At 48.7% G+C, this 138,696-nt stretch overlaps 7 protein-coding genes, 1 long non-coding RNA gene and 1 other non-coding gene across 22 annotated transcripts; 4 read left to right on the top strand and 5 right to left on the bottom strand.

The window, feature by feature from the left end:
• Positions 1–15,293: 15,293 nt before the first annotated feature.
• LOC135996084 (uncharacterized) lies at positions 15,294–18,697 on the top strand. Its single transcript, XR_010607241.1, has 6 exons — positions 15,294–15,356; positions 16,036–16,128; positions 17,164–17,253; positions 18,000–18,070; positions 18,318–18,457; positions 18,620–18,697. It is a non-coding gene; the product is annotated as an uncharacterized LOC135996084 (long non-coding RNA).
• LOC135996337 (small nucleolar RNA R38) lies at positions 15,889–15,964 on the top strand. Its single transcript, XR_010607258.1, has one exon. It is a non-coding gene; the product is annotated as a small nucleolar RNA R38 (small nucleolar RNA).
• A 2,058-nt stretch (positions 18,698–20,755) lies between the features above and the next one.
• Positions 20,756–29,215, bottom strand: ST6GALNAC2 (ST6 N-acetylgalactosaminide alpha-2,6-sialyltransferase 2). The gene is made up of 10 exons (XM_065648009.1): positions 29,041–29,215; positions 24,683–24,775; positions 24,508–24,562; positions 24,104–24,278; positions 22,868–23,033; positions 22,645–22,783; positions 22,386–22,489; positions 22,141–22,224; positions 21,270–21,369; positions 20,756–21,053 (listed from the first exon to the last, which is right to left on the bottom strand). The coding sequence occupies exons 1-10, from the start codon at positions 29,163–29,165 to the stop codon at positions 20,886–20,888; spliced, it is 1,209 nt and encodes a 402-aa protein (XP_065504081.1). The 5' UTR covers positions 29,166–29,215; the 3' UTR covers positions 20,756–20,885.
• Positions 29,216–37,029: 7,814 nt separating this feature from the next.
• Positions 37,030–48,171, bottom strand: ST6GALNAC1 (ST6 N-acetylgalactosaminide alpha-2,6-sialyltransferase 1). Of its 2 annotated transcripts, XM_065647899.1 has the most exons (9): positions 48,088–48,171; positions 46,786–47,422; positions 41,915–42,083; positions 41,547–41,718; positions 41,031–41,169; positions 40,538–40,641; positions 39,879–39,968; positions 38,561–38,660; positions 37,030–38,180 (listed from the first exon to the last, which is right to left on the bottom strand). In XM_065647899.1, exons 1-9 carry the CDS (start codon positions 48,096–48,098, stop codon positions 38,010–38,012), a joined length of 1,593 nt encoding a protein of 530 aa, XP_065503971.1. In that variant the 5' UTR covers positions 48,099–48,171; the 3' UTR covers positions 37,030–38,009. The 2 variants fall into 2 exon arrangements, with proteins under 2 accessions (XP_065503971.1, XP_065503972.1); XM_065647900.1 differs by lacking the exons at positions 37,030–38,180; positions 38,561–38,660; positions 39,879–39,968 and adding an exon at positions 40,158–40,381.
• Positions 48,172–65,896: 17,725 nt separating this feature from the next.
• On the bottom strand, positions 65,897–94,291 carry MXRA7 (matrix remodeling associated 7). 4 transcript variants are annotated; one of them, XM_065648013.1, is made up of 6 exons: positions 93,774–94,289; positions 86,836–86,931; positions 84,526–84,586; positions 80,415–80,514; positions 78,221–78,301; positions 70,697–72,470 (listed from the first exon to the last, which is right to left on the bottom strand). In XM_065648013.1, the coding sequence occupies exons 1-5, from the start codon at positions 94,197–94,199 to the stop codon at positions 78,268–78,270; spliced, it is 717 nt and encodes a 238-aa protein (XP_065504085.1). In that variant the 5' UTR covers positions 94,200–94,289; the 3' UTR covers positions 70,697–72,470; positions 78,221–78,267. The 4 variants fall into 4 exon arrangements, with proteins under 4 accessions (XP_065504086.1, XP_065504082.1, XP_065504085.1 ...); XM_065648010.1 differs by lacking the exons at positions 70,697–72,470; positions 78,221–78,301 and adding an exon at positions 65,910–67,644 and having other exon boundaries at positions 93,774–94,291; XM_065648011.1 differs by lacking the exon at positions 78,221–78,301 and having other exon boundaries at positions 93,774–94,288.
• A 3,028-nt stretch (positions 94,292–97,319) lies between these two features.
• On the bottom strand, positions 97,320–109,969 carry JMJD6 (jumonji domain containing 6, arginine demethylase and lysine hydroxylase). Its single transcript, XM_065648051.1, has 7 exons — positions 109,696–109,969; positions 108,446–108,834; positions 105,221–105,507; positions 103,765–103,900; positions 103,516–103,654; positions 102,724–102,851; positions 97,320–101,081 (listed from the first exon to the last, which is right to left on the bottom strand). The coding sequence occupies exons 1-7, from the start codon at positions 109,849–109,851 to the stop codon at positions 101,045–101,047; spliced, it is 1,272 nt and encodes a 423-aa protein (XP_065504123.1). The 5' UTR covers positions 109,852–109,969; the 3' UTR covers positions 97,320–101,044.
• Positions 109,970–110,094: 125 nt separating this feature from the next.
• Positions 110,095–112,135, top strand: METTL23 (methyltransferase 23, arginine). The gene is made up of 5 exons (XM_065647537.1): positions 110,095–110,555; positions 110,641–110,745; positions 110,838–111,075; positions 111,417–111,501; positions 111,781–112,135. Exons 1-5 carry the CDS (start codon positions 110,475–110,477, stop codon positions 111,947–111,949), a joined length of 678 nt encoding a protein of 225 aa, XP_065503609.1. The 5' UTR covers positions 110,095–110,474; the 3' UTR covers positions 111,950–112,135.
• An 814-nt stretch (positions 112,136–112,949) lies between these two features.
• SRSF2 (serine and arginine rich splicing factor 2) lies at positions 112,950–116,493 on the bottom strand. Of its 4 annotated transcripts, none has more exons than XR_010607211.1 (4): positions 115,775–116,493; positions 115,100–115,410; positions 114,650–114,753; positions 112,950–114,000 (listed from the first exon to the last, which is right to left on the bottom strand). XR_010607211.1 is itself a non-coding variant. In XM_065647539.1 (4 exons), the coding sequence occupies exons 2-3, from the start codon at positions 116,134–116,136 to the stop codon at positions 115,107–115,109; spliced, it is 666 nt and encodes a 221-aa protein (XP_065503611.1). In that variant the 5' UTR covers positions 116,137–116,168; positions 116,355–116,493; the 3' UTR covers positions 112,950–114,000; positions 115,100–115,106. The 4 variants fall into 4 exon arrangements, 2 of the variants coding, with proteins under 2 accessions (XP_065503611.1, XP_065503610.1); XR_010607210.1 differs by lacking the exon at positions 114,650–114,753 and having other exon boundaries at positions 112,950–113,380; positions 113,889–114,000; positions 115,775–116,492; XM_065647539.1 differs by lacking the exon at positions 114,650–114,753 and having other exon boundaries at positions 115,775–116,168; positions 116,355–116,493.
• MFSD11 (major facilitator superfamily domain containing 11) lies at positions 116,416–138,335 on the top strand. Of its 7 annotated transcripts, none has more exons than XM_065647530.1 (16): positions 116,418–116,755; positions 118,027–118,187; positions 118,845–118,997; positions 119,222–119,392; positions 120,840–120,895; positions 121,904–122,011; positions 122,442–122,521; positions 122,620–122,716; positions 124,562–124,620; positions 126,971–127,112; positions 127,922–127,962; positions 128,693–128,758; positions 130,656–130,781; positions 131,245–131,419; positions 132,046–132,181; positions 133,491–138,335. In XM_065647530.1, the coding sequence occupies exons 4-16, from the start codon at positions 119,297–119,299 to the stop codon at positions 133,656–133,658; spliced, it is 1,350 nt and encodes a 449-aa protein (XP_065503602.1). In that variant the 5' UTR covers positions 116,418–116,755; positions 118,027–118,187; positions 118,845–118,997; positions 119,222–119,296; the 3' UTR covers positions 133,659–138,335. The 7 variants fall into 7 exon arrangements, with proteins under 7 accessions (XP_065503606.1, XP_065503608.1, XP_065503607.1 ...); XM_065647533.1 differs by having other exon boundaries at positions 118,024–118,095; XM_065647529.1 differs by having other exon boundaries at positions 118,024–118,187.
• Positions 138,336–138,696: the final 361 nt, after the last annotated feature.

Below are 138,696 nucleotides of genomic sequence, written 5' to 3'. Positions count from 1 at the left end.
TTTCCCAAAAAAAACCCCCCCAACATATCAACCAAAAAAACTACAGTAGAAGCAGAGGGAGGAAATTGCTTCAAGTTTCTTAACTGTCTCATGGAACAAAAATGTTTCTTAAGGCTGTTCAGGGAAAGAGAGGGTCAAATGTCCCTCATTAACACTGATTTACTGAAAGGGCTGGCAAGTGGAGGAAGGAGACAGGCCAGCTGCCTGTCTCGGTGCACAAGGAGCCTGGTCTGCAACCCAGGCTAGGGGGTGAGGGCTCGTCCTCCCAGGATGTGACTGGGGTGGTGGGTTCACCGGCAGAAGGAACAGCGGGGCGCAGGCTGCTGGGCACCCACACTGCACCCGGAGCAGACCTGACCTGTGCTAGCATCCAGAGGCAGGGCAGAGCAGCGGTTTGGAAATTTGTTGACTTTCTGAAGAAAAGAGCAGGAGTTGAGCCCTTTGCAGGGGGGCTGGTGCTGGGTGGGGGCAGTTTCCTTGCACCAGCCTCAGCCCGCACTGCCCCTCGTTGCGCAGCCTCCAGCCGGAGCCTGGCAGAGAGGAAAGGGAGAAGGCTGGCCCAGATTTCAGGGTGTAAATCAGCAGGGTTCCTCTCCAGAGCGGGCTCAATTACATTGATTTACACTTGCTGCGGATTTGGTCCATTCAACCCAATTAAAACTCCAGAGGAAGTGCAGAGAGGCAGGATGTAATTACCTGCACTGGAATCCCAGTTCAGAACAGGAGACAGAGCTCTCTGGATCAAATTAATCCCTGGTGTAACTCTGCTGAAGTTACACCAGGGCTATAATTGGCCTGAAACATTTTAACTATCTCATTTAATGTTATTCATGCTCTGCTGGAGAGGAGAATGTTTATCCTAAATGAGAGACTCTAATGCTCCGTAGCAATAATAGAGTGTGAGGCTTACGCGGTTTCTCATTTACAAGGATGCTGGGGAGGCCAGATTGTCACGGAGGATGCAGCAGAACTGGGCTCCCCAAATCTTTAACCGTTTCCATGGCTCCTGCAGTGGCTGGTTGTCCCATTGTCCTTCCTCAAGTCTGCCCCCCCCAGGTTCCTTTTCATCTCTTGGAGATGCTGGGGGCTCGTAGCCCAGTCCCAACCAGTGGCAGTATTAGGAGGAGATGTAAAGTGGTACAAGAGCAAATGGAAAGCACCAGGAGAGGCCTTTCAAGATTAAAGCTCCGATAAATCAGCAGAAGTGAGATTTCCCGGCAAGACTTTCTTCCCCAGTGATGCTGAAAGGGTGGGATTTCCACCAGTGAGAGCTGGCTCTGTGGTTTTCTCTGGGTCACTCAGGGGAGCAGCCCCCCGGGCTCCTGCAGAAGAAGCAGAGTGGGCGCTGCAGGCGGCTCAGCTGCCCCAGCTCCGTGGGGAATGTGTCTTGGGAAGCACGATCCATCTTGCTGCCCTTCCTGCAGCGACGCCATCAGCCAGCCCAAGCACGTGTCCTGCTGCTTGGAAAGCAAAGCCTGCGGGTCATGTTCCGCCCTGGCAGAGCCATGCTCTGGCTGGCAGCACCCTGCCAGGGATGCATTTTGTCCCCGGACCTCCGCTGTGTGCCCTGCGTCCTCCCTGAGCCAGCCCTGGCAGGTACCGCTCACCACTGGCTCTGCATCGGCAAGACCAGGCTTTGGGAGGGTTGTGATTATCCCTCATTAAATCGGACTTCCACTCCCCAGGCTGTTTTTAAGACAGAGCCCTGGTCTTTCCCTCAGCTCCCTTGCCAATGGAAACCACAGGAAAGGCAGATCTGTTTCTTCCAATGCAATTTTTAATGCCCTGTAGCTTAGTAGAGGCTTGAGCATTACGATTCAATCTGGCTCCTCTCTGTTCCTCAGAGGATATTAGATCCTTCTCTTGATATTCCCTCACTCTTTGTAGATGTTACCCTCTTTTTAATTTCCAGGTCTTCCAGACTGTTTTTAACAATGCTGAGCTTTCAAGTTGCTTCCTTCAAACTTTCTCCAGCCATGCTTTCCCAGAGCCTAAATAGCTCTGATTATTCCCAGATGTTTTCAGTTTGTTAACTCCAGAGTGGTATTGTGTAACGGCTTGGAAAGACAACTGGTAACAGGCATCCTGGGTTCTCTTTCCTGGTTCATCAAATTCCTTCCCGAGCAGAACATCTATAGGATTTATCCTACAGAAGCAATGCCGTTAGCACCAGGTTATCTTGCTACAGAGAACAGGACTAGAGGTGGCTGAAATCCTCTTGCTGATAAAGATGAGAACCCTTTGAAAGCATGGGGCATCTTCTCCATCCAGTTCCTCCTTATCCTCTCTGCTGAGATTTTGACGCAGGATGACACATTGGGGCAAGAAGCCCACAGGGAAGCCTTGAAGCAGGCAGCACCTGATGAAAAAGGCCTTAGAATCACAGAATCATAGAATGATTTTGGTTGGAAGAGACCCTCAAGATCATCAAGTCCAACCGTTAACCTTGTTCACCACCAGGCCAGGCTGGATTCAGGCTGTGGCCATCCCTCCCCGCCAGCCCACAGCACAACAGCAGCTCTGCTTGGGCCAAGCTTTCCTTGGCCTGGGAGGATGCCTGCATGTATCCTGGCAGGCCAAAATCTGGGGAGTAAAGAGTTTTACACAACTGGCTGAGCTCCTAGCAAACCTCTGCAGTCCTCCTGACTCCAGCAGTGCTGCCGCTCTCATTCTTAAGCCATTGCACTGCTAAACACACATAGAAAACATCCTCATTCCCACTAGCAGAGAGCCAGGGTGTAGCCGAGCTGGCAGGAGATGCAGTTCCTCTCAACCATCCATAAATCTTCCTGAGATAGAATCATAGAATCATTTTGGTTGGAAGAGACCCTCAAGATCATCGAGTCCAACCATTAACCCAACCCTGGCACTAACCCATGTCCCTGAGAACCTCATCTCCGCGTCTGTTCAACCCCTCCAGGGATGGTGACTCCATCACTGCCCTGAGCAGCCTGTTCCAATGCCCGATAACCCTTTCCAGGAATAAATTTTTCCTGATATCCAATCTAATATTACCTTAAATACCCCATATTTCTTGGTGCCTCCACCCATCCTGCTGGATCCTTCCACTTCAGTTTCTCAGCCCAGTGCTCAGCTCTGCAAATCCCAAGGTTACTGGGACGGATGTAAACACATCACACAGTGTCTCCCTTCTGTATGCAGAGGACCACACCTGGGCAGGGCAAGAAACAACAACGAAGGAGGAAAATAAGATGGGAACAGGAAAAAAAAAGCATCAGGCCAGCTCTGAGCTGGTGGGACAGGGGCTGCACCCAGAGGTGCTCAGTAGAGCAGGGAGGAGGTTGAGGGAGGAGGACCAGAAAGCCAAGCTGTGAGTGAAGAGTGTCAGCGCTTGGAAAGCGCAACCAATTTGCTTTTAGTACAGTTCATGCCTCTCCAACAGTGCCTAGAATAACAAATTCCCTCCACTCTCCATGCCTGAATGCTGGGGGAAGCTGCTGAGAAACTTAATTGATTAGCTGGCTGCGTGCACAGAAAAAAATTGCCCAGCATCAAGGAAGTCACTGTCTTGACAGTTAATGCAGACACTGGTGGGAGATAGAGAGACCAGCTGCAGGGTTTTTGTCACACAATCCCTTATTTTAGCTTGGGAACAAGGCAAGGGCTGTTTTGATGGGGTGACCCATTTTGCAGTGGCATCGATGGGCTGGAGCACAAGGGCTGTGTCCAGGCTGTGCTCACCACCCACCCAGGGCTCACTGGGTGGACACAACATGACCCTCAGTCCCAGCATCTTCAGCCAGGAAGGGCAGGGAAGCAGAATTTGGGCTGCCTGCACCTCTCACTCCCCGCTCTCCAGCCCCAAAGGTCCTGTCAGCCCTGGCAACTCCTGAACAAGCAGAAGGAGATGCCCTGAGAGTGACTTCAGCATCCAGGGTGCAGTGAACAGAGCTGAGCACATTGGAAGAGCTGAATTTCCAGATGCCTCACAGCATCCCCCCCAAAAAAAAAGGTACCTGGCCCCCCTCACCCCTGCAGGCCATCTCCCCCCTCCCAGCTCCTGCCCAGGCTTTCTGCTTTGCTTTCAGCATCTCTAGCGCTGCCCCGCCAGCACAAGGTCACTGCACAGGATTGCTTCCCCCGTTTGGCAAAAGAAAACAAGAAGCCAAAGGCCTGCAGGGGCTGTAAACTTGCCTGTCATGTTCTCTGACAGTATCAAAACCTTTTGCCGCTTGTGTTTTTCTCAAACTGTCACCGCTTGTCACACCCCTTGTTTAAATCTCTGATCCTGAAAGCTTTCCCTGAACTCTCTGCAAAACAAATGGAGAGAGTGTGGTCTGTTCTCCAAGGAGGTCAGATGCCACCGCAAAACGCAGTGAGGCTGACAATGCCAGAGCTCCCCGGAGCAGGTACAGGCAGAGCCAGGCACATGTGCCTGTGCTGTGTGGCTGCCAGAGGTGGGAGGCAGGCGGCCTGCTAACCCTCCTCTTCCTTCTCTCCCTCCAACTGCTCAGCTCCTGCTTTTTGGCTCTGGGGAGGATGGAAGGGAAAGGAAAGGGCTCGGCCCTCCTGTTTGCTCTCTGCTGAGCAGCGCTGCTCTCCTGCCCCCTGTTTCCCCTATTGCTGCTATTTGCTATTTGACCTGAACAGCCCAGAGGAATTTTAGTCACGGTGTATTCCTAGCACAGCATCTGTTTTCTAGAGCAAAACGGGAACAGCTGCCAACAAACAAATCTTCCCCTGACGCCTGGCACTTCTCATGGGCGGAACGAAACTTCTTGAAACCCCCAGAGGAAAAACCAGCAGAGCTCAGCTGCAGCAAAACCCATCCCACCCCAGCCTGTCCCCTCCAGGGGTTTCTGCAGCATGAGGGGCCTCAGACAGAGACTAATGAACATCATGACAGCATCCATACGGTACCACTTTGAAAGCTTTGAGTGAAAGAGGCGCTAAAGAGAGATCTCTCCTTTAGCTGAAGGCAGAGCACTGTGGGAAAGGCTGCACTCTGGCTGAACACCCCCAGCATCCAAGTCCAGCTGTGCCCAGTGTCCTCTTACCTGTCCAGGCCTGTTGTAACCAGGCAGGATAAAGTCAAGTAGGTGGTTTCGATATCAGACACGCTGAGTTCACACATGGCTTGCTGTGAAAGAGCTTTCGAGGCTTGTCAGGACTAAGTGAGGTTTGTCCCCAAGAGCTGTGAGAAAGGCTGGTGCTATCAGAGCCAGGCTGGCAAGGAGGGACGTGCACAGGGGTTGTGTGGGCTGAGCTGGCTCTCGAATTTCAAGTGGAAGTGTCTCTGTCCATGGGATTGCCGCGTGCTTGAATAACAGAGCTGGCAGATGTACAGAACCCCTTTCCCCATGAAGGTTAAAATCTCCCCCAGGTATTAATCAAATAGGGGACAGAGCCTACAACAGTTTCTCTGCCACACTCCTCAGTTTCTTCTCAGATTGCTGTGGCTCAGCAGGTTAAAGACAGATGTACAGAGTCTCTGGTTAGCAGGAGGAGGAAGGAGCAGAGCAGCTCGGGACCTGATGCAGACAGGCAGAGCTGCAGTGATGCTTCAGGAGCAGCAGCATTACTGGAAAACAGGGAGGTGGTCAGAAATAGCCAGAAGGTAACTGATGAAAGTCCTTCTGGAGGCCTTGGGACCAGCTGAGACACACAAGCAGCACATGGTTTCTTGGCCCTTCCAACTGAGGGAACACTTGCTCTGGTTTGCTCACATCTTGAATGCAATAGATAGAATAAGGTCAGAAATATTGGTGACCCAGTTTGTTGGAGGGCTAACACCAGCTGACACCCTTTTTTTTTTTTTTTTTGTTAAGCAGGTTCCACCCTCAGTCACAATGCAGAAAGCAGCCTTCAGACAATATCAAGGCAATACGCTTTTTCTTGCTCACCCTGATTGAGACTGAGGTTTATCTTGAAATAGCCATTGCAGTTAGTGCTCAGCAGTCTCAGTCTGACAGCAATGGGCCTGATGGAGGTTCAGCTTCACCTTCCCAGTCCATCATTTCAGCAGGACACACTGGAACAGGCTCAGTTCGTGGCATTACCAGCCAATAACTCACAGCAGTTTGCTTAAGCAGGGGCATTGTTTCTCCAACTGTGAGGATTTTTAGGCATGAAGCATGTAGAGTTCACAGCTCGGACAAAAGTAGCACTGATCTGCTAAAGCCTAAGGCAGTGACACCAGGTTAGCCCCAGTTAAGATGCATTTAGGTTTTCTGTGAAGGTTACATGAAGTTCAAATTGCAACACACATCGCATCCTCGGTCATTAAGAGTCCCAGGAGATTGCTGTGAATGCTGCAGAGCGACGAGAGCTACTGACTGCACGCAAGTCATGACAGCACTTTAACTCGTTAGTGGAAGATGGCTGAAAAGTCTAATCCTTGAAAAAACAAGAGTTCCTTTGTGATCCAGGCTTTCAGGCCAGGTTTACATAATAAACCAGTCTCAGCAAGACTAGACTGCAGCTTCTCGTTCCATTTCTTGGCTAGACCAGGCCATTCTGTTATAATAACACAAGCAAAGTCCACTGTTGCAAACACCATCTGCTGAAGAGGAGGAAGGTTTCACACTGTGTCAGTCTCTTTTATCTCGGTGTAGGTTCTGCACAGGAGCTGGCTGGAGCTGGAAAAGCAAAGGACACTCCAGCAACAGCTTTCCCTGGTGCAGCCCTGCTCAAGAGCTAAGCCAGCTCAGCCGAGTTCAGTCTTTCTGCTTTGTATCAGGTCAGTCCACAACAACCGAAGAAGAAACAGCAAGGCTGGGACTGGCTGCACGTTTATGGTTGGACTCAATGATCTTGAGGGTCTCTTCCAACCAGAATGATGCTATGATTCCATAAGGAACCACTGCACTCATCTTCCCTCCCGTATCTGCACTGTGGTACGGTCACACATGGGTCAGCAGCAGCAGGTTCAGCTTCTTAAACAACCCAACAGGTATTTGAGCTTCTCTGGAAACTGCACCTTCAGATCACAGCTCAGTACTGTCGTTAGACTGAACAGCTGAAGCAGGAACACACTTCTAGAGACCGTAAAGCAAATACAGCACGTCAGAGCACATTTCTATAGCAATACAGGTTGCACACACCAGCCAAAGCAACCCACAGCAGCAACACCTCACAGCAGAAGGCAGCTACCAACGCTGAGGTGATATATACCCCATAGCTCAGCACGGGGCTGAGCAAGATTGGGCCAGAGGGACACAGGGGCAAACACGAGACTGGGCAGGAGCAGAGCAGGTGGGACCGGGCAGAAATGAGCTTTAACTGGGGACTGGCAACCAGCTGAGACCTCAGGCAGGTTGGTGGGAAGTAGAGTCCTCCTCTGCTCCCCAGGGACCTCGTTCTTTTATGTCCTCCTCACAGATGCACCCTCATTTTGCCAGCCCAAAGTCTCCCCCATGCTGAGAAGGATGCCCCCATTCCCCTGAGATCCCACACAGATGATGCTCCAGGGCTTGGGATTTGGGACCCAGAGCATCAGATCTGCATGGAGGTGGGAGAGCAGCCACTGACTTCCAGCAGCCTGCGATACACAGGGCTTCAGATCGAGTCCCTCTCAGCCTGGAGCCAAACCAGGATACAGCTCCAGCTCTTCAACAGTAAAAAGCTGAATTAGTTCAAGTCATATCGCCAGCTGTGTATTTAAATAGAAATTACAAGGAATTACACAGGGTTTCTGCTGCAGTATTGCACCAGGTGCCAGCAGTGCTACTGAGGCGGATGAGCAAGGAAGGGAACGGGCTGGGAACTGGGACTCCCATCTCCTGGGAGAGGTGCTCAGAGGAAGGAGAGGATCTCCATTCCTGCCCCAGCAGCCAGCCAGCACCTCGCTCCTTTGAGCTCCCTGTCTCCTGCTGAGCTTTGACCACCGTGATCCACAGGTTTGGGAAAGAAAAACACCATCAGGAGACCCCACAGCCACTGAGTCCCAGCATAGATGCCCTGGCCATGAATTGGGATCTTATGGCACGAGGTCCTGGCCAAACGCAGACATCAAAGGTGGTGCCCATGCCAAACTGCAGCCTCTTGGAGGAAGATGTTAGGGAAGCGATTACAAATTTGAAGCTCTCCAAAGCATGTTGGCAGCTGGATCCTCTGGATGAATAAAACTCTGCCAAAAATTAAGATCTGTTTCTGTGAAGCTGAAACAGCAAACTTGTTTGTCTTTTCTCCTTCCCCTCCCAACCATGTTGTTGTTTTAAACATTTACAGAGACCTTTATACTGTTTAAATAACGATTTAGGAGGGGGGGGATTGTTTTCATTTTTTTGCCAGCTGCTCCAAGTCAACAGCACTTCACACACAGCTTCTGGTAAATCAGGTGCTGTGGTTTTGAGGCAGTACCACCCACACTGTCCTGCTTACCCCTGCCTCAGCTGACCTGCCTCACAGCTGATCAGGCAGAAGGAACCCCCATAACCCCCCTAACCCTCAGTTGTGCCCCCACCAGCTGGGAGAGGGGGTTACCTAGAGACCAGCGAGCCGCAGCAGCTCCCTCTCCTCTGCAGGCTCTGCTGTGTCAAGTGCAGCCCCTGGTTTGCTAAATAATGGGGTGTATGTCCCACTCCAACCACACAGCCCCCACAAACCTCCCCACAGCACTCCCCAAGCCTCAGAGCTCGCACACGGGTGCTGGCGCACACATACATGCTGGGAAGCCGTGGTGGGGTTTTCTCCCCAGCGTGGCGAGGAGTGATGGAGGAGGAGGAGGATGCTGCCACGGCTGAGTTCTCCCACCCTCAAGCACAAGGAAGATCAGGCATCTCCTGTGGTGCATGTTCTGCCATCCACCTCCTTCGGCAGCCAGGCTGCTGGAGATGACAGCTGAGGGGAGAAAGGAGAGAGCTTGAAATGTGCAGGGGGAGAGATGGCTGAAGAGAGACCGACCTCTATGCAACAGCAGAAGCATTAAGCCAATGGCAAAGCAGTAGTAAATGTGTCGGTAGTTAAATCAGAAAGGCACATGAGTTTCTCCCTCATGGGCAGATCTCCAAGAGTCTGGGGGTTGTGTTGGGCTGATTGAGTTTTACTTGCAACCTGGCAGGAGCTGGGGAGGTTTAGGGAAAGGGGGTGAGGAAGGCTGTGCAGGAGAGCTGGAGACTTTTTGCAGGATGTTTGGACTGAGCGAAAGGACAGAGAAGTGAGTCCCAGGCATGCTGTGGAAGCAGGATGTGGGATAGAGAAAATGTTTATACAGTCAACTGTGGGCTAATCCATGGGAGGCTTTAGAGACCATAAAAGCCATCTGCAAGTGGATAGACTGCATTCTGTAGGAAACTGGTGGTTTAAAACAATGCTACCCTCACTCTTTGATCTGTTCAGAAGAGATCAGACTTGGGAGCCTGAAGAGAAGGGAAGGATAAGTAGATCCATAAGTTCTGCCTGCACAGGGTGGGTGGGAAGGACCATTTGCGGTCTTTTCCTGTACAAGAACTTGGGGCCATCAGACAAAACTAACAGGAGCCAGACACAGAACAAAAGAAGCTGGTCCTTCCCACAGCGCAGGCTGACCTGTGCGAGTCCTCCTCACAAAAGGGAACGGCTGTTACATGTTCACAGTGGGACCAGACATATTAATGGAAAAAGAGTTACCAAAATCTCCATTCTCGAGAAAACCCGCTCGTGGTGGCACTGAACTGACATCTGGTTCTCAAAGTTCACACCCACCAAGTGGCTGGCTGGGTATGGGGAGATGCTTCATATGGAATCACTGTGCTCCTGCCCTTTCCTGGGCACCCATTTTGTGCATCTCTTGGACACAGGACATTGGTCTGGGTGGCCCCTCTGTCTGATACCCTGCACCAGGTTCCCCTCAAGGAGATGCGACTGAGATCTTCTTACAGAAGGCAGGAGGAATAACTGCAGCCCTTTAACCGACTGCCCTCAGCTTACCACTATGGACTTGGTCAAATGAGGCATCTGTGCTGCTTTCCCTGCATTAAGGGCAAGAAAATGACCTAACAGGTCCTGAAATAATGTGACCTTTCATCATTTAAACATGTGCTTTCCCACTAAGCAATGAAAGTAGCAGAGATGCTATTCTTAAATGTACCTCAAAGTAATTACCTCCTTCCTCTGGTATAAACAATGGTAAGCAAGAGGTGAGCCAGAGATTTGCAATTCTCCATTTTCAGTCTTTGGTAGGAAGAAATGTTGGTGATTTGTATTGTGCTCTGACACAACCGCTTGACCTCAGTGCAGCTTATGCTAATTACTTGCAAGAATATGCTTGCTTGCTTGCTTGCTCCATGCATGCCTGGCATATTACTTGTATGTAAGCTCGATAGATTAAATATTGCTTATACATTAGTGCAGACTAGGTTGACAGAATCAATGACTGGTTGGCCAAGAAATCCAGGCAAACAGAAATACTGTTTGTGATAAAAGAGGATCTGAGAAGTTTCTCATTAATATTGCCCAGATATTTTTATACCAACTCACTCCCTTTCTGCTTACCATGCCTGTAATCTCTCAGGCTGACACAGAAAACAGAGAGGATCCATCCTTTGCCCAAAGCAAGGTCAACTCTCAGCTCCTGGTAAGTTTTTATCTAGCTTGGCCTTAAAGACCTTCTGTGATGGAAATCTTACTCCTGGTTCACTAGCCTTACAGTGTTAAGTTTTTCCTAGTATTTTTGAGCGTGTTTCTGTAGCTGTATGCATCTCCCATCTCTGGGTATGCTCTGAGGATATATATTTTAATTAAACATATTCATCCATGAAGAAGCCAGATTCCTACTGCTATTGTTCAACAAGTGCATATGTCTGGCCCCAGGATTTATCCATGCAGGCGCTGCAATCGGAACAATTTGTCGTGTGTTCTCTGTTCCGATTGACTCCTCCAAGGAACGAAGCTGTGAACGCAATCTGGCTAGCTCTGACAAGATGGTCACTTCGCCTGGCTGGGACATCAGACATGAAGCGATCAAGTCAGTTGATCAGCTTGTCCGCATTCACCTGATGTGATCTCCTCAAGCTCCATTCCATCACACTTGAAGACAGGGGTTTTGTTGCACTGCGCCCAAAACTCAGACGAGGAAAGGGGGAAGAGGTGGGAGGAACAGCTGAGGGAACCTGCGAGGGACACGGTGCTGGTCCAGGGCTGAGTGGCTGAAGTTGCCATTTCTTCTGCTGTTCAGCACCATTGGGAGGAGAAAGCGGAATCTTTTCTGCTCTCACCTGCAAGAATCCACACTGCAGCTCTGCCTGTAGATGCCACCATGCTCCCAGAAAAGCCATCCCTTCGCTGCACAGATATTCTGTAAAGACAAAGCTCTTGTTATTCAGTGTACAAGGCTCAGCCTTTGAACAGGCCCTGGTTAGAGCAGAGCATTCCTGAGCCTGCTAAAATTCTACATAAGCACACAGGGCATGCTGAGGAGGAATGGGTTTAAGCATGTATTTAACTTTAAATGGAGGCTTAAGAGCTTTGCTGCTGGGAGAAAGGAAGGACATTTTGTTTGCAGCAAGCCTTGTCCTGTCTGGAAAGATGCTACTGAGCTCCAAAGAGCCTTTTTGGTATTGCTTGGGACTGCTTTGAAGTGGCAGACACCAGGATTTGGGATCTCGTGGCAGGCTTTTTTTTTTTTTTTAAAAAAAAACAACCCACTACAGATCTTTTCTCTCAGAAGTCTGGCACCTGCAACACCAGCAATCTCCAGCTGTACCCCAGGGGATTGTTCTCTGTGCGCCACTGCACACACAGTGTCTGTAACAGAGACAAGCACCAGCCTCAGCATCTCCTCATGCTCCCTGCGCTCCAGCCACGCAGGGGGCTGGTGCTTGCGCTTTTTAATGTGTTCAAATACGCTGGTTTTATCCCGCAGCCATATGTCAAAGATGATAACCACAGCAGGGCATCTCTGAACGAGATGCTTTGTTTCTCCAGGCTTTGTGGAACCCTGTCTGCAGGGTGGGACTGGGAAGGGCAGAAGGAAAAAAAAAGAAAAACAATCAAAAGGAAATCAAATTGCTGTCAGTAAGCGTGGAGAGTTTCTCCCTGGAGGGACTTACAGGCAGCCAAGAGGGGAAATGGGTGGGAAACTGGGACGAGACCTTGTCCTTCAAAGTAAGCGTGGGATCAAAGCTGAAGTTGGAAAGGTTCTATCACTGATTTCCATTCAGTTGTCTTTCTGCCTTTCCCTCCTGTCACATATTCTGCCCATTCTCCTGTTATCTGCTCTGGGGATAACCAAATACCCTACAGCAGAGCTCACACTTCTTTGTAGAGGGTAGTGCTGTGGCTTTGCAGGACACACACTTGAGTGCCTTGAGAAAGCAGAAAGATGGGGGCTTAATGTAGCATGCAGTTTGCTGGAGGATGCAATTCCCCAAAGATCCTCTGCTGGGAAGTTGAGAGCAGCCCCAAAACGTTCACATGTAGAAGATCTCCATGCCCTTTTAGTAGCTTTCTTTACCTGCTCAACATGAACAGAAGTCCTTTCAAAGACTGGAGCAAGAAAATACCATAACTGATGGCGATTGGCCACAGAAAATCTATCAAAATTATGTGCAAATTGCCTTCGGGAGCAGCATTGCAACTGCCTGAGGAGGGGGAATATGTCCAACCAAAACTGTTCAGACCAGACTGTAGCTCCCTTCACAACCCCAGGAAGGGTCAGAGACCCCTCAGAAGAGCCACCATGTTCTGCTGACCTCTGGGAGGCTTTGCCTCGTACTGCAGCTCCCAGGCGAAGCTTGCACTGCGAAGATGTGTGGGACATGGTCGCCCTCTAAAGGGAACAGATGAGAAAACTAAAGTAGCACACAGGCGAAGTTGCAGAGATTTAGGAGAGAGTGGGCACGGGCAAGGCAATTACCATCTCTCTTCATCCAGAGTCTTTGTTCTGCCTCTAAAATATGCTTGGAAACATTACCTGTGCACTGCAACCTTGAATAATTACAGCCAATCTACTGTGCACTTTGCTCATGCTGTTCTCCTGAGCTTTTAATTGTTGAGTCAGCTCATTACTCGGTACCTGGCAGAGCTTAACCCATTTAACAGGCACAAGCAGACGGTTACTCTATGCTCTGAGTAGCTTCCACCCAAAAATCCAGAGGCTAGCAAATCACTCAGCACATCTGAGTCTGTGTCTTCTCTCTTTCCAAGATCTGAACTCTGCACAAGGGAGGATTTTAGTTGTTTTGTTTTATTTTAAAACCTTGTGTCCCTTGAGGACTCAAAGAGCTAATTCTAGTTGCGGGGGTTTATGTATTTGCTTGTTCGAAAAGCTAAAATTGATCAGGCAGACTGCCAGCCACATCTTCACAGAGCAAAGGCCGCTGTGACAAAGGCTGCGTTAACTACTGCTGTTCTATATCATCAACCATCTTCCCACCAGGCCAAACACCCCTGAACCAGGCTCCTGCAGGGTGGGAAGGTGCTGAAGCCCCATGTCCTCACACCAAAGCTGCTACCTCCAGGCTCCTGCCCAACCTGCCAGGGCAGCCTGGGGCTTTCTGCAGCTGGCAGAGGGCACAGAGCACTGGGGAACACCTCAGAGGCAGCCACTTGTGTTGGAAGCAGCTTATTTTTAACAGCAGGTTGGCAACTTTTAGACTTCTTGTACCACTGGAAAAAAAAAAGTGTCTCTTGCAGTTTGTTGGTTTTTAAGAGAGACTTTTAAGAAACAACGTGGGCCATTCTGGAGGGCAAAGGACTCATGAGTTGAGTTAAATCTATACTCTGGAGAAAAAACACAAAACAAAACACCCACAAACAAACAAACTATATATCAGGTTCTAAAATAAGAACAAGCCAGGAGGATCCAGGCTCTAAAAATAACCATGAAATCACACTGCCTTTCCCTGGGAACTCTACTGCCTTGCCTGGAATGCAGCCTCCCAGTGCGGGCAGCAGCGCGGAGCCATCTCCCTGCATCAGGGAATCCAGGAGCAGAGACACCGAGTTCTGGGCAGCGCCTCCCTCCAGCTCGTGGGACTTGGCTCTTCAGGACAAAAGGAGGTGGTGGTTTCACAGGCAGCCAGGTTGGACAACAGATGGCCATGGCCCTACACCACCCATGTAGGACGCTGTCTCTTGGTATCACAGTGAGAATGGGGCAACTTCCCAGGAGCACATCCTCGATTTGCACAGCCCAAGGGACAGCGAACCTCCCCACTCGCACATCGCAGAGGTGACACTTGTTAAATACGGGGCTTTCAACTGTTTTCAGACTTCACTTCCAGACTCATGTCTGTTTGCTTTTCTTTTCCAGTCACTGAAGCTTTTCACCACAAGGGTGGATAAAGCCTTGGGGCAAGAAAGTAGATATTAGCTATACCCATTTTTCCTCCCCTTGGTTCTATTTCCACTCCTTTATGGTTCATAAGCTAAACAGGATCCTATAGATTTCACAGCAGCTTTTAACAGTGAAGGACAATCATAGCACATACTGGCAGCATCACATATTCAAAGCACAGCACATACATTTACTAACTAATCTCTGACTAATCCCCGGTCTCCAGCTAATTAGTCTTTTTGAAGTGGGCCCCTTCCTACATGAGCTAATGCTTGTTCAGCCTTTTGAAGCATTTAGCGTGCTAAGTACAATCATGCACGTCTCCCTAGTAAAGAGAGCACATGAAGAATGAATAAATGTAATTAACAAGCAGCATGACGGTGCAAAAGCTCCACGTATGGAGCCCAGGCCCAGCCCCGGGCTCACAAGCCTGTATGGCAGGGGCTGACCCCATCCAGCTCCTTGGCTGCCCTGCATCGGGTACTGAGCCCTCAGGAGAGGTGACTGCCACAGCAGCGGCCTCTGGAATCACAGAATCATTTTGGTTGGAAAGACTCCCAAGACCATGGAGTCCAACTGTTACCCCAGCCCTGGCACTGCCCCATGTCCCTGAGAACCTCATCTCCGTCTGTCCAACCCCTCCAGGGATGGTGACTCCACCACTGCCCTGGGCAGCCTGTTCCAGTGCCCCACAGCCCTTTGGGGAAGAAATTGTTCCCCAGATCCAGCCTCAACCTCCCCTGGCGCAACTTGAGGCCGTTTCCTCTGGTCCTGGCGCTGGTTCCTGGGGAGCAGAGCCCGACCCCCCCTGGCTCCAAGCTCCTTCCAGGCAGGTCAGAGATCAGAAGGTCTCCCCTCAGCTCCTGTTCTCCAGCTGAACCCCCAGCTCCCTCAGCCGCTCCCATCACACTTGTGCTCCAGCCCCTCACCAGAGCCAGGCCTCACCCCAGTGCTAAATCACACTTAGTGCCGCACTTTTTATTTGGCAGGCGCAGGATGGAGCAGAGGGGCCGGCCCCGCTCACAGGGGCTGTCAGACTACACTTCCCATCAGCCCCTGCGCCTCTCGCGAGGCCTGGCGGGCACGCGCAGCGCGCCCCTCCCTCCTTCTCGGCGCCGGGGCAGCATGGGGGCGGGTGGTGAGTAGGGCTCCCAGCCATCCGCAGCCATCCGCGGGCGCGGCAGCCCCGAGGGCCGCGGGGACAGCGGGAGGGAGAGGGGGAGACTCTTGCGCGCCGCCGCGGCTGCTTGTAGGGGTGCGGCGAGGCCTCGATGTCGGCCCGTGGGGATGGAACTGTGCCCGCCATGGCGGGTGGAGGAGGCAAGGCCGGGCTGTGCTGGGCCCCGCAGCTCCGGCCCTCCGCGGGCACCACGGCCGTGCTCGGCTCGCAGACTTTGGCTGCGCTTGTGCTGATTCTTCCCCAGCAGCGCCTGTGGGAGTGTATTGACCGCAGCAGCTGGTGTCGCTCAGCCTGAGTATTTCCACCAGTGCAATACTGGGGCCTGGCTTTGAGCACCCTGCAAGCAGCGAGGTCCAGGGGCTGAACCCCGTTACCCATCACATCTAGCCCGGCACCCACCCCGGCAAGGAGCACAGTAACCACAACACCAAGAACAGCCTCGAGATTTTGGGCCAGCCTTGTGTGGCCCAGGTGTTGGCTGCTCTGGAAGCTGAGCTAGTGATGATAAAAGTTATCCCTGTCTGAAATTAACCTTTCATGTGTGGAAGCGTGACTCTGAGGCTCAGCATTAAAGACACAAAAGTAAAATAAGAGTTTGTTACATGAACTAACTCTTTGTCTCCTTTCTCTCCTTCAGAGCATGGCGTTGAGCAAGGGTAAAAACACTCACCTGCCTGGCAAGCTGATTCCTTCACTGGACAGACAGTAAACCTGCACCAGCTGTACGATGGTGAGAAACATCAGCATCTGTCTTCTCATAGTCTAGTATTTGCCTGTTGCTGGGCTGTAGAACTAAGATTCAGTCTGCTGTGTCAGATGATAGCCTTCTGTGTCCCTGGGGCCACTGGGAGGAGATAGAGAAGCCCAGTGACTTGATTAATGTAATTAAGCTAATCAAGGCTGTAGCTTTGTTGCAGCTGCCACCTGAGTGTGCAGCCCTTTGCTGCCATGGAGCACAAGCTGAAAGGCAGCACAGAATGAATGGGAATTTTACTGTTCTTGGTGCCCAACAGAGCACCTGCTTGTCAGCGTGGTCAAAATGAACAAGAGTAGAAGGGATTAGAAGTAGGAGGGATTGGGTGACAACCCATTATGGAGACACTTGGCACAGCTCATCTCATAACTGTGTTTGTCACAGAAATAGACCTAGTGAAAGCATAATTGGCCTGTGTGCCTTCCCAGAGGTGAACTGGGACAGTTTCAAACTTGCATCAGGTTGCTGGGGGTGAGGAGGTGCAGTTCACGTACAGCAAAGGGTCATCCTAGAAAGGATGCGCCCCAAAGAATCCTTCCCTGGGAGGGATGTCTGTGGCTTAGGTCTGCTTGAATGCATTTCTCAAGACAATCCCACAGACAATTTACATCCCACATGAGTGAATTATTCTTGTGTGTAAGGAGGGAGCTGAATTAAGATGTTTTTGTATGATGAGGAGGAGGATGTCTGCTTGAAACAGCTAAAAACAGTCTAAACCACCAAAGTCTCAGAGCTGGTGGGTTTTTTCCTAAGCAAGGATTTAAATACCATCCATCTCCCAAAGTTTATTGTCTCTGAGTGAGACAAGTCACTGGCAAACATGCTGCTTTGTCTCCGAGGGACAGGTTTCTGCTGTGCTAAATTTGTGAGACAAAAATTGCCTGCCTCCGAACGGAAAACTTCCTGTCTTTACTCCTTGCTGTTTTTTTCAGGAGTGGAGAAGAAATGAGTGCAGGACAAACTTTATTCGAAGTACTGTTGCTAACAGTGTTCAATGCAACTTGTATTTAGGAGGAAATCATCCTGAAGAATCCTGGGATTGTATCTTCTCCCAAAGATGGCTTTGGCAAGATGGCAGCTGCTAAGTTGGGCTCCAGACTGGTAAGAGAATGCTTCAGGATTGCATGCTGCTCGTTTTGACTTTATTAATTGTATGTCAGATCTGTAGACAGCCACAACTCAGCTGAGCAGAATACCCAGTCTTTGAACGCTTACAAGGAAAAATCCTGGTTGTTGGGAAGAATGCTGCTCATCGGCATGTCGGTGTCTGGGTGTCTTTGCTGGATGTAATTTTGTAGAACTCAGGGAGTTTATATAGCCAAGGGCAGGAGAAAAATATAGCCTGTTGTGTGCAGTTATCCCTGTCTGACATCTCAGCTGTGAGGGAGAAACAACTGTCCACTGAGGCTTTCACTGAGCGGGTCTCCTACCCCTTGCAAAGACTCAGATGACACGAATGTCACCTGTAGGGCAAAAGCAGCATGTATCCCTTTCCTCCTGCCCCTGCCATGTGTGACTGCAGTACCAGCACTGTCCTGCACGCACAGGCTGCTGAGCAGCCAGATCTCCACAGCCCAGACACAGCAAGGCTCAGCCCAGGGCCTAGAAGCAGTGCCCGCAGTTGTCATGGCAGAGTTTTGATATACGAAGAGCTTTTAAGTTGTTTGTCCAAACAGTGAGGCACAGCGGCAGGTCGAAGGGCTGATAAGAAACGCAGTTTTTGTCTCACCTGATGTACAGTCACTGAATACACATGCTGGAATGGCACTTTGTCTCCGGGTAGCTGACAGCTGCATTCTAGTAAATAATTTCACACTTTATTTAACAGAATTTGTCTTTGTTTGCAGAAGATGTATAACATTCACTGACAGGCTGAAGCGGAAAACTTGACGACAGTGGACTTCCTTAAGAAATCAAGGTTGGTGTGCAGAAGGGGAGGGAATGGTGCTACAAACCAGCAGCCAGGTTGGTTGCTCTGTCAATACAAAGCGTTTCAAGTAGGACCAGTCACTGGCAAGAGGTGAAAAAAGCAAAGAGGCAGCCTGATGAAGAATAGGAAAAGTAAAAGCTACTTTGAGAACAGAGAGAGGCAGGAAGAGTTTCAGAACCATTTATGTTTTAGAAAAGTAGTTAGAGCATTGCTTTGTGGTGTCTCCCAACTCTAGAAGCAGCAGAAGGAAGATAGTTCTGGAGAGGGTCTTGCAAGCGGCCACCGATGCATCATTCAAAACAGTGTAAAATGGCCTCGTGTGCCTAACTGTACGCTCCTCCTCAGTGCTCAGGGGTTGCTGCAACCACATCGTTGGTAAGTTCCCTGTAAAACCAGAGAGGATTTGGGTACTGGTGCAGTTGGCTTGGAAGGGGAGCAATTTTTGTCTCCTGAGACCTGTACTCTTGATTAAATAGTGCAAATCAGGAACTTTCAGCTGACGTTTACTTTGCTCTGACGCTGCCTTTTTTCCACTAGGACCTGATCTACAACTGGCTGGAGGAAAAGGTGGTTCCCTGCTGCCTTTGGTTCCAGAATAAAATAAGCTATGGAAAATCTTGGGAATTGAAGTTGTTTGTAAAGGTTATCTACTTGGAACAGAAATGGTTTTGAGGAGGTAGGAAGGATTTGGGGTTAAAACGCTTTCTGAAATTGAAGCAGTTGTGAGCTTACCCTTCACAGCGACACCCGCTCCTCCCCGATAGCCAGAGACTCCAGTGTCTGCAGATGCTGGGAGTTGAAGAAAAGCAATTCACAGTAACAGTGTGACCAAATGACTTACGTCTCAGGTAGGACTGGTGACAGATATGGTTCTTGTGGTCTGCTGAGAAGCTCAAAGATCAGGGAGAAGAAGTGAGATGCAGCCATCAGGTTCCTTGTCTGGCAAAGCCCTTAGACTGGAGCATGTTTAACTCCCAGGCTCGGCTACACCCTTCACCAGAAAACCTCCCTTTTTGCAATGAGAAAGGAGGGCGTGTGCGGCAGTTCCTGATGTGTGCAAACAGCTCTGCCCGCGACCTGGATGGGATTCCTGGCAGGATGCTGTGCCGGGAATGCACTCCTTTGGAAAACCTGTTCTATGTGCCCTGTGCATCAGGGTGCTGCCGATTGCCGTGTTCAAGGTGTCACCTGCATGGGCTGTGCTGAGTCTTGGTGCTTTTTTTCATCAGGTGATGGCAAGGATCAGCCTTGTTTTATCATGAACGAGGTTCTGCTGAGCACTGGTGGATAAAAAAACAGGCCAAACAGACTACCTTGGGACCATTGTCAGGTCGCTCCAATGCAAAAAAAGGTTAGTTTGAGACCAAGGAACATAAGATGGGCTCCAAGCTAGAGATTACATCAGAAACGAGTTTATAGACTGATCTTCAGTAATGCTTATTGGAGCTGGCTGAGAGAAGCCTGCAGGGAGCTCGAGGGGGTTTGGAGGCTCCTTGGCTCCTGGCCAGGCCATCTCCAGGGGAAAAAGGCTGTGGTACAGCACTGGGCACCGGGATCTCCCCCATTTAACCCCATTCCTGACTGGGGCTGGTCCCCGGTTCAAGGCTCACTGGTATGTGCGACAGCTCCTCTGCTGCGGGAGGTAAGGAGGGGTCTTGCCCCCACCCCGTTTGCCAAAACGAACAGGCATTAAAGAAAACAATCACTCAACATTTATGTAATTACACAAAGTGGGAAAGTGTCTCCGATTACACTGTTATGCCCAACCAACCCTCCGGCCACCAGCTGGAGCAGCCTCCCCCGCAGGTCTTCCTCAGCATGGGATGACTGAAGGGTTCCAGACCTTCATCAACTCCTTCAGGTTATTTTTAGGGAGGAGGAAAAAAACCAAAACAGCGACGATCACTTAGACTCATCCAACAAACTTGCAGGTTCCCTAACCTGCCTGGCATGGGACTGTTCTCAGAGCACTTAGAGGGCATCATGTGGTCCCTGAGCAAGAAAAACCTGACAAACCTCCAACCACCCACATGTAGGCTGGAGACCAGCTCCCAGCTGTTCCATGGCCAGCCGCGTTTCTGGTGTCCCCTGCTGTCACCCTGCTCTTGGCTGATGGCTTTTAAGACCCTTGTTTGAAAGCACCGTGACCTAGAGAAGGGGACAATGATGGGGCGTGCTGTGCATCTGTCACAGGAGAGGGCAGCCGAGCTGCTGCCATTCCCAGTGATCACAGAGGCAAGGAAATCCTTCTGGAGAGTGAGCGTGTGACCCCAGAGCTGGCTGGAGTTCAAGATTTCTGCAATCCTAGACGGAGGCGTTCTCCAACCACACCACCTCCCGTTAGCTGGATGATCTTGTCCCCACTCCTCCCAGTCCAAGGATCCATCCTGCCCGTTGTGGTCCCACCACAGTGATGAGCATCTGAGCTGGAGTGTGACAGCAAGGTGAAGGGCATCCTCCAGCCACACCGTCTCCAGCATCCTCTTGCAGCATCACTTCCCAGACATGTCCGTGGGGCTGGGAGGTCACAGCCGTATGCCATGGTGCTTTTTAGTACCCCAAAGGCGACATTCAATCATGTTGAACCATGAAACAAGTTGCTGGAGTTCCTCGAGGAAACGCAGCATTTCTCCGCACCAGCTTCAACTTGCCCCTTACCACCACCATCAGCTGCAGTGTGACCGGTCTGCGCTTTGGGCTGGCCAAAGAGCTGGGGAGAGCCCTCGGGAGGGAGGAGGTGGCCTTCAGGAAAGAGAAGAGCCACGGGAGTCCTTGGACTTGCCCTGTGGGCCACCGCCCGGCCTCAGCGCTGGTAGAGGGTGATGATCCCTGCTCGGTGCAGGCGCCTCCACAGCGCTGCCTCCAGCATCATGTCATGGTTGGCATAAAACACCAGTGGTTTCTTCTCTGCCTCATAGTAATGGTCTGAGAACTGCTCGTAGTTGGCGGTGATGAACCCGTAGGCACTGACCTGTGGGGAGGGAGGTGGGACAGAAGGACAAAGGATGGGGTTAGGGCTCAGCCTAAGGTGCTCCATGTACCACCACCCTGGTGGTGGCAGATGTGGAACAGCCACCAGGACACACTGGTCCCCAGCAGGAGCCTTACAGCAGGTAGTCACAAGCTCCCAGCAGCCAAAGGGGGGTTCCCCTGTCCCCAGCGGGGAGGTGGCCCTGTGTCTTCTTACCTGGTCACAGGTGTGGAGCGCAGTGAGGAGCATGATGGCACCAGTGCTGGGCATGTAGAGTGACCCGTACTGTGTGTTCAGCAGCTCCGAGCGCAGGAACCTGCGGGGGACATGCCAGGTCAGGGGGGTCACAGCTGGCATGGCACCGTGGCCCCCAGCAGCACCCATCCCATCCCCACCGTGCACTTGGTGACGCTGGGGCCAGCACCTGTCCAGCCCAAACCGTGCACTCAGTGACACTGGTTCCCAGTAAGACAGGAGTGCTGACATGCCATGCTCACGTGGATTCTCTGCTGGGTGCTGCTAAGGTTCAGCTCGTTCCCTGCAGGCTGCTGAAAGGTGCCTCCCTGCTGTTTGAAATACCCCAAGCCCAGGCACCTCCTTTCAAGAAAGGGAGGAAAAGACAATCCCTTTGGGCCCTACCTCTGCTGCTGTTAGACTAGGTCAAAATTTAATTTATTTGGGGAAATGGGAGGCGAGGTGAGCACGGTGAGGCTGTGGGAAGGTCTCCCTGCCAGAGGGGACGTGAGCTGTGCTGCAGAGAATGGGAATCAAAGAACCATTTTGGTTGGAAAAGACCCTCAAGATCATTGACTCCAGCCGTTAACCCAGCCCTGGCACTGACCCGTGTCCCTGAGAACCTCATCTCCACGTCTGTTCAACCCCTCCAGGGATGGTGACTCCATCACTGCCCGGGGCAGCCTGCTCCAATGCCCAACAACCCCTTTTGGGAAGAAATTGTTCCCAAGATCCAACCTCAACCTCCCCTGGTGCAACTTGAGGCCATTTCCTCTCATCCTAATGTCAGGGGACAAATCTCTGCTGTATCTGCAGAGAGCGGGGCAGCAGCCACAGTCCTCCTCATACTCGCCTCGCTGTCAGGTACTGCAGGAAATCAGGATGTAGCAGCTTGAACTTCTCTGCAGATGCCTCTGGTCCAAAATACTTCTGTGGCCTGTAGTGGGGTGAGGAGATGGGCAGAATCTGTGTCATGGGGGTCTGGGGGCTACATGGGGTTTATCCCACCAGGGACAGGTGTAGGGTGAGGGTGGGCAAGTCCTGCTCCCTCCGGTGTGTCACCGAAGGTGCTGGGAGGGATCCTGGGGGGCTACTCACTTGTCCCCCTTGTCCGAGCCCTCGGGGACCCGGCTGCCCTGGATGGCCGACCTCAGCATCACGTAGTCACGGATGTCTGAGGGGATGAAGATGTACCTCAGGTCCTGCAGTGGGGACACAGAAGAGGGGCTTTGGGGCACTACCCATGACAGTGATGCAAGGGCTGAAGGCTCCTGAGATGGGGAGAAGGTCTGGGGCACAAACCCAGCCTCAGGGGACAATTTGAGGTCACCCTCCTGACAAACCTTCAAGGACTCACCTTGCCCTGGGGCACCTGGGTGAAGCCGTACTCCTCATAGGCGATGAGGGAGTTCTTCATGGTGTTCACCGTGAAGCCGTAGAAGGAGATCTTGGTCCCGACGTCCTCCTCAAAGCCCTTGATCACAGCACCATTGATCCTGCAGAAAAAGCGCAGGACATGTGCCTGGGGCCGGTTACTCCACAGCACCCACATCCCCATCCTGCCCAGGACATGTCCCCACCTGAAGACCAGGTCATGGGCGTCGATGGCCTTGCCCTGCCGCGAGCCGTTGAGGATGCCACCATTGCCCACCACGGCACAGCGGACGCAGTCCCTGGGGAAGGCGTCTCTGTCGAAGAGGTGCTGGTTGGCCAAGGTGTTGAGGAGCCGGAGGGTGCTGCCCACAGCTGGAATGAGCAGGATGTGGCTGGTCAGCAGCGAGAAGGCGCGTGTCAGCCCGTGTGAGTGTGCAACAGCACAGACACGCTTGTGCAAGAGCACGTCCAGGAGCAGCGCACCAGAGAGCTCATGCTGTCCCCATGCGGGAAAGGGGTCTGCAAGTAGGGTGGGGGGACACCAGCCAGACCCTCCTCTCCCAGGTTTGGCATCAGCCCCCTCGCAGCCTCCCATGAGGGACAGGCTTTTTAGCAGGGCCTGTTGTGACAGGACAAGGGGTGATTGTTTTAAACTAAAGGAGGAGAGATTCAGGCTGGACATGAGAAGAAATTTTTTACACTGAGGGTGGTGAAACACTGGCCCAGGTTGCCCAGAGAGGTGGTGGCTGAACCATCCCTGGAGACATCCCAGGCTAGGCTGGACGGGGCTCTGAGCAACCTGAGCTGGTGCAGATGTCCCTGCTCGTGGCAGCGGGGGCACTGGATGAGCTTGGAAGGTCCCTTCCAACCCAAACCATTCTGTGATTCCCCCTCTGAACAGCAGCGGCCCAGGGCTGTGCAAGGCATGGGGACACAGCCGGACATCTCCAGCCCTGCAGATGCTCCTGCCCATGCTGGCCACGTCCCCTCTTGACAATGTCTCTTTGCATCTGCCACCGGTTCACTCTCCCCCGCCGTCCCCAGCACTTCCCAGCCCAGGGATTGAAGCCGGCGGCTGCGAGGGGGAGCAGAGAGTGGGTTTGGGGTGGGAAGGGAAACAATCTCCACCCATAACAATGGAGCGGGTTGTCTGAGCTCCTCTGGCCCCAGTTAATAATCATGCACACACTGGGGCTTTTATTCAGGGAAAATGTCACAAGATGCAGCAAGCGGCATTTGCAAAGCCATCCCCTCCACCCTGTGCCCTGAGAGGCAGAATGGGGAGAGATCAAGGTCCCCAGCTCCTCTCCAGGGCTTCTCCGCCTGCCCCATGTCCTCAGTCCCTTCTGCTGGGCTCCCTGGTCCCCTCGAGCTGCCCCACACTCTCTTGTCACCCTGTTTTACCACATTTGCTGCCACCCCCATGTCAGCCGGGTCTGTACCTGTGTAGGACAAGCCCTGCCAGCCGTAGGGGACATGTCGTGTCTTCAGCCTGTCCCAGGTCTCCGGGGTCAAGTGCTGGTCCCACATCAGCACGGGGGTGTCAAAGCGGAAGATCTCCCCAAACTTGGGGTCTGCCTTTGCTCTGGCCATCACTGAGCGGAGGCATGTGCTGGGCTGCGGGGCGAGGAAGAGCTTGGTTCAGTCTCCAGCCACACCGGGGATGTTCAGGGAGACCCACACTCATGGATGGAGGAGGTTGCTCCTCCACACACACACACACACACACAAAATCCCTTTCCAGATGATATTGTTCCTCCTCAGCTTCCCCACACACCCCCTGAACTGACCAAACCCAGCGAGGAGATGGCACTGGGGACACCAACCACACTGTGCTCATCATTACCTGCTTCCTGCTGGGCTTGGGCTCCTCCAGCTCAGCAGAAGGCTTGAAGGACTCGCTAGAAAGGAGAAAACACCAAGCAGAGTTAAAGATCCATCACTTGGGCACTGGAGAGTCCTGCAGTGGGCAGGGTGTCCCAGCTCATGCTGGAACCACCATGCACATCTTCCCCCCTCACCTCTCTGAGCCGCCTTCCAGGGTCCATCTGCGGCTGCTGACTTGGTGCGATGTCCCCGGTGGAGCCAGGACCAGCGGCTCTGGCTGCAGCAGGCTGGGGGGAGAAGCCAGCGGGGGCTCAGCCAGGGAGGTGACACGAAGTCACCCCCGCCCCTGGGAGCCACGGGGCAGGACCACATCACCTCCACCCAGCTCCCCTTGGCCACTGCCTGCGCACACCCAACCCCATCTGTGGGTGGTTCTGCAAGCCAAGAGCCACAGGGCTGTAAAATACCAGGTTTATGCAGCCACCATCTCCCAGTGGGTCCCACAGCCAGGACCTCCAGGTACCAATATCTGCACCCAGACCAGCCCGCAGCCTTGGGGGGACCCTGCCAAGACCTCCCCAGCCCTTCCCACAATCCCACCCTTCCCAAGCCCAAGCAGGAGGAGGCAGACGGGGCTGGGATGAGCCAGAACATGTTTAGTTGCGCACTGGAGAAGCAATCACCAGCTGGGGTCTTGGGGCTCTCAGGGTGTACGGGACCCCCTTTTCTATGGGGCTGGCTGGGGCATGTCCCAATCCCCCACTAGTGCTGGGGATGGGGTAGGGGGGTCCCTCCTGAGCATCTCGGGGTGCCCTGAGTGGGCAGAGCAGGCCCGACCTCCTGGGGGGACAGGGCTGGGGGCCGGGGCAGGGTCGCAGCCTGGCAAGTGGGAGGTGGGAGCCCACCGGAGGGGAACAGGCTCCCATTCATCCCGCACAGAAAGGCCCTTCAGATCCCCCCCGGCACCACCGCCAGCCCAGCCAGCAGGTGCTCAGCCCAGAACGGGGGGGTTGTGGAGGAGACAAGGGCCCCTTGTTACAGGAGCTCAGCTCAGGAGCACAGGGACAGGTAGAGGCAGGTGTGGAGCGGAGCCCTGCCACCCCCCGGCACAATGCTGCCTGGCATAGTGGGATTGAGTTTCTGCTGAACCTGCCCTGCTGTCCCCTGCCGTGGGAGACATGTCCCCTTGCACCTCTTCCCAGTCCCACCACAGCCCCCATCGACACCAGCCGCACCGACAGCCCTGCCCAGCTGTGGACCCAGACCCATGTGCCCCCCAAACCCTGCTCCGTGCCACCCCAGGGTACGGCATGACATGCGGGGACCTCGCCTGGTTGCTGGCACCAGGGGCTGCAGAATGTCCCCAGGTGTGGATGGGGACTCGGAGCCACACAGGCTTTAGTCCCAGCTCCCTCCTCGCTCTGCCAGCTCCGGGCAGGGGATCTGCTGCCCGGGAGCCACACAACCACCCTCTCCCAGCCTCGCTGCCCTCCCAGCCCTTTCCTGTCAGGCTCACGAGCCCCAGCTGCACATCCTTGCCCCTCCAAGCTCTGCCACTCTCATTTCTTGGTACAGACCTTCCCTTCCCTGGCCCATCCCAGAGCCTGCAGGACAAGGCAGAGCCCTGGGCACGGGCAGATGGAGTGGGCTGTGTTGCTTTCTGCTTGGCCAGGGATGCTGCGGGGTGCCTGGGGGGCTCAGCTGGAGGAGGTGGGTGCAGGCAGCCTGGTGGGTTGGCTCCTGCTCCATGACCTGGGACCCACCTCCACCGGTGGCCAGACACAGTGTGTGGCACTCGCTCATCACCCCCTCCAGGACTTGTGCTGACCTGATCAAGCCAAACCCCGTGTCAGCACCTCTGTACGCTCACATGCCAGCTGTGGGTGCTGGGGAGGATGTGGGGCAGGCGGGCCCCCCCGACCAGACAGCAGCTCAGCAGCACATTGGGGAGCCAAATGCTTTGACGTCATCTGCCAAGATGTGGCGAAGCACCTCGTGATGCTTGGTTGACTCAGAAGATGACAATCCACCCCAGGACCGGCCGATGCACAATGGGGCTCCGGGGAAGGAGTGGCCCGTGGCTGCCCGGGCACCAGCTGTGGCAACCGAGCCAGCACAGCCTGGGTCAGTTCTCTCACTGCCGTGGCATTCACAAATATGACGTTGCTGGTCTGTGGCCACCCCTCGTTTCCGGAAGATAACGCCGTGTACGAGTGTTGTGAGCACACACTCCGGCCTTATCTTCAGCAAACATTCCCAGGGCCTTGCAGAGACATTTGAAGGGTCCGAAGCACCGAGGTGAACCTGCCCTTGGAAGGCATTTGCTCCATCCCACCACGAGGAGCCAAGGTCCAGAAAGCATCTTCCCGTGGCGCAGAGCCCAAGCGGCACAGCGAGGCTGGGCAGAGCTCTGCGCCCATCCTGCCTGACCCGAGAACAAAGCCATGGACGTTGCCAGCAGCTCGCAGCAGGGTTTCAGAGAGGTGGCCGGGCAGGAGTGGGACAGGACCAAATCCCAGGGACTCCCAGGATCTGGGTCCCCACAGGGACAGGGACATTTTGCCCATCTCCACAGGGGCCTCACCACTGCTACCAGCTTTGTGCTGACCTAAAGGGGGACTTGGCATTGCTGTGGGCATCTGGCCCTCAGGTGATTTGGTGCTGGCAGCAGCCGGCATCAATCAGGGGGTCAGACTCCTCCTAATCCACTTCATCCCTGGTAAATCTGCACAGAGACACTGCGCACACAAACCTCCCCACCGAAACGTGGCCGCTTGCACCGATGCATGAGCACCCCTGACCGTGCCTTTCAGCCTCGGCAGCAGACAAAGTGAGAAGCGTGTGCTCTGCGATGGCACATCAGCCGTGTGAAACACCAGCCATCCTGGTTTCACCTCTGGACTCAGCCCTGTATCCCTCGGCAGCGCTGATCCCGCCCGGTGCGCAGCTCAGGCTGGACAAGCAGCGTGTTTGTGAACTCAGGGAATCGGAGTGAACAGGACTCGCTCTGGTTTGGCTCTAGCTTTAGCAGTTGAGTTAAAGCCAAGAGGAAAAGTCAAGGAGAGCTCTGGAGAGCAGGTCAACTCCCTGTTACCTCACCCCAGGCTCTTCTCTGGGGCTGGACGAGCAGTCCCAGGACAGGAACCTGGGCTGGCTCTGCGGCGGGGGGGACCTGGGGCAGGTCCAGGCAGCGGCTGAGTTGCCTGCCCCTGCCATGTGGTGGGGGGAGCCTGGGTCCCTCCACACCCTGCTCCTGGAATGGCCACGGACCTTGCAGCAGGACATGGCCGATTTCCATCCCCAGCTCCAGCACAGTCCACGTGCTGGAGCACGTCTTGCTGCCCTCATGGGCCTCAGTTTCCCCTCTCATAGACATCAAGCTCTTTGTGGGGGCTGCTCCACACCCCAGACACCACCTGCCCCGTGCGGTACAGGCTGCCGCTGCCGCCAGCACAACTGCTTCTCCAGCACAGCCGAGGGTGCCAACTGCCAACCTTTGCCCGGGCTGCTGGGGACGCGTCTGCTCTGCCAGCACAGCAGGAGAGATCGCTGCCCTGGGCAGGGCAGGAGGGGGCAAGGGGCATCCATCCCTGGCTCCCAGCTGGGGAAGACAGAGGATCTGGACGCCCAGGCAGCCCAGCCGGTTGCATCCCCAGCAGTTCCCAGTGCAAATCTGGCTGCTTTCAGCTCACCCCGTGCAGGACCAGCTCCGGTCCCCACAGCATCCTCCAGTCCCAGGCAGCAGCTGGGCTCTGTTGCACCGACAGCACCCAAGAGCACCCAGCGCAGAGGCAGGGGACAGCCATAGCACTCTCTGGGCATCACCTGCTGCTCGCAGGAGAGGCGGGTGGCTGGTTCTGCAGACCAAGTGCTATGCAGGCTCCCTCACACCCTGCCTGCTCAGCCACACTCCCTAGAACTCACCAGGGCTCCCTGGGGGACCCCAGCACCCCCAGCTGCCGGGCACCAGGGAGACTGGGGAAGGGGCTTGAGGAGGGTGCAGGGAAGGCAGATGCAACCACAAAGAGGGAGCTGCAAATTGCTGGAGTTTGGGAATTGCTGCAGCCTCTGGGAGTTTGCAAGCAGGGGGGAACAGCCCCAGGGATCAGCGCGGGCTGCGGGGAGCAGTGTCCTGCCCCTGCAGTGGGGGAATCAGTGCAGCTCCATGGGGGCCAACCCTTCCCCAGGACAATCGGCCGGCTCCCATCCTAAATCAGCCCAGAGGGGACCCACGGGGCTGGCAGAGGGTCCGGCTGAGGGTTTGAGCGGGGGCTGAGCTCCCTCAGCTGTCCCTGCACCCAGCGATAGTTTCTTTGCACTTTGAACCTACGCAGGAAACCCTGCACCTCCCCACGGCGCCGGGGTCCCGCTCCGGGCACGACCGGGCTGGCAGGGGGCTGCAAGCACACTTCTCAAACCAGCCAACAACCGGGAGCACAGCTGGGATAACCTGCACTCCCCAGCGGCACCCCAATTCCCCCTCCCCGCCCCAGTGCGCGGTACCTCACGCAGGATTTGCACACCCCTGCCTCCTCCTCACACCCCCCCGTACCTGGCTATGATCCTCTGGCCCGTGGGCGACTCCACCGTCGCGTAGTAGTGCCCGTAGAGCAGCAGGGAGGATGTTAACCCGGCCAGCAGCAGGAGGCAGAGCCGCTTCCAGTGCGGGGAACCCATCCCGGGCAGGGCGCGGAGCGCGGGAGCCAGCGCTGCCTGCACGGGTACGAGACCGTCCCGCCGCTGCCTGCACCGGGCACGGGGCCGCTGCCTGCAGAGAACCCCGCGGACCCCCCGGCCGCCGCCTGCAGGGAACCCCGCGGGCCCCCCGGCCCCGCTCCGCTCGCAGCCGCGGGGTGCGGACACCGCCGGGTCCCCGCTGCACCTCGGAGCGCGCTGGGATCTTCCTCCGGAGCGGTGGGAGGGTGTGAGGCGGCGGGAGGAGGAGGCACCAGGCTGACTGGTTCAGACTTGCTGAGAAAAAAAAAAAAAAGCGTACTTTTGAGCTGCCTTTTTTTTTTTTTTTTTTTTAATCCGAGCTCGGGATTAAACATTTACTCAGACTAGTAGTGAAATGCGCTGCTTTTTTTTTTTTTTCTTCTTCTCGGCTACTTTTCATGCCACCCACCTACAGCTCACAAAGCACGGGGGTTCCCCCTTCCCTTAATTTTCTTGTTCGGTTAAACCACGCGATCTTCCCATCAGTAGCTCCAGCCCCACAGGGCCAGAGCCGGCTGTTGCTTGTTAAGTTTATCAGCAAAATCTAGACTCCCAGGTGAAGCCGAGCTCCGGCCATGGGGTGCCCGACAGCAGCCCCCCAGCACGTCCCCCCACCCAGCTGCTCACCGGCAAACCCCCTGGTACAAAAGAGGAGAAAGGGGGGGAACACACAGTGTGTGGGGGTGCTGTCTCCTGTTCCCTGCCCCGCTTTCTGCTTGAATTTATCGCTCCCTTGCAACGTGGTTTTGCAGCAAACAACAAACCGTTTCAGGGCTTTGTGTCGACTTCGAGAAATAGTTTGGGCTGGGGGAATGGGAAAACGGCCTTAGGGGGCTTGGGGGAAAATCCGAATGAAGAGTTTTGATATTTGCAGAAGGGAAGTGGCTTAGTTTCTTTTTTGAAAGGATATTTAAATGTCACTTTAGTTAAACTCTTCCAAACAAAGAAAACAGCCCTTTGAACTAAAGGATATGCATACCAAAATGTTTGTTACAGCGGGGGAAGGGACTCAGCAAGGAAAACAAGCATTTACAGTTGATCTGCAGTGATTTTGGGGGGGGGAGGGAATGGATTTTTAGGAAGCCCCCCGATTCGGGGAGCAGCAGCATGGTGAGCATTGCTCCATCCAAACCCTTGGCCCTGCACCCGAGGCTCCCTGAGCACCCACAACATGTTGTCCTGGGGTGCCACCCACCTCCAGCCCCTCCCCAAACACCCACTGTCATTATCCAGACCCAGAAACTTGGGGCCAAACCCCATCCCTGCTCCCCAGTCTCACCTGTGCACCCCCAGGCTGGTGTATTCACGGCTGCATTTTCCCCAGCGTTTCTTGTCCCCCCAGATCCAACCACCCCCCACTTCTACTCCAGCCTGCCCGGATGCGTTTCCAACGATGCTGCTTGTTCAAAGGGAGATAAATACAAAAATAATTTCATATGAGTTTGCTTCAGTCTCCATTTTCTTGCCCTGGTCCCCTGGAAATTTCGGCTGCGTAGGGATGGCACTGTGCTGGCATCCACCGAGTGCCCAGGTGGCATTGGTGACAATGTCCTGGTGCGAACATGGGAGCAGGACTGTGACCCAAGGCTGGCAGCGCTGGCCTCGTCCCCCTGGGAGAGCGGACATTAGCCCTGAGTCACTGTGAGGGGATGGTGGCCGGGCTGATTTTAAGGAAAATTTCCAGGGAACAAGCCCTGTGGCTGCACAGGGGCTGGGGGGCTGTGGTGGGCAGGCTCGGCCGGGCACAGGGCACATTGGGGAAGGAGAGATGGGGCAAGAAGGAGGAAAGACAGGACAAACCATCACCACTGGGACATGCAAGGATGAAACCAGGTCTAAAGCCCAGTCGGAACTAAAATTACAAAAGGAAGGCAGGAAGAGGGAGTTAACGCTTATCCCATGAGCAAAGGGCTACACAGAGAAATGTGGGTGCACTGGTGGAACAATTTGATGCTTTTTGCCTCTATCGGTAAAGCCTTGGGGTACCGGCATTGTCTAGAAGGCTCAGGGGCAGCGGAGGGAGGACAAGACTCTGGGGTCCTGCTCAAAGGTCCCCAGCCTGGAGCCTGTCACCCTGTTTCCCCTGTCCCTCCCCGGTGTGACGCCAGGATCGCCCTTGTTTGCTCTGACCCAACGGATTCACTCCCTGCGACCCAGCGCCTCAGCTCATGTGCTCTTGACTCTGGCCCTCCGTTAATCACAGCTAATTATTACCAACTGCTCTAGTAAGTCACAAGGGACACAGCAAGGCTTGGCCCTGGAGGTGGACAACTGATGGTCCGGAGCGAGCGGCCTGGGAAAAGTCAGGAATTTGCCATCCGGAGACATTTATGGCCCAATTATGCAAAAGCTGGTGAGCGGCAGCTTCGGTACATTTGCCCAGAGGGATGAAGAGCTGGTTTCCTCACATCGCTCCCATCTCTCTGTTTCCATGATATATGGTTTTCTGCTGTTGTTTTTTTTCTTTTCAAAGGGGTGAAAATGAGATGCACAGTTCTTCATCTGCTCTATTTGTTTTGTGCTACAATGCATTTTGGCCCATGCCCCCAAATTAAGCGGCACTTCTTCAGCAGTTACGCAAGTGCAAAAACCTTTTAGGATTATAGTTGCCAAATAAAGATTACGAAAAGAACACAAAAGAAATTATAATGAAAACCGGCAAGTATCATTTTTAGCCTGGGCTTTTTATTCCAGTGATTACTTCTTGGAAACAAAGCCCAAGCCATCCACATGGCTACAAAACACAAGACAAAAATAAGCACATTTTGCATGAGCTGGCTGTTGGCCACCGCTTGGTGGAGGAAAGTCTTGAGGTCTTTGCCATGATGAACTGTCCAGCTGGGAGAAAGAGATCTCCAAAAATCTCCTGGAGGATTTATAGATCCCAATTTGTTCAGCACAGGTCAGAGGCGCATTTAAGGAAGTGCCAAAAATCTGCTCAGAGGAAATTTCCCTAAAACGCAGAGTCTGGACGGAGGAACGCGGGGCTGCGTGAGCCCCGCTGGAGAACGCGGGGCCATATGGCTGCCTGCGGAGGCACGGCCATCGCAGAATGACAAATCCGTCAGCAGATGTCTGGGGAGGCTGACGCACGGCCCCTTCCCGAGGGGGTGGGGAGAGCAGCGAGGGGGTACCCGGCCAAACCTCCTCTTGCTGGGTTCCCGGCAGAACCGGAGGCAGCGAAAGCGCCTGCCCGCAGTAACGCTGCCTGCGCCATGCGGTGGGTGCTCCCTGATGGTCTCTGCTCTGATTTTTAGGTGTTACTGCAACCAGGGTCTGGAGGCGAACAGAGAAGCGACCACATAGAGGATGCTCGGACATGGGGGACACCAGCGACAGCAGCGCAGTGTGGGACCGGAGATGCTCAGCATCACCCTGTGGCAAGTGCAGCTCCGGGCTCTGCCTTTCCATCTGTCACCCCAAAGGCTGCCCAAGGAAACAGGGTGTCCCTCTCCATGGCACAACCTCATGCTGTGGGGCAGGAGAGAGGTTTGTAGATGCAGCTGTGCACCGAAACAGAGCTGACGGGCCCCATCGTGACCTCTTCTCTCTGGCGACCACTGACAGGACCCAAGGGAATGGCAGGAAGACGTGCCAGGGGAGGTTCAGGATGGACATGAGGAAAAGGTTCTTCACCCAGAGGTGCTGGACACTGGAACAGGCTCCCCAGGGAGGTGTCACGGCCCCAACCTGACAGTGTTCAGGAAACATTTGGACAATGTCCTCAGACACATGGTGTGAATTTTGGGGTTGTCACACGCAGGGACAGGAATTGCACTCAATGATCCTTGTGGGTCCCTTCCAACTCAGGACATTCTATGATCTTTGTGCCAATCTGGCAGGATGTGGCCCATTGGGCAAACACACCCTGTAGTCCCCTCCAACAAGAAGGTGGTTGGGGACAAGCCACGGCCTAGGGTGGCCAGTCGGGACCTCACATGTGGTGGCAGTCGGCATTGCTGGGGCCCAGCCCGGCTCTTATCACAGACGCCTGCGCACGGCGGAGTCCTTGGTCAGCCTTGGACCATTGACTGCGTCTGAGATAAGCTGAACACACAGTCCGAAGGCCATCGCCATCCACCGGGCACAAAGCAACCTGCGAGGCTCGGGGTTATGCCCCGGAGGGGTGCAGAGCTGGGAAACACCTCTGAGAAATTAGGGTGACACACAACAAAGAGTTGCCTTCCTCTCTTGGCTGCTCTGGACCAGGTGGGGCAGCCATGGACTGATCCTGCCCTCTGCTCAGACAGACATCCCTTAGATCTGCTGAAACAGGGGAGCCCCAAAACCACATGGCCCCAGGGTCAGGCCCGCCTCTGTCCCCGGAGCACACAGCTGGGGAGAGGGGACACTGTCACAGCGTGAGTGGGTGCCAGCCCCTTGTCTGCCTGTGAGCTCCTGCCTGACACTGCCACGGGAGGGATGGAGGGAGCCTTGGGGTGTCCACAGGACCCAGCAAGTGTCATTTCCCACCCCAAAAGCTGAGTTAGGCCAGGCTGGGAAAGCCCTGCAGCACCCAGAGTCCTGCTGCCCAGCCTGGACCCCCACAGCCCCTTGGTGTGGGAACCCAGACCTGTTGCACCCCAGGAGCTGTTCGTACCTGGAGATGAGGGCTCGCTGCAGGTCATCTGATGCTTTTTGCACAACAAAGCCACAGGCTGCTCCTTTTATCTTGCTCTCCCTCCCCTATTATCAATAGTTTTTCTGGTCTGACTGGATTTCCCTGCTGCCACGTTCCCAAAACAGGGAGAAAGGAGCTTAGGGTCACACAGCAGAGGTGAGGAGGGGCAGCCCCCCACCCCTGTGCACCAAGGAGAGCCCCACACCTCTCTGCACCTGAGAAACATCAACAGCACCTGGTGAGTCACCAGAACAGGGGTTTTTGTGCTGACCCAGAGCCAGCACAAACTTATACTACAGTGCCCAGTCAGCCAGGGCTGCTTGAGAGTGACACATCCAGAGGGAGCATCTGCTCCGCGCTGGGAAACAGTGTGCTGGTGTCCAGTTCTGCAGCCTCGGTTTATTGCCTGGGAAGAAGAGAGACAGGAGAGCAGGCACTCCATGTCCTTTCTGCTCCTGAAAGGCTCCAGAGAGCCAGGTTGGGTTGACCAGGAGAGAGAGGAGATGGGCTCTGCATCGTCCCCGGCCCCAGTTGAGGAACTACGTGCCTGCAGACATGCAGCAGGACACGGTCCCTGCTTCTGCTAAGACAGGCGAGCAATCGCACCGCAAAAAGGGGAAGAGGTGGAAATCAAACAAAAGATTTGAAGCCCTGCCAGGAAGGTTACACTGCAAGAGCTCTTTGGCGACAAGTGGATTTGTGTCCTGCAGCCTGGCAGGGAATATTTAGAGGTTGTTAACTTCTGGGGAATCCAGGGAGGAGTTGGGCACGGCTGCAATAGCAGGTCATGGTACTCACTGACAGCTTCCCAGAAAGCAGGGCTGATGCTACAGCAGCTTCTGGACATGCACAGTTGTGTATTTCTTCCTCAAATCAGACATCTCTGTTTAAATCTGGCAGACCCTGGCGCTCCCATTGGCAGAGGGGACAGATGCTGCTGGTCGCTGGCACTGGGTATCATGTCCGTGCACGAGGAGGAGTCACTGTCAGGGTGTGAATTTTGGAGTTGTCCCACGCAAGGACAGGAGATGGACTCAATGATCCTTGTGGGTCCCTTCCAACTCAGGACATTCTATGATTCTGTGTCCGAGGCATCTCTCAGGATGCCAGACCCGACCCCATCGTCGGTCCCTCCACTTGTGCTGTCTCCAGCACCGCGCCATGTTGCACAAGCCACGGCTGCATCTCTGCACACACTTTGCAGCTGTGAGGGTGGCACCTGCATGTCCCAAACCTTTTCTCTTCATGTCCCTGTGTACCTCAAGGAGTTCCTGGGTCATAAACCCTCTGGGCTGGCAGGTGTTACAAAGCAAGGGACACTGGGGGACAACTGGTGCAACGTGGGCAGCTGCAGGGCTGTGTCTGGCACTCAGATGTGGCCAGTGCCAAACCTGGATGTGCCAGACATGGCACAATGATGACAAGTCCTTGAACAGGAGCTGCCACCTGGTGGCACTGGGACAATGCTGCTGGCCTGCCAGCCACGAGGACCTACATGGGGACATGTGGGGTGGCCCTGCACCATGGCACCGCCTGCTCTCCACTCCAGCACAGCCCGGCATTGCTGCTTTCTTCCCAGGACAAGCACCCAGCTGGGGGACTCACCGTCAGGTCACAGCTGCTTTTTTGGGGCAAGAGCAGATCTGGTTTTGAGCTTGCTGGGAAACTCCAGGCCACAGCAAAGATCCTCCTCCAGCCCAGGTTATCCCTGAGAACATCAAACCGTGCCAGAAGCCTTGAGAGGGAAGCCCAGAGGGAAGAATCTCTGCTGGCAGGGAAAGCCCCCTGGGAAGTTTCCTTCCCTTGATTCCAGGAAGCCTGAGCCGTGCAGAAGAGCTGGGTGCTGGGGGAAATGCACAGCACAGGGGCTGCCGGCCCATCCCCAAAACCTCCTCACCCACCATCATGCCTTCAGTCAGCAAGACTCAGCCCCATCCCGCTTCCCAGAGTGGCACAAAAGAGGAGGAGGGGGAAGGGAAGGGTCTAAGAGCAACTTCTTCCAACTTGTCGGGAAGAGAAAAGCCCTATTGAGGAAGGAAGAATACCCGTGGGGAACCGGTCACTAAGCAACTCGCAGCAATTCGGCACAGCCCTGTGCATGGCAAGGAACAGAACGACTTCGCTGCCCACCGAGAGCCCAGTGTGGGGCAGGGAGAGCCCATGGGGCCTGGGGACAGGAGACATGAGCCGTGCAGAGCCACCCCAAGGGGCTGAGACACCCCGCAGGGTCTGGAGGGTGCTGTGGGAGTTTGTCCTCAGTAGGTTCTGAAGGGTGACCAGACCCATTGGGCTCCTCTTCCTGCTGAGGCTGTTTGCTGCTCAGGAAGGATTTCAGGTCTGCTCCAAAGCTCGTGACTCCTCACAGGTCTGGTGTTCACACAGAGCTACATACAGCATTCCATACGGCATTCCCAGAGGTACAGTGCATTTCTGTAACTCCCTGCCCCCACAGACACTGCAGGGTTTGTACAGGCAGAGCAGCCAACACAAGCTACTCCCTCCTGCAGATAAGCTGAATTCTTCATTTAGATTATCAATGGAGGGGGGGAGTTTGTCCTTTGCAAACAAGCTTAGTGAGACGAGAAACTGCTTGGCCTCTCTGCAGCACAAGCTAAAAAGGGACAAAGGACACCAGGTCTGGCAAACCCTGCTGACAATCCATGCTGAAATGCCTCCCTCGGACCTGGGGAGGGACCTTGGAAACGCTGCAGCCCCCAGCAGAAATACTGCACAAAAGGAAAACTGCTCAGAGCTAGAGCAGGTCCAGTGGGACCAGTCAGTGTGCAGCTGGGCCCCAGTAAAGAGCCTGATGAACCCAGGGGGATGCACTGGACCTGCCTGGACACTGCAAGTGGCTTTTCACCTGCATGGTGTCATGGGGGAAACATCCAGCCCTTCATGCGTTTGACTCCAGCATCTGATATCCTTGGAGAGCAACTTCTGGGACAAGGACAAACTCAGGTGTTTACCCACTTCCTCAGGGAGGAGTTTGCCCAGCTCTGATCCCTATCTTGAGAGGGCAAGATGAGCAAGTGGGGACACTCAGGTACATCCACACAAGCTGCAGAGCACCTGCAGATGGAGGAATTCTCATCAACACTCAGTCCTGCCCTTTCCTGGCTCCATCAGCCGCTATCTCAGCCTTTAAGCAACTGCTTTGGACACACGCTGAAGAACCACAACTCACACGGCTGCAGTGAAAAATAAGCTTGATCAAAGTGGCACCATTTATTTTGCTTGCAAAACCCCTTTCAGAAGGTGAATACGCTGCAGGGTCGCTGGCTGCAACTGTGTTCCTCTCCGTGCGATGGGGAACAGGCACTCCAGGCCGCAGCAAGGATGGACAGCATCCATCCCTGGACGTGGAGAACTCCTACCTCCCCTGGCAAGAGGCAAACACCATGCTCCTGGCACAGCCCAAGCCCAGCTGAGCACACCAGGACTGTGACACAACATTCACACGTCCTGCAGCCAGTAGAGCCCCAGAGCAGAAGGCAGCAAGTTTGGGGTGCCTGCTGCACTATGGAGAGCATCCACCTGCCCTTGCAGTGCTGGTGGTGTTCCTTTGGAGGTGTCACACTAGGAAGCAGAAGTGAGACTCATCCTCTGTCAAATTAGTCACCTGGAAGTGTCCAGTCCATGTGCAGGGAACAGAGTGAGAGCAGCACCTCCAGGAACAACCCAAGACAGGACTTGTGTGTCCACCTCCATCCCCCAGCTGCAGAAGAAGCTTGCTTAGGGAACACACCCAGCTCTGAGATGGGCACCACTAATGGGGAGGATCTACCCAGAGCAGAAGGAGCCCCGGCCTGAGGAGCATCTCCTTGCAAAGAGAGGAGACCTGGATGAAGATGCAGGACACTGGACCATATGCCACCCAGATCCATTCTGGATTCTTCTCTCCTGATACCAGTGCCTGTAACCATCAGCAACAGTCTTGCAGCATAGCCAGACAGGACATCTTTTTTGGCTTGCTGCATTTTCTTACTGTTCTTCTTCTGGTCTGTAGCATTTGCATATTTGTAGAAACATTGTAAGAGAATAGAAGTACTGAAGGAGGGAAATATCTTTGTGGTGATGAAAATGTGCCTGGAAGTCCAGAGCTGAGCTTGGCTCCAGAGGTCCTCTCCTGTTCCCAGTGAGGTGTTGTTGAAAGTTCCCAGGCAATGGCCTTTGCCACAGAATCAGGATCTCTGGTAAAGCTTCATGATATTCTCATCATGAAGCTTTTTCCACAGCTGCTTCTCCAAGTTGAAGTCATGGTTAGTGTAGAAAACCAGACGTTTCCAGTCCTTGTCATAGTAGTGATCTGAGTACTTTTCATGACCCTCTGTGATGTAGCCATAGGCACTCACCTGGGAAAGACAGAGGAATCACTGGGGAGAGGTGACAAGGGCAGAGGGAGCTCAGTGAAACACAGGACACAGTTCTCAAATGGCGGAGGAGCACAGGACACAGATACCAGTCAGGGCTTCTCAAAGTGACCCTGTGTGGGCTCCAGAAGGACCAGACTGGGAACACTGGCTCCACAGAGCCTGCTGAAGGATGGCCATAGCAAGCTTCACAACCTCTACGTGAACTATTTTGGGGTGGTTTCTCTTCAATCTGCTCCCTCATGGCTGATAAGAACCCATATACCCTCAAGGCAGATTTTAGGCAGGGTTGGAGACACTCCTGCTCTGCCCTCTGTCCCCCTTCCAGCCAGTGCTGTGTGCAAGAACCACCACGCCCTTACCCGGTCACAGAGGTGGAGGGCAGTCAGCAGCAGGAACGCTCCTGTTGTGGGCCTGTACAGCCGCCAGTAGGTCTTTTCCAGAGATTTAGATTTTAGAAACCTGCAGCAGGAGAGAAGAAAGCACAGAGCAGTTGCTGGGTATGTTGGTTCAAGCTGGGCACACTTTGTCCCCCTGTGGCCCATGTGGCATATTTCCTCCTTGCAGGAGGTTGTGGCCACATGTGTGGGTACCGCTGCGTGCTCAGTAAAGCACAAGCACAGCCCAGAATGCTCTGATGCCTGCATTGCAACCTAAGCCCAGCTTTGCCCCAGCTTTACGGAAGCGGTAGGTCTTGAGGCAGGTAGAATAAAGAGGGGTGGATTAAAGGATTTAGTACGTTAAAGCCCACTCCTAAATCTGTTCTTTGTCTTTGGAGCTCCCTGGTATATCCTGCTCCCCACCCGCATTCAGGAGTGAAACAAGACACAGGGAAAGGTGCAGAGGAGTCACAAAGTGCGCTAGGAGCTGCAGTGTTTGACGCCAGCAGTTTTTAGGAAGGTAGGAGCCCACACCAAGAAAAAATAGCATTCGAGCCCTTGGAAAGGACCCAAATCGGAGGGGAGACAGCAGAACGAGGAGAGAGGTACAAACCATCTGGCACTGCATTTGCCTTCTCTCAGAGAAGGTACAACACAGCTCTCAAGGACACCAAAGGGTAAAGGCAGCCAAAGCAGGACACAACAGGAGCTTCCTACATCTCTTGGTCACATGTGGCCCACAATTGGCAGATCTTACAGGAACAGTGTCCAGCAGGCTTGTGAAAAGGATTAGAGAGGCAAAGACAAGCAGACAGGCTGGGCAAATGGGATACTGAAGAAGTGCCTAATATTGTGTTTGAGGGCACAATCAACCTCCCAAGTCGAGAAGGGATCTCAGGAGAGAATGGCTGTTATGGAGCCTTCCTCCAAGGTGCAAAGCAATGGGGAAGAGGAAAGGTTGGTCCTGAATTTCCATCAACTCTTCTGGCACTTCAGCAACACTCCTCCCACATGTAAAGTCACCATTTGTCCAGGGCCTCATTTGGATGCAGAAAGCCAAACTGGCCAACGCCTCTGGTTCTTCAGCTCACAGATGCCAGACATCTACCCACCATTACCATCCTGCTCCAGCAACACAAAGCGTTTTAACTAACTGAACCCTGGTGAAGCTTACCTTTGATCTGCTCGTGCAGTTAAACTGCAGTTACAAGGGAGTAGAGCTGTGAGGGGAGAGCCCAGAGACAGAGATGGTGCTGGCCAGAAAAAATAAGCCAGTTAAAGCACAAAACCCCCTGCTCACCTGTTTTTCATGTATCTGAGGAAATCGGGGTGAATCACCAGGTATTTGTCTGTTGTGAAGTCTTTATCAAATTTCTCCCGGGGCCTCGGCCTAAAGACAGGAATTGGGAGACTTAGGACAAGGTCCTACATTTCATCACTGCTGGAAAGCATTGGCCCTGATGCACTTGGTCATAAGAGAAGGAACACAAGCAACTGTTAAGTTATTCTGCAGCATTTCCCAGATCATGAGAAAGCCTCTACAACCTGTGTGCATTGCAGAGGAAGAGATCAGGGAGGAGAGAGAACAACAGGAGACAGGAATATCAAAAGCATGTGTGTGCATAGACAAGAACTGGTGGAACCAGGCCTTCATCCATGAGTAGGCACCATGTAGACACAAGACCAGACAACAGCACGTGTTCATCCCTAAGGACCACAAAGCTTTCTCCAAGCTCCGGCCACGTGTAATTCAAATCAGCTACTTCCAGGAAGGAGGTGTACTGGTTACAGCAGCACTCAGAGCTGTGGAGGAAATAAGATATTTTTCCAGACAAATCTGCCAGAGGAGGGAGGCTTTACCCTGATCTGCACTTCAGCAGGGCTGAGCACTGTGGAAAGGAAAAGGGCACAACAGAGCTCCACACTGCAGGGTGTAGAGGTGAGGCCAGTTTGTCTTACCCGTACTGGTCCAAGAATCCTTTCCTGACATTCTTGTTCAGCAGAAGAGCCTTCAGCCACTCATAGTCTCTAGCTCCCTCCATGAAGTGAATGTATTTGACATGCTAAGAAAGCAAGTGAGCATTAATGAACAGCACAAAAGAGATGCATCCTTTAAAAATAAAATGCAAGCAGGCAGCTAGGCTCACTGAGTTTCTTGGACACATCTTCTGTCTGCAGCTTTTAACTATCCCACAGAAGCAGAATGGAGATAACATCTGATATGCAGCTACTTACACATGCCAACAGGCTGGGGAGTAGGACTGATGCAACTTGCCCCTGAAAATATTCACTGAGCCAAGCCAGCACAGGTTCAGGTTCCCTCGCTATGGGTAACGCTAAAGCATTAGCTCAGCCCCTTTGATCCTCATGCATGGCAAGATCAGAACGGAAGGCCACAGACCAACAGCATCCCATCAAAGCCACGCATGCATACAGCATGGACCTGACTTACTTTTCCCTGTGGGACCTTGCTGAACCCTCTGTGTCCCAAGACATACAAAGAAGCCACCAGGGAATAGGCTGTGAATCCATAAAAGGAAGTTTTTGTTCCCACATCTTTTTCATAACCTTTGGTTAGAGCGCCGCTCACCCTGGCCAAGGAAATCAAACAGAGGAGCAAGATTAGCAGGTGACCATTGAAAACCCTCATATCCGTGTTTATAACAGGAAAAGACAGCATCAGTCTGGATGGAGGATTAGGCTCATTTTTAGCTGCACCTCCTGATCTGCAGGAGAGCCCATGCTTTGGAGACAGCCCTTTATGGCTCATCTCTGAATCCAGGCTCTTCCTGTGTATTTCGGAACTTTCCAGTTCCTTTTCGGTTTTCCAGCTCCTCCTGCCATCAGTCATTCTGGCACTTGGGAGCCAGTGCAACACTAGAAGAGGTGAAGTTATCCAGCCATAATCATCTGCTAGCCAGACACGGTGCTAGCTGTGTGTATCATCTCAGAAGGAAACGTGCCTTACCGGAACACATAGTCATGGGAGTCGATCTCCTGGCCCATCCCAGAGTTATTCAATATTCCTCCGTTGCCCACGACAGCACAGCTGATGCATGTCGGCACGCTGCTGTTGCTGTTGGCCAGGAGCAGCTGCTGGTGAGGGTTTGGGGGCAGCAGGGACATGACCTCCTTCACCACTGTGAAGCAAACATGGTGGGGAATTAGTATCGAGAGCCTTTGAGATGGACACAGTGAAACCACCAGAGTTTCCACCAGGAGATCCACCCAGCCTGATGCCTTTGACAGGGAGATGCTGCAAACCTCCACCTACTCGGTATAAGGTTCCTGTTGGGAGTTTGATGGTCCCATCCTGACATGCCCTGAGGGACTCACGTGAATAATTCAGCTCCATGAAGCCATAGGGAGGTGCAAAATGCTCCAGGCGGTCCCACTCACTGTCACTGAAATATCTCTTGTCTGTGAAGAGCGTGATGTTGGGTAGGAAAAGATCTCGCAGCCACCCAGACTTGGCAGCTTTGGCCTTCAGTGATTCAGAGCAGGTCTCGAAAAAACAAAAAGGAAACAATAACGACTGATTAGCAGGGTGCTGATAAACCTGACTGAGTGCAACTGCTTGAGTATTGGGAAGATGCCTAGAAACTCCAGTGGTACACCATCCGTTCCCCTCGGTGTCTCCTTCACTGCGAACATGAGGCACAATCTCAGTACTACATCAATAACTAGCTGGTGGAAAGTCACCTACAAGGATGCCAGAGTGATTCCAGGTCTCTGAGACTTTCCTCTTCAGCACAACATACCTGCGATGCTCATATTTTGCTGGGCCTCATTAACGGATGCAAATTAGCATCTGTAATAGGTCTAACCTAAACATATCGAATAAGGCTAGCAGGCCCCATCAGAAACACTCCTTGCAAGGTCCTGGCCTCAGAGTGCGCACAAGCAAACACACTGAGGAACATGTTAGATGAGAACTGCGTTATCACTCCCTTTAAAAATAAGAAAAAGCATGCAAACAACTTGTCCAACGTCATAAATGAATCACAGATAAGCAGGTTGCTGAGAAGGGAATCCAAGACAGCTTATTCTCCCTAACAAGAAGGGTCTTGTTGGGGCTGGCAAGAGTTATGCTCTGTGCAGACAGAGAACAAACAACTCCACTACTTTGGATTTTCCACTGAGTCAATTTGGGCTCTACCTTCTTAGACATCTTCCCCAAGTACCTACTGAAAGACAAAACAGGAGATCAAGTGGACCCACATGCCCAGCTCAAATCCCCAGCAATGACCTGACGGCATTGCCAAAGCCTTGCTGTGTGCTCTCTGCTGAGCTGGGCTCTCTGCTGCAGGTGAGGGTGCCAGTCGAGTCACAGCCTGAAGAGATGGGTCTCATTCTGCCTGTCACAACAGGAGTGCAAAGAGAACAACATTGTGGAGAGTTTCATGTTGGCATCATTGAGGGATGTGGACCAATAGGTTGAGGCCAGGTTCAACAAGGCCAAGTGCCAGGTCCTGCACTTGGGTCACAACCACCCCATAAACGCTACACACTCAGGGAAGAGAGGCTGGAAAGCTGCCTGGGGAAAAGGACCTGGGGGTGTTGGTTGACAGCAGATAAATACGAGCCAGCGTGTGCCCAGGTGGCCAAAAAGGCCACCAACATCCTGGCTTGTACCAGCACTAGGCACTGGTGAGGCCAAACCTCGAATCCTGGGGTCAGTTTTGGCTCCTCACAAGAAAGCCCTTGAGGTGCTGGAGCGAGTTGAGAGAAGGGAACGGAGCTGGTGAGGGGCTGGAGCACAAGTGTGATGGGAGCGGCTGAGGGAGCTGGGGGTTCAACCTGGAGAACAGGAGCTGAGGGGAGACCTTCTGATCTCTGAACTGCCTGAAAGGAGCTTGGAGCCAGTGGGGGTCGGGCTCTGCTCCCCAGGAACAAGCGCCGGGATGAGAGGAAATGACCTCAAGTTGCACCAGGGGAGGTTGAGGTTGGATCTTGGGAACAACTTCTTCCCAGAAAGGGCTGTCGGGCATTGGAACAGGCTGCCCAGGGCAGTGGTGGAGTCACCAGCCCTGAAAGTATTCAAAAGACATGTAGACGCGGCACTTAGGGACATGTTTTAGTGGTGGACTTGGCAGTATCACTTTAATGGTTGGACTCAATGATCTTAAAGGTCCTTTCCAACCTAAATGATTCTGTGATTCTATGATTTCACTTGCAGCACATTTCATGTCCAGAGACAGGGACATTCCCTTCTTGCTCAACATGTACTTTGTACTGTCTAAGGCTTGGTACGTCTTGTGCCTCCACAGCTAGACTGGATCCATACCAGAGGAACTAGGGAAAAGTCTGATCGTGTAGGAAATGAAGGAGGCAGGAGTGTTTCTAGTGACCCCCTGTCTGCAGAATTAAGAGACTGGGTTTTGGAGCGAGACCCATCAAGTGATGTCTGGATCCACATCTTCACTAAAGCACCTTCCATGCCCATTTTCTCCTCCTTTCCATACTGAGGAAGGGTTTTCCCCACTGTCTCAGCTGTTCTGCACACCCAGATGCTCTGCAGCCTCAGTTACAGCGGAGGATGTTCTCAGGTTTCTGCTGTGAACTGTTGTCCTACATTTCCCTGCCAGCTCTTGCTCTGCACTTCTGAGATGGCTGCATGTGCTCTGCAACTCAGTGGATAAGATGGGAGCATCTGGCAGTCGACATGCAGGATCCTGGTGACCTAACCCTACTGTGTCTACACAGTACCACTGGGCAGGAAGGGTGAGGTACCATTTCATGTGGCATACGCACCCTTACCCATGTAATTCACCCACTCCTGTTTGTATTCTGGGTGCCTCGAGACCACGAGGAGCCCAAGAAGGAGGATGCACATCCTACACCACAGACCAGGTCATCTGCCAGGCCCTTCTGCTGTAATTCAGGAAGGCTGGGCCAGTGCATGACCTCAAGGGTTTAACCACTAAGTTCCACAACTAATAGTCACAGATCTTTGGATAACAGAGGAATCTTTGGGGCCAGCTGCTCCTCTCAAGCCGGTCAATGCCACGCTGAAGAGCACATCCCACCAGCAACAGAATGCCTTGCACTGCCAAAAGGAGCAACATCAAAATACCCCAAGAGAGAGACAAAACTCAAAAACACGACATCAAAACAAGAAAACTCATCCTAGGGTTTTTTAATCAACCCAGTCCATCTACCACTGCTCTCTCCATGTCTCCCAGGGCATCCTGGGCACTCTGGGCCTGGGAATGGGATTAAATTTTTCAACAGTAGCCCCTGTTCCACCAGGACAGGTCTGAGCAGAATGACACGGTGCCTGCAGCCCTGATAGTCCCCTGGAGCAACATGTACATTCCCTCTAATGCCACCAAAATGACACATGGCAATGGTGAAAGACCATGGCACTGAGACTTTACACAGGCAAATGGCTCATCTGAGACCACTGAGCTAGAACAGGCGCCCCGTCCTCTGCTCACCTGCCTGCATGCTCCCTCCTCCCTGGGCACATGAGCAGTGTGTAAATGCCACTTACACCCATGTATAAAGACCTTCCTCACACTAGAGAGGGTCACTTGCCTGTCCAAGCCTTCCAGCAACAGGGACGCCAGGGAAAAATGCTCTGGGTAAGCTCTGCAGAGTTACCAGCATAAGATGTGGGACAGGGACAGTGTTGTGCACCGCAACTTGCCCCATCTGCTTGCTGATAACTTTGCTATAGTTTACAACTTTCCTAAAGGCTCTGTTCCAGGACCTGTGTAACTATGAGATGCTCAAATTAGTTCCAAACCCTCCTAGCTTCAAAGGAGAGGTCAAAAAATATGGTCAGAACAAGAGTTCTGTGCAAAACAAAAAACCAAAAAGACAGGCTTTCAATTCGATGGCTGTTAAGACAACCTGATGGTGAGCACCAGTCTTATATTTTTAGAAGATCACATCAGTAACATGACCTACACAGGCAGAGGTGATCATGAGAACTAACATATGGAATAACACTCCCAACAAGCAGGATCTGTAAGAAAAACTTTGAAGCTGTAGCCGTGCAAGTGCTACTGCCTAGACAGGTACAACTGTATAATTTGAGATTCCTATCTTCACCTCTATCAAAATGCTTCACCTGTGCTGACCAGGCCTACAGTTGTTCCTATTTAACACAGAGGAACAAAACAAGAACTTGTTGAATGCCAGATCTATTATCAATTATTTACTCTGCTGTGATGACAGTTCAATGCATAGCAAGAAAATCCCAGACAGCAATTCAACATGCTGGCACCATCTGAGTCACGGAGCTCTAAATGGGTGAAGCATCTGCTTGCTCATTACAGCTGTGTCTACAGACAGGGTATAAAAAGTGAATTGGCATTCCTGGAAAGGAGTCTCTTCTTGTTGACAATAAACTGCAACAGTAAAAACAAGTTACTTTTTAACCATCATTTCTCCAATGGGGCACACATACACATAGTTGAATTTTCGCCAAGAAAACCTTAAAGATGTGAACAGTCCCCACCTTACTGTGTCCAAAGCAGGCAGGTACCCGCGTATCAAACCTTATCTAACCCTTTTTCTTTGACCTTGTTTTGACTTCAGGTGAACACGCACACAGAGATATTTCTACTCCTGTTCCTTCCCCATGACCCTTCTTGCTTTCTTTACCTGGGCTGCATAAAACAAAGATCAAGGCAAATCCGGAGATTGTAAACCTGAGTCTTGATAGGAATTCAGATGCTCAGTTTCCCAAGGGATCAGGTGAGAAATGGGACACCTGGATGAAGGTTGCCACTTAGCGTCAGACACCTAACACCTGCTTGTAGGCATCACAAGACAAGGTGTGACCCACCTTACCTTAGGGTGCCACCTCACAGGGAACATATATGCTGCATTGTGTCCCTAAGTCCACTATACAACATATCAAGTCACCTAAGAGCAGCGCCATCTTGCAGCACATCTAGGAGAAATATTTTCCCCAGATTGTGATGCACCTGAGCTCCACAAAGGGTTGTCAAAGGAACCCACAGAAATGTGCGCAATTGCAGTACATTGCCATACTAGAGCACAGTGGAGGACTGGGCAGGGTAACAGAGTCATACACACAGGTCTCCCTCTCTCTGTGTCCCAGCAGCATCTGCATTTACCACTGAGTTGACCTACCAGTTTGGAGATCATTCTTGACTACAAAGGGGACAGTGGACAAGGAGGTCAACAGGGAGGCAACATTCTTGGTGAACACATATGGCCATCACACCTACCGATGGTGGAGATGAGTTGTCCAGCAGGTACTTGTCCTCAAAATCCCACCGTGGCTCAGACTTGAAGTCAGCAGCCTTCAGTTGCTTCTTTTCTGTCACTGCAGCAGCCTGAGGAACGGGTCTTACAGTTTTCACTGATGCAGGAGGGTCTTTTGGCTTTGTTTGGTCTTTGGATATGTTGTTTTCACGAGCTCCCTCCACCCCAGAAGGTGGTTTCGCTGTTGCCTTCTCCTTGGCTCCCTCCTCCCTGGGAAGTGGTTTCACTGTTGTCTTTTCCTTGGCTTCTTCCACCCCTGGGGCTGGTCTCACTGTTGTTTTCTCCTTCTTTCCCTGCACCCTAGGGGCCGCTTTGACTGTTGTCTTCTTGATTCCCTCCAAACCAGGGAATGGTTTCACAGCACTGTTCCCTTTGGCTTCCTCCACCTTGGCAACTGATTTCATCATTTTCTTCTGCTCCTCCTTTCCATCCCATCTTGGTGTCCTCGCAACCACATCTCGTTTGAGCCTGGTGATGTCTTTCCCCAAAGTCACCTTTAAAAAGCTCCTTGAGTTCCCATTACCAGAATGGTTTGAACACTGTTGTGTTCGGGTGTCCACTTCTGGAGTATCTGGGGCACGTTGAAAAATACTCAGTGGCCTGGATGCAATCGAAGGAAAAACAGACACATCACACACTTTCCCCTTAACACTGGACACATTCCAGCCCATTTATAGTGCTCTTGACTCTGAGCTCCTCTCTGTGCTTCAGAGCAACCACTGCACGTGACCACCACACTCTGAGGACTTGCTGTTGCAACTGCCACCGAGTTTCTGCAAGATGCTGTAAGAATTCAAGTTCATTTACAACTTTGTCACCAAAGCGCTACTCAAATTCTTGCACCATTCTGTCTATTTATCTCCCCACTATGCAAATCCCAGAGGCTACACTCTCCTCTTCAGCACTCGGCTCATGAAACATCCACATTGGCAGAACTGCAAACCAACACAGAACAGCTTTGCCCTGCACTGGGCAGGACCCCTGGCAATGTCCCCAGAGCACTGCAGGGGGACAGGTTTGGAGATCCCGAGTTCAGGACGCGGCACACACCATGACAGCAGCAACCTGGCTTTCTTCTTACCCAGCAGAGCCGAGTGCTTCAGTGACAGAACATGAACCACCTCCAGAATTCAGTAAGGAAAGTCTAATAAGAACTGAAACTCCTTTACAACACATCACTTCTTGGGCATTTGGGGCCACATGGCACTTTTTCCTCTCCTCCTCCCCCTTAGCCAGCTAATGTCGTGGCATTATACAACACTCACCAGGTACACATCTTAAGAAAGGCACTCTGAAGCTATTAAAATACACTCTGAAGCTTAAAAATGTAAAATTTCTGCATTTTCAGCCATCGGCTCTAATATTGCAGCTGCTCTGTTGCCCAATTCAGAGGCACAGGCAGGTACAAGGGTATCATAGGAGGATACGGCTGTCGACAGCAGAGGAGCCACCTGCAATGAGACTGGGTTGAAACCCAGAAAAAACAAAATGAACAAAAAAAAAAAATCAAAGGCAAAGTGGTTGGGTTTTGTCCCAAACATTCATTTTTAGCTGCACATGGTTGGAGGATGGAACAAGAAAAAGGAAGGTAAAAAACTTCTGCAGCTGAGCTTTCATGTATAGCAAAGCTTTTCAGGATGAACCAGCATAATTGTGGCAGTCTGATTTCACACTCACATTCACCCTTTGCATGACACATTTACTTTGGAGAGTTGTGGATTGCTTCCAAGGTGATAAATGAGGGGGGGGAAAAAAGCACCTGTGCAGACAGCAGGCTGTAGATAACAGTTCAGTTTTTGCCGAAGCTTCAGAATGGTATGGCATTCATTAAAGTGATTAGGAAATTATCAGCTAAGGAGGCTTTTAAAAATAATTTTGTATCGGATAAATACTGGAACCTTTCCAATGCTATGTCTAAGAAAAAGAGGTTGTCGTAAATGGCCTATCAACTCTACCTCCTCTCATAATCGTTAGCCAGCCCAGGTTTTCTATCACAGTGTTTCCTGTATAAACTTGTCACTGTTTACCGACTAATAAGAGGAAAGATTTTATATATATACTCTAAGAGAAATTTGGTAAGGTAGCTTAGGCAGACCTTAAATCCCTGGATGATTTTCTGTTGTATTTTTAAGATGATATTTAAAATGTTGAAATTAAAGGCCAGAGAACAAATGAAACAGGACAGTACGACAAACTGCACCCCACTCCAGACTTCCTGTGCTTGCTGTCTCGTAGGGCATAGATTCCACCCCAACTCTATTGCACTTTAATTTCAAATACTGTGCCAAATATCCAGAGACTAAAATGTAAAACGGAGCACCCTTCACATCCCAAATCTTGCTGCTCCCTGTGGTCAGACCCACACGGCCGGGCACTCGTGACTACACAGGACCCTGCTCTCCTGAGCAGCATTTTAAATCCGGACAACGGGTCAAAATAACTCATCAAGTTTCAGGCTCCAGAGTCCCGCTGGCAAACAACTGCAGAAGCTCAATGATATTTACTGGTATTTTCCTCTCCATTTACAAAGCCCTAGAACAAATAGAGGGTAAATCCATTAAAATGCTGCTTTGTGTATTTTACGTTGCATATAAAGGTACAGAAACAGAACTGACACACAGATAACCACATACAGCTCATGTGTAGGAGTGTTTTAACCACATGCTTAGTGGTGTTTTATTACACTTAGGGTGCAAAAATACGGACATTTCCATTATCTGAAACTACCTCAGAATGAAATAACTTCAAGCAGCTGGGCATGGAGAGCCAGTTCTTGTCCCAGCTCTGCCACCAGCAGTCTCTGTGACCATAGACAATGCACTTCACTTCTTTACACCCTTCCCTTCTCCCCATCTCCCTGTGCAGATTCTGACCTCTCCAAATTCGATAGCTGTCCTCAAGGTGCAGTCTCAATCCATTGGAGCTGAGCTAAACTCACACCACCTCCAGAATAGACACAGATGTTCCCAGCCTCACTCCTCCTGCCTGTCCCCACAGCACCAGCCCCAAGAAGTCTAGCTGAAAATAACCCCACTGAGACAAGCCAGAGCGGCTCATGGGGAGAGCTGGGACCATCCAAGGGCTGGTGGGGACCAGTGCTTCCTACACACAGCACCAACACATAACTAAGCCACACTTGTAGCAGGAAAGGCTCAGCTCATGCAAGGAATGGTGTTTCCTGCCAGCAACACTGGAAGCATCTTACTACAACCTACACTGCAATTCCCTCCACACCCATTCTTCTAGGATTTACTTGACCATGTATATAAAAAAAATAATATATATCTTGATCATGTCTGCATGACATTGGTCTCCAACTATGCCGCATATTTGTATTAGGAACCAGATGTTGCAACTTGCTATAAATTCAAAAGTATCGCATGCAGTTCAATGCCCAACAGTGCAATGTGGACTAGGGCTGAGAGAGGTCCTTCAAAGCAACTACTACATAGTGCCAAATTACGAAAACAGCACTAGTAAAGCACAAGCTTCTTTTTTTAAACAGCTACACAAGGAAACAGTGGAAACTAGCAATCCAGCAGAAGCAAGTTAGTGACTGCGGATCTTCTAACACCAAGCTCTGGTTGTACACAACAAGGTCTGCTAAAGCAAAGTGATTATCTAACTCACATCAGAAGTGAAAGTTTCAGGGTAAAACGACATAGAGAGAGAAAGAGAGCACAAACACTCTATCCAGACAGCACACACCACAAGCAAGCAGGTCTCCTACCTGAAAAGCCTTGTCTTTGACAAGCCAAACACGGAGCTGAAATTACCAACAAAGATGCACAAGTTTGTTAAAATAATGAGCCAAATGAGGACTTTGGGAATTCTAGAAAGCCTTCTCCTGAAAAACCTCATGGTGAGATGCCCGGGAGCAACAGAGTCTCTGCTGCTGTTGCCCAGAGGTGCTTGCCAGGCAGTGCCTTCCAAAGGTCTATTGAATGAGTGGGCAGGTCTTCTCTCTGGATTTCCCCAGGAGAACTGTACACCCTCTCTCCCAACAAAGCCACACACGGATCCAATTTGTCAGACAAAACAATAGATTTGCGCTGTTCCCATCTATCACCCTAAGCTTGCTGCAACACAGAGTGGGGAAAGAAACACCTTTTACTGCAAACAGCAGAAGTTTCCCGTATTTTCCTTCATGAGGCTAGCTGGCTGTGAGAAGGAAACCCTGTATCTCTAATCTGGTACATCACTGGGAACATTTGTGTGAATGACGGAAGTAGCCATAGTTACAATCAAATAAATTAACTTTCAGACCACCACCTGCCCAACGGCTCAAGCAAAATTCTAGGCACAACCATAAACAGACCTTTATTTTCTTCTTCGTGCAGTACTAGCTTGTAACTCCAATCCAGAAGCAATCCCCTTCCCCAAAAGCTGATGGTTAGATACACATCCATTTCACCTTGTGATTGCTTTGAAACAAGACAGACTCCTTGCAAATCTACCACAGAAGTTTGTGTTTAAAGGCAGATTAGTGCTTGGGTGAAGCATTAGAGGACAAGGTTTAGAATCTGACAGTCCCCTCCCTCTCTAATCAAGCTGACCTGACTTTAGGGCAACTGGAAAATGACAGCTATGTCAGTTCATCACTAAAAAAGGACAGGGATGGATTTGAGTCTGTGGATAGTTGTAGAATTTAAAAGAACTAGATCACCCTGGTGACTCCCACAGTACAGCACCTTGAAATTCAGTTTATTTCAAGGGAGCATCTAATATATCTGAATCTTTATTACATATAACACCAAAATACGTTTCAAATTTCTTGTATCTGTGATTCATGCCATCATGGACAGACAGACAACCGCCTCCTACACTACTGCCCTTAGTGGGACCCTGGTCATTTGGGTTTTGTACAATACAACCAGGCTTTGCACATCAAGAGCACCAGTTAAAACAAAGCTTCACTAACACCACGTGCAAACAAAATGCTCCAAGGGTAACAAATCCCTGCTGCAACTCTAGGGGTTTGCACTACACTTGATTTGAGCCATGAGCATATTCAGACCTGGGATATCTTGCTTCTCATTGCTAGGTAGCACTTGACAATCCCTCTTTTCCATATCAAGTTCCACAGTCCGTATCTCATCCTCTCCTCTCATGAAAATCAGTCTGTCTGGAGATCTTTGGAAGTCCCGAATACATCTCCCCACCTGCAGAGGGAAAGATTAGCAGAGATGAACACCACAGCCTGAGAAACACTTACTGTACCAGAGGTAACAGTTTTACATGCTACAGCAAAGGGCTATTTTAAGTCATGGGGAGCTGTTAAATATTAACCCTGACAGTTCAAGGGCAGACTACTACATTGCTTCTTACAACATAGGTTGTTTCTGCACAGCTCTTATCAAAAATTAAGCTCAGATATAAAAAACTTTTGTTGACAATACCAGAAATTTCAGAAGCTCGCACTCACACTGTCTCTGTGCCCAAGAGTAGGGCTGTTCCATTGTAAAGCTCCATAAGAAATGTGATTCCTGTGATATACAGGCCCACAGACAAGGAGACAATAAGCAAAAACTGCACCTAGCACAGGGGCTGGCAGGCTCAGAAGGGCCACAGCCCAGATGCCAGCCGCCTCTTCCAAACGAGAGGTTTTGCACGTTCCTTTGGCAGTCCTACCAGCAATCCCAGGAGATGCTGTTTCTCTGACACTGCAGAGGCCCCAAGCCCAGTGCTGCTGCTCCGTGTTCTGTGTGTCCAGCTACCAACATCAATGCCCAAAACAGAAGTTCTTCTATTCTATACTGCTATGAAAACAAAACTTTTTTTTTTAATCAAACTCCACCTGGGACCATCGGGTGAAGATGGCTGTTTGCCCTTTTCCGTCACTAACAATTCATTTAATTCCACATCCATTTAACTACATCCTTAGTTACATCCTGGATGGATAAAAGGCAGATTTACCTTTATTTTTTTTTTCAGAAATAAACTTTACCTCCATTAGATCTTAGGCTGTGTGCGTTGTGGGTGCCAGCTACAGTCTGAACTATGCCAACAATTTATCTACGTGCACATTCTCCAGAGGGCTGTGTATCAAGTCTTGCTTACTTGCCTGTGCCCTGTGGCTTTCCGCTTTCCCATGGCTCTGGGCGAGGGAAAAGAGCATCACAAGATGTGCTTTAAAGACAGTTGTTCTACAAATTGATCAAGTTTCACCATAGGAATAACCTGCCTTTTAGTGATGTCCACAACATAGCAAAACCAGTACTTGACTGGAAGCCTGTAGAATAAAGACGTGCTAATGAGGCTGGGGATGTTTGGACCTGTTCACACTATTACTTGATGATATAAGAACTGAGCAAGTTGTAAATGAGAGAGAAAGAGAATGATGTTGCCTGTAGCATGTGACTGCTCGGTGGTCATGTCTGTGGGTTAGTAAAGGCTAAGCTAGTACAGGCTTGGCTTGGAAATGGCAGGTTCTTGTTTTCCCCTCCCAGCTCAGCAGTCATCTTCAGAAGCACACGACTGCAAGAGCAAACTCTGCAGAGCTATTTGTCTTGCTTTCACCAAACAAAACTGGTAGCCCAACAACTCCTAAGCTTGCCTTAATTCCAGACTCACTGGCCATTTTCCAGCAGGTCCCTTCTCTTCTGCATCAAACCTTCTGTCAAAAACACTGAACAAACACCCAGAGACAAACTACACTTATCAGGGCAAAGCTCTCATGTCTACTGCTGCACTTGCAAGAATACACACAGTTTTGTCACGGAGCAAAGCCTCAGAGAACTGCACCAGGAGGTGACGAACAGCTTAGTGAGCCAAGGGGTCTGTGTTCTCCATGGGCTGAAATGCCCCAGGAGAGAAAGACAGCGGCCTTTGTGGTGGAACGCTAGCACATGCCTCTTCAAGTGTCCACTCAGCAGAGTTACAGAGAATAGAAAACTTGATGGTTTCCTATTAGAGCTGTTTTGTCATCTTGTTTTCCAGCCCCACCCAGCTAACGCCCCAGAAAAGACATTGGCTTGAACTTATGTTGTAACAGCAGATGATACAGATCTAAACTGGAATATTTCCCCCCTCTCCCATGCACCAGAGAAAGTCCTTGCGTGGAGCAATCACTGGGAGATGGGGTATAAATGCTTTGAATCTGGCCATATTACAGCCTCTGGTCACTGGAACTTGTTTTAATTCTTTTTGCACATTACCATGGCCACAGGTACAGGTGTTAACCTCTCTGCATTGAGTGAAGCAGACCAAGTCTTCCATCACGCTGCTTTTCTGCTTCTTGAGCTCTTCACTATTCACCCCATCCTGCTTAAGCCGCACCACCAAAATGGCTCTGGTCCTGGCATCCTTTGCTCAGATACACAAAGTTGAGAAGACTGATGAGCCACTTCATTTGATAGAATTAAAAACCAAAACAAAACCCACCACCCCTAAACACAGAAAAACACACTCCCAGCAGCAATGGCTGGAAACGTCAGCTGGAGTTAGGCTGGAAAGAACCAGGGCTGCTTTATCCATATGCCTCCCTCCACAGCATTTTGTCTGTGCCATCCCAGCAGGAAGCCTTGCATATCACCCGAGAGTTGACAGAGAGAGACACAAAACTGACATCACTTCAGGGCTGGTTTGGGTTGTGGGTTTTTTTCTTTTTTTTTTCCCCCTTTAAAATCTGTTTGATGGAAAGGAAGAAAATATTCTATTCCTTGACTAGGAATCTCTCAGAGAGCTGTTCCCCTAAGGAGCAGGGCAGTACTGCAGACAGGTGAGGAGGTAATTTATTAAACTCATGGCTAGCTGGCCCCAAATCAGAAAAGCAGCCTCTCCAGCTCCTGTCCCTGACAGCTGCCAGGAACAGGGGAGTTGCAGGACCCTCCACTGCTCCTGAGAAGTATAAGAATCACAAAGACCAAATCCCTCTTCATAGCCCTGGCAACAAATGCAGACATATAATCTCAGCACTTGACATCTGGCTGCTAAAATCAGGCCCTACACAGGTATGAATTACAGAATCACATCTGTAACTGTCTATTAATTTTAGAGCCAGAAGTGATATATTTCTTGCTGAAGGTCTTTCCCATACTCTTCCCACTGACTTAACACCAGAAATCATCCCTCTCGACATCTGGTAGGACAAATGTGCCATTTGGCATCCTTTGAGGTGAAAAGTACTACAGGAATGCAAGATGTAAGCCTGCTTCTTGAGTGGTATAAATCATCATGTCCCTGATTTACACTTGGAAAAACATGGCCTCACAGTGCTGTCCTCTCTGTTCCAGACTGACAGATGCATTGGAGAAAGGCAGTCACATTTTTAGCTGCAGGAATAGCACAGCCACAGGGTTCTGTGAGAAGCGAGATGGATTGACTGCTGGAAATCACATGCTGCTCTTCTCTTCTCTCTCTTTTGTCTATTGTCTTCTATTTAACCAACCTTCTGCTTTTTTTAGATACCTAGAGGGTCCTGTGCTACTTATCTCCACCCTCCTCCTATTAATCCAACAGAGGCTTTTGCAAGCCGCGGAGAAAAGGTGATTCTTTGTCACTCCAGTTGCCCAACACCTATCAACCTCATACTGGGAAAACCCCAGGCAAGTAATTGCTGAGCAGCAGAGCAACACATTGTGCTGTTGTGATGGAAGTGTGATTTCCTCAAGCTAAGGAAAAGCATGCTGTTCTCTCCCTGTTCCCTGGGAGCTGCTCAGCATCTGTTCAATTGGGGTTTGTCTCACGGGCCTTAGATCTCCAAGAAGGAAACTCCTGTTGCAAGTCTCAGCTGGGCCTGAGAGGATCAGCCAGTCTGTTTCTAATAACGCTGTGCAATGACATTATTTATCTCCTGTACTCCTAATGATGGGTGTCACTCTACTGAAAAGTGTGGTATGGAGAAGCCAGGCAGGACATACACTGTGTCTGCTCCTAGCTCTGCAGCTTGCATCTCCAGCCTTGTGTGCCCATTTTTACTTATCAAATGAGAATCACAGAATAGTTTGGGTTGGAAGGGACCTTTAAAGGTCATCTAGTCCACCCTGCCTCAGGCCCACAACAGGAACAGTCTAAGCTGTGTTGTTAGCAGGAAGACGTCAAATTCAGGTGGTGTCCACCCCTTGTGCTCATCTCCTCTAGCCTGTCCTTACTGCTCTTCTCTCCTCTGTTTTGCACTCACTGACACCATCCATTCATCTAGAATGAGTTACACTGCATAGCCACAACAGCAAAGGCTGGAAGAGACATTTTGAAAGCTCATCTCATGCAGCTCCAAGCTTCAGTGACATCTAAACCAGCCCTGTGACTCCGAGCAGATGTTGGTGGGGGGTTGTCTACCCTTCAGCCCTCAAGGGTTCCCTCCTTCTCCCTAAGTAATCTCCACCACTGCGTCATACTCCACAGACCGCGGTCGAGGGCCTTTGCTCCACCCCACCTTCCAGCTCCGTCAATGTTTGAGTTAATATTTGCCCCATGATATTGTAATCATAAGTACACAGTTAACTGAAATAATTAATATCTTAAGATTAAATGTACAAAACAATCAAAAGGGCACTGAGAGCTCCATAGAAAAATAAAGACTGTCGAAAATGACTATTCTGGTTGTTTAACTACATGTGCTATTCTGTGAAATCATATAGTAAAGTGCTCTGAGAATCCAAGAGCAAATAACAAGGTCTTGGGTTTATAAACATTATGTAATTTATCCTAAAACACTTGCAAATTACCTTACTGTGTTTTCTTCAGCTGATACTGAGAGGCAGTCATTGCTGAGAGGTATATGAGGAGCTCTGCTACAGCACCACACACTTTTCCAGACAGAAGGTCTCTGAAATAATTAGGAGAGCAGTAAAAGGCAGTTAATCACACAAGAATTTAAACAGGATGGTGCCAAAGTCCTGCTTTTCCCCAAAGCTACATGTATATCTTCTTGTTTTCAGCTTCATCTAGACCCTGGTAGCTCCACCACAACATCCTCAGAACCCCAACGGCTGAAGCCACAATGCTCCAGCAGCTGACAAGTCTGAGATGGGCTATTTGTTTTGTCACTGCCAAAGTATTTCACTGTTGTTCATGAGGTTGATCTATTAAAAAAATTCGGATATGTCAAGTGGCCCACAAATACATTAAAATAATGACACTGTTTCATGGATGGAAGTTAGGTCCTTCCTAAAATACGATTAGAGAGTTAGCTTTATGTCACTTGTAACTCATGTCTACATAAAACACATTATCTGCCTCTCTCTTTAAATAGGTGGCATTTCACTTGTGGAATTTCACATGGTTTGCTATCTAATCTATGCAGGGGAAAAAAACTTCCCATCTTGTCATGCGGTTACTGTTTGGGTTTTACGTTATCCTGTAAAACATTTTACGGCCTAGAGATTGCAATGGAATCATAAGACAGTTTTTCTACAAGGCTTACTGTTCCCTGCAGAACACTGCATTCAGCCAGCCTCTCTCTTCTTTTAAGATCAGCATTTGACAAGGTCTGGCATTACAACTTCACATGAACCAGAAGACCGCAGTTCCATTTACGCATAAATAAATAGCGCGTGCTTCACGAAAAAGGCCATTCACTATATATACTCCAGCTGCAGGTTTATCTGCTACAAACTTTGAAGTGCACCACCCATCTGGAAAGTCAACAGAAACGGTCTCTTAAGGCTACCTGATCTTGTGCTGGGGACTCTGGGTTACGTATGTTCAGTCACAGATACCTGTTCTACCTGCCTGCTCTTCTAACTGCAGCCAAAATCAAGACAAGCTTGGTGGTAAACAACATTGCCAGCATCTTCCTGCAGGACAAACCCCGTCACACTCACGCCTGCAAACCCTCAGTTATGTTTTTTTAACCTGATTTGACTCACAGCAGAGCACAGGTGATTAAATTTCGTTTCAGCGCCGCAACTGACAAAAGGAATTGATGCACAGAGATGAGCAGAACTGGCAAACAACAGAACATCCTTACACCGTCTCTGACAACATGCACCAAAACGCAACTTTAAATAACATACCTGTTAATACCATCAGCTGGGTGACCCAAGCAGCACATTCTCAGCACCCCAGCCACCTCTTTCTCCAAAACTAGCTGTACACATGGCTATTTTGTTCTCGCAAAGAAGGAAAAAGAACTGAGAACATAAGACAGGCAGCTAATGCAGTGTCTTGTCCTCTGGTAGATTTGTTTAGAGAGAGAAAGGTTTGTACGAGGGGGTCTCAGATCAGAGCTTTGCTGTCCCATCGTGTGCTGGTGACCTCCTAGGCTGAGGGGACAGAACCCTGCCCGTTACCATCACCACATGCCCTCCCACCTTTGGATAACGTGGTGGATCAGTCTTGGGCTCCCATATCCTAACCCTAAGTGTCTGCATGTGTGTGCACCCCCAGACACCAGAACAGTCACTTTTTCTCAGCCAAGTCAGCCGGACTGCGGGATCTTCCAGTTGCCTGAAAGGTGCATTAAATCAAATAGCCAAACAGAAAACTTCCCACCTCAACTGCACTGACAGGATTTTTTTTTTTTTTTTTTTAAAAAGGAGACGTGTAGGATACTGTGCAATTTCCTCGGGACATTTTAGGGACCCATCTCATCAACCCACTCGCAGCGCTGCCAGTTTAACAGTGCAATTGTAGGGTTGTTGAAACCGTCATGGTCTACACACAAAATGAGAGTAAAGGACTGAGGCCCATCTCTCCTCAAAAGCACATTTTCAGAATGCCTCTGATCCTTTCTCCTGGTCACTGGCTTCACACGCAGTGGTACTCCCCTTTTTCACTGGGGTCATACAGCTCTACCCTGCCACATGGACAGCGGATGAGACACAGAAATCCTTTATTGCAGGACAAAGAAACCCAGCCCGCAGAGGAGAAAAAAAATCGGCAATACCCAACTTACACTTTTAATGCGGCACTGCCTAAAATAGAAGTCTTCTTGCTCATGCCAAAAGTCAAACTCCACCACTACAAAGTTGATTTAAGTGCGTGGGTGTGAAAATCTCAGCATAACCTGTCCAGAAAAGAGCTGAGGTTTGTGTTTTCTCCATCCTGTTTCCACTGGTCTTTCTATTGCTAATATGCAGGTAACACCCTCTGTAACTCATATAGTAGCTTCACATCACACTGGAAAAACAAATATCATGGAAGAGGATCAGACAACAGCTACCTGGGCTGATCAAAACTGCAGTGCGTAAACACACTCAGAGGAATCTTTTAACAAAAAGCCAAAACAAACAGAAAGCTCTGAGATCAACAGGTGTGAGTCTCTCTCCCAGCCACCCTGACCACACATAGACTCGGTCTTAGAAGTTTCCAGAAACTATAATCCCTCCATTTTGCAAAAGACACAGCTCTAACCTTTCATATGAACATCAGACACTGGGACGAGCCCAGGCAATCAGTCATTCCACCTCCTGCAAATCTGTTTCCCCATCCAGTCCCATTTTAAGTCCTTATTCCTTCCAAAGGTCACTGTGATCTCCATCAGCTGCTGGGCTACAATGTTTTTCCTCCAAAATGAAACAGCTGGATTTTTAAATGGTCCTTCCTGACAAGAAAGGACACACTCCACACAAATGGAATGGAGCTAAAGGGAATTCAGGGTGACTGGAGGGAGCAGAAAGATCCTGTGATTCAACAGGGGATTGCTACTGAGTCTAAGCAGCTTACAATAAAAAGAGAAATGAAGGCATGAATCCAGTGCTGTTATTCATCCCAAGTCAAAACTTGCTTCACATATGAACCACTGGCATCCTCAAAATAAGATACTATCTCTTCTGACCTCTGCTTTCCTCCCCCCCAGTTTGTAGCAGCCGGTCTCTGGACCCCAGTTAGTCGCTCCCATGCAGGAATCCCAGCCCCAGACACGGCTGCTGCAGGACCACAGGTACCACCAAAAACCTTCCCAGTGACACAGAGCACAGCGCTCTGTGCTGAACCGGGGCCATCACACAAGGGTTTCTACTTCACAGACTAGCAAGGGTCATCAGAAACACCTACTGCCAGCTGACTGCAGTTTTCTCTGCAAAGTTCTCCTCTGCTACCAGAATTTAGGTTATCTGGAAAGCGAAAGAAGCTGATTGCCAGTCCTGTGATGCTGGAAGACACTAAAAATTCCAAGTATATCACCTTTCAGAAGAGTTACTGAATCAATGCGGCCTCTTCACTTACTACAAACTCAACACTTCCACCACTTCCTTTCCCACCCTCTAATTTCCTTAAAACCAGCATCTTGAGTTAATTTCTACTGCCAATAACTATTAGTAGCAGAACTCAAACAACTGAGTCATAGGCAGGTTGCAAAACAATTTCTCACACCACACAGGCTACTATTCTTTGCTTCCTTTCCAATAAAAGGCTGTAACAGTGTTGACAAGGAAGACAAATTACAGAGGCAACGATCCACAAAGTCCACTCCTTCGTAAGGATCGCAGTTATATCTTTAAGAGAGTTACAGAACAATACAACAAAAAATTACAAAGACATTAGAACAAGGTCACATTAGTCACAAATACCTATCTGAGATCTTATCTGATGCTATGGCAGGCAAACAAAATTCAAACTCGAGTCCTGGCCTCTGGAAAGGCGGTTTCATCAGAGCAATGTGTATTCTCTTCCCCTCTCAATGAAGTATAATATAACCACAGACTCTGAAAACAACCTTTTCCTCTAGCAACTCCTAGCTAGCTTACTGCACTTGACCAAGCCAACAAATACTCATCCCACAGGTGAAACAAAGCTTAACTCTTGGGGCTGGGGGGACTAAGGGAAGTTTTAAACGAGATTTTTTTTTAGAAAAATTCTGGTTCTCATCAGGAATAATTGCTAAGAAAATAGGAGTTTTCCCATCTGTCATCACTAGCTAAGATTAGCCCGTCTCAGGAATGCTAGGTAACAGATCACAACATGCAGGATTCTGGAGAGATTTGCAAAGGAGAAGAGGGCTGTGCATACCTTTCTTAATTCTCTCTGAAGCAAAATGGTACTTGAGGCCTTCAGTTGGAGCTACGCAGGACCCCACTGCTGTTTGTATAAAACAACAGCACCATCCAGCGGGTAAGGAGCACTTGCTTCTCCCTTCCCACCACCTTATGTTTGCCTACATTTATTTACAGAATATACAGTATATAAACTTTCTTCTAATTGTGAGCACTTTAGGGCTGCACTTACATTATCAGCCTTGGGTAGGAAAATGTGAGTCATTTGGGGAGAGTGGTAAAAAAATAGCTCCAAACCCACACTTTGTACGGCTCAGCAGCACCGTCTCTCTCCAGGCATCACCCTTCCTCACACCAGGGCTGCGATCTCTTAACCTGGGGGGAAAAATTGACCCCATGGGAGCTAAGGACTCATCATACCTTACCCTTGGGTTTTAGCATTGGGAACAACCTCCCAGCCAGACACACTGCAGCGAGCCCACACGTCACCACACCAAGAAGGGACGTAATCCCAGCCGTGTTCAGCCCAGGTCACGATGCCAGTTTTGGAAATGCGTTCAGACTCCTTATGATTCCCCAAGATGATGTCAGCTGGCTGTTTCATCTCTTTCTATAGTGGCATCCCTAACAAGTTGGCTTAACACTTAAAAACGGTCGCAATCCCCACAGTAGGTTTGACGGTACCCTCTCACAGGAAACAAAATCAATTATCCCCTTTGAGACAAATGAAGATGAAACACACCATGTAATACCTCCTCTTTGTCAGTTTATTGCTCCCAATGCAATGTAGCAGTTAACAAATGCAAGCAGTACACAGCATTCCCAACAGCTGATCACACCATGACTCACTCGCTACTCGTACAGATCTCAACAGCAGCGTTCCTGACCTACTTTGGGAATTAAAGCATTTGAGACAAGGGTTTCTCCCCTTCAGAAAAGGAGAGTCCCAGGGCTACTCCAGAGTTGTTGGCTAGGATCCAGAGATCAGATACATTTGATGTGCAATAGATATATACCAAATTTAACAAACAATAAAAATGACAAGCATTTCCATGTTTTGCTCTGTTGCCATCCTAGCAGAAATCCAGATTCGCATAGAATCACAGAATAATTTTGGTTGGAAAAGACCTTTAAGATCATTACGTCCAAGCACTAACCTCAAACTGACAAGTTCACCTTTAAACCACATCCCTGGTACTAGAACTCCATTCTCATCTCGTTTAGAAATTCTTACCATCTAGTGCTGCTTCCATAACTCACTCTGAACACATACTCATAGATCAGAATCTCTGCTGCTTCACTTGACATTCAGAGAGGACTCACAAGAAAGATCACATTCCTATAAAAACTCACCTTTGTTAAAAAAGCTTTAGTTATATCATGGAGAAAGGAGAATAAAACAAAATACCATTCACTTGCTGCAAACAGAAGGTAGCGGACACCACTGTGCGTTTTCCACCACCTCTGATGTTACGTTGGTCAGACAACTTCCAGGGAAATGCAGGTGGAAAAGGCTACAACAGCAAGGGGTTTATAGAGATTGGTCTCTTTGACCCCTTTTTATACAGTCTTTATATCAAAACGTGATTTGCCAACAAAAGTATGGGAGGGATTATGCCACACTGCTTGATTACTATATAAATTCCTTATAGTCACCAGTTACTGCAAATTTCAGAACCGGTTATTTCAGTCTTTAGAGGAAATAAGATTCTCAAAAATGGATTGTTATCTCCAACATTATTTTTGAACTTGGTTCCTGCCATTCTTATGGGAATAAATCTGGTCTATTATAAATTCAGAGACAGTGGATTTAGTTCCCTGTTAAATGCACATAGCCTGGATACAGTGATCAAGAGACATGAAGGACTGGGGGGAAAAATAACAAAACACAGGAGTATGTTTTTTTATTGTTAGGGTAACTCCAAAGTTGGCCTGGAAACACCTACTTGTTCTTCTCTGGCAGATATTAATGAGGACTTTTGCCTTTGATTCATTCTGAGAAATGCCCCAGAGGAATTTATTCAAAATATTTGACATTGTCTGCAAAAATCCCCTTCACAGCACAGAGGATGGCAAACAACTCTGTAGGTGCAAAAAGCAGAGGGTTCATGGTGGGCATGGGGTGATAATCTTTCCCACTTGTAACTATTCCCATTTCCTTCAAAGGAGAGGACACTGGAAACCCACCTCTTCACTGCAGACACACTTGACAAGTTCACTGGCTCAATTCCTCGTACTGTTGGCACATCCATCCACTTTGTCTACGCTGCTAATACGCTGGGCATTAATGCTAATGCGCGAGTCAAACGTACATAACTCACGCCAGCTCTAGAGCACAAAGCAGATGCTATTGCATCGCAGAGCATAAGGTTTACCAATTCCAGAGGCAATCTATGCAAAAAAATCTCATTTAAAAGATCTGGAGAACATGTCTCCAAACCTGAAACCGCTTTCAAAGTTACCTAGAGCCAGAGGAGGGGAATTCTGCCTTCTCTTTCCCCTGCCTTCACCTCCCCCACCTACTAAAGCTCAACTGAATAATTCCAGATTTATTTAAACATGGATCTCTGATGCACAAAGACTGCCTGAGCTTGAATGAGAAACAAAACACTCAGGAACACTGGGGATGTGAAACAAAATGTTGTCATTCTCTGATCCACCCAAGATTAGATCAAGACAACAACCTATTCCTTATCTGCAGGATCAAGAGTCATAATACAGGATTACACTAAAGCACGCTTAGCGGAATGTCAGGAATACACGTAAGAGCATCAGAAAAAACGTGGTTACAACACATCTTGGCAGAGATGAACCAGTCTCCCTAAGGCCAGGGAGGGCAGAAGCAGATGCTTCCCGTGGCTTTGGGCACCTGGAGAGGGCCAGAAGATTCACTTCCCAAGGTGCCAGCACAGGCAGGTCCCAAGACCATGACCAAATGTGGGTTTACTAAAGAATATCTTAAACCATGGTCACCTCATCTCCCTGCACTCCCACTCCAAACCCACTGACACGAACGTCCCGACGACTCCAACGGACTCTGGCTCAGGCCAAAGGCCTGGTGAGAACCATCAGTGCACCGGCGGGTGGTGTCGGCTGCCGAAGGGCCGGCAGGGCGGGTCTAACCCCGCTGCCCGCCCCGAGCATTCCGCCTCACAGCCACCGGCTGCCGCCAAACGGCCCTCTCCGAGCGGCCAGGAGCGCTGCCACGCACCCACCGCCCAGACACCCACGGAGAGCCAAACCCTCCGCACCGATAAGGCGGATCTCGGCCTCTCAGCCGGGCCCGGACCGCCCGCAGCAGCCTCAGGCCCGCCCGCACCCTCAGGCCCGGCCGGTACCGCCGCCGCCATCTTAACTGTGAGGCGGGGGAAGCGGGCCCGCCCCGCGCATGCGCACTGCGTGACAACGCCCCGCCCTGCCCCTCCGTTGCCGTAGCGGGTTACGGGGGCCGGCGAGGGACAACCGAGTCGCGTTCCGCGTTGCTGTACGGGCGCCAAGTGGGGACGCGTGTGTCCAATCGCGAGGGCCGGGGGCTGGTTGCCATGGCAACGGGCCCTGCCCGGGGCCGCTCGGTCACCGGGAGCTGCCGCCCCGGGGCCGCGGTCCCCTGTGTTCCCGAAGCGTCCGCGGCAGCCCTGGGCTGGAGCTGCTCCCGGCCGCGGGAGCGATCCCGGGGGATCTCACCCCGCAGGGGCTCACAGCAGCCCAGCCCTCGTTGTTATGGAGGGCCACAAGAGGCCCCTCAGCGCCAGCGCTGATCCGGGATCCCCCCGCGCTTGTCAAGAGGAGAAGAGTTTCCCTAATGGCCCTTGCCATGGACCCCCACATGGCCAGAGGGCCGCTTCGGTACCCTCCAGCCCCGCGCGAGGCTGGCGAGAAGCAGCCGGTGTTATTGAAAGGACAATATTGTTACAGGGAACTAACAATTAAAGGGTTAACCACGTAGCAAGGGCCTAGAGTTTTGTGTATTATGTTAAGACACAGAGCCTCATTGAGTGCAAAGATAAGAAGTTTTACAGAACCCAGATGTAACCTGGAGGAGACGAGACAACAAAGATCTACAGCAGAAAGGAGGGCATCAATCTGGTTTCAACTGACTTGGCAGTTTAGGTTTAAGTCAATTCAGCACACCAAACCAAAGGTAAAAAGTTCACAGTGATGAAGCCGAAGGAGCCTTCATCCAAAGCCCCCTCCTCAGTGATGAAGCTGAAGGAGCCTTCATCCAAAGCCCCCTCCTCAGTGATGAAGCTGAAGGAGCCTTCATCCAAAGCCCCCTCCTCAGTGATGAAGCTGAAGGAGCCTTCATCCAAAGACCCCTCCTCAAGACCACCAGGTGACACTGCGCAGGTGCTACAGGGAGGGGTCAAGGAGGGGACTATGGAAATTATTTCCTGGGACTCATTTTAATAAGAAACGCCTTCTCGGGGAAAGGTTATGAATATGTATAGCCATACCTGGGTTTACTATGAATATGTAACACCTTGCTGTATATAAGCACACCTTCTATTGTTAGAAGGCGCGCGCAAGATTAAAGGAATGATCCTTCACGCGCCTGACGTCGAATAAACATACTGCTTTATAACCTTGCGAGTCGTAAAGTTTTATGACTTTATAGGTTGTAAAGTTGTTTCCGCACGTCAATATCCAGAAGGGGAGATCCTGCCATAGCAACCGGAGAAATTTCCGGTGTAAATATTGATGAGCCTGGAGGGAAAAGGAAATTAGAAGCTGGCCGGCCAGGTCACGACATAACCCATTGCTGTGGCGGCCTCCAAACGCCACCTCCTGCTGCCACCCTCAGACCCGTACAGACGTGTCCAGAGAGTTCTTTATTATGGCCTTGCAACCGCACACAGGGAAAATGTACCTTTTAAAATCCGTGGGGTTTACCTGCAGACATCCCTTTGTTTCATGTCTTGCACACAGGCATCTTTATTTAGCTTAATTTCTTTCTTAAATTTGGGCCAATTAAATGACATGTTTTACCACTGTCCAGTTATCAACAGCATCTTAACATTTTGGTGACACTTCTCGGAGAAGGTGTAGACAGGACAGGTTTAACGCCAGCTGCTCTTCCTTATTCAGCGTTATGATTGCTGGCATAACATGAAGCTGAGGAGTTTGAGGATTTTTTTTTTTTTTTTTCAGAAACATTCCTGTTGAGAGAAGGCCCAAATGTAAAAGAAGAAATACAAAAATACTTTGGAAATAAACTCTAAAGCCTGCAAGACAAAGACTAAAAATTAACTAAACCTTAACTCCCCTTTGCTTGCTTTCAAGAGGAACTTTGGAAAAAGATCCTGCTTTCAGATTTGAACTAGGCAGAAGTCCCATATACAAGTTTTCTACATTTCTCCTTTTGCACAGCTTGACAAAGGAAATTGTGGGCCAGAGACACAGCAAGCTAGCATGAAGTTTCACATCATGACACTCATTTTCCCATTTAATTCCTTCATGTTGAATAAGAGGAGGTAATTTTCAGACATTAAATTTAGATTAAGACATGACTTGGTAGTAAAAGCAGCTTGATCTCATAATAAATATGCCTTCACCTAAGTGGAAACAATTAGAAGATAAAATGATTCTTGAAAGTAAAGTAGTACAGTGTTACAGAATATACATTAGTGGAAAACAGTGACCAGATAGTGGGATGTTTGATTTCTCAGACTCAAAATAATTACACAAAATAAAGCAAACCTAATCTTTTAAGAGATCATTCCCTAAAACTGGGTCAGAAAATGTTGCCTCACTTTGTCAGCAGTTATTAAAACTAGGAAAATCTTTCCTGATAGTAAAGTACTTAACAGGATTTCATAGGTGAGATAAATACACCAGAAGACATCCAGTTAAAATCAGGAATGCTCATTGACTTTATCCAAATCACCAAGAGCTGGGCAAAACTGTTGAAAATACTTGATCAATTCACAGAGCTTTCCTAGGTATGTCATTTCCCACAAAATTTTTATTTTAGAACAGGATGTGAATTGGGCACAACCATTCCTCTAAAAATGCCAGCCACTTTTCTTTACTTTTACCAGTGTCAAGAGGCAACGAGATGTTTGTTTCCAGGGTGAAGTCAGCTGCTGTTTCCTCAGGTGTGAAGACGCGCTCAGCGGGGCCAGCCAGAACCGTCTTGGATTTGTTGCAAAAAGCCAGCGTGAAGGAGGATGCAGTGTTCCTTCCATGGAGATGAGAACGGCAGCTCACCTCTAACCAGCACTTTAACACCTTGGCTTTGGCTATTAGTTTTCTAGCGGTAGGACTGGAAGCCCCTCTGCCCAGAGACGCTGTGCAGACTCCATCCTCGGAGGTTTTCAAGACCCAACAGGATAAAGCCCTGAGTAACCTGGCTTGGTCTCATAGCTGATGCTGCTTTGAGGAGGAGGTTGGACTACAGACCTCCTTAGGTCCCTTCCAACCTGAGTTATTCTATTATTATATTATTTTCAACCATTTTACATCTATCATCTTTGGCTTTCTTCAGATACCAAGCTGTTCAAGACTAGCTTTGGAAGTTCATTTTTATAAAGCACGACCAGAAAAAAAAAAAGTGGGTTTCACTGCTTTGTATGACTGAGACATGTGACCCAGCCAGAAAGAGGTAAAAATCTCTGTATGAGATGAAAGTATCATGATAGCTCTTAGAGGAAAAAATGTAAGAAGGGTGAGAAATTACAAGTCTTTTGAAATACATATCACAGGCCTATATGTGTTTGCAAAACTAACTGGAACTGTAAAATAACTACTGAAACCCCTTTATAGCACTACAGCCTCCAGTGTCCTGCATAAGGGCCAAGATGACTTGGGCATAGTCTCCACTGGCTGCGAGGTTATATATCATACAGTCTAAGCTGCTCCTTCATGTCTCCTTCAGACATCTCTCCAAATGTGTCACTTTTTTCCTTCATGAGCCTGAAGATGGCAGCCAGCTGCTCTCTCTGAACCCTGTCGAGAAGAAAAGGAGAAGTAGGAATAGCCAGTCCCCAGAAGGCACTTTGAGCAAGAACACCATGGTCAAATGAAACATGAAGGCAAAGGCGAGCCACTTTACAAGCCTAACTGGCTGCAGGAAATCTGCCTGTGTGAGATAAGAAAGAGAGAGCCCCTGCTTCTCCTTCCTCCACCTTCCCATCTATCCAACCATCCTGCACATCTTGCTGCGGTTCTTTAAATGTGGAGATAAACCAGACTGGTTTAACACGAGCTTTGGAGTTCCTTGGGAGTTATTTAGGCTCAAAGCTTCAAGACAACTTGACGTGAAATTTCTTAAGACCAACATGTCCCAGTTTAGCAGACTCCATAATGAAACTGGATTAAGCTTCATCAGCACAGTGTCCTTTCATTCTGTAATGAGCTTATGTAAATACAGAGTAACTCAGGAATAGCTATTACATTTTAAATGCATACCCTACCTTAAAATAGAGACCAGACTACTAGTGTGGACATGACTTTAATCAGTCACTGGAAGATAAGAGCACAGATAGAAATTTGCTTTGATTTGAGGGTTTGTCTGTAATGCCAAATGATGAAATGGGTTCATGTGGCCAGTCCAGCACTGAGGTGATCCCTGTGTGGGCACTGGCTGACCAGGCACCATCGAGCTCAGATTTCCATCCCTAGAAAATCCCAGAGTAGATTATTAACTCCCTTCTGCCCATAACAGATGATATTCTGTTTTTTCCCTAACCTGAAGCAGTTAACCATTGTCATATGTCCTGCAGCATGAAGATTGGTATCTGTCACAGGGCTTTATTTGGGGAAGCTTTATAGGAGGGCTTATATTGGCCATACATCTACTGATCATCACCCAGAAGGGTGATCAGCACAGGAGTGTCATTTCTTCGCAAGTAGCCCAAGAACTGGTGCAACTGTCCACAAAATCCTCTTTTAGGGCAAACCGAACGTGCACCTTGGCTCCAGCCAGGACTGGCTGTGTGCTGGTACGTTCTCGTTGCCAGACTCCTGCCTGACTGGGATCAGATTGCAGTGTTGCCTCGCACACCTCGCACACCACTGTCCTGTGCGAGATGAAAAGTTGTGGTGCTTTATGGCTGTAACGAGGGAGAAACAGTTTCTATTACTTCAAGGCGCATTTTGCCCCTGCTTGACTGTGCGGCCAGAATTCAGGGACAGCCCAGCAGCTCAGAGCACAGATCTGCTGCGATTCCAGCTCCTCCTGCTTGTTTAGCATCTTCAGGCCTGCTCTGGGCTAGAAAGACAGACTCTGGCTTTTGCTTCCACATTGTCACCTTGTCAGGAGTCCTCTGTCCCCGTCACAGCCGGGGCTGTGCATAGGGCTTTAATACACTGTAATTAATCCATTTAAATGTGCACCATTTGTTAACTTTCTGCAAGTCCTGTGTGGACAAGCTATTAGCTGTTCCAGTAACAGGAGGGGTAGAAATACCTATCGACAGGCAAAACCAGGACACAACCTTTGCTTGAAAGAAGAGAGGACAACATCAACACATCAGAAACAACCACGCCACGAACAAGATCAATGGAAGGAGACAGGAACAAGCAGAGGAGCCTTTGCAGGCAGAGCTTCTGCCAAGTGGGGCGCTCTGCATTTTCCCCTCTGCTGGACTAAGCCCTTGCAGAAGCAGGAGCAGCAGAATGTCCTCTCAGCACCACTGCAGCAGGCAGGGCAGGAAAAAAAAGGCAGATCCTGGCAAAAGGAAGCTCATTTGCCAATTCTTTTCTATTGCAATTAAAATGCAGTTTGTCCTAAGGCCAAACGTTTCCTGATAATGATGTGGGATCTTTCGGTTATGAAAGCTCTGGCCACAGGCTGTCAAGCGCCTGGGTTTATCTGTCTCTAATGTTTTGTGCTTACATGAATAGCATCCAGCCACCCTTTCCAGATGAGAGGAAGGGAAGCGCAGTCGTTAGCGATCAATATTTTATTTTAGATCACCGCCGGGCACCAGAGGGCACATTTCCAGTCTGGTGTGGAGAAATCCAATACAGAGCTTTGCATCATGTGTCTGAAATGCATGCCAGCCAGGAGTGCTCCACACAGGTCTGCATCCCTCGCTCCTTATTTCACAGACATTAACGCTGCTGAAACCTTTAGCTCCCCAAAGGCCTTTTTCCTTGTCTCTAAACCTTCAAAATCAAGATCACAGACAATATTCATTCATCATTTTTTTTAAGCGCAACATCAATGCGTTTTGGCTCTCCCCTCGACTTTAAACATCATGACTGTGCATTTGAAGAACAGAAATAATAAACAAAGCTGTTACTGCTGTTCCTCTGCGCTACATAATCTACAGCAAAGAGAGAGCAAAACAAAGATAAAGAGAGAAAAGTGTCTGGGAAGGAAGAGTAAGGCACAAAAAACATGAAACTGATTTTAAAAAGGAGCTTCTCCTATCAAAGGTGACCTTGTAAAACAGCTTCGTACTGCTCCAGGTTGTATTTTTTTTTTTATTATTTCAGATCAAACCTACCCCATTCACAGGTAAAATCATTCCCCCTTCCCATCAGTGCTGTCCTCAAAACTACTTGGATTCAGGAGGTCAAACAGGATTTTACTTATTGCTGACAAAATAAATTAATTAAGGATTATCAAAGCAGCCTAATTCTTCTTGATAGGCAATTGCATTTGCATACTTAACTCCCGTAGGCTCTTTTTCAGACATTTCGGGCCAATAATTTTATGATTAAGCAGAGGTTTGGGGCAGCGAGCCGCGTGTTCATGGCAGCTGAAATCCTGGGCAGTGCTCCGCGTTGGGAATGTTGCTAAAGGCTCCGCAGCCAAACTCCACCAGGATCCTGCTGCAACACCGCATTGCTCCCACAGAAATAAGGGAAAATCCCTGCCTTTTGCCACTGGTCTGATTCTATTGTTAAGGAAACCAGTGGAACCATTTATGGGACAAAAGGCATAGGAGGGCAGAATGTACCTCTAACCTAAAATCCAGATTTTCAACACAAATCTCTTGAGGAAGATGTTACAAGCTGCTGGAGGCAGGGAGGACAAGGACAAAACAAACAAACTATTCAAAGATTTATTGGACCAAACAAAGGCAATTTTTACAGATTCAAGCCACTAGAATTACAGTCCTTTGTATAAGAGCCACCATCAGATACAAAACAAACAACCTAAACAAACGAAAGTAAAAAATACCCAGACAGCCATTTGAGTTGAAGAAATGCTTAACTTGCTGCCACTAGCAAAAAATCTGGACTCAACTATAGACTTTGCTCGATGTACATATTGCCATGTAACTTAAACACAATGTATATAAGGCATTCTTTGCATAGTTGGGTGCTCGGGACACAGAGTCAGCCAGCCAGCACCGAGGGGAGACAGCGGCTGTACCAGCGGGACGTTGAAGCAGAGGGTCCAGATGTGCCTAAATTCATATGCAAACCACTGAACACGCTTGCAGTTGTCGGCTGGGAAGGAACAGCCCAGCCTCTTCCAAAGCTGAAGCCTCCTGCTGTTCTTTAAATGAGCCCTTTTATGAAGAGTTTGCCAACCCCGGGCGCTGGAAAGGACAACTGTGTACAAGGTTTCAAGTATTGTCTGCATAGGGATTAAAAAGGCGAAAAAAAAACAACCAAAAAGCAGCCTGTTGGGTTTCTGATATGTTGCAGCATTAGCCAAGAGGCAGTTGTCCTGCAGTGAGAAACTTCGAAGGAGACATCCCCACCCAGCCTGGTGTTTTTACACCATTGTTAGGGGACACAGGCCTTCTTCTCACCCTCCCAAACCAGCTGGGTTGGATTTGAAACCTGCTCTGTCTGAAGCAGGTATACACACCCAGCCAGATTTGTCTTCTAGACGTGACAGAGCTGAGGAGCAACGCTGAGCTCTGGCTCCAGTGGACAAGCCACACAGCTAGCAAGAGAAGAAGGGCACTGCAAGAGCAAGCAGGCAGCGGAATGGGGAGCGTGGTTCTTCCAGGACACCCAAAATCTCATCCTGAGCTAGAGGGAACCCCTGATTCCATAGCTACCTCCTTGGGTCTCTCCTCTTGGGAACCAGAGTAGGGAAAAGTGAGAATCCAGATATTAACAGCAGCCAAAGGGTGGTCTCCTAAACCTCCACCACAAGCAGAACAGCTAAACTATGAATCTTTGTCACTTCTCAAGTCTTCTGTCTACCTACGGAATCGGCTTTCTGCCAAAATAACTACAGAAGCAAGATTTGAATCAGTCCAGCTACCATCTGCCATCCATCTCTTGGACCCCACTTTGTCCCTCCACCCCTCAGAATAAAGCAGCATTGTGCAACATTTGGAATCGTAGGCAGTTCCCACCCCCCAGCAATGAAGAGGAGTTTGGCCCCAGGAAGAAACAACTGGATAGTCTGGTATAAGGTCCAGGCTGGTCTGGGAGAAGAGCTATGGTTCGCCCATCTCAATAAAATAACAACATGGATTTCTTGGCAGGCCTAATACATGGTAATGAACACAACTAATAGACTCACTGTAGATTTAGTGTCCAATTTGGGTTCTGTTTGGGGGAGAGGGAGGAAGGTTTATCTCCTAGGACATCCCAGTCCCTCAAACACAACTCACGTCACTGCTTGGGCCCAGCCCCAGTCCATGGAGCCACACAACAGGATCTCCTCAAACTTGGTATCACAGAAGTTTTTGGAGAACTCAACTTCAGACCGAGAGGGGATCCCAAGTTTTGAGGGTTTATGGATTTCTCTTATGGGTGTGTTTGGTTGGTTTTGGTATTTCTCTCAAGCCTTTAAAGATGCCAAGGGATGCCTTTAGGAGGAGGCTAGGGACAACTTCATATAGTCTTCAGTTCTGCAAAGAGAAACAAGGAGAGAAGAGAAATCATTTCAGTCATTTCACCCCTCAGGTTGGTTCATTATTAACCACATCAATGACCAGGAGGAAAACTGTGTGTGTGTTGGGGAAGGCAACTTCCCACCTCAGGGCAGAACAAGCTGCTATTTGCAGACCTCGTGCCTCTGAGGAAGAGGCACTTTGCTTCATCAACTGCAGCAGGATAGTTGAAACTCAATCAGAGGTGTAAATCCTTTTGTCTGGAACCAAGTTGAAGTTATAACCCTCCTGACCTACTGATGAGAGCTGAAGAAGCCCAACTAATTGGAAGCCTTCGTTAGCTCCAGGGGTTGCTGCCTCACTGTCCTGGGCTGCTGGCACCCTTGTCCAGCCCAGATTCTTCCTCCCACCTGCAGCCAGAGGAGCCAGGAACAAGCACTGGTTTCACAGGGCAGTGTCCCTGAACAGCTTGACCTTCTCAATCTTCCTACAAATGTGTCTGTTCAAGGGAAGGAGGCAAAAAACCCTGAGACTCTCTGCAGCTCATGGGGCTTCCTTTTCATGGGAAGCTCTCCTGATGTCCCAGGAAAGGAGGGGAAGATGATTAGATGTGTTTTATGGTTGGGGACATCCAGGCATTTCCTGAGTTCTTGCAGCATGTTGTTAGCAGAGCCAAGGCTAAAAAAATAAAAAAAAAATTAAAAAAAATAGTCCCTTGTTCTCAGCTTGAACCTCTGCCCTTATTGCCCCAGCATCTCTCTTGGCCCAATGGGGCACACTGGACAGTGGGCTGGGCAGCTGCCCATGGACACAGAGACCTGCACTAAGGTAGAGGGCAGTAACACCACACGTGATTTGGGCACTTACAAACACACACAGATGTGCCCCAGCCTAATTCCTCCCAAATTCAACAGGGTTCACTGTCCATAACACCTGAACCCCATTTGAAAATCCCCTGCTCCTGCTGGCCACAGCACAAAGGCAAGTCACAGCCTCAACTCTGCCTTGCTCTTCTGCAAAAGGCTGCAGCTTCTCCAGCAGCCTCACGAGTGCAGCCGGTGACCCGGATCCTGGATGGGAGATGGAGGGTGAAGCATGACGTGGGACCGGGGTTACTCAAGTAACTCAGCGGCCAGCCCATTAGGGCAAAGAAAAGAAATTCTCTGGAGTGGATAATCGCTCTGCGGGATCCGCAGCGCTGAGGATCGGATCATCCTGCTCAAGTCACGCAAGCGTAATCAGATTTTATGCGTGAGGGCATAAGCTCGTTGCCACGGGGGCCCAGAAGGAGAGGTCCCTGCCAGCATGGTGCAGGTGGAGCAGGAGGGATGGAAGATGTCAGGGAGGGTGGATAAGACTCAGTTGCAGCCGGCAGCTCCTCACAGGGATACTCATCTCCAGGACAGCACCAAGCAGACAGCTGGGGTGACAAGATCTTAAACCAAACATGAACTTACTGGAGGATACTCATCAGATCCATGTGCATGACAGGGTTATGCTTTTCTGCTCCTGGAGCAAGCTGTGAGAGGAGTTAGACCAAAGAGCATGTGGCAGTCCATCACTGGGGACACTGGGACCATATAACCCCCTCAGGCTGAGAAGCTCTGGCATTGCTGCCACAGAGCCTGAATGATTTCATTAGCTTGGGACAGAGGCTGAGAACTGCGAGCCACTGCTTATCCTTGGCTCTTCCCTCCTTTCTGTTCGCCTTGGAGGATGAAATCAGCCTGGTCAGCCTGCATTCCCCCAGCAGCACATTAATCAAACCAGATTAGGCTCTTCTTTTGCTGGAAGCTCATATCCTCTCCTCAGATACAGATTATCCAAATATCTCTGCTCTGGTCCCGGTGGAGGGCCAGGTCAGTGGGTAGGACGATTTGTCAGCGGGACATGGTTCTGTGCAAGGAACAACCGGAGAACAAAGAGCTCTGATAAAGGCAGGTCCCAGCTTGTGAGGGAGGCTCAGGTACTGAAGGTCTCAAAAGATCATGCTTCTCCTGAAGCATGGAAAGTGGGTGTCCTGATGGCCTCGGAAGCATTCCCCTCTCTCCAGCTCAGCCACAGCACTGGCATAAGGGCATGGGCTGCACGCCTTTGAGAGTAGGCAGCATCCCAGCACTGTTTACCCCTAACACATGCAAAATGCACAGCAGGAGGTCAGGACATCCTGTAGGCCATCCATAGACTATGAACATCAGTCCTCTGGTCTGCAATCCTGGCAAGGAGGGCAGATAGCAATCTGGCTCCAGACAAGTCCCATCACCACCGCTTCCCATTTCCCTACCCTTGGGACAGCTGCCATCATACCAGAAATGTCTGGTAGTGTCCATAACTCAGTCTTGCCCAGGATCGGGGTATTGCAGGGAGCACACACGAAATGACATACTAAATCTAAGTTTTCCTGGTGGTCCCAAAAGAGTGGACCAGTTGCTTTGGCCAAGAGGTAAAACACAGAGAGAGAGGACTTAAGTGCAGAACAGAGAGAGACAGTCAGTGCGTAGAACAACAGAAGAGAGTGAGAGGTACCAAGGGGAGCTTCTATCAATACAAATCCAAAATTCCTCCCATGGGACAGAAAAGACGAAAGATGCACACAACCTTGGGGAATACCTCCTGCTCCTCAGGAACCCCAGGAAAGCAGTCGAGGCTGCCAGAGCCTGTGTGACCAGAGAGCACAAGCCGCATCACCTCTAGGATAGGGACTAGCAAGGAGTCAGTGGGGTTGGGGACTGCGTCACCCCCAAACTGACCTTACTCGCTGCTGTTTCAAGACAGATGCCTCCCATTTTTCCCATCCACAGCAGAAACAGCCGAAAAGGCCAGAGCACAGTCAGGAAGGTGGCTCCAGATCACAACCACCTCCCTCAGCCATGTGTCCATCCCCTTGCAACGCTCCTGACCCACCCAGCCAACGCCGCAGCAGAGGGGAAAGCCATGGATCGGCCAGTCTGCACGTTCCTCCATCGCTTAGTGTTTGTGCTCCAGCTCCCTGTCTACCAGTTTACACCCAGCCTGGCATGATTCCCGCAGCCCTCGGTGTCCCCTGGCTGCCGGGAGCCACAGAAGAGGCAGAGCCAGGCTCCCGGGGTTAGCGGATAGAGAACGGCAAGCTGCCCATGCCGCACGGGATTAAGCAGAAGCAGATGAAGACAAGTTGTGAGCGCTGGGTGAGGGAGACACAGAAGAGCAGCTGCAAGCTGGGACAATTCAGAACCTGAGCCAAAAGAAAAAAAAGCCCAGGGGCTTAAAGCGGAGTCACTACCTGGTCTGAAATCTCATCCCAGGCAGCAGCAGAGACTCACACCCTGCAAAAGGCTACGGGGGAACCTGCAAAAGTTTCCTCTCTGGGACAGGAGAGGAGATGGGGAAGGGGCTTCCTGGCCTCCCTGTCCCCTAGGCTTCCGAGAGAGGCATCCTGAGTTGCTCAGCTTTTAAAGCTGCTGGGGACTCATGACTCAATCAGATGCTCTATAAATAGGGCCAGAGCTTAACCCCACTGACATCTTATAGGTCACAGGACATTTACCCTGGGGATTTGGTGGAGTCAGGGAACAGCACTGGGCCACCAGCAGACTCCCTCCTCATGCCAGTGGAGTCTGGCACCTGCGGAATGAGCATCAGAGCAGGGGGAGCTCAGGAGGAACCCCCAAACACACAGCACTCCTTTCCTACAAGAGGCAGGTGGGAAGCAAACGTGCCTCGTGCACTGGGTGTTTTGTGGCTGAAGCAGCCTTGCCCATGGCGGCTGCTGTCCCTGTGGCTGGCGGCCGCAGTGAAGCAGTGGCCAGCCTGACCTGCAGTCCCACAGCCCCAGGCTCTGCGGTCCCTTGCTGCTACTCCTCCTCCCTCAGCCCAGGACGACTATCGTGCTGCAGAAGATGAAAAGCAAACAAATAATAAAAGCCCAAAGAAAGCCCAAACTTACCAGCTTCCCTCATCCATAAGAAGCACCATGCTGGACAGGACAGCAAAGCCACTGGTTGGGGTGAAGGTTAGCAGAAGAGAAGGGAGGAGACAGAGGCACAGATCTCATGCTGTGAAGAGAGGGGAGCAAGCAAGCAAGCAAGCCAGGGCTACATGATGGCAATGCAGGGGGTGGACAGGGACAGATGCTGATGGGAGCTCTCCTGAAATTCAACTTCCCCCAACCCCATCCACCCACTTATTTTTGGAGGACCAGTAGTGGAGATGTTTGAAATAGGTCAAGGTCTGTCAACATGGTCATTAAACCCCTGCAGCTGCTTCCTGCCCTTGTGTGCTCCACAGCTGTCGTCACGAGCATTGTCCATTCAAAACTGAGCTTCAGCACGGTTCTCCCTCAAGCCACAGCTGCATCCCCGCTTTGATCCAGGATAGGTCCCTCCTCTCTGCCATTCCCTAGAGCCAGGAGATGGGAGAAGAGGATTGGGAAGCAGGAGGAGAATTTGCTCCTGGAATAGGTCACCTGGCTGTGGGAACCGAGCCCATCAGCCAAGGAAACTGGGAAGCCATCCCTACCTTCTTCTCAGTCCTACAGACTTGGCCATGACCTGCTCTGCCTCATGGAACTGAATGCAGAGTCCCAAGGCAGTTGTTTCTCCTGACTGTTTTATCATTTGGCTTGAGCGGAGCCTTGTTGCAGCTGTCAATGATCACCACAGTCCTGAGCATACTCCTTTCTAACTGCAAAAAACCTCAACTAACCTCTTTCAACCTCAAGAGAGGTTCAAAAAGCAGCTGGCAGAGACCATTTCAATCCCTCCATGGGAGCCAGGCCCTGAAGGCACACTGGGGAGGCTAAGGGTTGCATTCTTCCCCTGCACTCTTCCCCTTCCTGCCCAGACTATTGTTCTCCTCCAGGGGTGCAAACACCACGTGCTTCTGTTCTGGAAGTCCTGGTGACCCATCAGGTGTGATCGAGGACAGCAGATGTGTTTGCCACCTAGACTTACTGTCCTTCTCCCTCACCGAGAAGTCCCTTTATTTTTTAAGACTAAAGTAACCAGGAAGTTGCATCACTCAGTAAAGGTCACATTCCTTCCCCTTTTAGTCCAGATTTAGCACCGGTTTGAAGCCGCAAGACTCCAGTGAATACTAGGCAAGCCGACCACAACTTCTGGAGCGATGCAGGTTAGAGCAGAAGTGGGGTTTTGGTTAAATAAACCAGTCTACTGTCTGCCCGTCCTTTCCTGTCTGAAGTCTTATAACTTTTCCTGGAAAAAACAAGTCATTCTAAAATCAGGGGTCCCCAAATTAAGCCTTGTGGACTACTTATCACCACAATAAGTAGCCTGAAGGGGGTCGGGGGGACCCTCTTGCATTTTTGGGGATGTTGTTCACAACCCATTTCACACAGGAACATCTTGGGAAAACTGAAGGGCTGACAGGGCTAAAAGCAAAGACTAAGCCACTTAGCTTTGGCTACACACCTTAGGACTAACTACCCGCTCACTCAGCAGCCCTAATTTTCCAAATCAGGGAACAGAAGTGGTCATGGGATGTCCAGCTTCAGGCATCCAAGAGGGAAGAGGAGAGCATCCAGATGTGAGAGCCCCCATTCTCCCTGGAGCACTCATGGAAAGCGAGATGGAGGCAAAGGGGAGTGAACTCATTAATCTGTTATGAGGAGGGAAGGGGGAGGGAGGTGGGACAGGCAGTCAACTGCAGCTCAGGAACAAACCGTCCCCCAGAAAATGAGACCGAAAAGCAAAGAAAAAACAAAATAAAAAAAAAACATTAGCAGATGTTATCAGTGGTACCACTACTTCTAAGAAATGGCATGTCCTTACCAAAAAGATTTGCAAGAATGTTTGTGGCCGAGGACCTAAGGTACTTGCTACAGAGATGTGAGATCAGAGGTCAGCTCAATCCTGCAACATAAAGGTGGCAAAACCTGGGTCACAGCAGCTCGGCAGCACGGTCGGGGTGCATGGAGGTGGGGAGAGGGATAGGATGGCTGAGGGAGAAGGATGCAGGACTGGGCCGAGCCGCTGCGTTCAGCTCGCCCGGGCGCTTACCTGGCAGCAGCCCAGCCCCATTACAGCACCTGCGAGGCTGAAATGAAAAGCTGCTGATGCCGCAGTGGAGATTTGGAGTGGGGGGAAGAGTAAGCCAGCAACAAAGCATGACAAAAATATTCACAAAGCAAGACAAAAAATATTCACAAAGCTGCCTTAAAGAAACGAACAAGACCAATATGGAAGAGAAGAAAATAAAGGAGAGGTAGGAAAAACACATCGTCTGGTAGCTCTCAGTGTGGAAAGCTGCAGAGAGCTTCCAAGGGACCCCAAGGCACTGTCCGTCAGTCCTAGGGACACTACCCGTCAGTCCTAGGACCGCTCCAAACAGATGTGAGCAGCAATACCTGAGAGAGCCCACATGCCCAGGAAAGGTCCACCACACCCTGGAGCTGGTTCTACTGTCCCAAGTACAAAACCCCCATCCCACTGCTGTCTGCAGGCAACGTCCCCTCAGTGTGCCCAGGCCAGGTGACAGCAGGAGCATTTATTGCCACCAAGGAACCAGCCCTACAGAACTCCTGGCCCTGAAAACCAGAGCAGTGATTGCTCAGCTGGTTTGGATGGAGCTGCTGGTGCACAGGATTTGAATTTGCCTCCTCCAAGTAGACTTTTGCATCGGTGCTTAGCAGGATCCTGAAAAGCGATTCCCATTGAGCCTCACAGATTTCACTTGCATTCACTCAGTTCATTCCACGACCACTCTCCCTAAGTGAAAAAATTACACTAACAGACCTGCTTAGTGTTTTACAGGTTGGGGGCTTTAGGCACGATAAAGATATAACAAAATGAAGAAAGAAAATCACATTTTTCCTGGTGCCACCAGTGCAGAATCAGCCCAGTGCCAGAGGAAACCAGAGGTCATCTCCATTGCTGACCCCTCAGCCCTTGCAGATCTTTGCTCTCAGCAGTGCTATAAAACAGGTGACCCCCAAGAGCTGAGGACAACTGGGAGCCCAGAAGCGAGGGGAGAAAAAGAAGACATCTCATCAAGAAAGCTGGGTTTGATGTGGAGAGGATGGCAGCAGGCTGGGCTAGTGAAGGCACCTGCATGGAGCCCCGTGCACCACCCAGGTGTCCCCCAGGACCAGAGCGAGGAGATAGCAATGAGGGCAGGTCTCTGGGTTTACGCTGGTACCGCAGTGCCCTGCTGATGCCATGAAGACAAAGCCTGGCCAGCCCAGCCGCCAGCAACCTGGAGATGGTGCCCAGAGGCCTCGAGGCCAGGTTTGCCAGCAGGATCATACCTGACTGGCTTTGGACAGGGCTTTACAGCTCAAGGTGGAAGGTTGGGTTTGATTTTCCCTTGTATAGGCTGGGAAATCTTGAGCCAGAAAGCTTGCTTTTGGTAATAAGATAGGCTCTTCCTTTCTTCGGATGGGGCTCAAGCTCGGGAGGAATCTTTAGCAAGAAGTGTGAGGTGGATGATTCTCCTTCTCTACCAAGCCAACAACTTGGCAAATCCCCACCATGACTTACAGCTGAGGACCTTGGTACAGACATTCCCAGTCTTAGCCCTGTCACCGTGAACTCTAAAGCTCCACGCTCACTTGCTCTGCCCCCGTATTTCTGAGCTATGCCCATGCCCTCGGTTTGGAGGCCATCCACAGGGTAAAGGGAGGCGAAGTAGCTAGAGATTAGGTCCTCTACAGATGTAAATCAACATGGTACTAATGGGATCAGAGGAACTACACCAGCTCACATCAGCTGGGAAATCTGGTCTAAGCATCGAGAGAAGGAGCTTGAACAGCTTCAAGAATATACAGGGCCACAGTGTCTTCATCTCTTACATCTGTGTGACTTTATTTGTTCTCATGTCTTCCTGGGTGGGAGAGGTCTGGACCACGGTGCAATGAGATGTTGACCTACCACGGTAGTTTGGGGACAGAGAGGTCTGAACACAGGCAGCTTGCTTGGAGAGGATGCCAACCAGGTGGCCTTGGGCAACAAGAAAAAGGAAACTCACCTTTGTTCTTCCTCGAGTTCTTCTTTGGTCATCATTGACTTGTACTGGTTTCCCCTCAGCTTTCCAGGACTGTATTTAAAAGAGAACGTCTCATCTGCAGCTGGAGAGACAAAGAGGAGCAAGAGACTGTATGAGCCAGAGACCTCCTGAGAGCAATGACCAACAGCAGTGTGCTCATTCCCTTGAGCTTCTTACTGATCCCTGCTTCCACACACACACCCTAAATGGTATGGCCACCCCAAAAGAAACTTCTACGGTCAGCTCCAGTCTCCAGAAAGCCTGGGCAGTGTCGGGGAAGCTGCATGGATTGTGGTGGAGAGCCAAGGTGTTGCTGGCCGGAGGAGAGCAGGAACCCCAGCACTGGAGACAGCGAGCACTGCCGGGAGCGAGCAGCCCCGCTTGGAAGCAGATACCAGTAAATCCTACAGCACAGGAACCATATGCTAACGCTCTCTTTGGATTCAAAGCCTTGCAGGCTCATCTTGGCTTATCAAGACACGCTAATCCTGCCCAGATTAGCATTTCTGCTTCTCCTCTCCAGACTTGCATTCCTCCTCTCTCTGTCTCCTTGTCCAGGGGCCCTTTCCCACCCTTAGGACTCAGGGATGGTGGCACGAGCAGAGCTGTCCTGGCCATGCAGCTCAGCAGCGTTCCTGCAGCCCTTGGCAAAGCTTGTGAAAAAGGGAGATGCCACCCTGCAAATCCCGGGGCTGCAAACAAAGCTAAGCCAAGGCAGCCCCAGAAGCACCAACACAGCTGGGTCCATGTCCCTCTGTCACCAGCCAACAGACCTGAAGAGGACACTGAGGTCTCCTTCTCCAGGCCTGGGTGCTCTCCTACCCGGCTCATCAGCCTCAGCCCTGTGCTAATTAGAGCACCGAAGCTCAGGGACTCTGAGCCAAAGCCGATCATTTTCCAATCGGATTTTGTTCGAGCGCTATTTGCTTTTTAAAAACCTCTCTCCTGCTTTATCTTCCTACAGACGGGAGAAAACAACAGGAGTGGAGGTCAATCCAAAGGGCGGCCCTGGAAGAATGGCTGCATTGAGTAGTTGCCTTTACTGGTTATCCGTGGGCTGTTTATCTGGGAGCCTTTATCTCCCAAGGACTGCAGGACTCAGCTGCCTCACATCCAACCATCTAGCATTGCTGTTTCCACCGATCCTCAGAGCCCTGGGGATCCTTCCAAGGGGTTCACAAAAAGAAGATGTTACGGTGTTATCTGCACGGCCCTGAAAAACTGCACATTATCGACAAACCAAATAACCAGGATGATACCTCCCAGCACCAGCAAGACCCCAAGAGCAGAGAAACTCCTCTGTCTTCCGTGGCAGGAGAGAAAGCCCCAGCTTGTACAGAATCTATTCCCCGTCTCCAGCCACCTAGGAAGCCCCTTCCCATCCTCACCGCTGCTACTGCAGGCACCACATCCATGACAGTCCCTCTTCCTCCACCTGCCTGAATGAGAAACACCCCACAGCTCCCCTCCTCCCTTTCTTGTACCCAGAAGGATTCAGCATCAGCAGCTTCCCCTTATTTTCCGGTCAATACTCCCCTTATGGATTTTCTCCCCCTGTCCACGGTCAACTGCTTGATTTAGCAATTTCTCCAACTCATGCACTCAGCTGCTGCCAGGGCTCTTGCAGTCCTTAGGGACCCCCATGCAAAAGGCAACTCAGGGCCTCATTCTATAGATGGGAAAACTTGAGATCTCAAAAAAACAAGCTGCACAAGGCTGCACGGGCAGGTACGGGACCGAGCATGCCGACTGCTGCAAGGTCACTGCCACCGCCGTACGGAGTGTGCCCGGAGCAATGCTGGTGGGCTGGGAGTTGAGCAGAAATCTCCTCCATGCAGATATCCACATTTCCTCCCTTGTTCTCTACACCTCTGCATCCCTGATCTTGGGGATCTTCCCCGGGAAGTCCTGCCGGATTACTGCACAGTTATTGATCCAAAGTGTTTCTCTAATACTGAAACGCCATCGGGGCTCCCAGGGGAACAACAAGGCAAATCCTTTCCCTGGCATCTTCACGCGTGTTCGAACACAAGCACCCCCATGCTCCTATTCTGCAGCCCCAAACATTCAGCTTGGCCATATCCCACTTCCCTCAGTGGGAAAACCCTCTGAACTGGCAGACAAACAAGGCTGGCCAGCTGGAAACAAACAGTAGTGCTGCGGCGTATCAGCCCTTCGGGTGGCTGTAAAAGTGAACGGAAAGAAAATTCAGCTGGCTGCTGCTTTGGGAGATATTAGGAGAAAGGAATAAAAAAAAAAAAAAAAAAAAAAAAAAAAAAAAGGAGGGCGTAACATCCTGTTTCTTACCCGGTGCAGAGCAGGAGCCGCTTCGTTACCTTTGTATAGCTCGCCTGATTTCAAGGACAATTAAGATCACTTCCCTTACGTGGTTTTCTGCTAAGTAAATTGAGATTTGGGATTTTGCCTGTCCCAAAAAGGGCAGTTTAATTGCCACCCTGCCAGAAAAGAATAAGGGAAGAGGGAGGTGAGGAGGCTACACATCTCCCTGCCTACGTGTTGTTGTTAAGAAGGAGCCAGCGTGCGGCTTTGGAAACCACTAAATGTTTTCCGAGCTCAGGAACTTTCTTTGCAGACTGAAAACAAAACTTCAGGAAACACACAGAGAAGGGGAGGCTGGGTTTTCGCGTGGACTACAGAAATATGAGCTGACCTACTTACTCAGAGCCTCCGTGAGTTCATATTAAAGAAAACATTTGTCTTTCATCTCTCTGCCCTGGCGCTGCCAGTACTGTGACCCTGGGCTGGCAGGGTGAGAGCAGCCCCTCGAGCAAACCTCTGCTCCGAAATGCTTGTTCTGTGCACACAACAAATACCTGCCGCCTCCCTGCCAGCTCCCCCAACACAGGAGAAGCTGCTCTGGTGGCTTTGGCCACCGTCCCGGGCTGGTGACAGACTGTCTGCACAATCCCCACCTGCCCAAGGTGAATCTCTGCCTGCGGGTTCGCTGAGCAGTGGCTCAGCGGCTTGAGTTGGACCGGGATGGTGAAGGAAGGAGGAAAGTTTCTCCCCGGCAAAGCCAGGGCACTGCCGCTATTCCCAGCTGCACGCCACTCGCCTCTTCGTCGTCAGGTTGAGCCAGGACTTCGCCCGTTATAAACCACCTCAGAAATGGTGTAAACAGTTCAGGAGAGGAGTTGGTGGTTGTCTGCAGGAGGCGCTTAAGGAGGATGCTGGACCAGCCACAACCCAGGGCCAGGGACCATCATCGCCTGATCCCGAGCCGCAGCCGCTTCAGGGTGATGCACAGCAGTGCTGGAACAGCCCTGAAACAGGGCTGAGCCCAAGGACGCAGGACCTGGCAGAGCAGCGTTACTGAGCACCCGTATGTCAGGATACATCCATCGTTTCTCACACCAGGTCCTGCAATCTCACATGGTAACATCCCCAATCAGCAGTGCTGCGAGGAAGCCTAATGGGGTGGAAGAAGCATCTTTTTGGAACCCCGTCTCCGAAGGCTCTTCCCCCACCTCGCAGGCATGGCACCAGGATTAAAATTTGATTCTCTGTGGCATTAGGCGTAATCCTCCCGAGCCAGGGGATTGCCACACGGCGCCTTAAAAAGGGCAAGCGGAAAGTGGGGCAGGGCAGGGGAACACCCCAAGCTCTCCTGCTGCCCACGGCCACCCCGGGCAGGGGCTCCTGGGGACACTCCAACATCTCGGGGGCTGTTCAGGAGAGCAGAGTCCCCTTCAGACACACACTCTTGCTTGGCACCATCTGTTTCGTTGTCTTATGAGCACAGCAGTTGTCACCCTAGTTAGTCAATTAATCATTTTCCCATCAACTAATTGGCTAATCAGTTAAACACGGCTCTGACTAAAGCCCCCGGAGATTGTCCTGGATGCGAGGAAGGAGCTTTTGGGGCAGCTTCATCACAAAGCTACCCCACGGCAAACAGCCCAAGGGCAGCTTGAGGAGCAAACAGAGGCTGCTGCCAGGTTAGGAATCTCCTTTGTATTTCAGTAGGAATCTCCCTTGCATTTGCAAGAGGAAGAAGCCCATTCCCAAGCACTCAGGGCTTCAGCCTCTCAAACCCATCCCTATGCTCCCCGCAGGCTTGCTGGACACTCACCATCCTCATCCTCTGGCTCTCTCACCACCAGCTTCTCATTTTCTGAGTCCAGATCTTCTTCCTGGAGGAGTTAAAAATGAAGCAGCCGTGAGGAGAAGGTGCTGTGCTAAATCACCCATCCTTGGCCAGGGCGCCAGAGCCCACAGGAGCTGGCGAGGCAAGGGCTGGGTACCCTTCTCTGCCTTCTTCACAGAATAAGCCAAAAGGATGCTCACTAACGAGCGAGGCTCATTATCTCACTTTCTTCTCGCTTGTCTGTGGGAGGGATTGGCCTTGCTTCCTGCAGTCCCACAAAAGGCTATGAACTGCAAGTGCTTCCCCATAATCAAGAGGATATTAAGATTTTTAAGAAGTTCCTGCTAACCCAGCATCCCCAGGCAGAGCCTTGTGCCCGAGCACCCTCCTGGGCTGGCACCCCCACGCCCCCCACCCAGCCTGGGGTTGTGCAGGGGACCCAGCCACGAGCGAGGGGACTTCTGTGTGCCCAGGCCAGGCTTGGATGGACCGTCCCAGCACGAGGAGGAGGTGGGTCCCCAGCAAAAGCCACCTTGTAGCCACGGGCCAAGCCGAGCACTCACCAGCCGGGACCAGCGGTGGAAGGCAGTGCTGGGGGGATCATGCTGGGACCCCCTAGGAGCCTCCCCATCCTCACACCTGGCAGCAACCCCCAAAACACCCCTGACTCTTGCCCACAGACCCCCGGCCTCTTGTTCCTCCAAGGCCCATCTGCCCACACACACTGTGGTGGCACGGCTGATCTCCGCAGCACAGGCAGGAACAGCAATTAAACAGCACTTTTTTTTTTTTTTTTTTAAATGCAAAGCAATTTTAGAAATTTTTGGGGTTGCCTCCTACAAGTTACAACAAGCTTTATCAAGCCCAGATTCCTTCCCTTTGTGGTACACACAGCATTCCAGCTCTGGAGATAGGACAGGGACACATGGCAATGCCTCAGCAGACATGCCCTCCTCCCACAAAATGCAGCATCCAGCACCCTGGCTGCAAATGTCCCTGAGCTAAGCCTGGAGCTCAACAGCACCCTGGAGCACCCGACCTCCTGCATCCTCCCCAGCCCTGTGCATGCAATTTGAAGCGATGCGCCTGGTGTGCAAAGAGCAGAGATCGGGGAAGGAGCATGGAGGGAGCCTGGCAAGCTGTTGAGCACATGGGAAAAGTCGGGGTGGAGGAGACCCGAGGGAAACAACGGTCTGAGCAGGACCCTGCGCGGAGCAGAGGCTTTGCAACGCCCGGCTTTAGATAAACTGCTGGAGCGTGGTATGCAGCCCTGACCAGAACTAGGTTAGTTTGTCATCGGTGAGGAATGTGCATTATTCAGAGCCATTTGGCTTCTTCTCGCCACCCTGCTCTTGGGCTCCCCAGAAGGACATGCCAGCGAGACACCCCCGCCCCCTGAAGCCACTGCTATTTTGGGCCACAATTCCAAACATGGGCACTTCCTGACGGACACACGGGCTTCCCCTGGGGATGGCTGGGAGCGGGGCAGCACCCAAAGGAGCAGCCTCAGGGAGGGGGGGCTCAGCCACAAACCCCAGGACAGCGGTTCCCCATCACATCTGCCTCTCCCTGTGAGCCGGGATGCCCCCGGGGAGACCCAGCCCTTCAGGAGCTGGCACAAAAAGGCATATTTTAGTGTGCTCCCTGCCCAGGCATCACAAACTGAACATTTCTGGGCATTTAACAGTGGAAGCAAATAGGAAATTTAGGTGCCAAACCTCCAAGGAAGGAAAATATTTCTGCTCCAACCCAGAAGAAGAAACATTGAGAGGGAGCAGCTGGGGATGCCAGGCTGTCAGGCGACAGCATTGTGCCACGGCTGTGCTGGGAACCCCCCACTCGCTGCAGCCCAACAGTTTTCTGCTTGGGTGGCTCAGAGGCGGATTCCAGCAGCTCCCTTGCCCCGTGCCGCGGCCCCAGCCTCGACATCCCTGTCTGCCCTCCCTGGCACCTGCTGCCATCGCTGTGCCACCCCCAGAGCCACCCCAACCCCCAGCAGGAGCCAGGCATCGCTCCCTGCACATCCAAACAACACATTTGCACCTGGAGCACCGGTCCTCTCTGTTTTAACCGGACCAAACCATTAAAAAACCAACCAACACATTTGCACCTGGAGCACTGGTCCTCTCTGTTTTAACTGGACCAAACCATTAAAAACCCAACCACCTCCTCGCCCCGGTGAGTGCAGTGGACAGGCTTTGCCCCATCCACAGCCGCTGCTCCCCCGGGACGCTGTCCCACCCGTGCAGGGTCACCAGCACACGGTTCGTTGTGCCTCCTCCCCGTCCCACGCACCTCTGCCTTGCTGGGAAGCTCATCCTGGCCGCATCCACCCTCTGCTGGCCCCGAGTGCCCAGGGCTGGACCCAGGTGAGGCACCCACAGGTGTTATCTGCAAAGAGGGAAAAGCTTTGAGCACGAACACCCCCGAGCCCTCCCCGTGCTCAACCAACCAGCCCCGGCAGCATCAGCACATACGGATGAATCTCTGGTTGGGGCCGGCAGCCCCAGAGCCAGAGCCCACGCTGCCTCCCATCCATGTGCCAAGCCCTGGCACAGCTGCTGGTATGAGGAACACCAGAGACCTCCAGTGCCCAGCCCTGCAGCCAGGGTTTGGCGCTCAGGAGCTGCCTTCGGTGGCAGCCCCAGCCCACAGGACAGGGACCCTGGCAAGGACAGGCTGAGAGAGTTGGGGTGTTCAGCCTGGAGAAAAGAAGCTCCGGGGAGACCTTATTGTACCTTTGAGTACTTAAAAGGGGCCAATAAGAAAGATGGGGACAGACTTTTTAGCAGGGCCTGTTGTGATAGGACAAGGGGTGATGGTTTTAAATTAAAGGAGGGGAGATTCAGGCTGGATATGAGGAAGAAATTTTTTACAATGAGGGTGGTGAAACACTGGCCCAGGTTGGCCAGAGAGGTGGTGGCTGAACCATCCCTGGAGACATCCCAGGCCAGGCTGGACGGGGCTCTGAGCAACCTGAGCTGGTGCAGATGTCCCTGCTCATGGCAGGGGGGGCACTGGGGGAGCTGGGGAGGGCCCTTCAACCCAAACCATCTGTGATTCTAAGGAGCCATCAGTGAGGGGGAACAGCTCAGCCAGGGCCAGGCTCAGCTGATGGAGCAGATCAGGGCTGGCAGGAGGGGAGAGGAGAGGAAGGACACGGTACCCTCAGTTCGTAAACACTCACGGGGGCTGCTCTGCCAGCTGCCTTCTCCATCACCAGGTAATATGCCCTTGAAAGCCCAGTCCCCCCGCTGCAATCCCAGAGCTGGGGCTTCCCTGCGCTCTCAGCCCCATGTCGGCTTGGAAAGCCAAATGATCTTGACTCCCATGCAAATATTTCCTTTCCCTGCCCTCTCCAGCCCAAATGCGTCTCAGCTGAACCTTTTTCCTCTGTGCCAGGAGAGCAGCCATGGAGGAGGATACGCGTGGGCAGGGAGCAGGGACATCGTGTCCATTGGCCTTGCAGCAAAATACCAGTGCCGGGCTGGGAGCAGCTTCTGGGCCGGCTTGAAAAACAGTCAGGAGGGACAAAACTCTCGCTCCGAGCCTGGCTGTATCCACAGCCCCTGCCAGCCAGGGCACAGGGGAGAGCCCTCCCTATCCAGAGCATCCAGACACCACCAGGGAGCCTGTCCCAAATTTCAGGGCTCAGCCCCGCCATGGGTAGCGGGTGCTGCTGCGCCGGTTCCCCTCACAGCCGTGGGGCAAGAGCAGCCGAACAAGGGGCTGCCGTGTCCTGGCCATGGGATGCTCCGAGAGAGCCAAGCAGGGTCCTGCAGCTGGAAAATGGAGGGGGAAGGTGTTGAGACAGCACTGGGAGACTTGACAACCAAAAAGGACACTAATGGTACCCTGGACACTGCTCTTCTGTATGAAGCACAGCTCAGGACCCACACAGGGGGGCTGTTTTGAGTGGTGGGGAGCAAGGGAAGCGTGGACCACGGCAGCAGGAGCTGCTGGAGAAGCAGGGACACAAGTGCTTTGGCCACCAGCCCATGAGCCAGCGTCTCTGCGCAGTTAAATGCTGATCAAGAAAGCCTCTCCACAGAAAGCAAAAAAGGGCGACAACAAGCACTGCAGGGAGACTACGCACATCGTTACCCGGGAGCATCTGGAGGAGACTTGACACGAGCCGCCCAGCCCAGCTGCTGCGGCAAACAAAGATCGCATTGCCACCGGCATCGGCAAGAGGACGTGTTCGGCAGCAGCTGCCTGGCCCCGAGGCCACACGGGGATGGGAACATGCCCCGCACTCCCTGCCTGCTCCTGCTCGCAGGCGGGATGGACCCAGCCCACTCCACAGCACACCCCCTGCCCTCTTGCACCCGAATCGTACCTCTGCGCAGCTCGCCAGGGGCTCTGCAAAGCCTGGGAACCAACCACCGCAGGGTTAAAACCCAACAAGTCGTGTACCTCAAACAACAATGCAGCAATACATCTGTCTTGGCTTTTGGCAGCGCTTGGCTTCAGAGCTGAAGCATTTGTTGGATCACCAGAAAGAAGCTTTCGCCCTTTAGCTCCCGCAGCCAACAAGCAAGACGCCCGCGCGAGGCTGACTGCGGCGGCGGGGGCTTCGGACCAGAGCGGGGCCAGGCATAGACCTCCTGAGACATTTCGGGCACGGGCAGCACCGACCACAGATGGACCCAAGTCACTCAGAGGAAGATGGTTCAGAGGCAGGAGCTTCGTGTTGTCCCCCCAAAACCTCCCTCATGGCTCTGCCACCGTGCAAGCCCCTTCCCAGCCCTACGGGAGACACAGGCTGAGCTCCCTATCACAATGTCATCTGGTTTTCAGCTCATTTCTGACCGTTTCCTCCCGCTTCCTCCATCCCCGGCGCAAACCGCTCTGGGTTTCCCTTCTCAGAACAGATACGAGGAGGTTGTGGGGCTGGTGTGTTCCTCCCCCTGTCATAGGGACAACCCTGGTGCCAGTGGGCAGGATGGGGACAAACGAGTGCCCCACTCCAGCTCTGGGAAAAGGGAAGATCCCGAGCTGCAAAGCTGGGGGAGAAAATTGTCTTGGATTAAACTCCTGGGCCCTGCACGTTGCCATTTATGGCTGCACTTTCTGCTCCAAGCCTGATGCAAGACATTGCAAGAGGGAAAGAAAGCAGACAGGAGACAGACAGCCAGAAAGAGAAAAGCCAGGAGGAAAAGGGAAAGGAAGAAGTCTTTAAAAAAAAAAAGAAAAAGAATAAATAACAATGTCGGTCAGAGTGTAGCAAAGCAAAGCAGCTGCAATGTCGGCAGCTCCCTTTCACCCCACCGCCACAGCTCTCCATTCTCCCTGCAGCCAGAGAAGCAGCTGCTACAGAACAAGAGCAGTTTTCCTGCCCCAGGCAATGGTCCTGCCAGCCCTGGGGTGACAGCAGGGGACACTCCCACCAGTCCCCCCATCACTGCTGCAGGTAAAGACAAGCAGCCAGAGCCCCCCCAAAGCTCCAGGGACATCCAGCCCTGAGCGAGGGCTCAGGCAGTGCCAGGTCTGATGAGCAAAGTGCTGGCACATCCCACGGGAGCATGAGGAGTCTTGGCTCAGCAGCATCCATCCCTGGAGGCACCATCAGCACCCCCAGCATTGCACCCACATGGCTCCTGTGGTGCTCCCCCTTTTTCCTCCAGCCTCGGGCAAGCAAACACCACAGGCACCAAGCCCGGGACACCTCCTGCTGCCACAGATGGGCCAGACAGCATCCTTGGGCAGGAAGCAGGGGCTGCCCTCACCTCCAAGCCCCACCTGGCAGCCATTCACATGGGGGGCACTTCTGAAGGCAAAGAGTCCTCGTTGCCTCTACTCCAGCAGCACCCCGGCTCTGGGGCCGTACCCAGCCCAGAAGGGACTGGGCAGAAGCCCAACCTCCCGTTCCCACTGGAGGGGACACAACGTAAAGCCTCGACTCAATTGTGCCCCACACCGTGCCGCGGCGCCAGCCCCGTGCTCCGACCCCACGCTGGGATGCAGGGGAGGGACACACACACATCCTGCCTTGCCTCCCAGTTTGCAGACACGGCAAGAGACGATGCATTTGTTATTGGCACGGACCACACCGGGTGATAGCCGGGGCACATCCGAGCAGTTACAGGTCTGGCAGGGGCCCGTGACTCTGCCAAGGCTGTGACAAGGGGTGGCACATTCCCGTGTCCCTCCCCACCGTGCTGCGGGACACAGAGCTCCTGCCCCAGCCCTGTGGCAGTGCAGAGGCAGCCTGCACAACTGCCAATTAAATCCGGACTAATTACCACCCTCTCCCCTGCGGCACAGGGAAGCAGGCAGGACATATTAGAGGGGGAGAGGCTGACTTCTTAAATGTAAAGTGAGTCTCTGCTGAGAGCCGGGTGGTTTGCGCTTTTGCTGTCCGATGTGTCCAGGGGTGCTGGGAGCCCCCAGGAAGGCACAGATGGGGGTGAGGGGGATGGGGGAAAGGTGCTGGGAGCTCTGCAGAACAGGCAGGTGACACCCCCTTGGTGCCTTTGCTGTCAGGGTGACAGCACAGCACACTGTCCTGGACAGGCAGGCTTGGCAGGACTTTCCCTGGCCAGGGTGAGCTGGGCACCTCCAAGTGCAAAGACCCCCAGAGCTATCCCCTCTCTCCCCAGTGTCACCCACTTGACCCTGCTCTTTGAAGCCACCAGCTGTGGTTAACCCTTGGCAAACAAGCCAGGCAGAGCCTGGCACTGCCGTCTCCCCATCTCCAGAGCAGCTTGGCCAGGATGGGACCCAGCAGCAGCTCTGCACCACCATTAAAACCCCTGCCCTGTCCCTGTCCTGTCACTGCCACTTCCACAACAGAAATACTCATTAGAGAATTGATGTTTTCTGACCATTTCTTGCAAGAACAAGACTCGGCGGCCCCAACGATGCTGCAGTTCCCACCCAAGAGCTTTCTGTCAGGGGATCACTTTGACAGCGCTGCCTTGTCCGTTAACAAGCTGAGGATGGGGATGAGAACAGACAGCGACACACTAATTAACTTTTTTGCAGTGATGAGAGCCACTACCGGCAGTTAACGGAAACAAAGGCTCCTGGGCTCCTTTCCCTGCTCATTTACTAACCATGGGCACGATGCTGCAATGGTTTGAACGGTTTGTTCTGAAGCCTCAACCCACACGGACTTTAGCAGACAGTTGCACATGACAGGCTGCCCTGGCAGGAGGTGGGAGCAGAAGAGGGGCTGCCCCAGCTCAGGGTGCTCAGCAGATGCAGGTTTGCATGGACGGGGAGAGGGAAGGAAGGCGGCAGCAAGGAGCACATCTCCAGCCATCAAACCCGCTCTCCCTGAGCAGGTTCATCCATCAGTACATTGGTCAAGTGGTTAGTGGCTGCAGTGAATCTGAACCAGCCCGGTGCAGTACATGCTGAGCAAACAGGAGGGAAAAGAAGGGGGAAAAAAAAAAAGAAAAAAAAAAAAGGAAAGCAATCTCTCTGAGTGCTGAGCACAGGCTTCTGCTTGCTGATTTGCTGATGTACCCACTCAACTAAGCAGCCCTGAGCCTGCAGCAGCCCCAACACTGCCGTGAACCCACAGCCGAGTGTCTGGGAGCCTCGTCTGCTGAGTCACATCGGGGCTGCAGCCTCAGCCCGGCCAGGATGGGTTTGATGGGGCTCGTGTCCGCCAGCAGCCGCCTGCAAAGCACACGCTGCTCTGCCCAAGGCCAGTCCCATCCCTGCCTGTACATCTGCTGGGCTCTGGCCTAAGCAGCACTGGAGGAGGAAGAGGAGGAAAAAGCAACTTTGAGGATATTTGCAGAGAGTAAAACCAGGGAACCCAGGTGCTGCACTGCATCAGAGAGCGCCGCGTGCACCCCGGGCCCCACAGCAGCTCTGGCTGGGTAGCCGGCTTTGCTGTTGAGCTAGCCCAGTCAGCTAATGGCAGCCCAGGGGCTCTCCAGCTTAACAAAGATCCTGGTACTCAAAGTCACCAATAAATCACATGGCAGAGGGACAGATGTGGCTTCCAGGATGCTGGGATGAGGGAGGGCGCTGCTCGGGAGCCATATCCATGGCCAAGGGGTGACAGAAAGGGGAGAGAGAGAGAGAGCTCTGAGGCTCAGAAATGACACAGGGAGGTGAGGAGGAGCACAGGGAGGCAGAGCCACGTCCCAGCCCGGAGAGCGGCTCAGGGCTCACCCCTGCGTCCTGCAGAGCATCACGGTAAGGAGGAGGGTACACAACCCCCTGGGACTTGCTCAAGGCCATCCAGTGAGTCAGTGGTGATGCTTTCCAAGGCGAGGGCTGTCTGCGCACTGCCCAGCAGCCTGGATACGGTCGCTGAGGATTACAAATACTGCTAATAATAGCCAGCAGGCGCCTGGGTCCCAGGCCTGCGCTCCCCAGCTGAAACGTGCTGCCTGCACACAGACGATGCATCGCTCCTGGATTTCTGAACCACCCCATTACTCACTTCCCCGCACTGGGACAAGGGGCTGGTGCAGGAGAAAGCAACCAATGCAGGGAGTGCAGGCATCTCAGGTTGTCACCGAGTCACATCTGAGCCAGGCAAGAGCAGAGCAAGCTCTTTCCATGGACACTGGTCGCCCTTTTATTTTTAAACAAGATCCGGTGCTGGAGGAGGATTTACCAGGCATTTATAGGCATCGCTCCCCCCCACACTTGCCCCCTCCCAGTTCAAGCAGGGGTCAGACCTTGGGGCCAGCGTCCTGCTGGGGTTGGGTGGGAGAGGGAAGCCAGTCCCTTCCCCTGGGGCAGGCAAGGACAGCCGGCCAGGGACAGCTGAGGGAACCCTGCGCTGGCAAGGGGATGGCTTGCGGCAATCCGCAGAAAGACGATGCAGACAGAAAGAATAAACACACGCACAACACCCTCAGTACCTGGATGAGCTCTTGGGAGAAGAAAAAGGCTCCGAGGGGCTGGATGTGCAGACAGGAGAGGCTCACACAAACCAACACTTTCCTTCCCTTAAATCTTCGCTATCTTGATTGTTTTTAAGAGTATTCCTTGGGGAGTGGTGGTGGCAAGAAGCCCGAAACACGCCCCCCACTGCTGCCACCTGGGGGACAACGGGCTTGTCCCCACCCGAAGGCAAACCCCGGCTTTCGCCGGGACCTCTCTTCTTTTAGAGGAAAACCCGACCGCTGCGCTCCCGCCCGGCCACCAGCCCCTCCCGCGGGGACGGAGGCAGCCGGGAGGGACACGGGGGAAAGGGGGGGACAGCGGCTGCGAGGACCCCGGCGGCCCCGGGGAGGGGCTCCGCAGGGAGCCGGCCTTACCTTGCTCTCCGCATCCTCCCGGTGCCCGGGCTCCCGGGGCTCGGCGGGCGCCTGCCGGGGGATGATGCTCTCAGCCGCCGCGGGGCCGGGCTCGGCCGCGGGGCCCGGCTCCGCCGCCTCCTCCCGCTGCTCAACAACCGCCTCCTTCTTCTTCTCCTCCTCCTCGCCCGCTCCGACCTCCTCTACCGGCACCCGGCCCCTCTCGTCCTCCGGCCCCTCGGCCGGTCCCGCTCCCTCCGGCGCCGCTTCGCCCCCGGAGCCGGGGCCGCCCTCCCGGGCCGGCTCCGCCGCCGCCGGCTCCCGGGGCCGCTCCGCCGGCCGCTCCCCCTCGCCTCTCCGCAGCCTCACGAAGACAGAGGCGAGGACGATGGCCAGGACGGTGAAGAGCAGCGGGACGACCAGGTACCAGTCCACGGCCACGTCCATCCTGCCCGGCTGCCGGAGCCCGCCCGACCCGACTGCGCGGCCGCGGAGGGTGCGCGGCCAGCGGCGGGGCTGGGCAGGCTCTCAGCCGGCTTTACCCGGCGTCATCTGCCCGGGCCCTGCCCACAGCCCCGGCCCCCCCCTCTCCCCAGCCTCGGCATCCACCTCCCGCACCGAGCTGGCAGCCAGAGCGATCCCCCCGCCCCACGCCAGGGATGCTCACACGCCCCCGCTCACAGCCACGGGGGGGATTTGGGCAAGGGGGACCGGGTGAGGAGGGTTGCCTGCAAGCAGCCAGCTCTTCCTGATGTGAGTGTCTGGCTCAGAACAGGAGGACCTTTCATTAGACACTGCCCTATATCCAAAAAAGTCATTCCCAGACTGTTATGTGCACACACTTGCATCATTCAAACTGTCTGACTTGGGAAGGTCTCTGCTTCCTCACCTCCGTCTCCGGGGATGGTCGCTGTGGGCACACAGGCACTCACAGAGTCCCTGAGCTCAGCAGGATTGCAGGGAGCTCTGTGCAGGCTAGGGGGTCAGCTGCTGGCCATGTAGTGCTTAATGAGCATTTGCACCTCGTTAGCCTTTGGCTGGGTAGCAGAGGGGCTGGCAGGGTGAGGGAAGGCTGTCCTGGCGCTCCTCGGTGAGGAGCATCTGGCAGCACCTCTTTGCCAAGCTTCAGAGCATCGCTCCACCTTCCCCAGGAGCTGTGGGTGATATCGGTGGCGTGTTTGTTTGAGTTACTGTCGCACCCACAAACTGGGTGCTGAGAGTATCTAGGCTGTGAGAGCCTCCCCCCAAGCACCTTGCTGCTGGGGTGTCTGAAAAATAGGAGGCTCAAAAAACCAAGATGTGCCCAAAAGCCATCACGAGCTGGCAAGGAGACTGGCCAAGGGGATGCCAGGTCCTTCCAGCCGCTGCCTCCAAGGACTTCCTGCCTCTTGAGACTGCTGGGAGGATTAGCCAACCTTTTACAAAGCAGGCTGAAATTAGAAGGCCTAAGCTATTCCTGCCGGGGTAAAACCAGCACAGAGCTTTCTCCCAGCTGCATGTGAGGGGAGCAGACATGGGAATCCACCCTCAGAGTTTCTTCCAGGGAAATGTCTTTGGAGATATCTCCAGGAGCAGAGATTTTTATTGACTGGCTAAAAACAAAACACGAACAAAGACGGGATTAAATCCCTGGGGTGGGAGGAAGGAAGTGAAGCCATGATCCCCACTGTGGTTTGTCTTTATTGGTAATCCTATCAGGCAGGCAATCGTTAGCGTATGGATAATTGTATTCTTAGTAACAATCAACCATGGTACTTATCTCCCCTTCTCCTGCATAGCTTTGCATTTCCTGGGCTCTAATCATCAGAGCTGCTCTAGAGTTCAGCCAGAACATCCAGAGGTGGTAGCATCACAGCACTGGCTGTTTCAGCAGCTTTTTTGATGTATATTTGGTTCCTTTTCCTCCCTTCCTGTCCAAATCCACTCTTTTAGCTTGTCGAAGGTACCACCTTCCAAAAGTTTGACTCACTAGATGGAAATAGTGGGAAAAGGCGAGGGATGTGACAGCCAGGGCTGCACCACCAGATCAATACAAAGGGGTATGAATAGATCTGGAGTACAGTCAGACTGAAATTCCCTCTCAAGCTTCTGCCTGCCGGGGGGCTGGGGCAGCCTCTGCACAGAGACCGCTGACAAAGGGGGTTTAGGGGGGCAATCCTCCTCGGGTACAGCATCCGCGTCCCAAGGTCAGGGTGAGCCCTGGGGTGCCAGCCTGGCCGTGGGCAGCCGCAGGAACACGCTGCCCTCTCTCGGGGGGAGCCCAGCGCTGCAGCGGCTGCGGGCGGGGAACCGGCTCCGGGAGAGCCCCGGCCCCGCACAAAGCGGCTTTGAGCCGGGCCCGCCCGCTCCCGGGCACGGCGGGGGGAGCGAGGGGCTGGGGAGCAGCTGGAGAGCTTTACCAACAGAGGGGGGTTGAGGGGAGCGGCAGGGACAAGTGCTGGGGAAACAGCCCCCGCCACGGAACGCGCTGCGCATCTGCCTGCGAGCGGGACGAGCCCGCCGGGCTCCCTGCAGCCTGCGGAGCGCTGGGGTGATACCTTCTCCCTGAGCTTCCACTGCTGAACCCACTGCCAGCCCGGCCTCTGGCCTCACCCCGTACAGCTCTTCTTCCATCATGTTAAAAATGTAGAGTCACAGAATCGTTTTGGTTGGAAAAGGCCCCAAAGATCGAGTCGAACCATTAACCCAACGCTGCCAACTCTACCACTGAAACATGGTCCTAAGAGCCTCAACTCCATGTCTGTTAAACCCCTCCAGGGATGGTGAGAGTAATCAAGAGGAGTTTTTACAGCAGTGTTTGGGAAAGGAAGGACACAGGCTTATGCAGAGATTATGAAACTTGCCATCTCCACAAACTCATCTGCTCTTCAAGGTGTTTCATTCTACATTCATACAAATATTTGAAAATATTTGCAGACAGGCTGCTGTCCCACACTCTGCTGCAGCTTATTTGTCTGCAGTTACCAGTTTCAACAAGCTCAATAACAAAATATACAAGTTTTTCCACTTCCCCAATCACTGTTCCACTACACAGCCAAACCCATAAGAAGCACCTTCAGACACCCAGCAGTGCCCATAGAGGCAGCTCGCTCTCCCCAAGCCCCCAGATTTTGCGGGCAGAAGGTGGGTCAGCTCTCTGCTCAGGGTCCAGCCCTTCTGCAGCGACTTTGTGCTGTGTGTCCTGTCTGCAAGCAGAGCCTAAGCCTGAAAGATAAAACTGCCCCTGGCCAGTTAGGTGGGAAGAGAAACACAACACAAGGCTGCTGGGGAAGACAGGGAAGAGACAAATGCAAATTGCTGTCTGGACACAAACCTCCCCCCAAAACCTCCCCAAAGCCCCAAAACACCCCTCACCACACAGACGTACTCGCCACATGCAAGACCCAGAGAAAGTCCCCAGAGCTATTGCCTGAACACCATGCGGTACCTGCGGTACTCTGTGAAACAGAGGTGAGCACCTGTAGGGTTTGGTTTTTTTTTTTTCAGATCATGATATGAAGGAAAGTGACTAGCCGATAGGATAATGCAAAATAATTGATTTTATTTAAAATAAAAAGCAAAACCACAATCATCCAAACAAGACAATGAAGAGTATCCCAGCTCTGCTGGATGGGGTGATAAAAGCAGCTAATGGCAGCAGCAGGGCTCGGAGCTGACGATCTGACTGTCAAACAGATCCGTGAGCTCTTTCTTCCATCTGTTTGCAAGGGGACACCAAAAACTTCCCATCACAATGATTTGATTCAGTCACCAGTCTTGCTTCCTGCCCCATGATGGCCAGGGACTCAGGGAGAAGGACTCCAGGTTAATTATGAAAGAGGTTGCTGTCTTTCTTCTAGGCATTTTGAGAGGCTTAATGTAACCGAGAAGACAAACTGGAGCCAGCATCCTCGAGCCGGAGAGGGGAGGAGGGTATGTCAGTGCTTCCTCCGTCTCACCTGTTCCCTGAGCACTAGTGCAGAGAACAGGCGCTGAGATCAGCACGGCTGTTGTTCACATCCACCGTTCTGACAGGGTATTTATCCGTTTACTCCTGAACTGTCACAGCAGACCAGCCTGTATCAGTTACCAAACTCAAAAGCACGGCCAGAGCTCAGAGATCCTTTCACGTTTCACCAGAACAGGCAGGACGGTGACACCGAGACGCACAGCACGATGGGGATGGCCACACTCCAAACCCAGCCTGTGGCTCTGAGCCTGTCCCTGGGGAACAGGGCAACCCTCAACGTGCAGGGGGCTGCGGCAGAGCCACGCTGCTGCATCCAGGGCTCTACTGTACACAAAAGCGGTGAGGTCGGAACAGGAGACATAGGTGCCCCAAGAAGCACAAACCTGCAGAAGTGAGAGCACAAAACCCCCTCTCCCCAGTCAGCCTCCCCTGGGCACAGAGCCAGGCACAATGGAGTGTGGCTTTTAACTTTATTCCTCATTCACCTGGCTTGGAGCGAGGCCGGGAAAGCACCAGCTCCTCCACTTCCCGTAAGACCAGTGAAGCTGACTCCCTGATGAGAGAGAATTTATTCTAGTCCTATTTTAAAACAATTCCAATCTAGCAGGACCTGTTGAAAGCAGGTTATGAAACACCAACGGTTAAAACTCTGGTGAAAACAAAAAGCCTTGTTCTGCTACAATTGATGTACCACACAGCGATTCTGGTAGGGCCACCACAGAACACCACGTGGCCAAGAGAACATCATCCCCAACATTTTCTGCTACAAAAAGCTAACACCAGGTTAGGAAGTCTTGGGTTGTTTAGGATGTCTGAAACACTTTTTTTTGTGGGAGGATGACTTCAAAGCATCTTACACAGTAATTAGGCTTCAGCCTCAAAACACCCCTGTGAGGTAGGTATTTTCCTCATCTGTTAAAACAGACAGCAGCTCACCAATTCGGCTGAGGCAAGAGCCTGCAAGCGGAAGAACCAGAGATCCCAGGAGTCCCGATTCCCAGGCAGCCTAAACAGATCCACCTTTGTTTCGTATCCGAAAGTGCCTTGTGGAGAAGTCAGGAGAGCGTTGCTGGTATCACGATGCCTGCAGCCCATTTCAAACACCCTGCTGTTCTGCGAGGGATGTCAAATAAACACAGGCTTCAACCTGAAATGGTTTTATTTTACACCATAGAAGAGTTCAGAGGCACGGAAGAATACCCTGCGCTCTGGCTCTTCTCACTGTGCTTCTGGTGGTAGAGATGCAACTTTCCTGGGACAGCAATCAGGCTTTTCAGATTTTTAAGACTGCAAAACTGAACCGTGTGTGCCAAATGCGATTGCAAGCTACAGCAGCAGCCATCTTAGTGACATACGAACTGTCCAGCGACCAAAGAGGGCAGGGGACAGCTCTCTAAGGACTCCTCTCATGGTGACAGACCTCAGACTTCCAAGCCTTCGCCTCTCCAGGCCCCCACATTCTTCCAAAAAGCAGCAGCTGCAGCCTGCTCTGAGAAGAAATACAGGTTGTGCAGTTCAACCAGGCAGGAAAAAAAGGCAACCTTGGCCAGAAACACCAGGAGTTCGAGAAGTTTTTTTTAAAATGAAGTAATCCTGTGGAAGAATCTGCAGCAGTCTACAGAGTGCTCGCATACGCCTGGCTATCACAGGAAATTCAGGAGTCTGGACAACTAAGGAGTGTACCAATAAACCTTTCCTTTCTCCATTTTTTCACCGCCACACTGCTCCTATTAAAAAAATGGCACAGAAGATTCAGAAACAGAGATCCTGACAAACATATTTAGGATTCCCTTGTACAACAGGATATGGCCCAGTCTCCAAGAAGGGAGAGAGTCTTTAAACTGGAAGAGACAGTCTTATTAAAAAAAAAAAAAAAAATCAGAAAATTCAGACAAGCAATGTTCTGGGTTCCACCAAGTACAACACGTATAAGTAAGTCACGGTTAAGGCTGCCGATCTGCTTTTTAATTCCATCATCATCAGTGCCTGGGCATTATTGCTTTTTTTTTTTTTTTTTTTTTTTTTTTTTTAAAACACAGACACTGTTTTTAGGTTTCCTCTCCCAAAGAAGAACGGCTGAAGTGAGATGGAACACCCACATCCTGGGTCCCAGGAGAGCACCCAAGGAAGCAGCTCAGCCCAGCAAGCTCCTGGCTGTGCTGTTCAGATCAAGAAGGATCATTTCCTTGCAGGACATCTTCAGCCAGCCAGACCTCTTTGCTGACACCACCAGCACAAGCCTCTGCTAAAAAACCCAGCAGCTCCAACAGATCCCTTGGGGATGAAAGTTTTACCCAGCATAATACAAACGCACTTACACAGACTTAAGCAACACATTGCATTTTTAAAAAAGCATAAAACAACAGTATGTCCCCTTCCCATTTCTCTAAAATTGGCACCGCAAGTTCCCGAAATGTCTGAACCCATAACCTCAAAGGAAAGCTGTTTAGGTATGTGAACTGCACCGGCCTGAACGAGCCCATGGCCCTATAACTGCTCGATATTTAAAGCCCAGCAACTGTTGTTATCATGTAAGAGTCAGACTCTGTCTAATGCTAATCATCATGCCTGCACCTAAAGGATTATAATTACTGGCAAATGCTGACTTTTTCCTCCACAGTTTTTGCTGTGCAAGAAACTCCAGGATTCTCCTGCTCCATCAAGCTTCCTATTACAAGGTGCTAGTGCATCTTTACCGGTCATCATAACAGGTACAGAGCAAAAGTAAATGGGCTGTTGCTGGTTAAGGTGTTGCACCTTAGATGTGTATGTGTAGATTAAGACCACAAAAGATGCTTCAGGTCGGTGGTCAACTTCACTCATGTTGCTTCAGTGTTTGGGGCATTCATACCACCCTCCCTTCCTGAAATTCTGGTGCAAGATCCGCCGGACGTTCAGACAGGCCAAAAGGGCTGGTGTTCCTTTCCTCAAGTGTACAGGACAACATGTAAACATATGACAGTGTCAAAGCAAGGCAGGTTTTTACATTTACCTGCTGGTTTTAAAAAGAGTTCTTTAAAAACTGACCGTCGTCTTCCTTGCCAGTTACGTGAACCATTAAATACTTGGCATGTCCTTACCCAAAGCTGGGTCATTAGTGCACTCACGTGGGGCGCGGAGGGGACAAAGCATTGCACAATAATGTCGAGTTGGGGCATTCCCCTAGAAGTTAGTAAGGAGCCAACCTTCGACAGCACATAATGAAGACGGATGTCTGGATCGAGGAAGAGCGACAAAAACGTAAGGGCTGTGAAAAATAGAAGCAGAAGGGAGTAGAACAGAGCTGGCTGGCTGCTAACGGAGCTTCGATTGGCAGCTGCCCCTCAGTGGGTGTTGTTTTCGCTCAGGGGTAGCTGCGGCCGCCACAGGATTCCCTAATCCTGTCAAAAAAAAAAAAAAATACAACTGCCTGTCAACAACCACAGCATTTCCCCTCATATCAGGCCAAAAGATAGCAGCGTGCAGGTTAATCGCATGCTTGTTCTCCCCACAGAATTGTACAAGCTGGATAAGATTTTATGTTTGGAACTGTTCCTCTCAACTAATCCATCCCACAGCTGGAACAGAAAGCCCACCCATCCTCACAAAGTGACACCATCAACATACAAGAGGAGAAAAAGTGAAACCTGGAAAGCAAATGTTCTAGGCAATGTGTTAATTTTTTAATATCCAAGGTATTAATTTCAAAGTTTCAACTTCAAATTGCACAGGATTTTCAGAAGAACAGATCTGCACATGTGCTCTGCATTTTTACACTTTTTTTTTTTAAATAGTGTCTGCATTAAGGTTTATTATGTCCTGCTGCTCATTCTCTGCCTGAAGTCACAACTGGCTGCTGAAATAGCATTTGACAATGTCATAACAAACAAATTGTTAAAACCTCCAGGGCAAAATAAGCAGTCGGTACAGCCCTTCCCAGCTGTTGAATGATGCTCTGTAGTTATAATTCAAATATATTCAACTATGAGCGACTCCTGAAAACAGGAGAGCAGTTAATCACAGCAAGACAAGTGGTGACACATACAGGTGCAAACAGGTCTTCAGGCAGTACCCTAGAGCAGGAATTCAGGCATGACACTGGGAATCTGGACTTCCCTGGGTAAACGACTGTTGTACACCTTCTTTAACAGGCCAATTGTTTGCACCCGTGCCAAACCTGGAGCATCCGAGAGCTAGGGAACCAGACAGCACCCTAACGCAGGCAGGCAGCTACTACAGCACCATCAGTGAATCAAACTGCAAGGAGTTTGCTTACGAACTTTGGGAAGCTTCTGCTATATGAGAAAAATGCTTCATTCAGCAAAGAGTTTCTAAGTTCCTGCCTGCAGTATACACCTAGATTTCCAGTGTTTCATTGTTTTTAACCTGGCAAGTCCAGAAAACTTCCTTCCTCAGCAATTTTACCCTAAGAAATATCTGTTCTTGGTCCTGCAATATTAAGGTTCCCTTCCTCCCTCCAGACTGACTAGAAACTTGGTCCTTTTTTTTTTTTTTCTTTTAAATTAAAAATAAATAAATAAATTAAAAAAATCGGTAAACACAGACATTTGGGATGAATTTTGCCTTTAACAGACAAAACAACAGGCCAGGTTGAAGCAATCCAGGGAACAATAAGAGAAACCATACAATTACTTGAAGGTTTTCCATTTGGACAACAAAGCATTGAAACCTGAGCCTTGCCTGATCATTCCTCATCTCTAACTGTTTACTATTCATTTGTGCTCTCTGAAGAGCACAGTTAAAATACCGCACCTCTCCCATTAAAAAAATAAAATACTTTCTCCATTAAAAGAGACAACTAAGAAAACTGTTTATTAGATAAAGTAGAAAACCTATTAAAAATATCAATCAAGAATCTTAGTTTTCAGTTTGCAGCAATTAAAATAATTTATGGAAGGAAGATATCGCTACTGGCCAACTGCCCACCGCTCTGTCCTGACAAACCACCCTATCTCAACTCTGTCAGCTCTGCCTTGTATAGTCTTTTGCTTGTTTAAAAACCAGCAGCTGTTGTCGGGTCACCTGGAGGAGCTGCGCTCTTTGCTCACACAGTCGTCCTGGGAAGTTGTGTCACCGTTACCCATCATGCTGCACGTTCTCCTCTTTTTCCTCCGGTGCATCATCCCCTCTGTCTCAGAGCCAGAGTCACACTGAAGTATGAAGAGATGAAACCAGAATTCAGAGAAACCCAGTAAACTGCTTGTGCCGTGGAATTCATCATAGGAGCAACCCTGGCCTCAGCAACTCTGATTAATCAATATTCAAAAAATTTGTTATTTTAGATTAGACACATGAAATAAATGTTAAATGTTTAAAAACCAGGAACAGGTATGTTCTTAGATTCCATTACTAAGCTGGCCTGGGGCAAGACAATGGATGTGCTCATTTTGGCTCCTAGGAGGACCTAATTTTCCAAGAGCAGACTTGGTGCCTTCTAAAGTATTTAAGTGCCCAGATAAGTCCCCTGTCATAACTGATATTCTTGGGTTTGGATCCTTTTCCCTCTCACCATTTCTAAAAAATTCATTTTGCAGCCATTTTACACAAGCATGACTTCACTAGATGAGTGACAGATTTATATATTATCTAAACATAGACCAAACAAACCAAATTAATTTAGCAACACAGAGAGAAGCTTTAGCAGACAGAATCTGCTAAGGCTGCAAGCTCCTCCACCATATGGATTTGTTGAGTTGCTTTCTATTAATTTCTTCCATAAGACATTATTATTAAGATGAGGATCCATGATCAGGTATGGAAAAAACAATATAATTGCAGGATATATGGATCACCTACTGTAATAAAAAGCATTACCTCTGAATCAGAGTCTGAGGAGCTGGAGCTTGAGGAACTGGAAGAATCGCTAGAACTATCAGAAGCGATACCAGTAGATTCCTGCAGGTCAACTGAATCAGCCAAGGCTGCCAAGTCAGGATGTTCCTGCTTTAGGATCCTAAACACAGTTGAAATGTTAAGGTTAGCCTCTGAAGAGTAACACTGTGTGTAAATGTTTTTGTTTTAAATAGAGAATATGAAAATAAAGCTACTAAATAATTCTCTTACCTGTACCACTTCCGGGACAATTTGGGTCTCCCTCTTACCGTCTTGTGCCACACCACAGGGAAGTTGGTACAGCTGGCAAAGTTTTGCGTGATGGCAATAGTTGTGTCAAGATTGAGAACTACATGCCACCAGCCACCTATAAATACAACGCCAATGACCATTTCTGGCTACACAGCAGAAAGCAAGTTCAAGAACAGCCGCGTACACTTTTTTCCATAGCACAGGTGGAAATTGGACATTATCTCCCAAATCCAGGCGAATTTGCCACCATGTCATCTTTCCTCAGTCTTATTTCAGTACTTGCTCCTGTGCTTTACAGATTCTTGTTACAGAAGGCTGCTTAATGCTCTGACCAAATTATCCAGCTCATGAACAGCACCAAAGATTTGACTTGACAGCAACACACTGGCTACTGACGGTTTATTTAATAGCAAGAGCCATTGCAACCCCGACTGCACAGTGACCCTCTCTGTTAAGCTGGAGAGCACCTTCCACGCTGATTTAGTAAGGTTCTTATGACTACAGACTAACCTTTCATTTAAAAATAGACGCAAAATTGTTTCCCCACACAGGATAAAAATAGACAGCAGTGTTCTTACAACCCACTTATAACCTCATAAAAAGACTACGGAAACAGTTTAATGGAACCCAACAACTACAAAATCTTAACAGAACGTACACTGAGGAGTCACTAATAAGTGCCAAGGCAATCACAAGGCACTCTTCAAACATGAGGTCGGCTGTATGTTAGAGACAAGCAATGTGGAGAGAAGCTACAGGCCATGCTGCACAAAAACGATGCAAAATTTAGAGGCTAGAATTTGTCACTGAATTCACCCGCTTCACCCACGGGCCACCTCACCTCCTGGTTATAATGGACACATACTGTGCAGACACTCGAAGAGAATGGCACCTTTACCTGATCTTTCTTTAGTTTTTGATTTCAAATGCAAAATGAAGCATAACCAGAGAGAGGTGGGTGGAAAGTGTCAGTGCCTTTAAGTAGTTCTTTTCCCACAGCTAAGAAAAATTCATATGCAGTCAGACTACACAGGCTGCAATATTTAGTCATGCTACATGCTATATAAACTTAAACACTTTCATCTACTCAAACACCTCTATTTTTTTATGCCTTGATGGTTTTCTATTACCACAATTTAGTCCGGGATCACATTCCTGTGATGCTGCAACTCAGGTTTCATTTGTTTTGTCATCTGCGCCACATGTAAGCCTATGCCACAGGTCATATATGTTTCAAGATATTCAGAAAATAACTGAATAGTCTCAAAGAGCACCTTGCAATATATATCCCTTTTGAAACAGCTCAGAATGGTTTCTTTTGTAAGAGATGTGCCATGTAAGAAACTGAAGTATTCTCTCTGTCTCTACTACATACAAATGTTAAAAAAAATGCTTTTCTCTCCCAGATTTCCTTACTGAAGAGATTCATACACACCTGGCACAAAGACAGTCTCGCCTGGTTTCTGTAAGATTTCCAGGGGTTTGAATTCAGGGGGCCAGGTGGGGAGCTGCGTCCTTGGATAGATGACATTGAACCAAGTGATGGCCTCATCCTGCTGGTTCCCTCCCTCTTCTCGCGTGACTTTGATCAGTTCTCTGGGAGTGCTGGTAGGGAACAGGCACCAACGTTTATGTCCCTGGACTAAGGCATTCCACGCACTAGTTCCCAAGGGATCGATGTGAATTCCTGTTCCAGAACGAGGTGGGCCCATCACAAACCATCTGCATGGGAAGAAAAAAAACCTTTAGTCACAGAGCAAGCAAACAGCTACCTTCACATTCGAGAGAAAATTACAGCTGTTAATTTCATGTACAATTAGAAATCAAGGTAGTTACAGCTCCCTAATTTATCTTCTCGAGACTGATAAGCTCACACTACAGCAAAAGATACAACATGGGTTTAACCTAAAAACCAACATGAATTGGGACAAGAATGACTCTGGGACAAGAAAGACAGCTTCTTTAGACAAAATACAGCTACGGAGTATAAACAGCTCTTCAAGAAAATATATACTTATTTCAAGATTTATGAATGCGATTAAGTCATAACAGCCTACATTAGGATTCTTACTATGGAGGGGGATTCTCCTAATCCTATGTTTTTCCAAAATTTGCTATTCAAACAGATCCAGAACTGTAGAACAATGAGGAACAAATAAAAGGCAACATAAGTAAGGAACAGAGCAAAGTTATGCAACCCTGGCCTCCCTCTATGCCTTCTGTTCATTTACAACAGGCTTTTCATTCTAACATTTAACTAGTTGCTTATTCTCTAGTGACCACTCAGGATTTGTTGTGTATATTCTCATTCCCCATTTGCAAGGGTTATTTCTCCCTATGGAGAATTTTATCTGCTACACATGTTTAACAGCAACAGCACCTTCAACTGCTCATTTCTCCTGTAACAGAACAGTAATATCTGTTAATAGATAAAGCAGCATGAGGCAACTTTAATACCAGGTGTAAAGAGGAAAAAAAGGCAATAACTGTTTAATGGGCAGCAGAGAGGGTAGAAACTAAAGCACCAAAAAGACCCCTCCATCGTGTGTCTGACAGGCAGGTGATACCCAGCAAGAGCAGTTCAGAGGCCCAAAAAATATCAAAAGTCAGTGATTAAATTAAGCTGGGTTCCAAGTATCAATTGCTACCACCATTTGTAGGACTGGTTATCAACCTGCGCTCTTGCTACTTCACAAAGGAGCCATAAAACTTAAAATAGCAGGTGTTTGTCACTTCTGTCATCAATTCACTCTTTAGATTCGTATTAGCTTTGGAAAGCTAATTAAACCACAAGCAGAACAGTCAAAGTTTTTCGAACAAGTCAGAAGAAATGAAACACATGAAGACTGGCAGATGCACTGTTTAATAGCATTTTTCTTACTATAAAAACTGAATCTACACATGCACAAGATTTTAAACCCCTTATTTAGCAACACTATAGTTTACCAGCATTTTCCTCCAGGTATTTAATTTACAATGAACATAACCGAGCTTGCCACAAGACATCAAATTTACAATTAAAAACTTCACATCCTGTAACTTTAATTTAAAAGCAAAAAGCCCCACCCCCCTCCAAGCTAAAAAAGCTGCTTCAGTAAATGGCTTCCAAAAATAACTGCCCTTATTTTGGAAAGGAACAACTCCAGTGAAGATGCTCTAAACAGGACGAGTTCTCACTTTAAGATGTATACACTATCACCTCTCAATCCAAAAGTCAATCTGTAGAGTGCACAAGGGCATACTCTGATCATATGATAAAGAAGCACCACTTTCAGCTGGATTTTCAATTATGCTCTTAAACCACAGGATACTCTTCTCCCATTTCTGTACCTAAATGAAACCCCTAACTCCAGGAGGCACCAGCATGCTCTCTTGCATCACTTATCTCTCTCTCAAAAAAAAGATAACAGGCTCAAACAAACACACATTTTCCAGACGTTAGGGAATAGAAAACTTCCATAAGACAGAACAAACTACAAGAATTGTGAATACATTATCACAAGCAAGCTCGGCATGTATCTGTAGGTGGGGAGGGTGTGGGGGAGAGAGATATCAATGTGAGTCACGACCTACTGTGAGTCAAACCTATCTAGTTTACCTATAACTTGGATAAATGATTCCCAGTTCCATAAGTTCATTCCATTTCTGCTAGGGACTACACCTGGTGTGCTTTTGTGTTTAATCACAGCATTGCGTGTTCTTCTTAGAAGTAAATTGTAAAAATGGTCTGATACAACACTGTAAAAACACCTGCTTCAGTGAGCTTAAATAGAATTTGTTTTGTGCTTCAGAAAAGCACAACTGGACTAGAGACACATGAAAGAGAGAACCATTATTCATTCCTTTTCTACTTCATTAAAAAAACCCCAAACAATAAAAAAACCCTAATCACAACCTCATGCCACTCAAAGGGCAAGGCATTCTCTGACAATTATAATGTGGCTATAAAGACTTTAATTATTTGAGAGCATTCAGTTTATGCTCATACTGCTATGAAGCATTATATGAATGTAGATAGAAATCCCTTTTGTATCTAACAGCCCAAATACAAGGCTGTTGCATTTGATTTCAGGAACAAAGCATCACTTCAATCCTGTTTCAGATGAAAAAAAAAAAAAAAAAAGAGTTGAAAAGACTACAAAGACGTGAAATATTTTTCTCTCTCAAAATCATCTGAAAGGGAGCTAAGGACTAGTCTCCGCACTTCATATTAATCTAGCTTAAGATCTTTACCTTAAAAGGACTGACTCATAATTAAACAAAATCCCACTATATACATAAGACACTGGTGCAAAACCCAGGAGGAGCTAGTTCTGAAGCACATAACATTTGAAAGCCAGAAGGCACACATAGCACAAAATTAATCTTCATAGCTTTCAGTAATGATGTATTTTTTTTAAATCTAAGAAATGAGGCAAACTGATTTAAAGAAAAAAAAAAAACAAACCAACATAAGTTGTAGAAATATGGTGGCAGAACCAGAAATCATGATATGCAAATCTGCCCTGCCCTTCCCTCCCTCAGGTTATGGATGTATGCTCATTTCAAAATAGCAGACATAAAGCTAGTGCTTTGTTTTACATGAGACAATCATACCTACTTAGGATGAGCTAACGAGATGGAAAATACCTACTTTTATCTTGCTGTCACTGTACTATACCTGTAAGGTGGCCTTCGTTTCTCCCCTGCATACTGAAACAGATCATCAGTGAAGAATTTGGGTACTTTGTAGTCCTCCAGGAGTTTCCTGCGCTTGGGATGCTCTCCATAACTGCTGTCAAAGATGTAGAGTGGGCTGTCGTCGCGTGTGGTTTCCATATACTCTATGTAGTATTTCATCTTCATCTTCACAGAATAACCGTCATTGTCTTCCCCACACTTGAACTTCTGGTTCCTATATTTGCGTTTCAGTCGTTCCAGAGTCCACTTCTCTTGTGCAGACCAGCCCACCTGGGCATTCAGCAGAACTACAGGCTTGTAAGGTTTTTCATAACGCTCAACAAATTCCTCCACTGTTAACTGAAGTGCATCTGCCCTCTCCACATTATCCTTTGAAACCAAGAGAAGGAATACAGAACAGCTATTAGAACAGATTAACGTCCTAGAACCGTGCTTTCTAAGTGGGTGTGGAGGAGCTTCACACTCATACTTTGCTCTACACACCACGAGGGTATCAAGCTGCCCACATGTTATTTTAAGCTTCCCGAGGCTGCAGCCCTTCTTCTCACGCCCCGTTCCCTGTGCCCATCAGTAACACCCACAGCCCGGAGCCGTTTGGCTCTGCTCCCCACCGAGGCAACTCCCCGGGCCGAGAGGCCACCCTGCCCTTTCGGGCTGGCACATTCCCTGCTGCATTTCACCCCTATCGCCGCCCCCGGGGGAAGGCACCTGGGAATTACATGGGTGCTGCGGCACCGAGAGTGCCCGTCCCACCCCGAGCGCCACGTGGAGGAAGGAAAAACCGCGAGTGCTGCTTGACCCGCCCTGACCCCCCTCCCTCAGGGTCCTCAGCACCCCCGGGGAGCCCCACCAGCTCCGAGAGAGCCTCGAGAAACGCCTCAGACTTCCCCAGCGCCCCTTCTCCTCAGGGCTCCCCAATTCCCCCCGGACCACATCAGTCATTCCCCACCCCCAAGTTCCCCCTCAGTTGTGCCCGCCCCCCTCAATCCTCTCATGACCCCTTCAGTTACCGCCCCCCCAATGCCCTCAGTCACTCCTCCAGTCCTCACAGGACCCCCTCAGTCCCCACCCCGATCCCCTCGGAACCCCCTCAGGTTGCCCCCCTCCCCAATCCTCTCAGTCACTCCCCCAATCCCCTCATAACCCCCTCAGTCGTGTCCTCCCCGTTCCCCTCAGGGCCTCCCTATTCCCCTCACGCCCCCAATTCCCCAGACTCGGCCCGGGGTGCACCTTGCAGGCGGCGGGGCTGAGGGGGAAGGTCTCGCAGTAGTTGTGGCGGGTCCAGTCTAGCGAGTCCTTCAGCTCGGGCCGGGCGCTGCGCTTCGCCTCACGGATCCGCTTCTTGCTCTTATGATTCATGGCGGCAGCGCTGGGGGCCGTCACCATCCGCTGCCACTGCCCTTAGCGAGCCCAAGGCCCCGCTCCGCGCCCGGCCCGGCCCCGACTCGCCCCGGCGCGGCCGCCGCACCTTCGAGAAATTTCACCCCCTTGCCGCCGCTGTCGCCGGGGCCCCGCCCCCGGCCCCTTCCTATTGGCTCGCTGCGCAGCCGTCTTCCGCCACGCCTCGCCCGCCCTCCAGCGCTGATTGGCTGAGGCAGGGAAGCGGCGCGGCCGGGCCGCCATCTTGGGAGGGAGGGTGTTGCTGGCGACAGGAAGGGAGCGCTGTCCCGCTCGCCGGTGAGGTCGCCCCGGGAACCCCCCCGCCGCCTCTCCCCTTGCCACGACAGGCCCAGGCCGCTCCCGGGACAGCAGCGAACCGGCCGCGCGTCAGCAGCACCGACCCTCGGGGACGACCTCGTCCAGACCCGCCGTGGCAATGGCGCGGACGGGAGCCGGCGCTTCAGGCCCGGTTTGACCGCGACACTGGGGACGCCGGGACAGGCCTCCCGCTGCGCCATCGCCTCGCCGCCATCAGCGCCCGCGGCTGCGCTCCGCGGGACGCCACCCCGCGAAAGACGCCGATTGGTCCGCGCGCGGCCTGGTGCGAGACGTGCCGCCCGCGGTTGGCCATGGGGGAGCCGCGGCGGGGCGGCGCGCGGCGCTACCGCTTCACGGAGGGGCCGGCGGCGCTGGCGCTGCGCATCCCCGAGGTACCGCCCGGCGCGGGGGGACACCGCTAAAACCGGGACGCCGAGCGGGACCCGCCTTCCCAGCGCCGCGCTCGGTGTGTTTCAGGTGCTGGACTCGCAGTACGGCATGTACGTGTGGCCCTGCGCCGTGGTCCTGGCCCAGTACCTCTGGGTGCACCGGAGCAGCCTCCCCGGCAAGCGGGTGCTGGAGGTACCGCTGAGCGGCCCCGCGAACACCCCCACTTTGCTCAGCCGCGGGGGCGGCATCCCCGTTTCTGCCTGGGTGACACGGTGTGGTTGCAGATCGGTGCCGGTGTCAGCCTCCCCGGTGTGGTGGCCGCCAAGTGCGGGGCCGAGGTGACCCTGTCGGACAGCGAGGAGCTGCCCCGGTGCCTGCGGAACTGCCGGAGGAGCTGCCTGGCCAACCGCCTGCCCCACATCCCCGTGCTGGGGCTCACCTGGGGGCGGGTGTCCCCCGAGCTGCTTGCGCTTGCTCCCATAGACATTATTTTAGGATCAGATGTCTTTTTTGACCCAAAAGGTAGGTTAATACTCTCAGGTTATCTTTGGTTTGTGACAAACTGCAAGGACTCCATGTCCAAGGAGCACTGGGAACACTGGAAAGAGATCAAGTGACAGCTTTTATAATGACACCATGCTATCAAACTTGTTATTTTGGGGGTAATTCTAGCATTAATATACCATAAATACCATTGAAAGGTGCATGAATAGAAAACAGTAATTAACTGCTTCAGGCCATGCTTCTCAGATCTCTATAGAGTTAGTCTTCTAGTAATTTTTAATTACCATTTTATATAGCCAGGTATATTTTTTAGAATCCAGAGACCAACTGAAACTGCTTAATCTCCCCAAACCATACAGACTTTGAAGACATTTTAACTACAATTTACTACTTGCTGGAAAAGAATCCACATGCTCAATTCTGGACTACCTATCAAGTCCGAAGGTAAACTCTTCTGCATATTTAAGACTCAAATCTTAACTCCCATCTCCCTGTATTAGCTCTGTACTAAAGCTCCTCACAGATTGTGAATCGAGCTGATATTGGCCAAGTAAATCCTAGGGGTAGCAGCCAAACCAGAAAAGAATCCAAGAACTACAAGTTTACCATTGACTAGAAAACTGTTACCAATTCAGTTTTCTGAACGGTTGTATTTAAGCTTGGTGACAGTCTCCTGTAATGACTGCAGAAGTATTAACTGGATTACATTTCCTCACCCCTCAGCGCTGACTGGTCTATCGAAGCTTTGCTTTGCAAATGGAAACTGAAGAGCATCCACGTGCCCTTACACTCCTTCGGTGCAGACAAAGAGCACTTGGGCAGCTCTTCTCTACCAGGAAGACACACAATCGAAATGATGATCATCTCACTAGCAAGATCAGATGGTACTTAAAGTTTATTCCACTTGTTGGTTCCAATACAAGATGATACTTAACTGTTCACTGTAGCACGGATCTGCAGAAAATGGTCTGTCTCTGTTCACAGCAAACCTCATGCATATCTTTTTTTGGGAAGCAGATCCCCTTAACAGTTAATTCTTAAAACATGCGTTGTAAAAATAAAACCGTTCAATTGTTTAGCTATGGCTTTTGAGAAATTTGTGCTCCTCCCCAAAGACCATGTCATCGTTCAGACTCAGTTCCGTTCTGTAAGCCACTAACATGGCTGAACAACCCCCAACCCCAAAGATCCAACTTAAATTCACAACTTGAGCTATGAAAAGTTAACTGCACTTTCAAGATAAAAAAATATCCCTGTAAGAGGTTTTCCATGACTGAAGTTATTTCCCAAAGATTCAGACACAAAAGCCAGCCTGTTTATTTTTAAATGAATCTGCATAGACTGCTGCTAGCCACGCAGTCTGGGAACATACAAACTGCTCAACTTTGTAGAAAAGTACTTTTAATCCTCAATCAAGCCAGACTGCAAATATTCAGATGTTTCCATTCCCATTTAACATACATGCATAAAGTTAACAAGGCATTACAATAACCCTTGACACATGATGCTTGAAATTACAAGTCATTTGGTATCCAAATCAAGAAAAGAAAAAAAAAAATCATCACTATGATTAACTACCACCGAGCAGCAGCCTGTTGAGTCAGGGCAAGCACACAGCAAATGCAATTAGTACCGCTCAGGGTGTATTTTCTGTAACAATTGTTTAACGGACCTGTCTGGATCGGTGGTTATAGCCTGATGTGCAATACTTGCCATACAACATTTGGGTTAGTCACAATACTTGTTAAGTTTGCCCATAGTAATTTAAAAGCAACCCCAGTGGATAAATTTTAAGCAGTAGAATGCATTCAATTACTATATAGAAGTTAAACATTGACAGTATAATTGCAGAAATTTTTTCAAGCTAAAAATAAGCTGACTCAGACATTAAGTTGAGAAAAGTTAACACAGAAAAATGTTTAATATTAACTACAGAGACAGTGGGCATAGTACAGAATGTCTTAAGCAAAAGATACACCAATCAGTACTTACAAAGGAATGAACCATTTGTTTTCTTAACATTACATTTCTTATATGTAAGTTCATATACGTAGGTCGGTTTTACCATTCTGGAAAAAATAAGGTGTGTATACCATCGGCTAGATGTGCTCACTGTATGCTCCATTATTTTTACGCAAGGCCCGGGTGACTGGAAGTGCAGTTGTCAGGCATTTTAATTAACTGGACAGCCATTTGTTTCTGCACGACAAGGCATCGTTACACAGGAGCAATCAGGAGAAAACAGGAAACAGCCAAGCACTCTGCACTGCAACACGCCACCTTAACAGCTAACCAGCATTACTCAACTGCTACACAACTGCGCCTAGTGCACAAAAATACATAAGAGAAGAGATTAGAATTGAGTCTGATAAAACAATCTTTTCAAATATCAACTGTCACCTGAAAAAAGTTCTACCAATTTGAATTTGAAGGTAACTATTTGAATTCGAAGTAAAAAATAAAATAAGCACTTACAGTTAAGTTTCAAATTGAAGTTTTGCAGAATTTTATTTTAAGGAATATAGACAAAATTAAGAATACTTTTTGACAGAGTTAGCTACTCAGCATATAATAGCTGCATGTTTCCTCAGTATGAAACTGGAGGCAGCAAGTTACCATGAGTTTAATTTCAAATAAGAGTCAGCACTATATAAACAAAAATGAAGTTTTACCTCAAATATCCAAGCCAATAATGAAATCGGTAGTCGTTCACTTCACTAAATTACAAGAAATTTGAATAACAGCAACAAAATGGCACATAAAATGTAAAATCTGCCACTTGAGGTGCAACTTAAACAAGTAAAAAGTTAGACAAAATGTTACAAAATAACCTTTTCAACAGCTGGTTGCTCGTGCCAGGGGTCTCTCCAATGGACTGAAGACTCAAGCGATCATTTCCCCCCAAAGGCGTCCTTTATGTGGGTTCTCATTTATCTGATGCATCTAGATTTGAAGAAAAAAAAGTTCAGCCAGGTTTCTACCTGTGTTTTTATGTTATGGATGACTTCGGGTATAATTCTAGTTGTGTTTCAACTGGCTTTGCCTAATTTAATTAAGTTTTAGGAATTTCCATAGTGTTCCACCTCCCCCCCATGTGTTGCTTTACTTCAGAGGCCAAATATAAGGTTTGTTTAAGTATTTAGCTACAAAGTAGAATAAGCATCAGGCTGTAGATCAAACCACCATTAACTTCAATTCAGCCTGTTCAATGATAAATTATTAAAAGTTATTTAAGTTATAAAACTAATACTTCTTCACAAAGGCTTAACTAAACTCTAATTAGCATTCAAAACAGAAAGTATAACTAATTTTGCTACAATTATCTAACTTCAGAGCTAGCTTAGGCCCTTTCCTTTTAAAAATAGGACCAAACAGTTTGAAAAGTTAAAGACACACTATCCTTTCCCCACCCGTGTATCCTTAGATGCCTCTTCAAGATGTTGACTTGAGGAAAAACTAGTTTCCATGGTTTTCTCGTTGCAAGGAATTTGCCACTTTTCTAGGACAGTTATTACCTCCAGTCAGTACAACGGCCACTGAACCGATCTTCCGTTCTAAAAGGATAGTGTATCTTTAACATTTAAAGACAAACCTGCTCCAACACACGCCCACAGAAACTGGTCCCTGGAGGATCAGCCAAATCAGTTAAAATCTGCAATACTGGCCAATATTCTTTTAGCAAACAGGAGACCGCAGCTTTAAAGGGGAAAATGCAGATGTTGGATAAATACAGTAAGAAATAGTCATTTTCATCATAGGTTGTGTCTCATACAATATTTTATTAAAAGCAAGCCATTAAATCTCGCAATAAAACATTTTCCCTGTAAAAAAAAAATTCTCCGTAGAAATCCCTTCAGTATTAATTTCCCTAAACCAATAACCAAAAAGCACTGCTAAAGAAAATAAAATAAAAAAAACTAACAACGTGCCCCATTAGGATTCACTTGGTTCAGGCTATTAATACTCTAATAACTACCCAACACCCCACCTAAGTGCTCTAATAAAGTAACATGCAACATGTGCTGGTGCTGAGGTACATTACCATGTTCCTAGGAGGATACAGCTCCTTCTTCTTCTGGAGACTTGGGAGGGCTCTTAGACCTGGATCTAGAGTTGGATTCCCTCTTTGAGGCAGGGGGAGGGCTTCTAGATCGGGACCGGGATCTTGACCTGGACCGGGATCTAGAGACAGATGAGGACTTTGACTTGGATCTCCTGGCAGACCTGGACTTGGAGGTGGAGCGAGACCGAGACCGTGTGCGAGATCGGGATTTGGACCGACTGTAGCGGGACCGACTGCGGGATCTAGAGCGGCTCCTGCTTCTAGATCGGCTGCGACGGCGTCTTCTAGGGCTAAAACACAGCAGGAGAAAAAAAAAAGCGTTAAAAGTTGAAGACGGGCGGCGCAACCGACTTCAACAAGTACTTCGGGACGGGGAAGGCGGAACGGGACCCACGTGGGCAAGAAAATGAGCGTTCAGAGGGCGCCATTGTTCAGAGTGAGTGGCCGGGGGCTAAAACTACTACAGGGCGAAGCCCTCCCGCTGCGGGGGAACTCCACGTGCCTTCGCTACTACACCCCTCCGCTACTACACCCCTACTCCTCCCTCCCAACCCCACCACCCAACTCAAAGGAACCACAACCACGTGCCTAAGCCCCGTCTCTCCACGTTACAACTGAGACTCCGCCGCCCCCCGCGGCCGTCCCGGCACCAACCTGCGGCTGCGGCGGCCGTAGCCGCTGCTCCCGTAGCGGCGGGGGGGCGGCCCCCGCCGGCTGTGGTGGGAGTCGGGGGGGCGGCCGTAACGGGCCATCTGCACCCGCAGCTCCCGGCCGTCCAGCACGGCCCCGTCCATGGCGTCCATCGCGTCCTCGGCGTCGCGTTTGTCGTGGAAACGCACGAAGGCGAAGCCGCGACTCTCCTTCGTGTAACGGTCCCGGGGGATGTAGACGTCGCCCACTCGGCCGTACTTCTCGAACACCCTCCGGAGCGTGTCCGGGGACGTTCGGTAGGTCAGATTGTCCACCTTGAGGGACGTCATGCCCTCCACGTCCGGCGGGGGCCGTCCGTAGCTCATGGCGGGCGAGAGCCCACGAGGGGCGGCGGCGGCTGAGGAGAAACCCGCGAGAACGGGGACGGGTCAAGAAGCGGCGCGGCCCTTGGAGGGGTGAAGCGCCTCACACCGGAGGGGGAGCCCCGGAGCGGCGGCCCAGCAAAGTCCAAAAAGGCGGAGAGCTACAGGGCATAGGGAAAAGCCGCGGAGTCCTCAGCGCAGAGGGACGAGCAGACACCCACCTCCGGGCTCCGGAGAGAGGCGGCCTAAGGCTGGAGCGGAGCCGAAGCGCCGGTACCGGCCGCCCCCGCCCGCCGCTGCGAGGAAATGAGTGGGGCGCCGCCCGCGCGCGCCTACTTAACGCCACAAAATGGCCGACGGCGACACGGAAGTGAAAGCGCCGCCCCGGCGCGCGGGGCCCTCACCCGGCGGCCGCTTCCCCGAGCGTGGCTTTGGCTTCTGTTTTTTTTTTTTTTTTTAATTATTATTCCTTACCGGAGGCGGCCTTGGGTGTCGCACGGAAAATCACCCTCTAAATTAAGAACTCGCCCGCCGTTGAAAGCGACCGTTAGAGGCGGCTTTGCCGTGACCCGGAAGGACTGGGCGGAGGCGGGGAAATTTTGAACAATGTGTGCTGAAAACGGTAAAAAAAAAAAAAAGAGGCAAAAAACGGAAATAACGCGAGACCTGGCTTTTGAGGGGGGGAGAAGAGGCGGGAAGCTCATGCCGCCTGAGGGGGGGAAAAAAAAAAAAAAAAGTGTTAAGGGAAGCGCTTCTGGCGCGGGCGGGGAGTGACGGTTTAAAATGGCGGAGGGGGGAGCGCTGTGAGGGGAGAGCGCTGTGAGGGGAGGCGGCTGAGGGCTCTGGGCTAGTTGTGAGGGGTTTTTTTTCCTGGAGGAGTTGCTGTGGGAGCTCTGTGCACGTCCTGCTCTTGGTACATTCGCTGTGAGGGGCCCGGCGGGCCTGTGGCGGGTTCCCCGTCGCCTCCCCCGTCGCCTCCCGCCGGTTGCGGTGCCCGGTGAATCCGCTCTGTCGGCGATACGATCGGTGCCTGGGAGAGCTGAGGGCAGAGCTGGGGAACGGCAGAAATTCCCCGTTACGCCCCGTTCTCTGCCGGTTCGTGCTTTGGCACCGGTGTCACCTGTAAGGGTGTCACCTGTAAGGGTGACAGGGCAGATTCCCCGAGCCTTGTCTGGGCAACTCGGTGAAAGCTGCTCCCCAGCCCTGAAAGTTGTTGCTGTGTCACTTCAGGCACTGAATAAAATGCCCAGGCTTCAAGTATAAACTATAATACCTAGTTCTTGTCTTAGAACAATGACAAACATTTCTACCCGTCAATTTTATAACACTACATTAAAAAAAATAGAAATGAAGAGGCAGTTCACTGATTTTGTTGTATTATTATTTTAACACAATGACAGTATTGATATGAGGAAGTAAATCCAGTATTGCAATTTAAGTCCTTATTCTTACTGCAATTGTTTGCTATTTTTTGCGCTGAACTACAAAGCAATTGTATCAGCACAAACCTAGAGACAACAGTTTGTTTCTTGCTACAGAAGACTTAAATAAAATAGTACCAGTTTAACTTTTTGTGTTTATTCATTCTATATTGTTCTTTTTTGTTTGCCCGGAGATTTTTTGGGTTAAAAATTTTCCAATTCACCTGCTGAAACCCTTTCTCTAAGGAGCAATTAGAAGTTTATCTTTACAATTATTTCTCTAAAATGACAGAGGGGGTTTTCTGTGTCTCATATTCACTAGTTTCACAGACACTTCAGTGTTAAATATGTAATGATAGCTGGGATGCAGATTTTATTTAAGTCTTTTACCATAGATAGCAGAGGTAAAATTTGGTGGTTTGTTGTTACTTCAATAAATTCTGAATTTTTTTCCTTTCTCTTTGGCCAGCAGTTCAGTGAAGCTGGTTTAGTCGAACACTCTGGTCCTGACTCAGAGGCCCAACAGAGCGGACAGAAGACGGTAACAGGAAAAAGCTGTTCAGTCGATACAAGATGTGGGGTCCTCTGTTTAAATTTTGCTGACGTTTTAACAGGGATCCTCAAAACTTAAAGGTCAATTGATGTGAAATTTATTATTTTTAAAATACTGTGAAGTAAAATATTAAGAGTATGTAATTGCTAAAACCAAATGTTGTTCCTTGAGACAAAGCTGTGGAAGATTACGAAGACGCTTTCCTCTCCTGAGTCACTGAGACAATGAATTAAGGCAGAAATGCTGGGCAGAGCCCATGTGTTGGTGGGAATAATTCTCCCTTTGCAATGACTTGTGTGTATTTGAATTCAGCTAATTAAATGGTTATCTTACATGACTTTCTAAGATGTTTTTTATCTTGATGGGTCTTATTTAGTAGCTAGAGATGATAATTTATAGCTGTGTGACATCATAAGAATATATAAACATATAATCAAGATATAATCATATAGTGATTATTAGAGGATTTATAATTCTTAAAAACTCGCACAAATATTTTTATTTTAAGGATTAGAGATTTCCACCCACTAGATGATGTCGAGAGGTCCTTTCCAACCCAAACCATTCTGTGATTATGTGAAGTAGAAAAGTGTACTTTCATAAAACTGCATTTCCCAGAGTGCACAAGGGTTTCGGGGCTGGGTCAGCTGATCTCGACTGTGAAATGTTCCTTATTTCCTGTCCAACATGCGTGGAAATGACTCGTGTGAACGAATGTCTCATCTTTCCCTTGTCAGGTGATTTAAAGGCTTTGGACCTGAATTCTGATTTGGAACAATGGCAAGAAACAGCTGATTAACTAGCTGGGGATCTGGAAAACTGTCTTTTAGGGGAAAGAGATGTCGAGAAGTAACATACTGCAATCCGACCTGTTAACTTCATGGGAAAAGGTAGAGAGAATCTTGGATTTACCTTTCATACCAGACGTTTCCTTTTTTTTTTTTTTTTTTTCTTTTTCTAGTTACTAATTTTGCCATATGTTATCTAAGAGATTTTCCAGATTTCTTGATTAGTTTATGGCTGTCTCCTAACAGCTAATAAGTAACCCTGAGTAATCATAATTTTTGAAGCTTTATTTTTCATTTTATTCTTTTTGCTTGCTTGTTTTTAACAGAAGTTAAGAGGAAACTTTTAAAAGAAAATAGAGCTTTTCCAGACTGACACTGAGGACTTGGCAAGAAAACACAAAATGTCTCCTGAATCAAAAAAACTTTTCAACATAATTATTTTGGGAGTCTCGTTTATGTTTATGTTCACTGCTTTCCAAACATGTGGAAATATTGCGGTAGGTGTGAATTTCAAAACATGGTACATTTCTATCACAGTTATTAATAATTTCTTGTCTTCCATGTGCTCTAATGTAAGAGTTGCTTTACTTGAGGTTTTTTTTTTTTAATGTGCAAGACACCTTGACATTTTGTCTCCTTCTCTTGATTTAGTGTTAACCAGATTAAGTTGATTAACTGGATAATTAATCAGTTTATTTCTTTATGATAGCATAGCTACATATGTAACTGTGCCTGATTGCTTAGAAAGTATAGTCCCTTTCAAAATATTTGCCTAAGTTGTTATTATTAACCATGCCCCTAGTTTCTTTAGAGTGTATTTCTTAATCTAACATATTTTTCTGTTCTAACAAACTAGACATTGAGGGGGAGTATAAGGATAACATCTGACAAGTAGTTAGACTTCCACAATTGCTAGAACTGCCAAGTCACCTTCCATCTGAATAAATAATTTTCTGCTTCAGCATCGTGTATCTCTTTGCATGCTGAAGCAAAATTGGGCGTAATACAATCCAAATTTAATATTAGAAGCAGATTGCACTCTAACCACTTAAATTTTTAGAGTCCTGCTGCTGACAATCTGAGCCCAAATGCTCTAACTTATTGAGCTGTTGGTGTTGCTTTCAGTGGTAGTTATATGCCTGAAGGACAGTTAGATTTCAACACACCCCTTGAACCCCCAGGTCTTACAGGTTCTGTTCTCTTGCATGCAAGAACAATCCTTTCTGGGTTCAGAAAGATAAATGTCCTTCACTGCATTATAGAAACAACTATTTAGAATAGTTTTGTAAAAGTCAAAGTGCAGCGTGATACTGCACATGAATATGGAAGTACCACCCAGTGATCTTAGAAGTTCTGCAGCGAATTCACAGCACCTCACTGGATTGCACCTAGTGATCATGCAGTCAGATAATTTGTTATTACAAGCTATTGCAAGTGACTTTAAATCAGATCTGTCTGCCAATCCAGTAATTGCATGGTCTCATGATCACTAATGGTGATTCAAGGGAAAAAAAAGGAACAGGAAAATAACGAGAAGCTGAAAAGAATGGAAGCTCTTATCAGAAGCTGATAGGTCAAATTAAGAGTATTTTGAAACTTCTCCTTCCCCCCCCACAACTTTTTAAATTAAGATCTTCATACGTATCTACCTAAGAGAGATGTTTAGTGAAAGAGAAGTTTTGTGAAATATTTTAAGGTCTCTGATGAAATCATAATATAATCCTAAAGTACTAATTACTGCTTCAAACATAAATGTTTCCCTGCCAAATATCTCCTTCACCTTCATTATGGAGGTGTTGCGAGTTGTAATTAACACTTTAAGTACTTTGTAGAATCTATTAATAATTAATTCTAACATTTGATACTGAATTCAAACTCATACAAGTGTTCTCAGACTACAACATATATTCTAACATATTACAATGTATGATTTTCTCCGCACAGCAAACTGTTATCACAAATTTAAACAGCACGGATTTTCATGGCAGTGGCTACACAAGGTAATTTATACTGATCTTCTTATTACTTTGATCCTTGCAGGGTGAAGTTAGTTATAATTCCACCTGGTAGAGATACAGTCTCAAGAGACTGTAGTGTTCTGCTGACTTCACAATTTAATAATAAACTTAAAGCAGTTAAAAACAGGCTTCTCACATTCACTCTCGTTCTACTCTGAATTATTTCCGGTTGAACTACATATCTGTTTTGCATGTTTTGTTTGTAGGGAGAAAAAACACCATATGGTCATCACATTCTAAGCATTTTATTTTAGGAGGTGAAGAATGTGCAAGTTTTAAAATAAAAAATTCCTGCTAACTAAGGCCTTGGTTGTTTGCCCTTGTACACCTCTGTGTGTTTGTGTGGGATAGGTGGTGTGGATCAGCTTCCAGGAACTGCTGCAACATAAATGTGAAAGGAGCCATCAGAAAGACAAGCAGCGAGGTTCCAAGCCAGGAAAAGTTGTTCTGTTTGTTCACTGCACAGGCACAGCCAAACTGACCAAGCACGATCAGGGACCTCTGTGTGCTAAATTAATCTGTCATATAGGAAGACCCGGTTGCTGCTTTGAAGGCTGTACTGTCTTAATTTAAACTAAAAATACAACTGGCACAAAATATATCTATAAAATGTCTGTGGTGTAGTTGGCAGAAAATGCAAATCTCACTGGTGTCAATGAATGAGGCTCTGGAACATTCTCTGTAAGTACTGGCCAGAAAATTCAATAACTGTTGTTAAGGCACAGTTTGACAAATGTATAAATTATGAGACGCACTTGTCTGCAATAGTTTCGGACTCCTCAGCAATCCAAAAAACGCTGCACGCTCCTGTATTCCCATATAGAGTGCAGTGGGTGAAGGTAACAGAAGAAAGAAATATTTGACCATGAAAGTTATGCAGTTACTTAAGTTATGTATGTACTTGATACTTTGGAATCAACTGAACATTCTTAAATCAGTTGCACTTATACCCTATAAGTACTTAATCGTCTTTGTTGTTTATTTATGTAGCATGTCCATTATTTATGGAGTATTCTCTGCATCAAACCTTATATCACCTTCAGTGGTTGCGATAGTAGGACCTCAACTCTCCATGGTCGTTAGTGGCATATTTTATAGGTAAGTATTAATTTTGAATTTTTGCCTGCTTCCTTTGAAATCTTTCTTTCATTTTTTTCCCTCCTACGGCTACCATGCCATACATGAAATTGTACTGCTAAGGAAGGCATCTTGCAGACATACTGCCTCTATCAGTAGATGTGGAACTGCAGAGTACTTCAGCCTACTGGAAACAGAGTGTGTTTTTTCCACAGCATTTCCAGACTTCGCTGACTCTGGAGTTCAGGTTGTGGTCTCAGATTAATGACTATATAAAAAAATCTACATACTTAGTGGAATAAAAAGATTATCTTTTCTTGCATTTGACATGAACTATTTTTCAGTGTCACTTAAGACAGAATAGCTGATTTAGAAGCAGCTAAATGAGATATCTGATTGTTAAAGTGCGTTGTCAACTTTATGTTCAATATACTGATCTGTTCTCTTCTAGCCTGTACATTGCAGTTTTTATCCAACCTGCTACATGGACTTTCTACACTGCTTCTGTTTTTATTGGCATTGCAGCTGCTGGTAAGCACTGTTCTTACTCTGCTTACTATTCTTTGCTATGTTTCAATAAACCTCTAAAATATTTTTATTTCTTGAGCAATATATTCTGTACATTTCAGTTCTCTGGACAGCACAGGGAAATTGCTTGACTGTAAATTCTGATGAAAACACCATTGGAAGGAACAGTGGAGTATTTTGGGCACTCTTACAATCCAGGTAAGCTTTATTTGTTAGTCTTTTTGTGGTTATATAAGCATTCTGCTTTTTACATTTTTTGTGAAACAAATCCTTCACTGGTACCTTGCAGTCAGTGAAGTGGCGGGGAAGGCTGGAAGCCACATTTCTGTTACTGTTGTGCATTATAGAACGATGAATTAAAGTTACATATTGCAAGGCTCTGCTCTCAACATGCCATAACAATACATTTCTGTTAGAGGAGCATTTTACATAAGTAACAGACATCTTGTTGATTGGGGAGGGCTGTGCTAATTTGTTTAAGGACTTGAGTGCACTAATGAGCCCTGATGGTCCTGAACAGCCTCACCTGGCACCTCTACCACACCCTTTGCATCAGCCCATGGGCCCAGGAGCCTCATTTAAACTCAGCCTGGGGCTTTGGTTCCTCTGGGTCTGTGTTGGAGGAGTACTGGTCTTCAGCTCAGCCACAGTTATGCCTGGTTCTGGCTCATTAGTGCACTCAAGTCCTTAAACAAATTAGCACAGCCCTCCCCAAGTTGAAGTGAAGATATAGTCAGAAAAGAGATCTTGTTGATAATACTCTGTATTAAGCTTTGAGTGCTGCATAAACCAAACGAGTCAACAAGAAAGGTAGTGAACAAGGTAGTGGATGGTGTTGCTGCCATTGAGTATTTTGTGCAGATGGGGTTTGTGCTTCTTGGGAGAGAGTAATGTAATCAGGGTATAGGGAAAAAAATAACAAAAACGTGTGACAAGGTAGAACTGCTGACTTGAAGAGCGCCTGAAAAGTCTGGGATTCATTCCTTTGGAGAAAAAGTGTTGAGGATTATACTGATGGGTTAGTAGGACAGTGAAGGCAGCAAGTGAGCTGGATGTGGAACTGTTCCTCACCAAATGCTGCTGTACAGGTAACTTGGTGAAACTAGAAGAGGATTGGTTTGAAACGGATGCTATGTGCTGCTTTACATAATGGCTGATTAAATGTTTGGTGCATGCTGCCACAAGGAAAGTGTAGATTTGGATGGTGTCAGCAACAAAATGGATTAAACAAATTCATTGGCAACAGGTCCACAAATGGTTCCCGAAGAGAGATACCTTATACCACCCCTAACACGGCGGTACTGGATGTTGGGAGATAACAAGTTTGCAGAAAGCGCTGAGGCTCGCGAGCCTGTGCTAGATGGCATTGCTAATGCTGTTGTGGGGACAGAATACTGGGTTAGTAGAACATCAGCCTGAACCTGTGGCATACTTCTTGCATTTCTTAAGTTTCAGGTTCAGGAATTAACATAATGGTATGTTATCAGCGTAGCGATTTCCACAAACCCAATTAATTGTGTGTTTTACAGTGAGTAAAACGCATGGCTTTATATGAGGGAACTTGACTCAAAGACTGTTTTGAATCACCATTCATTCGGAATTACTATATTTCAGGAAACTGTAGGTAGGAACACAGAATTTCCCTTGAGCTGTTAACAACCAATTTAGCATTACTGGGGCAATGCTTCAGGCAAGACACTTGACTCTTCTAAGGAAGTATAACAAAATCTCCATAAATATATCAGCTTTCTAACGTGTACCCTTCTAAAATTAGTGAGGGGGCAACTTAGATACAGATTTCTTCATTTTTGCTACCACCTTGTGTTTTCCTTATTGAAAATGAATAGCCAGCATTATGGGGAAGGATCCTCTACTATTTCAAGTTTTATACAGAGTAAGCAGTTTGCGTGGGGTGTGACTGATGTCTTTATTTCTTTCACAATTGCACAGTACAGTTTTCTGCATAGAATAATATTATCATAATGCTACAACTTTAATCTTACTGCAGAAAGTGCTGTTCATCTTTGTCCTTTCTGTCTACAGCTTGTTTTTTGGAAACCTCTATATATACTTTGCTTGGCAAGGAAAAACTCACATATCAGGTGGGTATTGTTTATTTATATGGGAGTCCATCCTTGAAAATATGGTAGCATGAATAAACAAATTAAATAATGAACTTGAAAGCGGCAAGAAACGTATACAATATCAGACTTTTTTTCCAATTTATTGTTATATATCCTCTACTTTTGGAGTATGTGTTTGATTCATTGTTCCATGGTACTCATGGCCCTTGTATTATGTGTGGTTTTCCTGCATGCAGTGCTCTTTGATTACCTTCTTTTGTCTATGAAATTCTTCAGAATGCTAATTTAGAATAAGGTTTTCTCCAATAGCTGCTCTGGGATTTTCTCTGTGCAGACAGACTTATGCCAAAATACAGATATTTGGGGGGAAAGCTGTTCTGAAACAGCTATATGTTTATTATATGTGCTACCGTGTTCCAAAATAAGTTCCTGGTGTAGACTGTCCTTCTAAATCAGATTGAACACTGATTAACCTATGCACTGAAGGAAGAGGAAAACCATCCCATTTCACTTCCTGGCTGCACTAATTGTTGTGCTGGCACGAAACAGCAGCAGGACAGAGGTTGAGATGTGCAGCTGGACTGAGAGTGGGCAGCTGCTGCTGCTTAAACTGGCAGCATTGCTGGAAAAGTGTGTAAAACCAAACCAAGCACAAAAAACCCCCCAACAAAAACAAACAAAGCAACAAAAACCCCCACAAGTAAAACCCCTCAGTCTTTCTTTCTTGCCAGAGCTTATGAAGACTAACTTCCTAATGGGATTGTAATTAGTAGTATATGTTTTTTTCATTTGCTGTTGTAGACTGGTGATGAGCAGGAGGGAGAACAGTAAATGAAATAATATTCTTAAGCTGGGTAGTTGTTGAGAGTCGTTGGTTTGAAAGCAGAGTTTTACTAAAACAAGGCACGGTGTGGGGGAGTATCAGCTAAGAAAATGGCAGTGGTGAGAACAGAGCAAAATAGAAGATTTTAATCATAAAACCTGAGTATTGCTGGAAAACCAACATTTTGTAAATAAATAGGGTTGATTGTCCTGTTCTGTCATGACTGTGAGAGTTTTCTTGATTGTAATGTTAAAGTTAAATCCGTACTGGAACGGCCAATTTTTTTAACATTTGAAAGATGAAGGTACATCTGCTGTAGAATCAGGAATAAGATGTTGATTTTTAAATTCTAATTATCAGGCTTCAGAAATGCTGCCATGTTTAGACGCATAGTCTGTTTCATGTCTCTGTTAGATCTGTCTCTTCAGGTTCCCCACAGATGTGGGCCTGGTAGCACAGGACAGGTTAATTTTTAAAGGTCAGCTCCAACATTCCCTCATCTTTAACACAAAGGCTTAAGTGTTATTGAAAGTATTGGTGACACTTTGGATCTGGTGAGCCTGAAATTCTGTGCATTCTAAATTTGAATGTACTTTCTAACCACAGATTAGAGCATTTAAGTATGAAGGAGTTCTGCTCTTAGATTTCCCCCAATCTTTGAATGTCTTGAGACTCCTCTTTGTTAAAAATTGTTGATATTGGAAAATGTGACAGTACTAAAAAATCAGCTCCTTCTTCCTTTTACTACCTGAATGAAATTTTTACAGGCATTTCAAGGTGAAGCACATATTCACATTATGATGTCTAATCAAACGTTATTTTAATTGATGTAGAACAGTTTTATGTTTACATTTAAGCTAAAGGGGAAGTAAATACAAATGTGGGAAGGAAATACAAATACACTAGTTCACTCACAACTATTATTTGTTTCTTGGCTTGTTTATTCTGCTTAATATTTGTAAAATGGAATGACTTCTGTACTATAGACTTTCCTGTGTCAAACAAGTTGGTTTGTGCAGCCGAGCTTGTGCGTAGGGCAGCAGTTACTGTCCTCCAGCTGCATGTTGGGTGCTGTGTCAGCGAGGTTTCGGTGGTTTTAAGGCTTTTGAAGTTTACAAGCCTACCAGTTTATGATGTTACAGCACTAATATTTCTAATGCTGCTAAAGAGCTTTTTTTAGAAATCTGGAAGGTTTTGGGGTAGTTTGCTATGTCCACTCTGAATTATGTAAGTCTTGAAAGATGTACTTTCTTCTGCTAATAATTTATGCACTTCCTTTGTTAATTGGCTCCTCCTTGGTCATAGCCTTTGCATGGCAGAAAATGCGAGTGACACTCTTTAATATGCCGATATTTTATTGGCGTAATAAAACTGAGACAGGAATTTGCCAGCAGCTGAGTACCTCTTGTTCCATGTAAAAGGTAAGTTAGAAAATTAGCGTGCATTTTGTTATGTAGTATGTCTGTATTAGTTTATTGAAAGTAGTTGAGTTGGTTTGAATTGATTTTGCATGTCTAGTTATAATTCTTGTTCGTTTTTCCACAGAGGGTGATCGCAGAACTGTCTTCATTGCTCTGACTGTTATCAGTCTTGTGGGCACAGTTCTGTTCTTTCTGATTAGGAAACAAGAGGACACAAAAGCTCCAGGAGAGGAAGATTCTGCTAATGAAATCCTGGGGGACAGCTCGTAAGTGCTTATTGCCATCACGTGTTGTCACATATCCTTGTTTGTGCTCCTGCTCCTCAAGGGAACATCGTGCGCTCACTTTCCCCTCTGTACTGGAAACATGAATGTTATGAAGAAACTGTAGAATTTATAGATTTAATAGAAAAGTGTCTGTACTTTAACAAATGAGAGTTAATGTTGTTTATATGACACATTTTCAAGGGTGGAGTGCAGTACCGCGCATTAAATTTTTCCATTAATAAGTGCCTTTGTAAAGACACCTTCTACCTCTTTTCTCCACTAATTGTTATTAAGCATATATCTGCCTTTCATGGTCTGTCTTGCCCTCATCGGCCCAATTTATAGGCTGGAATAAGCAGAAGTTACTCCCTTTTTACAGGTTCTCTTTTACGGACTGAATCGTGTTTTTCATATCTTTAAATATATGCCACCCTGATAAATACATTAGAAATGCGTAGGTACACAGATTCAGTACACTTTTGCCTGAGGCATCAGTTTAAATATTTAAAGAACAATGAAAATGTTAGAAAAACATCAGGAAGTATGGCAGTGAAAAAATGTTGAAAGCTAAAACTGCTCAGAAGGATTCTGTTGTTTTTTGAACAGCATTCACTAGCACAGAAAGCAAATAAATTTTGTGGTTAGTAGTTTAGATTCTCAGAAACTTTTAATAATGTATTAGGATATACCAGTATTTAGAGCTGGGCTAGAAAACGTACAGAAAACCTGAAAAATTAAGCTGCCTTCCAGCACAGCGATACAGTGTGGTTATTTCTTTTCCATTTTGATTAAGTCATTTATTTACCCAGGTCTGCACAAAACACAATGACAAGAGCGGTGGCTGCCTTCAGTAAGTACTGTTTCACATGAGAGTTGCTTCAAAACATACTGACGTATCCTTTCCAGCACTCCATAATTCTGCCGATAATGTGATCACGTACAAAAGACTTAAAACAAGAATTTGTGAACAAATAAGGTTTTAAGAACACATTTCAGGTTTTCTGCTTTCAATATAGACCTTCAGGGATGGCCCGCTTGGAAAAATAACTGCCAGGTGGCAACGGTTTTCAGAGCAGAGATGGCAGTTCACACAGGGACACATGGCAAGATAAGGAAGTTGCATGTTGTTTTATTTTGTCACCAAATGATAACAGCTAAACCCAACAATTTCGATCTGCACCATCTGCAGTTTCCATTGAAGTTTGATGTGGTCTGCCTGTGGCTGTTAACCTTGTTTTGAGAACATGGGAATCTTCACTGAGAATGTATTTATCCTTTTATGAGACAATTGCCGTGAACTGAGAGTACAAAAATACAATGAGCAGAAGATTATCTGCTAATTGAAAACTATGTGTCCCCCCTTTAATATTTCACCCCTTGCATTTCTTATGAAAGAGGATTTCAGATCACAGCATTTCTTTTAAAGAACAAGTCAGGATTGGTTTGTTTAGCACTTTGTTTACTGTAGTAAAGTCACAGTTTGCACAATTTTAACCTATTTTTACAAAGAGCAAAAGAAATTCTAGGTTGTCTTAATAGTGTTATCAGTTATATTAATTCCCATTATTATGCCTTTACAGAGAAATCTATAAAGCTGAGCTTCACCAAAGAGATTATGCTGCTCAGTGTTACAACAGCCTATACAGGTATGAAGCAAGAGGAGTGTATTATCGTGCAGCAGGATTGCAATTCTGTATTTCTGCGAATGTTACTTGAATATTTCAGTTATCTTTGAATGAGTTATTCACTTGTGACATTCCTGTGTTCTGGGTGTTTCTGTATGGGAGGAGGGATGTGCCTAAATCTGCAAATAGCTTGGGGTCAGCTCTGGGTCACCCAAATTGAAGGTTCGGCAAGTTTACAGAGCTTTTTTTTATGTGTTTTGGCATTACACTGTCAGTAGGTTGTAGATTGTTTATTTTAATTCAAATTCAATGCAATTGCATTAATGTTTGTACCTTACACTTTCAATGTCACCTTCATTAAGGCTTGAGAGATTTCTAACAGTCTTTATTTTAGTCTTGATTCTATTGAGAAATTAGCCATTTTCAGCTATTTTTGTCACTGGCATTTGCTGTGGCAAGAGCTCTTTCTTTTTAGCAACTTTAGTTAAACCTGGTCTACAATTGTTAGATTAAAGTATGAATTGTAAAATAAAAATACATTTATTTTTGCCATACGCTAATATGATTCTTCCACAAAGATACTATAAAATGTTCAAAATGTTACTGGGATCCTCTTAACAGATTTTTTGAGGGAGTTTCTTGCTCCTTATTTGCCTTAAGGTGTTTTTCTCTTCATGATCAATTTAAGTTTTAGGAAGAACAGATGCTTTTTCAGAGCCTCAGCTCTGAGTCACCATTTTGAAAAATTGTCGTTAGCTCTTGTAGGTGAGAAGAAAAACTTAGATGTGAACAAACCATAAACAGTGCTGTAAGATCTGCTGAAGTTTGCAGTCAGTTTCTGGTAGAGAAATAGCAATAGTAGTGATGAAGTCCTCTTGTACCGGTCACTAATCAGAGTTACAAGTTACTTCACAGCATCTCCAGTGTTGTGTTAACCCAGATTAACTTGAATTCCTCTCAGGCTTTTAGTGCAGTGGGAGTGTGAAGCAAAATAATAAGGGAAGGGAGGAACTCAGGTTTGCCTGATTAATCTGAAATTTGAATTTAAGAGGTAGCGGAAATAAAAATCAGTCCAGCTTGGAAAAAAAATAGCTGCTGCCACCTGGTGGCTCTGGGTCAATATTGCCACTTTATGTAGAAAAATAAAAAATCTTGGAAGGCCAGCAAAAGCTTTTATTTCCAAAATTGATGGTTGGATGATTAAGACTGCTCAAAGTTCACCCCCTTTTGATGCTTTGCAATTCATGTTCCATGTTAAGGAGGCTGCTACATGTAGACCAGAGTATAGGATATCATATTTTTACAGTAGAAAAAGCAAAGTAGGTGAATTAGAAACAGTGCTATTTTTGAACTGTTTTTCTTTGTTTAGGTGTAACACTTTGCTTTGTATTAAGGAATTACGCTTGTAGTCATGCTAGTTGGCCTCAGCCATGTTACCTTTTTCACAGTAATGGCAGTAGAAAAAAAGAAGAGTTTTAAACAAATAGCAGTTGTTCTTTCTCAGTTTTAGTTCATTAAGTATAGAAAACTAGCAGTTTAGGAATCTGGATTCTTTTGGTATATGGGGTTTCAGGGAGTCTTTCTTAAGAATGTCACAACTCGGGGCAGAGGGGACGGAATCCTTATATGTGAAATTCCAAAGTTCTTGAAAAGCAGAAATATAAACTGCATGTAGAGATTGTGTCAACAGAAGCAGTACTGAACCAAAGTGCAGGTGACAGGTTTTTTTCTAATATAGTTTCTGTAAACTGGCATAGGAGAATATCATTTAAAATTCCCTAATTGCTTTTATTATATATACGTCATTTAAATATGTATTTGAAAGAGACCTTAAGGAAAAACAGCTTTTAGACTCCAAGATTTTTTTGATAACTTTCATGATAGTTCACCTATCAATTTTGTTTGATTTATTTCAAAGGCTTGGAATTAACCTTCTTTTCTGGAGTATACGGAACATGTATTGGTGCTGTGAATAGGTTTGGCAGTGAAGAGAAAAGCCTTATTGGTCTGTCTGGTATTTTTATTGGTGTTGGAGAAATTTTAGGTGAGTCTAAATTTACTAATTAATAGATAAAAAAGGATTAAGATTTTGTAGTTACCCAAACCAGTTTTTGTACTTAACTGAATAGTGTCTCTCAAGCTTCCAGCAATGATTATGTAAACAAAAAATGAGATATTAGAAATAAAATTGTCAACGTGGTTCCATATTGCGCTGTGAATTATATGTTACACCATGTAAAGTGAATGTGGACTAGGATCTGAAACACTGACTATGAATCCTAAGATTTTTGCATTCTTTTGGGGTTAGTACAAAGAAATACATAACACTTAGAATAAGAGGAACACTAGACTACGATGTTATTGGTGAGTTTTCAGCATTATATTCTGGTTTTAAATAGTAACTTTTCTAAGTTTTCAGCTTTTTCTTTTTTTTGGTATTTTAAGGTTGCTTCTGTCCTTACTTCTTCAGTTCTGGTTTAATTATCCAATCTTTTCCACTTACACAGGTGGAGGAATCTTCGGTTTACTGAGCAAGCATAACCGCTTTGGCAGGAACCCTGTTGTGATGCTGGGCATCATCGTCCACTTCATAGCCTTTTATTTAATTTTTTTCAACATGCCAAATGATGCCCCTATTGCTCCTATGGAAGGAACAGATGATGTTGCCTATATGATTCCAAGGTATGTAAACTTTTTCCTGTATAACTCAAGATGTATACAGACAGTTTGTTTCCCTCAATAGAAAATTCCTTGAAGCTGCTTTAGGGGAAAAATATACAGAGCTTTCTTATCTCCTCATTGCAACTTTCTTTTCAGGTGTATTTTTGCCAATTTGTATGAAAATAATATGTTGTCAGCTTGTGCAGACACAGCTGCTAACTTGCAATTAAAAGCATTTGTGCCTGTGGTGGTGACTATTCTTTATTTAACAGGAGTATTTTTCTGCAAAATGAATTGGTATGTCTATAATATTCCTGCAGTTTTTATGAACTCACCATGTGTGTTTCAGCTTTTAATCGCTGCCTTGTGGGTTTTGTGGCTCCAAGCACCAAAATGAGTTCTTCTAGCGGTTCTAATTCAGTGTAGAATTGACTGCAGGTAACAGTAACAAAAGTCTTGGCATTCAAGAAATTAAAATCTGATGAAACCATTCTTTATGCCAAGCCAAGCGTTCCCAGTTCTTTTCCACTGAAATGTAAAGTTGGAGAACTTTCTTCCATTCTCACTTTCCAAATAAGCCTGCTGAAAATAGATGTGTAAACTGTTTGAATGACTGACTTTTAAATGTGATTCATTTTCTCCTTCAGCAAAGAGGTGGCCATATTCTGCAGCTTCCTCTTAGGACTGGGGGACAGCTGCTTCAACACTCAGCTCCTCAGCATTTTAGGATTCCTGTATTCAGAAGACAGCGCTCCTGCCTTTGCCATCTTTAAGTTTGTTCAGGTATTACGTGGCACAGCCTTTTGAAAGCATAACTGTTGCAATGTTACTGAAATACTGGGCTGGGTTTTTTAATGAGCTGAGAAAAATGATGTTGTTTCTGCAAAAGAAACAGCCTGGTTTTTTGTCTTTAACAGGAAAGAAAGTTTTTCAGGTAGGAGTGGCTTGACCGTATAGCTTGATGTGATTATATGATCAAACTGCTATTACTTCAAGTTTTGTGGGAAGTTGGAAGTGTTGGGAATTGTGGTTGAAAGTCAAAAGGCTAGTACAGTTCACCAGACTAGCATTTTACTTAAATAGTCATTTACTGAATTTATTTACTCAAAAAGGTCTTTGGGGGAGGTGAGTTAGAAAGAAACAAGCTGTTTAAATAGTAGTTGAAGAGTTTGTGGATGTTGTGCCACGTCACTGGTATTTTCAGGTGGGTACATAGACAAAAGAAGAATTAAGTGATGTTTGCCTGTTCTTAAGTTGTTGGAATGCCAAAGTAAACGTATCTGTGCTAGTTGGAGACTCGATGAAAAGTCTTCATACAATGTGAATACAAATGCTGTGTTTTGGATAGATCACTTCTCTCACAGGCATTAACCTTGTTTAGTACTGAACTTTCCAGGTCAGGGTCTGTGTTGATCAGAGCTATCAGTAGAAAAATGATGTTGCAAAGCATTGAAGCTGTTTCTGCATGGTCACAGCAATAGGAAGCAGAGGTCAGGGTGAGCTTATTTTAAAAGATGACAGCTGTTTGCTTCAAAAGGTATTTTTTTTCCTTATGCACTGCTCCATTTTTATATCATTCTCAGTGATAGGTAAGAATTTGAGGTATACACAGAATATAACGATTCTTTATATAAGATCTAATTAAAACTTTACCCTTAAGGATAGATTGCAAGTAAGCAATGCGGCTTGTCAGAGCCTCTAGCTATTTTGGTATAGAATAGTTTGTAGTGCTGTAAAACTGGAAATAGTTTTCTGTAGTTTTATTTAAAGCCTCGACTGTGGTGCTTCTAGACAAACTGTTTTCAAATACCAGAGAACTGCGCTTGGGATGCTATGAACGCTTTTGTGTTTGGTGTTCATTTTCTACAGAGAACGTTATTTAAATAACAAGTAAAAACTAAATCTGTTGTGTATCGCATGAAGACATATGTTGAGGCATAATGAAGTTTTAATATTTTATATCTTCTCCAGAAGCATACTACTGAGAGTTGCATATTAAACTCTGTGTATGTCAATGTGATAACCTTTGTATGGTAACGTTAGCCTGGATATCTCCACTGATAATCTTTTTATGTTGTGTTTTTTCTCTCAGTCCATCTGTGCTGCAGTTGCGTATTTCTACAGCAACTACTTCCTTCTGCAGTGGCAGCTCCTGATCATGGTGATCGTGGGCTTCTTTGGAACAATCACCTTCTTTACGGTGGAGTGGGAAGCAGCAGCCGCTCTCGCTGCCCGTGGCTCGGACTACAGCAGCATTTGACCTCGATACCAACATCAGAAAAAACGCTGGCATGTTTATTGGCAAGCGATGTGAGAAGGTGGAAAGATGAAGGTGCTGCAGAGGTTAGGATGGAGGAAGCTACTACTGAATCACCGTCAGTCTAACTGAATGTGAAATACGGGAGAAAAAAAAATTCCGAATTTTAAAGGCTTTTTTCCTTGCTTTAATGAGCTGAGCATGGTATGCATGTTCTTAAAAAATCTGGTATTAGAAATGGAAGGAAATGCAGAGATGTATGTATTGAACAATTCTGTTCTGAGACATACCTTTCAGAATGTAATTGCCCAATTTCACTCTACCATGCACTACAGAATTACACTTGAGTTTTTTCTCCTTAAATTATGTTTCCTATATTCTAGTCCTGCAGACACTTGAATTCTCGTATTGAATGGGTGATATTTTTATAAGATACATTATATTGAAGCGTGTGTCTGCACAGCTGAGAAATCAATTCATGCCATTGACGTTTTCAGCAATTAGATATGTGGAAATATTTCTGTGGGAAATGTTGCCGCCTTACTCTCTACTGCACACTTCCTTGTTTCGCAACCATTTGTTTATTGTTCTACTTCATGTGCTTAAATTTTATCAGATTTTTTTTTTTTAAGAAAGTACATCAGGTTGTAGTGTGACATGAAAGATTTTACAAGAATTTGAAGAAGTTCCGCTTAGCCATCTCAAAGATGTGATTCTGAGATCTGTGAAGTGTCAATAATGGAAAATGGTACCTTGGTTCAGCATCTCAGAATTGACCTGTGGTGGGAAAACTGCTGAAACTAGCTCAGGGGAATTGTACATGAAGGACCACAAGATATGGCTTCCCTCCCAGACTCCCAAATAGTTCTTTTGAGTTCAATGAAACTTTGGTCACTATTTGTGATGCATTATCTAAGATAACTTTTAGGGTACAAATAAGCTCAGAATGTGAACTGTAGGAATAATCTTGCAGTATTTATTCTAATGCATAGTCTAAAAATAGCTGAAACACTTGACATAAGTAGTTTCATTCAGTATATTTTAGGCAGATTGTGCTGTAATCTTATTCTGCTTAAAAGTGGAAACAAGGATACTATCAGAGTAATTTTTAATCCAAAACTGTTACAGATGATATAATACAGGCAGCGAATACAACTCACTTTGAGTTTTGCCTGTCTCCATGACTTTGTGGTGTTGCAGTTATGTTTCTGTCTAGCGGGCAAACAAGATGCAGCCAAGAGCAGGTATGGAACGCCGTGAAGGTGTTTTTAAACTCCATGTAGCTGTGTCTAGAAAAGTATCGTTCACCAACCTTTTTTTTACGCAGTCAGAATGTTAATGCCTTCTCTTTAAAGAGAAGTAAAGAAAAGTCGACTCAGTATGTGTCAGTAGCTCCTGTGTGTCACAACTCCGTAGGTGTGTGCAGGATTACACTTGGTGAGGGAGCGTGGTGTCTCCTGTGACACTTGCTGTCACTTTTGCCCTCACAGGGCAGGTGACATGACTCCTGTGAAGTGCAGCCCTCTCTGTGCACAGCACAACGGCAGAGAGGGATTATTTTCCAGATAGACAGAAAGGGATTTTTAAATTCACTGCAGGTTTTTGCTGTGAGATCAGGAAGGTGTTAATGGGAGGATGAGAGGGCACCTGAACACTTGCCAAGTGAAGAACTCTGCGAGGACAGCCGGGAAAGCGAGGCTTGGTGTGTTCCCGGGAGATTTAATGAGTGATGTAAACGAGAATGAGACAGGACGCACGTTGGAGCAAGGGGTTACTGAAGCCATTCCAATTTGTCAGCCAAACTGAAAAAGCATTCAGTATTCAATCAATAGCTGTGATTAATGTGACCAGCAGCACTCTAATGCCTCTCTCTTATCCACTCCTGTTATCCTGTATGTTGAAGCATGCTATTTTTATATACTGAGCACCAGAAAAGGTATAGATGATAGGATGCTGGCAGTGATTAGAATTCTCTTGTTGCTACACGTTTGTATTTTCTCCGAAGAAACAAAAGGGATAAAGAACTTTTTTTTAAGATAGGGAATTACCGGCGTTTGTCTCTGAACTCTTTCTGGGACTTGTTTTTCCCTATATGTTAATGAGAGAAGAAAGACTTGAAAATTCAAACGGAACAATTTTGCCTTACATTATATGGGGAGAAAAATGATTCTTGGGTCTCGTGGTGATGAGTAACTTATAAATGCTTTTAAAACAATGCCATTTAATTGTAGCTAGGTTACGGCTCTCACGAGGTTGCTTTTTAAATTGTTCCCTGTTAATGATGAACTTCTGTGGTGTTCATCTGCCCTGTAAGAATTATATGAATGATTTTATTAGAAATTAAAGATAATTGCTAAGTTTATGTAGTTTCAAAAAGCACTTTGAGACCAACTTTCAGGGATATTAATGAACTAGGACTTGTGGATTTTCAGTACCTCTGTGAATCTGATGCTTTACTTTCCCCCCCACCCCTTTTCTTTTCCCCCCTCTGTTCTGCTTGGTCTGACTCTATCAGATAATGTTAGAAGGCTGTTCAGAGCTATTTATTGGGTCATTAAAGTGAAGTATTATTACTTCTTGTAAAACTTGTCACAGAGCAATTAAATTCTCAAAACTGCATCATGGATAGCCAATTTTTTAAAGCTATTGCCTATATTAACATCGCTTTTGACATTGGATCTGAAGAGATGGTTCTCATTTACTGAAGTTGATGGTGACATACGGTTGCTTTTCACTTATTTATATTTCTTTGATTTGTCAGGAGGTGAAAAATCCAGCCAGCTATACACAATTGTTGGTTTGGTCAAAATTTTTGGTACAGAAGTACAAAGAATAATAGTGCTGATGTCTATTTATGATTCCATCTCTTAATCTTTTTATCAGCATTTACCAGCCCCAAGACTGCGCCCCATTCATTTCACCTCCTTGGCCTTTGAACAATTTCTTGTTGACCTGAATTGAGAGTTTACTGTTAAATTAAGTCGGATTTGAAAAAAAAGGCTTTTGCTATGTTTGTGGTATTGTGGGTTTGTTTTATATTAGGGACTTTATAAGCAAAGTTACAGATTAAGTTGCTTGGGTTTATTGAAAAGAAGTTTGTGTGGTGGTTTTTTGGTTTTTTCCTTTAGGGGGGATACTGAACTTTAATATCTTGACTTATCACATCCCCAAGTTTTTGAAACAAATGCTAAAGAGGAAATGAAAACTGATAATTCTTGATATCTGAGTGCCAAAGAAGCTGCTACAAATTAGTCTTTAACATGTATCAGCATATGTTTTTTGTCTTGCCAGTTAGTTTTCATTTTGATATATGACTGTATGGAAAGAAAAAAATTTCTACAACTGTAGACCTTGTTCATAATTAAGTGATGTGCTTCTGCAGTGTTCATTTCATTAGGCACAATCTACGTTCGCAAGTTGAGAGAAGTAAGAGAACCATTTATAGAATGTTCTTTATAAATAATTCTAATTATACATTTCTGTAGATACAGCTAAGTTCATAAGGGATATAAACAAAACAAAAACTTCCTGGTGTAGTTCGCTGGTGTAACTTTATGGCAAAGTAATTCCAGTGTAGAAAACCATAAATTCAGGACTGTGTGTCTGTAAACCAGACTGGGAAAGCTCCACTTGACTTTCTTTGAATTCCAGAAGTTTTCTTCAGCCAGGGAATGTGGTTCCCTGGAAACCAGCCTGTGGTAGTGCTGTAATTAACACCGCAGGGGTTGCCTGGCAGCCTGTTTCTGTGTGAAGAGCAGGCGCGTGTGAACGGAACCTCCAAGATGGTTTTCCAGGGCAGTGATTAATTGTTTGCTGTCACCATAAATAGGAACTGCTATGTTCAACATCATGCCAGTAGCCACAAGACTCAACTCTGGCTCGAATTGTGCAGGTATGTTAGTGAAGATGGGACCTTACAATCACGACTATTAATTTTTCAAAGACTTTATCCACACCACTATTTTCCTTGGAAGTTTTGTAGCCCCACTCATGCTAATTGAATAGCAGCAGTAGTTAATACGATATTTTCCTTGTTCCCTGGTAGATCTTCTAACATACTGGCAGACATATTAAAAAAAGGGAGAATTTAAAGATGAAGTTGCAAAATTAGCTGCTTAACAAAATCCTTGTGATTATGTTATGGCCACACTGGTTCAGATGCCAGGTTGAGGCTCTGTAGGTTTTGTGGATAAATTCCAAATGATGCTTTGATAAGTTTGACTTCAGAAGTTGTGTAAGTACCACAGAGAAGCACTAATGTGAGAGCGGGGGGAAAAAAAAAATCCTTGAAGTGCAATAGAGAGCAAATCTGGAACTGAGAAGAATTCTCAGCAGGCACGTGAAGGGGGTGCTTAATTTAATGGAGTTTGTGCATTTTGCTGCTGTTGGCATTTCTATTTGTTTCATACTTTCTCTGCTATCTTGCTTATTTCAGCTGTTGACATGTCCTCCTCCAAGCTATCCTTTCTCACTTGTTTATGTTTAATGCTGTGCAGAAGTCTAATTTAAATGATTGAAACATTTTTACCTTAATAAAAGGTGTCTCTGGGTTCGAATTGGGGATAATTGAGAACAGGCTCACAAAATGATTATCCTAATGAAAACACTGATTTCAAGTGAATGTATTGCCTCTCTATTATATTTCTTTCCATGGTGACAGCCATGCAAATAAAAGTGAATCACAGACAATGTTTTTGTTAATATGCTTGTTAAGTTGTCAGAATTGCTCTTTGTCACTGTTTAAACTGTCGTGCCAGAGGCTTTGAGAAAGGGAGGCGCAGTTGTGACTGATGGGTCTCTAAGGGCCTGTGTAGGAAAATGAAAATGTTTGGTTTAGTGCTAAGCAGCCCCTTTGAACCACTTAATTCTAGTCATGGTGTAGATTAGTGAAATGTCTTGGGGAAATTGGGGTGGCTGCTGCAGGCTTAGTCCCTTTTCTTTCCCTGCCCTGTTTGAGAACCTGTCCTACCAAAACTGTCACTGTTGTTGAGAGAAGAATGTGTCTAATGTTATGTTTGGTTTTGTGGGTTTTTTTGGATTC

This window comes from Caloenas nicobarica, chromosome 18 (assembly GCF_036013445.1).
Source record: "Caloenas nicobarica isolate bCalNic1 chromosome 18, bCalNic1.hap1, whole genome shotgun sequence".
Lineage (NCBI taxonomy): Eukaryota > Metazoa > Chordata > Aves > Columbiformes > Columbidae > Caloenas > Caloenas nicobarica.
This window is presented reverse-complemented; position numbering and strand designations above follow the sequence as displayed.

Excerpts from the sequence above, each read along its gene's own strand:
- ST6GALNAC2 (XM_065648009.1), bottom strand. The coding sequence starts at position 29,165 with ATGGGTTCCCCGCACTGGAAGCGGCTCTGCCTCCTGCTGCTGGCCGGG. Across the intron at positions 24,776-29,040 it reads GGCCAGAGGATCATAGCCAG|CCTGCTGCAGCCAGAGCCGC; the intron begins GTACGGGGGGGT and ends TTCTCCCCCCAG. Across the intron at positions 22,225-22,385 it reads GGCTCGGACAAGGGGGACAA|GCCACAGAAGTATTTTGGAC; the intron begins GTGAGTAGCCCC and ends ACCCCACTACAG.
- ST6GALNAC1 (XM_065647899.1), bottom strand. Across the intron at positions 41,170-41,546 it reads TCCCATGACTATGTGTTCCG|GGTGAGCGGCGCTCTAACCA; the intron begins GTAAGGCACGTT and ends TTCCTTGGCCAG. Across the intron at positions 40,642-41,030 it reads GCAAGGTCCCACAGGGAAAA|CATGTCAAATACATTCACTT; the intron begins GTAAGTCAGGTC and ends TTGCTTTCTTAG.
- MXRA7 (XM_065648010.1), bottom strand. The coding sequence starts at position 94,199 with ATGGACGTGGCCGTGGACTGGTACCTGGTCGTCCCGCTGCTCTTCACC. Across the intron at positions 84,587-86,835 it reads AGCTTCCCAGCAAGGCAGAG|GAAGAAGATCTGGACTCAGA; the intron begins GTGCGTGGGACG and ends TAACTCCTCCAG. Across the intron at positions 80,515-84,525 it reads AGAGCCAGAGGATGAGGATG|CTGCAGATGAGACGTTCTCT; the intron begins GTGAGTGTCCAG and ends TTGTCTCTCCAG.
- JMJD6 (XM_065648051.1), bottom strand. The coding sequence starts at position 109,851 with ATGGTGACGGCCCCCAGCGCTGCCGCCATGAATCATAAGAGCAAGAAG. Across the intron at positions 103,901-105,220 it reads CGAGACTGTCTTTGTGCCAG|GTGGCTGGTGGCATGTAGTT; the intron begins GTGTGTATGAAT and ends TTGTATTTATAG. Across the intron at positions 101,082-102,723 it reads AAAGAGCGCAGCTCCTCCAG|GATTAGGGAATCCTGTGGCG; the intron begins GTGACCCGACAA and ends TTTTTTTGACAG.
- METTL23 (XM_065647537.1), top strand. The coding sequence starts at position 110,475 with ATGGGGGAGCCGCGGCGGGGCGGCGCGCGGCGCTACCGCTTCACGGAG. Across the intron at positions 110,746-110,837 it reads CCGGCAAGCGGGTGCTGGAG|ATCGGTGCCGGTGTCAGCCT; the intron begins GTACCGCTGAGC and ends GTGTGGTTGCAG. Across the intron at positions 111,076-111,416 it reads TGTCTTTTTTGACCCAAAAG|ACTTTGAAGACATTTTAACT; the intron begins GTAGGTTAATAC and ends CAAACCATACAG.
- SRSF2 (XM_065647539.1), bottom strand. The coding sequence starts at position 116,136 with ATGAGCTACGGACGGCCCCCGCCGGACGTGGAGGGCATGACGTCCCTC. Across the intron at positions 115,411-115,774 it reads TACGGCCGCCGCAGCCGCAG|CCCTAGAAGACGCCGTCGCA; the intron begins GTTGGTGCCGGG and ends GCTGTGTTTTAG.
- MFSD11 (XM_065647530.1), top strand. The coding sequence starts at position 119,297 with ATGTCTCCTGAATCAAAAAAACTTTTCAACATAATTATTTTGGGAGTC. Across the intron at positions 128,759-130,655 it reads TGTTACAACAGCCTATACAG|GCTTGGAATTAACCTTCTTT; the intron begins GTATGAAGCAAG and ends TTTATTTCAAAG. Across the intron at positions 130,782-131,244 it reads TGGTGTTGGAGAAATTTTAG|GTGGAGGAATCTTCGGTTTA; the intron begins GTGAGTCTAAAT and ends CCACTTACACAG.